This window comes from Marmota marmota, unplaced genomic scaffold (assembly GCF_001458135.2).
Source record: "Marmota marmota marmota unplaced genomic scaffold, marMar, whole genome shotgun sequence".
Lineage (NCBI taxonomy): Eukaryota > Metazoa > Chordata > Mammalia > Rodentia > Sciuridae > Marmota > Marmota marmota.
The window spans coordinates 42,806,888-42,951,066 of NW_026000174.1; positions in this window are offsets into that span (position 1 = coordinate 42,806,888).

Genomic DNA, 144,179 nt, shown 5'->3' on the forward strand with positions numbered 1-144,179 from the left:
TATACAATTACTTAATGGATGTGCTCAATCTTTCTTTTTTAGAAATTTTTTTAGAAAAAAAAAATTTTAAAGAGAGAGAGAGAATTTTTTTTAAATATTTATTTATTTTTTTAGTTTTCAGCAGACAAAACATCTTTGTTTGTATGTGGTGCTGAGGATCGAACCTGGGCCACACGCATGCCAGGCGAGCGTGCTACAGCTTGAGCCACATCCCCAGCCCCAATCTTTCTTTTTTAAATATAAAATTGTATTAAAAGTGTTTATTACCTCTTCAATAAAAAACAATTACTTAATGATCATATTTATGATTTTAAGAATTTTAAGAACCAGAGTTTCTTGAGGTTATTTACTGCTTTCTGGGCTTTGAAATGGATGAGATGAGAACTAACTCTGTTTACTGTTTAAGAAAAACTAATGTGGGGACAATTTCGTGTGATGGTTACTTTATCTTTCCTCAGATAGATATCTGTTAATGATGGGGCAGAAGAGAAGTTTCACAGGGCTCAGCTTCATGGTTGGTTTTTATTCTAAGCTAACAGTTGCACTAAATTATACCAAGTAAGTTAATGGAAAAAATCTTGGTCAAAACCAAGAGACAACCATTTGGCTGAACAAATGATTTGGGTGAAAGTAATTTCCACAGACATTGGACTTGCTACTTTCTTGGTTTAATACAGGCAACTCTGGTAAACAATGGGAAGGTTTTACTGTCCTCAATGAGGTTTTATATACCATCTTTTTAAATTTTGAATTTTAAAATTTATTCTCATTCACATATTTCATTTTGTTCTATTTGTAACCCACATCCTGAATGTACTAAATTGAGGATTGGTTAAATAAGATATCATAGGTAATAAATGATGGAATTAACAATGGAGGATGTCTCTAGGCAAAGGAGATGCTTTAACTATACTTTAAATATTATCTATACTTTTAATATTATATTCTGATTTTTTATAAGTGCTTGTTTTGATATAAAAATTAAGTAATTAATGATTAAAGGAATAATATAAAGAAGAACCTGGAGATTTCAAACAATAAAAGTTTTTGTTCATTTCTCATTTATTTTCAGTTCATCTCAATGTCTGCTTTGTTTCTTTAGAGGTATTTTTTATATGTTTTAATTTTTTACATTTGTCAAAAATTTGCACTTTCCATTGCTTATTTAAGCTTTTGACTTTATATTTTGCATGCTTCATTGTAACTCATTAAATCTGCTATAGTTGATTCTTTAACTTATTTTCTCCTTTTCAATATTATAGCAGTTCAGAGCAGGAGAAGTTGGCAGAAAGTCCGTTTAAAATTTTAAAACTCAACCAAATAGAAACAAATCTTGGAAATTTCTGAAATTCAGATAAAATTACCTGAAGACCCATTATTGCGAGTTGTAAAACTGCCCCAATGATGTACTCAAAGACATATGTATGTTATCATATTATGATTTTCAGCACTCATCTTTGAACCTCCCCAAAGTCATATTTAAGTATTTTCCTTGCAACTCTGAAAGCCCAGGATTTGCATCCACCTTACCTGAGCCAGTAAAATGTGCTTGTTAATTAACACTCAGTCTAGATCTACATTATCTTTCATCATCAAGAAATGAACTCGTGTGGCATTAAGCTTTCATATTGTGAAACACAGCTCAAAAAGAAAGATTTCTCTGCTCTTCAGAGGACTGGATTTCTTGACTTTGATATATCATTTATGCATCTCATCCATTATTGATGTGTTACAGTTTTTACATGAGGCGTTGACCTTTTAAAATAAAGACAAGACTACCCTCGTCTTAATCTGTTTCTTGTCGATACTGTTTTTAGAGAACAAGAAATTCTCGTGTTCTGCAGAATTCACTTTGAAGCTTCCTTTCTTTGAAAACAAATGGCAGGAAGGCCCCCAAACCACCGAGGCTCTTCTCTTTGGTGGAGAAGCTGCGTGCGTGTGTCTAATTTTAAATTCTGAAGTGCAAATGTCATGTAATGAAAGTATCAGCAGTTACTTAAACGTGGTTAAATATGGAAACTCGGCATAAAGTCGATGTTTATTTGCAGCCGGTGACAGTGATAAGGGCAGGAGCCCTCCCGATAAGTGGCTTTCAGCCACCGTTAATCGACTGATGGATGGATAGGAGCGAGGCTGGTCACGTAGGACGCCGTCTCACCCCCTGTAATGGAACGTGTTCATCTGTCTAGCGCAGGGCGAGAGGGGGAGGCCGCGTGCGCCCAGGATTCCATTATTCTGCTCCCTGTAACCTCTGCTGCTGGTGAGAGGAGGCAAGAAGCCAGAGACTTTGACCGGAATCGTGGTGGAAACCTAAAAGGACTCACAGAATGTCACAACAGGAAAGGATCTTGGTGATCATCTAAACCAACCCCTGTATTTTTTAGATGAGGAAATTTCCATGCGTAATAATTTATACCAGCATTTATTAATCAGTGCACATGTGTTTATTCTCTTTTTCAAATCTGCAGCTGGCTGCTCACTGCCCTTAAAGTGAAGCCTTATTTAGACATCAGGGCCCTCGAAGGTCTACATTCTGCTTCTCATTGTCTCTGTCTCAGTGGGGCTCCACCCGGATTGAACTTCCTGTTCCACTCCTTGCCAGCAACATAAACCCTTCCCTGACTCCCTACTCCTGGGCTGGGTGCTCTCTCAGCCATCTTCCCGTCTTACTGCCCCTTTCACAGATGCCCCAATATCATATTTGTCTGTTAACCTATATATCTCCCTTTTGACCAGGGCCTTTTTGAGGGCCAGAACACTATGTAACCATCCCTAGAGTCTTGCAAGGTCCCAGACATATCATAGGTACCTAATACGTGTCTGCTGACTTAACAAAATATCTCCTTATATGCTAAGCTCTGCAGTAGAATCAGGAACACAAAACTAAGATGCAGTCCTGTTCTGGAAGAAATCAGACTCATTCATTTAATTCAGTTATATCTATTCCTACACAGGAAGGCATGTTTTTGCTCCATTTACCAAATTTGAAGGAGTTACAGTCTGAGAAGTGTTTGAGAAAAGCTTAGAGAGAAACTTGAAATTCTCAATTTTTCAAACCATCCTTTAAAATATCATCACCATTAGTCAAGTGACAAAAAGAACCTCAAAATCTTTGGACTCCAATGAAGCTGCTTCCTCCCAAGTAACAAGAAAGGAGCTCATATTTGTTGTGCAAATGAACCACAGCCAGAGTGGTCCCAGGGTTAGTAACTATTTTCTCTTTTACCTGCCCGAAGTGCCAGGCAAGAATGAGAAATAAGAGACCTGTTTCAGGACTTGGAGAGACTTTGAGATCACCCAGCCTGGGCCCCTCCTCTTACAGAGGAGGAAATGGCGAGAACTAGAGAGAAGCATTTGGCTCAGTCATGTAGCAAACTAGTGGCTAGCCTGGGCCCCAGAGCTTCAGCTGGGCTGTGTTCCTTCTCTGAGGAGATACTGTGACCCTCAACCTTCCAGTCCAAATTACTCATCTTCAGACACACATCCCATTTTGGTAGCAGACATTGGCCCCTTTCGACAGCACATCATCCCTTCCAATTGCTGATAGTAGCCTAATTTTTATTTGGAAATCTGTCCCTCCTATGCAAGGGGGGAGCTGACTCCATCTGAGCTCCCAGCGTGCATCCTGGCCTTCAGTCTGAGCTGAAGGTTCTTCATTGGTTCAAACTTAATAAGGGAGGTCTCATCAGCCTACCACTCATCTAGTTAGCCATGTGCAGAGCCCCTCTGGATAAAAATCCCCCTACAAGCCTGGCTCACCCAGGGGTTTCTGATTTGGGGAAAGAGCCAGGTCTATGAACATAGACTGTTCTTGAACATGGTGATGATTTACTCGTGGTGACAACACTCTTCAGTGACTGCTGGAAGATAACATCCATCAAAGACAAGTAGCTCAGTGAGACAGAGGGTCTCCTTTCTAGACATCAGCACCCAGACCCTCTCTCTCTCTTGAACTCATACTCTAGGAAAGTCCACTTACTGCTTTTTTTTGCAGTCAGCAAGGTTGATTTTTGTTTGATTTTTATTTGACAGTAATCTTCAGTTCCCAACTCCCCCCATTAATCAGTTAGTTAATTAAACAATTAATTCATCATGTAATTCACTAGTTCATGATGCCAAGTACCATGGTTGCAAAGTTGCTGCTGACCCTTTGGATGTACCTGTAGACTCCTGGCATCATTTTTTTTCCCTAGGCAATTAATTTCAGGCCAGAAAACTTTTATTGAGCACCTACTGCATGCCAAACCTGCAGGAGGGAATGTGAAAATGAGTAAGACATGCAGGCTTGCTTGCAGTCTAGTTGGGAAATCAGACAAATGAAAGGCACCACTGACCTCTCATTATGACCCTCCTGAGGTCAGCATCCTGGAATCAAATCCATCCAAGGACCTTCTAGTTCAGGGAGACTTAGGGTGAATCTGTTTAACTTTCAAGGGTACAAGGAATTTAAAAATTTTGTTTTGAAAGAGAAAAGTCCCCCTGAATGTTAACACAGAGTCTCATTACTGTTATTTCTTGCTAATGAGAGACAATTCCAGGCGCCCAGTGTGTATTTTTAAAAACAAGACTAAATGATAGGTTGGGGCTCCTTTCAGCAGAACTGCAGAGATGTTAATGAAGGAGCAAACCTCTGGTGCCCCCGGGGAGCATGAGACACAGGGCCTGCTGGAGCCCTGGCATCACAAATGAATGATCACACCCCCAGATGACCATCGCCAGCTCTCTGAGAGAGCTGCTGGTTGGTTGGTGTCAATATAACCAGGAAAAGGACATTTGGAAATGTGTTTAAAAGTTCCTAACGCCTCTATTAGGGTTGCCATTTTTTTCCCCAGTGCTGGGGATCAAGCCCAGGACTTCTTGTATGTTAAGCAAACACTCTACCCATGAGTGATACTCTTGCCACTTTAAAAAGCCACCACCTCTCAAAAGTCCACTGAGTGATGGGTATTGTATATACCAGTGACTTCACTGAATGCTTGTGAATTGTCATTGTCCTGTGATGTAGGTGTGGTTGTCTTCTTCACAGATTGGAAAAAAGACACTTGCTTAAAGGGACATGGTAAGGAAGTGTGTGTGGCTGAGCTAGCTCACTGAGGACATCTGCACAGAGAAAACAAGGTCCACTCCCACCTCAAGGCAGGTGCCATGGGGATTTTATGTACTCTCTGATTTTTTTCAAAAATTGTGAAATATATTATACAAATATATATCACTATAAAAATGTATATTATGTATATGTAGTGTAAAAATGATGATACAACTTCATGTATTTACCATGAAACTTATGAAATAGAACATTGTTAGCATTCTATTTGAGGGCCCTTGATCCTTTCCTTTACCATCTGTACGGGTAGAGTAGCCCTTATTTGAAATGCCTGAGACTGAAAGTGTTTCAGATTGTTGGATTCAGATTTTTGGTTTTTGTTAGTTAGATTTTGGAATATTTACATACACATATTGAGATATCTTGAGGATGAGACCCAAGTTTAAACATAAAATTCATTCCTTTGTCATATACACCTTAAACAAATAGGCTGAGATAATTTTATATAATATTTTTAGTGGATCTGCCTTTTGACTTTGACATGAGGTCAAGGGTGAAATTTCCCATTTGTAAGTAACACGTCAACACTCACACAGTTTCAGATTTTGGAGCATTTTGGTTTCCAAATTTTCAGATTAGGGTTGTTTAACGTGTGGTGTGTGTGTGTGTGTGTGTGTGTGTGTGTGTGTGTGTGTGTGTTAGTTTTGACTGTTTATATTGAGTGAAATATTGCATTATATGTTCTTTTGTAACTCAACTTCCTTTTTTTATTAGTAAACATTTTATTAAAATAGAATATACATAGAGAAAAGTACACAAATCAAAAATGGACAGCGTTACCCAACTTGTAAAGTGACATGCAAAATGAAAAACTAGAACATTTCTTCCCACTTTGGACCATCTTCCTACTATGACCACCCTATGGATTACGTGGACTTCTTACAGCATATGTTATTTTTGCCTGGCTTTGACTTGGTTATCCACGGTGTAACTCAACTTCTTTAACATTATATTTTGGTGATTTGCTCAAGTTGATTCATATCTTTGTGATTTATTCCATTTTACTGCTATCCGGCTTTCGCACATGGGAATATGTCAGTTTATTTATTCATTTTACTGCTGATGGCAATTTGGGTGGTCTCTGGCTTAGCTAACAGAGCTACTATGAACATTCAGTGTACATCCATAAATGTAAGAATTTTTCTAGGGTAAATACCTCCAGTGGAATTGTTAAATTTTAGTGTATGCATTAGCTCAGTTTTTTATAATGCTGAAATGTTTGCTGAAGGACCTGTTCAAATTTTAATTTTAATATTTTAATTTCCATAAGTAGTGTGTGAGAGCTTACATAATTCTCCAACATCTCCATCTCGATATTGGCTAATGTAAAAAATTTTGGCATTCTGGTGGCATTTTATTATAATGCTAATTGGCATTTAGTGATTCCTAACAAGTTGAAATAGCTTTTCATTTATTTATGGACGTGTTGTACCTTCTTTTCTACACAATGTGTATTCAACCATTTTGACCATTTTTCTTTTGGTTTTTCTCATTTGTATTGATTTGTAGAAAAATTTTATGCCTTTCAAATGTTAGTTAAGAGTTATGTGAGTTGTAAATATATTTTTGTTTTATCTTTTTATTTTCTTTTATTTTAGCTTATCTTTTTATTTTCTTCAGGGCATTATTTTGTGAGCAAAAGGTTTTACATTTTAAAATAATTACAGATTTAAGGAAAAATATAAAGTAATACAAAAATTTCCTTTACCCTGGATCTTCCAAATATTGACATTCTACCACGTTTGCACTATCACTCTGCTTGGCTATTCTATGTTCTCTTGGTATTATAAATGATATTTTTTAAATGGCATTCTAATTTGTTGTTCACATTTAGGGAAGCAGTTGACTTTTTAATATTGCTTTTATAAAAAAGAGTTTTGATAAGCTCAACCTAAAATCTCTGTAGATTGTTTGTCATGTTTTCTAGGTAAATAATAAAATCATCTGTAAGGAATGACAGTTTTTGTTTTGTTTCCAGTTGTTTGTTCTCTACTTCTCTGACTGACACCTTCACTACCAAGCTGAATAGGTATGTGGATAATTCTTGTCTTGCTCCTCATTTTAATGGGAATGTGTTATGGTTTAGATGTGGTGTCCCCCAAAATCTCACATGTGAGATAATTCAAGAAGGTTTGGAGGAGAAATGATTGGGTGGTAGCTTTAACCTAATCAGTGGATTAATTCCTGATGGGATTAACTGGGTGGTGGCTGGAGGCAAGTGGGGTGTGTTTGGAGGAAGTGGTTCATTGGGAGCAGGGCTATGAGGTAAATATTTGTATCTGGAGAATGGAGTCTCTCTCTGCTCCTTGATTACCATGTAAACCACTTTCCTCCACCACACTCTTCCACCATGATGTTCTGTCTCACCTTGAGCCACAAGGAACGGAGCTGGCCTCCTGTAGACTAAGACCTCAAAACTGTGAGCCCCCAAATAAACTTTTCTTCTAAAATTGTTCTGGTGGGGGTCCTTTAGTCACAGCAGCAAAAAAGCTGACTAAAGCAGAATGTTTTCAATATTTTTGCATTAACAATTAAGAATTATGTCTGGAAGGGAGGGAAAATTAGAAGTTCATTGGATAGGAAGGGATAGGAATAGGAAAAACAGTGGAATGAATCTGACGTAACTTTCCTATGCTCATATATAAATACGCGACCAGTGAAACTCCACATTCTGTAGAACCACAAGAATGGGATCCTAAGTTATACTCCATGTGTGTATGGTGTGTCAAATGTACTCTGCTGACATGTAATCTAAAAGGAACAAATAAAATTTTTAAAAAAGAATGTCTATGGTCATTTCTTTCCATGGGGATGTTCACTGCTAGGTTTCACATGTGTGTGTTTAATTAAAAAATATTTTTAGAAAGGATTTAGAAAGAAAATTGAGCAATTAAGTACAAAGATTTCCCATCACTTCCCCTCCACAGTTTTTCTTTTTCTTTCTTTCTTTTTCTTTTTTTTTTTTTTTGTGTGTGTGTGTGTTGAACTTAGGGACACTTGACTATTGAGCCACATCCCCAGCCCTCTTTGTGTTTTATTTAGAGACAGGGTCTTGCTGAGTTGCTTAGGGCCTCACTAAGTTGCTGAGACTGGCTTTGATCTTGTGATCCTCCTCCCTCAGCCTCCTATGCTGCTGGGATTACAGGAGTACGCCACCATGCCCAGCCTCCTCCACAGTTTTTTCTATTATGTCTTGCTTAGTGACATGGTCTAGGTATGAGGTGTCCCCAAAAGCTCATGTGTGATGCAGTGTAAGAAAGTTTAGAGGTAAAATGATTGTATTATAAGAGTTTTAACCTAATCAGTGTGCTTATTCCCTGATAGGGATCAATCGGATCCTACCATAGGCAGGTAGGGTGTGGCTGAAGGAGGTGGTCCCTGGGGACATGCCTTTGGGGTACATATTTTGTCCCTGTGGAGCAGAGCTCTCTGCTTCCTGATGCCATGTCCCTGGTGGCTTCCCTCCACCACTCTCTTCCACCATGATGTCCTGCCTCACCCCGAGCCCCTAGGAATGGAGCCAGCTGTCTGTGCACTAAGGCCTCTGAAACTGTGAAGACCCAAATAAACTTTTCCTCCTTTAAAATTGTTCTTGTCAGGTAAATGGGTGGAGTTAGAGAATATCATGCTAAGCGAAGTAAGCCAATCCCCCCCAAAACAAAGGCTGAATGTTCTCTCTGATAAGTGGATGCTGATCAATAATGGGGGGGCATGGGAAAAATGGAGGTGGGGCAGGGCATGGGGGCAGGAAAGATGGTGCAATGAGATGGACATCCTTAGCCTAGGTACATGTGTGACTGCACATATGACGTGATGCTACATCATGTACAACCAGATAAACAAAAAGTTGTGCTGCATTTGTGTACAATGAATCAAAATGCGTTCTGCTGTCATATATACCTAATTAGAATAAATAATTAAATAAATGTTAAAAATTGTTCTTGTCAGGTTTTTTGGTCATAGCAGCAAAGAAGCTGACTAAAACACTTAGTATGCTAAATTTGTTACAACCAATGGAACAACAGTGATGAAGTATTAATAGCTAAAGCCCGTAGTTTTCCTTAGGGCTACTGTTTGTGTTGTATAGTTCTTGAATTTTGCTGAGGCTGACTTTGAACTTGCAACCCTCCTGCCTCAGCCTCCCGAGCCACCGGGATTACAGACCTGCTCCACCGAGTGGATTTCCAGTTTTGACTTTCAAAAGGAAACTTTTGAATCTCTGACAAGCCTGTCCCCTTGAGGCCAGGATTTGTTGAGAAATTATTCCTAAAGATCATAAACTCCCATGAATGAATCTGGAGCCAGAGGAGACTCTCTGAATACCAAGGCAGGACATTAGCTGTGAGTAGAAATTTGGGTATGATGTAAAGGAAGATCCTGGCACATAGGAAAGGGGGAAGAACTCACTACTTCCAGCTCCGTGTGGTTAGGGAAGAGATGGCCCCTTTGGTTGCTGCTTTCCCCACCCCCACCTTACCCCACCTGCCTGATGAGGCTCTCTAATTACCACTACAAAACCCTACCTGCTCCAGGCAGCCTGGCCCCTTCTTTCCTGTGTGTCCCCACTGCTCTGTGTATGCATTCATATTGTTACAAAAGTTCTCTACCCATTGCATGAGTCCATTGAGACAGAACAAGCCAGGCAAAGCAGATTTGTTACCCACAGATAGGCACCAAGGATAAACAAACCTCGGATCCTTCGTGAGCCAGTCCCCAAAGGCTCAGGGAAGCTGTCCAGGGTGGACAGAGGCTCATCGGGCTGGGCCCCACATCACGCCACAGCCGAGGAAACTCAAAAGCACTCTGTCCTGGGTTTATATGTCCTGGATGCCCCTTGGCTCATTGAGCACAAGCATTGCCCAACTTCCTCTTCTTGGAGGAATGAGGACATCGCCTGGATTGTTCAGGACCTTTCCTCTTTATCTCAGGATGTTGCATTCTCAGTGTGTTCTCCCAAGAGTTGCAAGCGGGAGGGGGAGAGCTGGGTCAGCCAGGGTCACTAGGGACTGGTCCTCCTGCTCCATGGCACTTAGGTCTAGTCCTGCTCCTGCTCCATGGTCCTCCTGCTCCATGGCACCTCCAGCTCCATGGCACTTAGGTCTAGTCTGCTTCCTCAGACTGCAAACTCCTTGGGGCCAGGAACGATTTATAATTTCTCTGTACAGCCACGTGCCTGGCATCGTGTCTGGCTCATCAGAGCTCTCTTGCTGAAGACAGAATAAAAGCACAAAGTGTGTGTCAGCAGGTGCGCCAAGACAGGCAGGCAGGTGGAAGATTTCACAGGGGATGCAACATTCAAGGTGTGTTTGAGAGATGATTTGGTGTTGGCCAGTCAGGAAAGTGCAAGGAAAGTCACTGGGAACAGCCGGGACGAAGGCACAGAGGAAAGAAGCAGCGTAGAGTACTCAGATGGCCAGTAGTCAATTTCACCAGAGCCCAGCAGAGTGCTTGGCTCATAGTGGGTGCCCAACACATGTTTGTGGATGAGTGCATGAATGAATGAGTGTATGCACCCATGTCTCCCTTGCTTTAGGGGCATTGCAATCTGTAGAACCAAGTCTATTGTTTGTGTTTCAAAATGTAGAATTTACTGTCATTCAGATATAGCGAGGTCAATAGATCAGGAAATGCCTGTTATTGAAAAGACAGTTTGTTTCCATTCCCAAGAGGAGGGGACAGGTTGCACTATGAGGTGGTGGGGCACACAAATAAGAACTAGGTTCAGCCAGGCACGATGGCACATGCCTGTAATCCCAGAGACAGGGTAAGCTGAGGCAGGAGGATAGTGAGTTCAAAGCCAGCCTCAGTAACTTAGCAAGGCCCTGAGCAACTCAGCAAGACCCTGTTTCAAAATAAAAAGTAAAAGAGCTGGGAGATGGCTCAGTGGATAAGCACCCCTGGGTTCAATCCCTGTACCAAAACTAAAACAAAACAAAACTAGGTTCATCTGGGAGACAACAAGAGCAGGGGGCAAACATGGGCAAGGAACTGTACTGTGGTTTCAGCAGGGAAGGAATGGACAGGCAGGACGAGCAAGTTTGGGATTGGCTACTCTAGGTAATTTTTGCAGGCTCTGGAGCAAAGGGGCTGACTCTAGTTGGTGCCTGGCCCTAGTTGGTGCCTGGCCCTAGTGTGCATGGGGCAGGTAGATAGCAGTCCTAATGAGAGCTCTCAAGAGAGGAGGTGGTTGGGATGTGGCTCTGGATTAGTTCACATATGAAAGGTGCACTGTCACTAGGAATTGTCCTACCTTGGTAGGGAGTTCCTCCAGATTTATCAAGGCTCTAAGATGTGAAAGCAGGGAATATAAAGACTTCAAAATGTGTTTATTGTAATTTGACAATTAGGGATTCCTGTCCACTGGGTCACTTGGTGATAGAACCATGACCACTGGGGACTTTCATGGCATGATTTATCTTGATAGCACCCTTTTCTATGACAGTTTTGGCCATATTTTATTATTTCATTCGTTTCCTCATTCATATATGTATCTAATGAATAAATCCTGACTGTTCCCTATAAATCAGGCCCTCTGTCAGGCTCTGCCCCCAGCAACTAGGTCAGAGAGACTTTACTGGGAATCAAGTGAAGTCCCCATCTGTGTGTGGTTCTTACTGGAATGAAATCCCAAGAATTGTCCTCTTCAGCGCTACCATGTCCCCTCTGGACCCCTCAGGTGGCAAGGTACCTTGATATCAAGTCTAGTGACATCCACAGAGGTAATTTCATTTCCTGTAATGGAGGATTTGTTCTTGATCAAAGAGAGAGCCTTGCATTAGTCCAAGAGCTTTGTCTTTTTTTTTTTTTTGTGACTCTTAAGGATAACTCAGAGATAAGCAGTTTAATAAGGCCTGGGTCCCTGGCACTCAGAAAACAGGCCATGACTTTAAATGGTGTGAAGACCTCAATGGCCGGACTCATGGGGGCAATCTGAAGGATGGTCATGAATTTTCAAATGGCTTTGGAAAGTGCAGCATGTTTGGCGAGATTTCCAATTAACTCGGGCTGTTCAACTCTATGCCTGGGAAAGAGAATGCATTCAAATTTTCCAAAGGGCTTTATCTCTTGAAACAGAAAATGTAAATAGTAGTGAAGGGGGAAAAAAAAAAAAAAAAAAAACAACCAAAGTTACTGAATATGGAAATCACCACTTTGGGGTTTATGAGAACCACATCCTGCTAACTCCCTGCTAGGCGAAGGAGCTTTCAGAGGTAATGAGGCAAGTCCCGGGTGTCAAATGTCTGCCTGGCTTTGTACTTACCAGGCTCTTGTCCTGGTCAGGTACCCGCTCAGCCCAGGCAGATATGGTGTCTGACTCCTCCTTCTCGTCGCCTGGGGAAGACTTTGTGCTCAGCAGGCACTTAATGTACCCTGGTGAGACTGAATGGCAGAGACAAGACTCCCCAGGAAGGCACAGGAATGCACAAGCTCCTCCTGTCACCTGCTGCTGTGCTCTGAGTGGGAGGCAGAGTGGTCTTTCTGAGGCTAGCGGCTGAGGTCCCTTCCCTCTGAGTGTGGGAGGACACCAGCTCTCATTTTGCCCTCACCATGTGTCTGGCAAAGGGCACTGTACAGCACCATTTCACCAACCTTCCCAATAAACCCTTTGCAACTGGCATGATTATGTCATATCAACGGGCAGAAGTAGAGGCCTTGGAGACCATGACCCCTGGAGGAGATTTTCATTGGAAATGGGGTTTCTAAGAAAGATTTCCTGCCCAGTTCAAAAGGGAAAGCTCTCTTCCTGCCTTCAGTTCCTTCTACTTTGGACAAGATCCTGCTCTGATGGGCTCTCCTGGAGAATTTTTGTGAATATGAGAAACCACATATGTATTTGTTCTAAGGATGGCAGACAGGGTGGATGGAGAAAGCCCGAATTCTTTGTGACATTGTTAGGGATAGGATCATTTGTCTCTCAACTTCCCCTTTTGGAGCAATGGTTCAGTGTCTTTATTGTTTATGGTGTTGTTTGTTGCATAGTCTGAGTTGAGTTTTCGGTTGGGTATTCTCTGAAGGCATTCTGACACTAAAATTCTGGAGAAGGAAATATGGGCAGCGACAAGTTCAAAGAAATAACTGTGGGCAGGACGAGAGGCTGCCAGTCTAAGATCTTAGGGCCCAGGGCCCTGAGGCAGAGGGTATTGAGGATTTCAAGTAAGAACAAAACTGGATTTAGGTAAAGAAAGACTTCATTTGAAAAGACCATTGCAACAAAGGAAGGCAGATTATTGCAACAGAGCATGCTTGGGCCATGAGATCTGGAAATAGCTCCATGGTCAGGCAGAAAGGAATTTGCTTTTATAGAAAGGAGGAAATAAAACCTAGAAGGAGCCCACTGTGCGGGAACAGGGTGAGTGGGTTGTGTGTGGTGGGGTAGTTGATAAGGTTGTGTTTGTCCTTAAGATCAGCCAATTTTCTGGAAGGATCCTTAAAGGGAGGTTGTTCCAGTTCCAGTGCTCAAGGGTAGACCTGGAGGAAGAAGAGAAGCCAGACTTGGTTGTGGTTTGGTCAAGTGGAGTTGGCAGGCATTCTGTCCAGACTGGTGACTGGGGACAAACAGTTCAGCCACTCATTTATGAGCAAAGGTTGGAGACGTGAATGGTCTGTGTCAGGCCTAGTCACAGGCGGACAAGGGGTCTGTGAGTCTTTTCAAAGTTGCCTAGGGAAAGTCGGAGGTTCTTTACGGTGAGCCATTTCCTGGGGCACTAGATAGTTTCTTAACTGCTCCCCTTTCCAGGAGCACAGGGCTCAGGTAAAGTTCAACATCATTAAGGAGGAAACTGCAAAAAGGTAAAGTCAGACCTCAAGGGAGAGTCAAAGTGGCCACAGGTCTGTCTGATGCTTTCCAAAGTAGAAGCCCCTCCCGTGTACCAGGCACTGGGTTAGGGGATCTGGGGGACCCAGAAGTGATTCAGACACAGTTGAATCAAGCAAGACAGCAGGAGAGACAAGAGGTACACCCAGATACCTGCAGAAGGTGTCGTGGCGTCTGTGATCTGTCCCCCCACGTGGCCTTCCATGCTCAGATTCATTTTCTAGTTTGGAACTACCTGAGCCTTGCAAACTACCTGAGCCTGTAACGGAGCCACACACTCCAGGCATATCTGCAAAATCTAAGGGGATAAAAAAAGAAAGATTTCCTAGAAATCAAGTCTTGGGTCTTGAATGGATTGAGCGATTCAAAGCATGCCCCCAAAGAACCCTTCTCAAAGAAGCGGAACCTTGAGTTTATTTTCTTCCTCTGAAGAGCCTGAGTCCTTCTCTTTGGCCTAGATGGGCACCGAGATTCCCATCACCCATGAAGGAAGTCAGATGCCCAAAAGGTGCTGCTCCTTACGTAACACAGCAATCATGCCAAGACTCAGGAGACCGGTGCTCCCTCTTCCTCTGGTTTCTGTCTCACAAGCCCTTTTCCAACCCCTGAGTTATGGCCCTTCTGAAGGTGGAGAGAAGCAGGAATTGCAGGAAGAGCAAGGGTGGAGGTGTCTCCAAAGGAAGAGCCACTTGAGGCTCACCAGAAGAGAGATGGCCAATAGAGTAACAATTATATTTACACTTGACCTTAGTTCATACAACCGAAGTTAAAACACCCAATTCCCTGCCTATTATTACCACAGGACATTACCATTCATAGTCCCAATGTGAAGATGACCCCATATGTCCCAGAGCATGGGCTTCCATATGGACATATGGTGACCCTCTGGATAGCCCATTCAAAACAGGCTTTTAAAACTTATCACCAGAAACTTTCTAAATGAAGCAATTTTCTTAAGGTGATATAGGCATTTGACTTTAAGGGGACATAGGCCAATTGCAATTATTCTCCTGATGCTGGATTCTCCATAGATTGGGCTGTTGCCTTTATATCCCACACCCCACTTTCTTTCCTCTGCCCCATCTGTAAGCCTCTAGCTCAACATTTCAGACATCATAGCACAAGCTGCTGTTTTTCCTCTTCTTTTTTCAAAAGACCCCTCAAATTTTTGCCAAGAATATAGCTGCTCAGTTAAAAACTATATTTTCCAGCCTCCTTGGCAGCTAGCTTGGTAACATGACTCTTTATTTAAAATATTCATTTATTACTGGTCAATGGTACATGAATGGAAATAATATGTGCAACTTCTGGGACTGAAAGTCAAGAGAAGCAGGACCTGTCCACCCCCTGCTCCCTCCTTTCTCCTATTTGGCACATGGATATGATAGCAGGAGTTGCAGCAACCATTATGGGCCATGAGATGGAGGATATATTGAACTGTTTTGAGCAGGGAACAGTTATAGAAGAAACCTGGGCCCCTGATATTCTTGATCCTAAATTGTAAGAGAGAAATCAACTTCAATGTAGCTTCAGACTCTGTACTTGGGGGGTCTCTTTATTAGAACAGCATAACATATTTGTAACTTAAGTCACAGAGATGGCTTGGCTGGTTCTGGTTTCTAAGATCTGGCATCTTTTTGTGGGAGGATATTGGGGATTGAACTCAGGAGCACTCGACCACTGAGCCACATCCCCAGCCCTATTTTGTATTTTATTTAGAGACAGGGTCTCACTGAGTTGTTCAGCAAGCCTCACTTTTGCTGAGGCCAGCATGGAACTCGTGATCCTCCTGCCTCAGCCTCCCAAGCTACTGGGATTACAGGCATGCGCCACCACAACCGGCGAGATCTGGCATCTTTAAATTCAGCTATACATATAAAGCATATATATTTAAAGCCATAATACATAGAATGGAAAAAACGAGGCACAGACTGAAAATCAACAAAAAAATTTACCCCTCTGTGACTTTCGCTGATCAAGAATCTGTAGGCACTGAAAACTGGTGGAGAGTACGTGTCCCTTTGGTGGCATCTGTTAGTCAGAAGGACTGTGCAGTTGAGAGGTTTCAATGGAATAGAAGGATCTGGAAGCAAGACAGACCTGGGTATATTTATTAGCTCCAAGGCCTTGGGTACTTCTTAATGCCTTCTATCAGAAGGTAGAACTTCTAATAATAGTTTCCTCTTCTATCAGGTGGATGTCACGAACTTGCCTGGCTATGCTGAGAACCCAATAAGGCCGTATGTGTAAAGGGAAGCATAGAATAGGAGACAGAAATTTGAATCTTTTCTGCCATGAGCTTGCTGAGTTATCTTGGGCAAGTCACCGTACGGGGCTTGTTGCTTCAACTATCAAATGGGATGTTTAGAAGAAATGATTCAGGAGGTGCCTTCCTGCTCAGATGCTCTGTGGTTCATAGCATCAGGCTATGATATTATCAGGCTATGATATCATTACGGGAATCAGACTTTGAAGCCACTTGTTGGTGCTGGTTGGCTGGCACCAGCTCCTGAGGGCTGACTGGGTAGTGGTTTCCTAGTCTGAGGTCAGTGAGGTCATGATAGCGGCTTGGAGTAGGCCACAGTGGGAATATTTACACCACGGAAATGGGCAAGCACTAGGCATCAGGGGTCCACCCCGCACAGAAAGAAAAATGATGACATTGTCTCTCCTTGATGCTCAAGGTAGCAAATATAACCAGTGAAGCTTTAGCTAGAACACACAAGCCCCTGCTGGTAATGTACAGAGGTGTAGGAGGTCCTGGATGCCTGGTCCAGCTCTGGGTTACAGTAAATAGGCCCCTTGTGGCATGAAGGAGTGCATCACTTTCCCTCAGTGACCAACTTCCCTGGTCTTGTTGTGCTGTTGTTACCCCGGGTTGTGCCATTTTGTAATTTAATTAAAGCCAGAGACTTGAGATAATGGGCTGTTGGTGTCTGTGGCCCCATCCTGGGTAAAAGCTGGGCCCTTGGGAACAGGGAGAAAAGGTCTTACAAGGCCCAGAGTGATCAGGAGCAGTTGTTAAATTATTCCAGTTAATCCAAACACAGCAGTTACCCCAGACCCTGACTCACCCAGCCTAGTGAGGCCTGTGGGGTGGAAATTTTAGGAAATGCTGGAGGCAGGGATTAAGCACTCATCCGTGTCAGAGTGTCTTCTCCAACGTGTGTTCTGAGAAATAGCAGATCTTTGCATGCTATAGGACCCCCTTTCCCATCCCAGAAGAAGTTCATAGCTAAATGGGTCAGGGAAACACTGGTGTTTAGGTAAACAGGTTTTTATGGCAGCACTTCTCAGAGATTTTAATAGGCTGAAGTATTTGTAATGAGGAATATATTTTTAAATGTCCAGCCATATATTTGAAATGTCCTTTTGGCCATGAACTAATAGCAGTTTCGAGTGATGTGCAACTGACCTCTCAGCCTTCAATACCCCCACCAGGTCAAACCCTGCTCAGTGAGCCAAGTTCACAGGTCATGACCTTGGATGTCCCAGCCAGTGCAATTGTTATGGAAGTCCCTACCTGCTTTCTCTCGGTTTTTATACTTGCCGCATTGAGGTCCATTAGCGAGCAGTGTGTGGCGTAGTACGTGGGCCTTACTTTCAGTAGCACTGTGCTGAAGTACCTGGCTGGTGTTGTTCTCTGAACCGATGCTTCCGCCCCAGTAAGTCCTCTTCCGACTCACTCGTGGACTCCTGAGTTTGTTCAGGGAGTAGTGTGTCTGGCTGCTGTGTGATGCACAGCTCTGTCAGGGCGAACACGGGTGCCCACACAGGCAGGCAAGTCCTGACTCCCCCAGTAGAGCAAGAGTCGAGTTTCCAGGGTCCCAGAAAGGACCCCGATGCACAAGGCCAGCTCTCCTGGGAGATTGCTCCCTCTCTGGAGAGGGTCCGACAAAAACCAGACCAGTCCTTAAACATAAAGGAAAACAAGGACATCCTGGGCTTCCTGTTTCCAGAGACTCAAACATGCAGAAAAGGTGTAGCATCCTTCAAAACTGACTTCCGTGGAGGGTGCTGAACTAGGAAGTTCTCCAGTGGCACCTGATGCTGCCTCAGAGGGCCAACTTGTCTGCTCCCAGCTGAGACGCACAGAAGGAGGGACGTGTGTCTTTTTGCCTTGGCGGCACTGGGCCAGCATGAAGGTAGCAGGGCTCAGATCCACCTCCTGGTTCCAGCACTTTCTTCACAGCTTGGTAGGTGGGTGCCTGTGCAAGACATCTCCCCCCTCCCTCCCTCCCCTCCTTTGCCTCACACAGTCTCCTCATGCGTCCACATTGGAAGTCAAGTGTAAATAGAAGGCTCCGGCTCCCAGGTCAGGCTGCTGTCAGAATGCCCCCCCTTCTCTCTCAAATGCTCACGGTCCCTGCCATCTCTTTATTCTGTACCTGTCAGAGCCAGCTCCCTCCAATCTCCCTGTGGACAGATTCCCTCCTCAGTGACAGTGTCCGGTGACCCGAGAAGTCCCTGGAATCAGGCTGTCTCTTTCCAAGCAGAGACGGTTTCAGCTTCGAAGTTTTTTTCCCCTCTCTTTCACTGGTCTGTTCTTGAATGTGAGGAACTATTTATTCACAAGTTGGGCCCAGGTTCCAGCTGTGAGGAAGGAGGTCCCATGAAAGGATGGATGCCAGGGTCGTCCCCGGTGCCATGTCTCTTGGGACATTCCTACTCCCAGGACCCTGATACTGGTTCAGAGAGAGAGACCTGGGGAAGGTCGGGCACTAGGTCCACCTGAGTTCTGGGGTCTCTCTCTTGGCAAGTGGAAATGTCCAGCCGGTGTGTGGGGGGGGAAAGAGGCAGGTCGTTTGTGCAGAAGTGGTTTGACACCATGGAGTGCAGGTGGAGACCTCTGAGGCGGACTCTGCAGAGTCAAATAGACAGCTGGGAGAATCCATGGCTAGTGAGGGAACTAGTTTTTATTTCTAGCAAGAAAAACTAGGGCAGGAGGCTGGGGAGGAGAAGTTGGAGGAGCAGGATGGAGATTAGGCAGATAGAGCAGGTTACCAAGTCAGGGAAGAGAAAACCAAGTGTCACGTCGCCCAGAAACCAAAGGGGTTGAAGACTGAGAAAAGGATGGTTAATAAGGTGGCTCCCGAGCAGGGCGGCCGGGTGTGGCTGTGCAAGGTGCACAAGGCACACCTCCAGGGGACGCCCTCCACACCCCTCCTCCCTAGTGCATCACCCGTGGCTACTGGGGACAGCTCTGCCCTGAGAGTCCTGCCAGCCAAGGGGTGAAGGCGGAAGCCCCATCATCAGCTGAGGCGCGAGTAGGAGGTGAGGCAGGAGCTGGAGCCGTGAAGGTGACCCTGGGAAGGAGTTTGGAAGTGAAAGACAGGAAAAGAAACTGGTGTCTGCAAAGGCTTGAGGGGAGACACTTTCCATTCAAATTACAGCGAGGGCTGGGAAACCTGAACATGATTTAGGCAAAGGGAAGACACAGGGAAGGGGGAGGGATAAGAGATGGGCGGGCATGTGCAGGGAGGAAGAGGAGTGTCCACTCAGAGCAGATATTGATGGCTGGTCTCCCGAGTGCCTCTTTGCCCTTTGCTGGAATGCTGCTCCGGGGAGAGGGCAGCTTCCTGACCTCAGCAGTTTATATTTGGTGATAAAGGATGCAATAGAGGGGGACTGGGTGGAAGATGGTGGGTGCAGTTAAATTTCGGGGCTTGGGGAAGGTGTCTCTGAGGAGATGAACTTGGAGCTGGACGCAGATCATGGGAAAGAGCCCACCCTGTGAAGAGGTCAGAGGCAGGAAGAGGCTGGGCAAGGCCTGGTCAGGCAGGGTCTCTTGGGAGGCAGGAAGACATCTCCACGAGACAGTGCAGAGTGTGTATGATTCAGCTCCCACTCCCAGGGTCTTAGTCATCTCCCTCGCCCCCCATAGAGTAAAACACAGTGGCTTGAATGAAAGCCTTCTCCCACCAGGCTTGGCGGTGCACGCCTGTAATCCCAGATGGAGAGGCTAAGGCAGGAGGATCACGAGTTCAAAGCCAGCCTCAGCAACTTTGAGGCACTAAGCAACTCAGTGAGACCCTGTCTCTAAATAAAATACAAAATGGGGCTGGGGATGTGGCTCAGTGGTCGAGCGCCCCAGTTACCCACCCCAACCCAAAAAAGAAAGCCTCGCCATCAGTAGCTTGCCTTAGGTGAGTCAAGAAGAGTTTGAATTCATGGTTTCTTGGGAGATCTCCCAGTCAGGCCAGGTGCTGGGCATTTTCATTAGCTCTGGAGTAAGAGGAGGGAGGACATTAGGACCTTTAGGTATTCCCAAGTCACCTCATTACAGAGACACCTGCCACCTTATCTATCTTTCTGGTAGATAATGTTCACTCGGATGCCCTCCTCCGTTTCTGTCTGGGCCCCTCCAACTCCTTTGGCATCTCTTCTCCATCCCCAATATTCTCATGCTACATCTTGCTGTTCAAGATTTTTCTTGGGGTACCCCCTTGGCTCAACTCAAAAGATTACCCATCCCCCCTTTTCTTTAGCTTCTTCTACATCCCCACAAAAATGCCCATTTCCTTAATTCAGATATTAACAAGAAGGCAATCTGATTGAAAAAATTCACACTGAAATGTTAGTGACCGATATCATCACCACATTTGTGGTGGTGGAAGGATATGCACCCAAATTGGAGTGTCGACTTTGGGTATTTAGGGCATCTGTTCGCCAAGAGATGAGTTGTACCAAGACGGGAGGAAGATTCGGAAATGGGGAGAAGGCTGGCTTTGTTTTCAGATCTAAAAGGACAGAAAAGCCAAATCTCCATATTCACAAGTCAAGATCAAAGTAGCTTTGTGGTCTGAGGGCAGGGTAGTCACAAAGCACAAATTCGACATTTGTGAAACCAGCTTCTCTGGTTAGGGTTAAAAATAACACCCAAAGGGCAACAGCAACATGAACTGAACACCTTCTCTGTGTGTGCGAGCTCATTCACTCCTCATTGCTGCCCCATGATGTAAGTGCTATATACTGTCCCATTGTCCTGATGAAGCGGGCTTAGAAATATATAGCGACTTTCCCAAGGTCACACAGATAAATGAAAAGAGCTGGAATTCAAACCCAGGCCTGTCCGAATCCAGCACACTACCCTCCTCGCGTGCTTCACAGGTTGAAACTCCACCCTAAGATCATGGAATTCGTCCTGACCAGGGCACCCTACCAGCTGCCACTCTCTGCATGCCAGGTTTGGGATTTACTTCCTCTCTCTGGGCCTCAGTTTACTCATCTGGAAAAGAGGGAGACTGTCAAAATTATTCAAAGGCCCTTCCTGCTCTGAGTGTCACCAGGCTGTGGCATCCTTCCTTCCTAAGTCGGGACACGGTTCATTTGATGTGTAAATGTCAGCAGCACCCTCCAGCACTGGGTTCCCTGGAAGGAAGCCAGGCTAAGGGTGGCCAGAGGTGCCCTCCTTGGACCAGCCTGGGGCAGATTCACCAAAGCCTGCAGAGGCTGAGGCCCGGCCTTCATTCAGCTCAACCTGAGGTTTCCTGGAGAATGGGCGGTGGGTGCGCCTCGGGTGGCCCCCCAGCGCCAGAGTCGTCTTTCCCACCCTCCGAAGCCGCTCTCCAGGTGGCTGAGAGCTGCAGGGTGTGTTTTCCTCTCTCCTTGGGAGAGCCAAGAGGTCAGTTTGAGTGTAACTGTGACAGATGAAATCGGCCCCTTGTTTGGAAACACCCTTTTCAAATCCAACTTGAGATGGGATTAAGACAACGGCTGTGGCTCCTTTCCAGGACCTGTCATCTGGTGAACATCTCCAAGCTCATTTGAAGGAAGTGACAGAAGAGAGTGAGATTTCAAATCAGGGAAATTGGCGACAGGCTCTGTTTGCATCGGCCTCCCCACCTCCTCCAGCCTACAGAAACCAAATCTCCCGACTAGGAAAGTGACGCAGCGCCACCTCCCGGCAGCAGCTGGTCGGGGCCTCTGGCTGCCGGGAGGGCTCCCCTAGTTCAGGGCCTGACATGAAGCAAGGACAGGGAAGACCCGATCCAAGGCTCCCAGAGGATGGAATGGGGGTCCCGGAGGTACGCGACTTCTCAATTCATGTCATTTTTTTTTTTTTTTTTACAGGCAAACTCGTAGTGGGTCAGATGTGGACTCTGGAGCTAGTTTCCCTGGATTTGAATCTCAGTTTTGCCCCTCTGATAGCTGTGCAATTTTATGCAAGCTACTTAACCTCTCTGATCTTCTTTCCTCTCCTATAAAATAAGGATAATGAGAGTATTGACTTCAGAAGTTCACGGCAAGATTGGAGTCAAGAATGTGAAGTGGTTATCTACAGTGTGTGGCCCAAGATCAATACGTATTGGCTACTGTTATTCACCTGAGCAGACCTCCCACATATTTTTTTCCCCTTCTTTCTGCTTATCCATTAGGCCCATTTCTAACTTCCTGTTGACCTAAATGTCTCATGCAGATGTTTCCGGGTCAAGAAAGTTAATGCTAATTCTGAAATTTTGTTGTCATAATTGACCCTACCGAAACTCACACCCTAAACTTTATATCGACTCCTTGGCAAATTTTCAGAGAGTGTCATCCTTGGGGAACTCCCAGGCCTTTGTTTTGACTGAAGCAGGCTGACTGGGCAGCCAGGCGGATGATGCTTTGGAATAAACCTGGGAAAGATGGCTGGGCCTGGGGATGATACATACTCTCTTTCAGAGGCTGGACTGGGCTTCAATCCATGGGGGGATTTGAGTGCTGGATTTCCTCTCGCTGGTCCGAAGAGTTCTCATGGGATGTTGGTGAAGCAGGAAAAGGCCCCCTTTCAAGATCTCCTGCCACACTGGAACCAGAAGGGTTTCCGGAAGCTCCATCTTAGGGTCAGACTTGGGACGCTCATGGATTCTGATGGGAAGTTCTCCCAACCTAGAGAGAGGGAAGGCCGAGAGACAACAGGCTGCTGGAGCCAGTGGCTGGCCTTCCCAAAGTCAGCCATAAATCAAAGGCTCCAAGGTGACCACTGTCACAGACACCAGCTCTGGAGTCTCTGGGGGCGGGGGCGCAGGGCTTGGTGACAGGAGACCAACTCTTCCCAACCCGTCTGCCGCCCGGCAAGATCAGCCTGAGGGTTGTTCACAGCCACCGAGGAGGTCTTCCTGCTGTTTAATGAGGTCTAACTTTCCCTGTGAAGGAGGGCCTGGCCCAAACATCTGTCTCATCAAAAGGGTCGGACCCTTAGAGACACAAAAGCTTCTGGGGCACCTCCATTCTCTGGCCTTTACCACTCCCAGAGTCCATCCTTTAATGTGCTCCAATAGCCACGACTTTGACTCCACTGGGGCGTCGGGGAGCAGAGCCAGGTTTCAGGGTGAGGACGGAGGAGAGAAGGGAGCCCTCTGAACCCCTCAGTCTCTGCCCTTGGCTTCCTCTCCCGGGCAAGACTGAACCGTGACTCACCGGGTTTAGAATGTTTTGTTAGCCAATCCCTGTTTTGCTTGAAAACCTCCAAAGTCTCAAGAAAATAGCCCCAAGGCAACTGGGAGGGGAGTTGGGAGGCTCAGGCCCACTAAGGAATCTGCTTACCTGAGACAGAAGGTGACCTAAAGAGCAAATTCCAGACCAGGAACCTTCAAGCGAGTGGCTGAGCGCCTGGAAGTCATGTGAATTTTTGCAGAAAACTTAAGTTTGAAGTTTGAAGGATTAAATGTATAATTTAAGGCTGCAGCTGGCTACAAAGCCATGAAGACCCCTGACCACATTCTGTCTTTTATTAGCTGTTTGACTTTGAACTAGTGGCTTCACATCTCTACAGCTCAGTTTCCTCATCTGTTAAAGGGACGAATGATATTGGTGTGCGGACTAAAGGACAAACCATGATTTATTTTTTCCTCTCTGGGGCTTGGTGGGTTGGCAGCCAACTAACAAAACTTTAATAATAAAAAAAAAAGTATCAGAGAAGAAACTAAGTTGAGAAATGGCTTTCCACGGCAATTCCTGAGTTTCAATTTTGTTTTCGTGAAGTTGTGGAACACTGCTACTTGCTGATGCTAGTGACCCATGTGGCATGGCCTGGCTACCACGGGAAACCCTGGTGTCTGCAGCTGTAGAGCTGAAGAACTGTTGTGGGAGGCCAGGGTACTCAGCCTCCTTGAGGTGTGACAACACAGGTGACCCATGGCACAAGGATGAGCACACCCTGAAGACCAGTCAGTGTCCTTCCTGACTCCATCCCCCACTAGCTGCCTTATCTTAGGCAAGTGAAGCAAAAATGTCAATGCTGCCTACCTTGCTTTGTTGGGCTGGTTTGTTGGGCTGGTTTGTTGGGCTGGCTGTAATGTGGTTGTACAGGTGAAACACAAGACAGTGTTGAACACAAGTAAATTAAAAAGGAAAACAAACAAACAAAGCTTACCATGAATTATGCGTGTTTTGACTTTGAGATGGAATCCTCCCCTTTTCTCTCCTACTCAGGGAAGCAATTACAAAGTGATATTGCTGCAGGAATCATCTTCGATCTGTTCAAAAATTGTTGGACAGCCCTTCACACGTAGATTTAGTCATTACCAGAAACACATTATGTATGAAGAGCGTCTAATCACAGGTCCTCCGCTGCAGATGGATGACATACTTTTCTCCAGGCTCCGTGAAGTCTGTATTAGGTTTTTGGTGGCTGCTATAACAAATAACCACAAACTCAGTGGCTTCAACCAACACACATTTACTATCTTAGCAGTTCTGGGGGTAAAAAGTTTTAAATGGATCTAGATGGTCTAAAATTAAGGTGTTGGCAGGGTTGTGTTTCTGGAGACTCCAGGCAAGAATTGTTTCCTTGCTTTTTTTTTAAGGTTGGCCTCACTCCTTGGCTTGTGGCCACTTTCCATTTCTAAAGCCAGCAATGGTTTCCTCAGAGTGCTCCGTCCGTCTGGTCATGACTCTTCTCCCTCCCTCTTCCCCATGTAAAGTCCCTTGTGATAACACTGGGCCCACCTCAGTAATCAGGATCAACTCCCTGTTTCATAATCAAGTGATTATTCACTTTAATTCCATTTGCAACCTTAATTTCCACTTGCCATGTAACTTATTATATTTACAGGTTCTGCTAATTAAGATGTAGACATCTTTGGTGGGAGCAATTCTTTTGGCTGCCACATGGGATGATCCTGAATCTGCCAACACTATTTGAAATTCACTCACATACATTGTTGCTTTAATCGTTTTCATGAACACACAGTGAATAACTGTACAACTAATGTTGGTCAGAGGTCCTCAAATACCAGTAGGTGCATGTGAAATCTGAAACAATAAACAACATGGCAATTTTTCATAAAGTAAACTTGACTCCATTTAAAGAACTGCTCTTTTGGTATTAAAATGATGATGGCTGATGATAATTGGTTGCTTGATTTTTAATGTATTTGGCAAATATAAAAGTTGATAACTCAGTAAGACGAGGTCTTTGAGGGAAGGAGGAGATTTCTCTGCTATATGTTTTTCAGAGGATGGGAGTGGTCATCCACCTCCAAGAGCCTTTCTCCCAGCCCACAGCACCCAGGGCTGTGGAACTCTCCATTCAGGGCCTGCCCCTCCTCTGCCCAGGGTTTTGAAGATTTGAAGCCAAGGACTCAAGTCTGAACTCTTCTCCAACATGGGACAGTTGCCCCTCAGCCTTCCAACGCATCGAAAGAATGACGGGAAACCCACCCTGCCCACCTCAAAGGACTGTAAGGAGAACCAAACAAACTCGTGAAGTGCTGTGTAAGTAGGAATGGTTGGTTTTTATAACTTAAACTTGGAATCTCAGTTTCCGGACTTGTCTATAAAATTTTCTGAGTGGTTGAGAGAAAGTCAGAAGGTCCCAAGGGGTATCATTAAGCATTTAGGGAATAGCTATAAGAAAGATGTTGTTTTTCTCACTTAAAACAAAAACAAAACTAAATCTCTAAGTTTTATTTTCCCTTAGGGTGAAGTACACCCAACACATATTTACCATCCCAACTGTTTTTAAGTGTTCAGTCCAGCATGCTGAGTACATTCACACTGATTGGCAACCAGCTGAAACTGCACACTGTACATGAAGAATCAGCTCCCATTCCCCACCCTCCTCAGACCCTGGAACCACCTTGGACTTGATGTTTCTATGAATTTGACTATGGTTCCTCAGATAAGTGGAATTCTACAGTATTTGTCCATTTGTGACTGGCTTATTTCACTGAGCATAATGTCCTCAAGGTTCATTCATGTTGTGGCCCACGTCAGAATTCCCACTCTTTTTAGTACTGAGCGATGTCCTATTGTAACCTATGCAACACATCTTGTTCATCAGTCATCCGCCCGTGGACACTTGGGCTGCTTCCATCTTTTGGCTAGGCTGCTGCTTTGAAAGTAGGTATACAAATATCTCTTTGAGATGCTGCTTTCAATTCTTTCGAGTATGTTCCCAGAAGTGGAATTGCTGGGATAAAGGGTAGCTTTGTTTTGAACTTTTTGAGGAACCGCCATGCTGTTTTCCACAATGGCGGCACCCTTTGACATTCCCACTAACAACGGGCAAGAATCCTTTGCCAATACTTGTTATTTATTTATTTATTTTCTTTGACAGCAGCCATTCTAATGGGTGTGAGGTGATCCTAATTTTACTCTTTAAATTACAAAAGTTGTATCTACTCACAGTAAAAATATTGACAAGGTGCAAAAAGGCAAAAATTGAAACATCAATCAAGGGACAACTTCTCACTTCTACCTGTCATAGCTAACCAATCACACTTCTTTGAATGTCCAGAAAGTTCCATGCAAATATATTTACGTCATATATCTCTTTTATCACACAAAGGCCATTTCATACTTTATAAATTTCATTTAGTTACATATTTTGGAAAACTTGGAAAACTTCCCATGTGAACCTCTAAACAGCAACCATATTCCTTTTCACGATCACATAATAGTCTGTTGTGTTTATACAATTTAAACAACTTTTTATTGGTGAATACAGTTGATTGATTTTCAGAACCACCTTCTTTTAAAAAATTTATAAGAATAACCCACAAGAGATAATGTAGCAGCTGCTTAGATTCAAATTCAAGCTCTACCAGAAATAGCGCTGGAATGTTGGGCAAGTGATTTACCCTCCCCTGCTTCAGCTCCCTCATATCTAAAATAGCAATGCAATAGCACTTACCCTGTAACAGTATTGCAAAGGTGAAATGAAGTAATACACACAGAATGTCTAAAATACAAAGTATGGTGCAGGTTATCCATTTCTTGGCTTTAATCAACAACCTTGAACATATATAACTTTGTATAGTTTTCTGAAAATTTATGTTGGACAAGTTGCTACAAGTCAAACTACTGAGCCAGAGGGTAGGATTTTTTTTTTCCTTTTTACATAAGCATTCTTTGAACAAATAGTCATTTAGCAGAGTTATCAAAATAATTCTTCATAGAATCAGTTGTGTGAAAAATTTGTATATGGCTAAAAAGTAGCAAATGGTCCTCCTAGAGAGTTTGCCAATAGACTAAAATGGCCTTATTTATATATACGTGTATACACATATACATGTATATATATATATATGAAAAAGACTGATATTCTGGAAGACTTTTAAAGATATGCTCCTTAGCTGGGTGCAATGATGTATGCCCATAATTCCAGTTATTTGACAGGCTGAGCCAGTAAGATCACAAGTTCAAGGCCAGCCTAGGCAATTTAGCAAGACCCTGACTCAAAAAACAATAAAAGGGCTGGGTATGTAGTTCAGTGGTAGAAACTCCCTAGCAGGTGTGAGATACTGAGTTGGATCCCCAGCAACACACACACACAAACACACACACAGACACACACACATAAACACACATGCAAAGAGAAACACTCCTTGACTTTTGTTCCATGAATTTCAAACAGTGCTTTCTTTTGGGAGGAGGTGTGTGGTATAGTAAAAATTGCACTAGACCTGGAGTTGCGAGTTGAGTTCTCAACTCAGTTTGTTGTGTGTCCTTGAGTGCATACCTGTCTCTGTTAGAAATGGAAAAGAATTGTGCACATGGAAATATAAAATGCACAGAAGTGCATTGAGACCAAATAAGGTCTTAGGTAAATTGAATACTTAGTACAAGACAATTGTACAAGTCATCGTGGCTTGTGGCATCCTCCAGGGGAGACCTGTCTCTGTTTATTCTCAACAGTTTGGAGACCATAGGGAAGTAACATCCAGTAACTTACCGCATGTCCAGCTAGAAGGAAAGCAAAGCTTATCTGTCCTGCAGCCTTGATTCTCAGAGAAGGGTGTTGACCTGCTCAAGGTCAAGGCAAGTCCAAAAATCAGACCACAGTTCTGGTTCAGTGCTCTCCCATCCCCTCTGTGCAGCCTGCCTCCTCTAGAGAAGAGAGGACAGCTTCTGGCCAGAGCTGGGACCTTGGGCAAAAAGGACTGACTGGAGGCTTTGTTGGTCATGTCACCAAGGCTCAAGGACAAGGTACCCTCCAGGATGAGTCAGGGGAGGGTGATAGCCTGGGAACCCAGAGATGTGGAATCTAGTTATTTTTCTGCCTCTCACTTTGGGAAAGTCACTGTGGGCCTTTGAGTTCTTATCTGTAGAATGAAGGGGTTGTGAAGTGTGATGTCCAGGGATTTTCATTCATTTGTTCAACGCATTTATTAAAAGCATGCCCTAGCTAGACACTGTTTGGCTCTTTAAAATATAATGATTTTTAAAAATAATGAGCATTTACCATGCCAGATATTGTACCAAGAATTTTATACATAGGAATCCATCAACCTTTAGAACAGCTCTATGAGATAGGTACTATTAGAGTTACTACTTTATGGATAAGAACCCTTAGATGCAGAAGTTCGAGTTCCTTGCCCAAGTTTACAGAGCAAATTAGGAATAGAGCCAGGATTCAAACCTAGCACTCCGGCTCAGGGCTGTGCTCCAGGGTCTCACCCACATGAACTTCCCAGCCTGATGAAAATAATGGCTCTTATTTGATGAACACATACCACCTGCTTAACCCTGCCACACACTTTATACTACTTCTTGCTCTTATTTATGTATTGGTGCTGGGGATCGAACCCAGGGCCTCATGCATGGTAAACATATGCTCTACCACCAAGCTTCTCCCCAACCCTGCTTTTAAATCTCACAATAAACCCATTAAAAAGGGAATAATACCTATTTACAGGTGAGAAGACTAAGGCTCCAAGAAGCCACATAGTGGCTTATAAAAGTGGCAAAGATGAACCTTAAACCCAGGTCTGTTTAACTCCCCATCTGGGCTGAGAAGCACTGTGCTCTTATTCTGTTCTCTGACATTTGGACACAGCTGAAATTTAGACCAAGATGTGGAGGTCTGGGTCTGGGCAGCCCCAGGTCACCAGGTCATCATGTTGACTTCAATGGACTTTATTCTCAGACCTGGTTCTCACTGGCTCTAGAGTAGCAGCTCAGAAGCCAGTCGGTACCTGGGATGTCCTAAGATGGTCAGGAGAGGCAGGTCAGTGTCCCCTTTCTCAGCATCCCACGTGAGATCTGGGAGGAACTCCTGCAGCAACAGACACAGGGACATGAGACAGAGTCCACCCCAGATTATGGCTTCAGAGAACCTCTCAAGTCCTCACTCTCAGGCTAACTGCTGCTGAACACCCTCTGTGACTGCAAACATGTTACCAAGGAACTGCTTCTCCAGAGAGGTTGCCTGAGGATGGGGGCTTCCCTGACCTCTTTCCACAAGCACGTTTGAGGGAGAGCTTGGGATCAGGAGACAGGTTCTCAGGGAAAGCTGGAGGAACCGGAACCCTAGATGGGCTCAAGTCCCATCCCACTGAGGGTTTCAGAACATGTTTGGATGAACGAATAAATAAATGACCTCATGGACAAAAGCACAAATGAATGAATCAAACTGAACTAAGAAATGAAAGAACGAGCCAGAAATGTATCCATCAGCCTCTGCAGGAATGAGCGAGGCCCAGTCCAACCCTCTGCTGCAGCCTCAGCTGGGGTTCTGAGTCCATTGCACCGCAGCAGGGCAGACATTTAAGAGCAGGACAGGGCTGGGGTTGTAGCGCAGCAGTAGCGGGTGTATTCAGCGTGCATGAGGCCCTGGGTTCAATCCCTGTCATGAGTGGGATAAAAAGAACATAACCAAATTGCAGCATCCAGAGCTGTCCCATCTGAGATGACAAAGGGGGAACTGGATGGCATCTCACATCCCTCTACTATCCTCTGTCAAAAGTGCCACTCACCTGCCCCCTTTGCCTCCAGGATAGGATTAGAGGGACGCTCAGAGCTTCCTCCCCTTGGTACCCATGTGAAGGAAGGGTCCTAACCCCCTCCCCATCCCCCCTGGGAAGCCACACAGAACTCTAAGTTAATTAAAGCCTCCACTCTGAGAAGAAGGGAATGTTCCATTTGGTAAATTTAGAAACAGCTGGTTAGTTTTACCCATTACTTTTGTGCTAACATCAGTGGAGATCATTCAACTCTGTCTTTTTATGAAGCTGTCCCTCCACTGCTACCTGATAGCTACTAATTGCTGCAACTACATTTCTGAATTGCAAATTTTCTGCACTGATAAAAACTTTGATTGCCTGTCAGCTACACATAAGGAAAAGATCAGCAGTGCTAAATGAGGGGTTCCACGCTTGGATAATAATGCCTAATGAATTATTCAGGAAAGAATGCTTGAATGAAGCAAACAATTTGAAGGGTTACTAGCAGCCGTAACAGTTCAACAGGCAAAAGAACAAAAGTATCATCCTGAACATTACACTAATGATTAAAAAATGCGTATTAATTCTAGATTTGGAGAAAAAAGAAATGCCAATCTGATTTTAAAGGTTAATCATTATTTTCTCAGTAATCCTCTGATCTCTAGTATGGGGGGGTGGTGAGGCAGGGAGGAGAACCCTTTACCAATATTTTGGGATGTGTAATATTATGACATAATAGAGTCATATAATTTCACACACATCATTTAAATATTGTAAATTTCAAATTTCATTGGGAAAGATAACACAAAAACTAACAGCGTGGCAGCAGAATGCTCGCTCCAGAGAACTTTGGCGAGTGCTCGCTGTACCAGCGCCAAAGGCCCCCTCCCTGAAGCGAGGGGCCTGCAGAAATAGCAAAATGAAATAAGATATATGTGATTAAACATATGCAAATACACATCATAATTAGCGACTCTTTCTGGCGGAATTTGAATGTGTTTTACATATTTCGCAAGTGCGCTGGTGATGCGAATGGAAAATTCTTTAAAAGCTTCTGCCTATTGGGTCTGAAACCCAAGAAAACAAACCAATAAATCAGGTTTTAGCTTCTGTCCAATGCTGACATATTTGCTGCTTTCATAAAAAATATATTTCTACTACCCCAAAGTGCTAATTTGTTTTGACAGATGCTGTGGAGTTGCCAAATATGAGGGGGGTAGGGGGAATCCTGAAACTGTAATGCAAAGTAGTATAATTAAAGATGTTAAAAAATAGGACTGTAACCACTGTGATATTATGATGTATCTGAATATTTAAAAATAGCTCTTGAAAGAGGGCTGCGGTTAGGAATTGCAAGGCCATCAGGATCACCTGGAGAGTGTCTTAGAAAGATGTGGCGTGGCACCAGCGGAATCCTAAGAGTACTTTTTAATTATGGAATATGCAGCCGACCACTTAACAGTCTCAATGAGATTTTTTTTTCAGTTCAAAAGCCTGCTGTATTAGTCACCAATTAGTAACTTTATTATAAAGATGTTTGATGTCAAGATAACACTCTTTGCTTCTGACAGTGACGCTGCACAGCGACCGAGATGTCTGACTTCAGGAGAAGAGCTGACCATCTGCCAGCGTCCACTCGCTCACAGACGACTAACGATTTCCCAGAGAACTGTGGCTCCCTATGTTTCTGTTCCTGTCTTTTCGATATCAAAGTGAGGTTGATAAACACATTCAAGTCACAATTAAAAAAACATTTTCACTGACCAGTTGCCACTGATGATATCACCAGACAGCTTCCGTAGTTGTTGTAACAACGCATTTAACAGTGTTGATGTGCCGGCAAGATGAAGAGTCCCTTTATCTGGTCCTTACCTAGGATTGTGATCCTTTAGTGACATTTCCGGGCATTCAGAGTCTTGTGAGGAAATGCCATTTGGCATAAATCAGGCAGAGAGGCAGGAAAAAAGCTGGGATCTGGGGCCAAAGGTCACAGACTGGAGGATCCATCTACTAGACTGCTGGGGCTGGGTTGTAGCTCAGTGATAGAGTACTTGCCTAGCATGTCTGAGGCACTGGGTTCAAACCTCAGCACCACATATTAATTATAAAGTAAAGGTCCGTTGACAACTCTCTCTCTCTCTCTCTCTCTCTCTCTATATATATATATACATATATATACACACACACACACATACATACACACATACATATATAATAAACTGGACTGCTGAGCAAGGTACATAGCATGAAATCTAAATCAACGCCAATCAACGAGCTACACTTGTGTGTCAACAAAGTTGACCTACAATTAAAAGCAGAGTGCTTTGTGTTTTTCTAATTGTAAGAAAATCTGATGATCTGGTTTCAATTCTGTAAGTTTTATGGAAAGGTCATGGACACCTAGTGTAAAACAAGTAATCTTACTTGACCCTGGGACTTTTTCTGCATGATGGATGGTGGGAGAAGAGGACAGTAGATTAATACTAACGTTTATTAACTTCCATGCTGAACACTACGAAGGTATTTTACACCATTGAATCTCCACAATCTCTATGAAGTATTTAATATCATTATCTCCATTTTGTTGATCTAAAAATTTTTTTGGTGCTCCAAAAAGTTAAGTTACCTCCCCAAGGTCACACAATGGAGACACGGGGACTTAAACCTAGGACTGCCTGATAGCAAGGCCTATGCACTAGGCAGAATGTCTTTAGGCTCATAGTGGAGCCTGTAAAGCTGGAAGAAGACTCAGATCATGAAAGCCCTTATTTTGCAGAGAGGAAACTGAGGCTTAGCAATGTGGAGGAGAGGAGCCCAAGTCACACTGTCAGCCAGAGGCAGGACTGTGATTGGTATTCCCCTTCCTTTATGCAGCTTAAGCTATACCATAAGAGCCATGTTCTTCTGTGGAGCATACTGGGTACAGAACCTACTTGTTCTTACCCACACACTATCTCAGGGCATTCTAGGATAGAGCATGAGCCTTGTATCACCTTCCCATGGTGTTTTTAGAACAATATCCACCATAGGTGTCCTGAGGACAGCCATGACCATGATTCATGGTAGGGCATGCTTTATTGATGGCTCCCTGAATGGGGGTGCCATGTTCTTTCCTCTTGGAACAAACTAAAAGTAAATGTGCTCACTAGTAAGGGGGGTGCTTTGGGTTCACTATAACCCAGAGGAAGCTTGGTCTACAACAGGGGGGTGAGCAGAGCTCAGAAATTGTACACTGTTGGCGAATTCCTGGGTTTCTGTCTGGAATCCTGTCCTGCCACTCAGTCACGACAGCAAGTCTTTTAGCTTCTCTGGCCTCGAGCTTTTTCTCTACTGTAAAAGGGAGAGGCCACTGGCTGAGCCTGTCCCAGTCTTCTACACACGGTTTGTCTGAAAGACCAGAAAGAACAAGAGCTCCGAACTTCCCCAGAAGATTCTGTTTTAAGTTGCCATTGGTGGTATCCAGGGGCAGCCGACCTGTCAATTAGAAATTCCAGAAGGAAAAGCAAAACGCGACCCTCTCCAGAGCCTAAGAAATACCTTCAGCATTCTTTAAGAGCTTTCAAGTCATTCTTGAGTTTGGTCCCTGTATCCACTGGGATGAATTATCTAGGACTGTTTGCTTCAGAGCTCTGAGCTGTAAAATGGAGGGGGGATCTCAGGAGCCATCAGAGCACTCAAAGCTTTTTTGAAGAAAATTAAATCAGATGAGGCACCAAATCTCTTCAAAATTCAACTTAAAGTGTGCTTTATTCTAGGCAGGTTTTGTTCTTTCCATCCAGCGCTGATATATGGTGGTAGTGGTGCAGGACAGGCATTGAGGGGAAAGGGGCAGAGGAAGAGACAAACAGACCAAAAGAGTCAAGACAGAAGCAGGCTGGAGGAAGCTGAGTCCAGCTAAGCTGGGGCTGAGTCCTTCTGTCCTCTTCGTAAATATCTAAGAGCACAGGACTGTCAGCAATGGAAGCTGACACTGATCGCAGTTCCACTGGAAGCCCGACATGTGCTGAACACTCTACACGTATTAGCTCAGTTAACCCTCACAGCAGCGTTTTGAGTCAGGTGATGCTATTATTATTCTTTATTCTACTAAGGGGGATAGAAAGGCAGAGATGCTAATAAATTTGTCCAACGAGGCACAGTTAGTGAGAGGCAGAGGCAGGATTTGAATAAAGCAATGTGACTTTGGAACTCAACTTATAACCTCTTGGCTCTACTGCCTTCAAAAGAGTGATACGCGGCAGGAGCAGTGGCTCATGCCTGGAATCCCAGCAATTTGGGAGGCTGAGGCAGGAGAATTGAAATTTTGTAACTAGCCTCGGCAATTTGGTGAGGGTCTAGGGCTATAGCTCAGTGGTAAAGCACCCCAGGTTCAATCCCCAGTACAAAAAAAAAAAAAAAAAAAAGGGACACACACACAAGGTCTGATTATTTCTTTGGGTATACAATTCCTTTCATTCCACGTACTCTCAGCTGTTTTCAAGGCCTGACCACAACCAGAATGAGGGACATGAAAGACTTGTTCCTTTTAATGATATAAAGGTATAAAAGAATCTGTGTCATAAAAGTTGGGACATCCGTCACATCCATTTGTACCTGGATGAACTAGACCTACCTCTACAACTGAGTAACTGGATTCTTTAATTTGTTTGCTGTGTAGAATGCCACATTCCACCTCTCTTCAGGAGCCAAGAATTTCTTAGAAGACTGATTTTTCAAAGGCTCATTAATCCAGGAACTCAGTTGGGTGGTGGGATATTTTCACTGCTCCAACCAGATCCCCTTCCTCTTTCCGGTTCCAGAAGCGCATCCCTCAAAGCCAGGAGGCGTTGGTGGGGTGGGCAGCTGCCTGTTAAAATGCTAAATTGATTGCCATCCATCCAGTCCATTTCTGTGTGCAGAGGGATTTGAACATAAGCTAGGCAAGTGAATTAACCCCGTGCCCTCTTCACCCTTCAGCCCTCTAGGCAAACCATGAATCAAATGGAACCTCCCTCGTGCTAAGGGGCTGGGGAGCTGTCATTCCATTATGCTTCACTCAGAGTAAGGGGTCTCTGGAGAGAATATAATGAGCAGGGGCTCCTGGGGCAGGGGGAGCCACATGACTGAGTATCCTCAGGAACATGGCCACTATGGAGGCAATGCATGCACCGGCATGTTTCTGGGCAAATAACAAGATTTTTTTTTTATTTGTTTGTGTAATGAAGGATTAGGTCTAAGCACACTGGTGAGTAGCAGGAGATTGTCAACACCCAGGTGACCACTTTCCTGACAAGCCGAGTGAGCCTTTCTGTTGTGCACAAGGGAAATTTTCTGAGTAGAAACGCTGCTTTGTTACTGTCCTGCTGTAAGAAAATAAACGCCAGCAGCATCCGTGAACAGATAAGGACGTTTCTAGAACACGGAGGAGAACTTGCTTGGCTTCTTTGAACTGGGACCCCAGAGGAAAGGGGGAGGAGTTCTTCCCACCAACGGAAGAACTCCTGCGCAAAGTGTTCGCCTCCAAGTGTCCTTGCTGGTCTCAAGAGAAGGTCCACTTCTCTGGCCCTTCAAGGCACCAGCCTCTGAGGGGAAGAGGATAGAGGGACAGGCAAGGATCAAACTCTGTGGGGATCATCCTCTTCCCATTCTGCTGCCCCTTCCCAGAGACGACATCCATTTGTTTAATAAATGTGGAATGCCTACTCTGAGCCTGGCTCTTTGTGAGTCACTAAGAGCAAGATGGTTAAAACAGCCAACAGACATAAACTTTGGAACTGGTGGAGATGTAAGATCTCAGGAAGACTCCATATCCTTGTGAACACTCCATTTCCTCATCTGCATAATGAATATAATACTATTTATTTAAATAAAGATGAAAGAACTGTGTCTAGCATCAGCCCTTAATTGTTAGGTGTTGCTGAGACACCAGCGCTGACATGAGATACCACCTTTGAGATGTCAGCTCATTCCTATGGAACAGAGGGGTTCATAAATCAGAATGGGGGTGGTTCTGAGGAAAGCCATATAGGAGGCAAAGACATGAAGCAGATTCTTAAATCTTGCAAATTTCCATCAGGATTCTCTGGGGCTGCCACCATTTGTTTTCAAGATGAAGTGTTTAGGTCTCAAATTAACTATTAGTATGAATTCCAAATATGCACAACTATTAGTATTAATTCCAAATATCCTCTTAAGGTCACTTATACTGCAGAGATATGACATTATTTTTACCTTTGGCTAAGCCAAGACTATCCATAAAATCAAGCCTGTAGAAGAGGCATGAGAAAGTACATGATTTAGAGTCAGGGAACCAGGAATGTCCCAGTCTTGGCCTGTCACTTATCTCTCCTCCTCTGCTAAAGAACCTCTCCTTAAGAAAACAGAAAAGCGGGGCTGGGGTTGTGGCTCAGTGGTAGAGAGCTTGCCTAGCAGGTGGGAGGTACTGGGTTCGATCCTCAGCACCACATAAAAATAAATAAATAAAATAAAGGTATTGTGTCCATCTACAACTAAATATTAAAAAGAAAAAGAAAACAAAACCACAGTTACATTGGCATGAAAATAATAAAACTCCATTGCAATGTTGAAAATAAGTTTAAAAAAAACATTAAGCCACATAAAACATGAGGACATCTTGTGAGGTTAAAGAGATGATTGAGATGAAGTTGCTACAAAGGATGGGAACTGGGCTGGGGCTATAGCTTAGTTTGTAGAGTGCTTGCCTTGCACGCACAGGCCCTAGGTTCTAATCCCCAACCCCCCCCCCCCAAAAAAAATGGGAACCAATAATGTTACATTAAAATTTGCCTTATTGCTGGGCCAATCATACCAGTTAATTCTAGACAAGACTGAGCCTACTAACACTTCCTATCATAGTTCTCTCCTCAGTGGAGACTTTTCCCCAAAATCTAAATTTTTGAAAGAATGCAGATTACATACTTAGCACTGTACCTTGGTGTACAGAATGCACTTTGAAAGTTAGCCATTAACATTATTGCTGTTGTTGATAATCTAAGTCAGGCATAAAAGTTGGATCAAAGCATAGTACCACTTGTAAATTCTGAAACCAATATTGCTTTAATGTACAAATCAACAGGTTCATTCTGTGGATTAGAATTCGGTGCAGAATGCTGGGAGACCAAATCAAAGTTTGTCTTGCTCTCCAATGCCTGCATGCTTCTCTCTGCCCTGAGGTTTGGAGTGTTCCACCTGTTCTTCAAGAGAAGCCACTTGCCAACATGGGCCTGTGGTTGACCCAAAAGGCCAAACTAAAGGGTCTTCCCACAGATTTAGCTTATTAAGTACATTTACACCCATTCTTCATTAAACTTCATAATAAACTTATGAAATGGGGGTTACTGGCTCTGTTTACAGATGAGAAAATTGAGGCTCAACACTCACCATGAATTTACATTCGCTTCCAGGGTCAACTGTAAAGCTAGAAGTAGGGAGAGCCTCACTTCTTGGAGAATTGTGGCAGCAGCTTAAACCCTGGGGCTATAGTTTGCGGAGGGCATCTGCCACTGCACCACTGTGAACATCATCTTATTTTCTTCATGAGTCATCTGAGGCCAAGGGGAAGGGGTTCGTCCATCAATAGGACAGGAACTTTCATGCAGGTGTTTGAAGGCCAATCTGGCCCATTCTCCACCACGTGGTGCCTCCTGTCCCCATTTCCTGACTTCGGTCCATTGCCATTCACTGACAATGGCAGTCAGAGCACTTTGGCTGGGTCTATATTCTCTCACCAGATGGCTGCTCTATGGCCAAGGTATCAACACATCCAAAATGGTGTGAGGCATCCTACTTGTGTATGGCTGGGCATGCAAAAGAACAATACCAACAGATAGAAAATGTTTCTCTGTTCCTTTCCCACCTAAAAAATCATGGGAATTCTACCCTCTCAAACTGGAGGGCAGTCTCACACTCTCTTTCATTTGCCATCAATCATCACCATTTCCTCCTCTACAGCTCCAGACATTGGTACTTCCAGATCTCCCAGAATGGCTACTAGGCTCCATCAAGGTCACTGTGACATTGTGCTTCTTCTTTCCTGGCTTCAACGCTGGTAGGGGAATGGAAGTAGAAATATAAGGGGCCAACTTTGTCTTTGTTCTCAGCCAAGCTCATTTCTCTCTTTCCATCTGTAACCCAGATCTCATCTGATATCCCTACTTTCCTTGAAGGTACAGGACTTGGGCCCCAGCCATTTCTTATGGCCTTGTGATAGCCCATAGCTCTCAGCACAATGCCTGCTAACTCCAAAAGCTGCTTCAGTGGTCTAGTTCCTGACTCCACGTGCACTGTCTTCCTTTGGCCCATGTATTTATCACCCTCCCCTCCTCCTAAACTCAGTTCTTCATACATCTCCATGAGAAGTCCTCTGAGTTAAATACAGTGAGTACAGGGGAAGCGGGGATCATGTTATAGAGCTCTTGGCTTTGCTCCATTTTTTTTTCCTCTTCCCCTTTTTGATCTTTACCTCCTCTTGGATTGAGCTAGGAAGGGGACATCGAAATTCCTCTTCTCTACCACACACAGTGCTTCTCCCTCCTTTGAAGCTTTCATGTCAGGCAACACCCAGCTGGGGCCTCACCCAGGCCCAAGTGGGCTCATTGAACCATTCCTTCTAACAACTCTGTGGTTTCCTAGGAGGAATTCTGGAGAACAAATCGCTCCATTGCACACTCAGAATGAGGTCTTTCCCATGAGGTGTCTTGGTTGCACCTCCAAGTGGTCCCAGGAGGCCACCTTTAGACCACAAAATACCTGGTTATATTGGAAGGTGCAGCTGCTCCCACATGGCTTAGGCTGGCCCCAGGGACTCATTCTGGAAACAGTTGGATTTGTGAGGATATTATGGGAAGGCTAAGGAGCTTAAGAAAAGTTCTATAGAAAAAAATAAAAAAGGAAACCTCCAACAACTGTGTGTAGATGAAGATTAACTTTGAAAAGAAACAGGCTCTTAAAACTCTTGTACAGGATCTCAGGGTGTGTCCCTTTTGTTGATAGTGGAGTCAGAGACTTCAGTCAGGACGTGAATGCACCAGAGGATTCTTACAGAGAACCACAAGATCTGAATTCCAGCCTTTTCCACTAATCAGCTGATACAACTTTGGGGGAATTTGATTTTTTCCCAGTCTCTAAAATGTCTCTCTTCATGTCATACAAATGGAATTCCATTTTATCAAATGTAACAATGGGTTACATTTACAATAATTCAAATTGTTCTCACCTGCTTAAGCAAAACATCAATCCTTACTACCAAAAATCCCTTGAGGGTGCCTCATGGATGTACAACATGTTAGCTGTCCCTAGGGTTATGAGGTTCAGCTCCCCTTTCTGACGTCACCCACAAGGTATCATGGTGTCCTCCTGAAGGCAACCACCCTCCTACCATGTTTTCCCTGCCACAGCCAAGTCAGGAGTCTAGCATCAAGGATTCCAAGTGCTCAGTCTTGCGGGGCTTCCCCTCCTGGGGAATCCCACTCTGTAAGCCATTTCCAGAATCCCGTAGAATTTCATGGGCATCTCTATCTGAGGGTGGATGCCAGGACAGAAGTTTCCACCTTCAAGGGGAGGATTGGCTTTTGGGTAAGTTTATGATGCTCAACTCCTTCTACCCACAGAATGACTGACCTCTCATGACAATAATCTCTGCCAGGCATGCTCATATAAACCCAGTGATGGGTGTGTTGGACAGGAGTCTTGCTGGATCACAAAGATGTGGGGGAAAGGCCTGGAGAATATATCACTGAGTTATACCCCCAGCCCTAGTAAGCCCTACTCTTAAATCCAGCTTATTAATGTCTAATTTATATAGAATAAAATGTGCACTTTTTGAAGAAATAGTCTAATAAATTTTGACAAATGCATTAGTTACTTCACCTCCACCACACATGAGATATACATTTTCTTTATCCCTCAAAGTTAGCTTGAGGCTCTTTGCTATAGAGTCTGTCTCTCTGCCCCCACCCCCTGCTCCTGACATCCACTGATCAACTTTCTGTCCCTAAAATTTTTCTTTCCTAGAATGTCATACAAATAGAATTCCATCTTATCATTGAGTTATGAGTTCTTTGTATATTCTGGATACAAGTTTTTTTTTTTTTATCAGTTTGGTGTTATTTTTTTATTAAAATGCGTTCCTTTTCATAAAAATACTGAAATATTGGGGCTGGGGATGTGGCTCAAGCGGTAGCGCACTCGCCTGGCATGCGTGCGGCCCGGATTCGAGCCTCAGCACCACATACAAAGATGTTGTGTCCGCCGAAAACTAAAAAATAAATATTAAAAAATTCAAAAAAGAAAAAAAATACTGAAATATTTCAAAGACTCCCAAGTAGTACTAGAGTTTAGTACTAAAGCATCCTTTGTATATATTGTATATTTCCCTGCCTCCAGGGAACATGTGGTCTCAGACCTGGTCCAACATCTATGACGTGGTGGCTCCCTTCCCATCAGCCCCCAAGATGGATACCGCAGAGGCCATGATAGAGCAGTGTATATTGTATATTTCAAGAAAATATACAATAGCCAAAAATTATTCTTTTTAAAATATCAACATCTTAGCTGGGTGCAGTGAAGTATGCCTGCAAGCCCAGCAGCTTGGGAGGCTGAATCAGGAGGATTGCAGCAAGTTCAAGGCCAACCTCAGCAACTTAGCAAGACCCTCAGCAACTTAGCAAGACCCTGTCTCAAAATAAAAATAAAAAAGAGCTAGGGATGTGACTCAGTGGTCGAGCGCCCCTGGCTCCAATCCCCAGTACCCCCCAAAAAAATCACATCTTAAATAAAAATTTGTAGTTAATTAACCACAACAGAATATAATATATAACAACAATCATATTTCGTATTTACTCAGATGGAATGATTCCTTTGGGGATTTGGCAAAATGCAACAATATTTTCTCCCAGAAAATTTTTCAGAAGCACATATGCAAAAAAAAAATTATATTCAATTTCAGGTTAGTAGATGCCTAAAATCCAGCATGAATTACCCAGGGATAGCTCCACAAACTGTGATTAAGCAGCATGGCTTGGTTTGGTCCACAGACAGGCATAATGTACATGTGAGTTTGAGCAATCCTATAATAGCTCCAAAGCTACCCCAAAGTTCCCCATCCACAACTGGGACCCTCAGAACTGGTAGCATCTGATGCCCTTTCTGACTCCACAAAATCTACAATTCTCAGCTCATCAGGACCAGAACATTCAGATGCTCCCAATGACACATTTGCCCAGGGTTGAGAAAAATAAATTCTTGGATTGTTTTGTAGAAACAAGGGAGGCTAATTCTGCTTGTGTCGATATTAAAAAAGATAGCAGGGAAGTTGGGCACGGGGGCACAAGCCTATAATCCCAGGAGCTCGGGAGGCTGATGCAGGAGGATTGCAAGCTCAAAGCCAGCCTTAGCAAAAGCAAGGTGCTGAGCAACTCAGTGAGACTCTGTCTCTACATAAAAAAAAAAAAAAAAAAAAAAAGTCTGGGGATGTGGCTCAGTGGTTAAGCACCCCTGGGTTCAATTCTAGGTACCAGGGTGTGGGGGAAGATAGAGGGAAATCTCTCTGCTGGGCCTGTTGAACCCAAGCTTCTCTTTTCAACTCTGTTGGTTAATTGGAGGAGCCGAGGTTGCCACTCCGGGGGGAGGCGATAGGATCTGTTCTGAATCAGCTGGTCGGTGCTGCCTCCTTTCTGTGGGCCTCGCTGCAGACTTCTCTCACGCTTCCTATGAACATACTTAATTGGCCATGTGTCAGCTCAATTGCTGAGCTGATCTAAGTCAGGATGAATCTTTCCTGCTCTTTGCCCCTGGCCCCAGCTTGCCACATAATTCTGTATCATCAGCACTCACCATGAATTTACATTTGTTCTTTTTTTCTGGGTCATTTATAAAGCTAGAGGCAGAAAGAGCCCAACATATTGATTTGGAGGAGATGTGTTGTTGCCTTTCCATTTTGCTGTGGAACATACACGGCAAAGGCAGGCAGATTTGTGGAACGTGTGCATGGAAAAGGAGGTCACAGTAAGAGGTACTTTGGGGAGACGTGTGAAAATGGGTGGAGAAGCTGCTGAGAGACATAGAGGGGGTCTCTGATGCTTATTGGCACAACAGTTGCTGAGGAGTCCCATCAACTAGAAAAGTAGAATTGAGTTCACTTTCAACAATGCTGATTTTTTTTTTAAGAGAGAGGAGAAAGGGGTGGGGGAGGGAATTTTTTAATATTTATTTTTCAGTTTTCGGTGGACACAACATCTTTATTTTTATTTTATGTGGTGCTGAGGATCGAACCCAGCGCCCCCGCACATGCCAGGTGAGCGCATTACTGCTTGAGCCACATCCCCAGCCCAACAATGCTGATTTTTGAGAAATCAGTGGAAATATCCAGGAGGGAGCTGAGGGAGTTAGTTTGCAGCTCTGAAGTGAGGCCTGGGCTGGGGACTGAAATTTGGGAGTCATCAGTGTGAGCCCTGAGAGCAGAGAAGCCTATCCAGGTTTTATAGATCATATTCAGGGGTATGATGAGCTGTTGTCTTCTTCCTTTGCGGAGGCTGCCGAAGTGGCTGAGATATGTAACTGTCAGGTCCCCCCATGAGCAAGGAACCTGTTTCCACTCCAGGATGGGCATGTCAGGGGGCATGTGCTTCTTTTATTCCCTCTGAAAGAAATACTACTTAGCAAAACACAGTTGAGCACTGCAGATTTTAATAAACCCTTGCAGGTTGGGAAAGAGGGCTTACATGCAGCCCTTGCAGCAAAACTGCCCAAGCATTGTCCACTAGATCCGGGAGTCCTTCCTCAGTCAGCTCTCGCACCATCGACAAGGGCCTTTCTCCACTGCTACCCTCCACCCCGAAATGCCCAGCTGATCACTCCGCTGTGGTCCCTAATTTACACGTCCCATTCAGAACAACCACCCACCTGCAGTTAACCAAGCTCACTTCCTCATGAGGAAGTTACCCCATCGACAGTATCAGTATTATCAGTATCAAGGCACAGGCCTTCTGGGGGAGGCACTTGAACTGATAAGAGGCATAGCGTGGATTACAGATGGGATTTCTTAACCTCAGCACTATTGACATTTTGGTCTTGATAAGTCGTTGTGGGAGCTAGGAGGCTGCCTTGTATGTTGTAAGATATTTAAGAGCATCTTTGCTCTCTATCCACTAGAGGCCAAGAGCCCACACAGCCTCCCCTTTCCCCCACCAGGTGTGATTTCTCAGCTCCTTAGGACAAAATCCCAACCCTCTCGTCACTAGTTTTGTGATTCTAGACAAATTCTCTGATCTCTACGTGCCTCAGTTTTCTCATGCATAAAGTGGGATGACAGTAGCATTTGTTTTATAGCATTCTAATGCAAGTTCAATGATTTGGTACCTGTAAAAGACACAGAACAGGGCCTAGCATATAAGAAGCATTTGGCTAATTTTACTTCTTGTTATTACTCTGAAGAGCATGCCCAATTATTCCTTCTGATCCTGTGTAGAACTTCCTCCAATCCCATAGGAGCTCAGATGAATATAATTTTTCCTATTTGACTTAATAATTTTATTTTTAACTATCTCAGAAAGTCTCAGAACTAGTAAAGCCAGTTCCTGTTTTTAAAAGAGGATTTGAGTTTTAATCTACCACAATAAGCAAAGCTCAATGACATTTTCACTGTGTTTAGGTGGCCTCTGGTATGTGGCACAAGGCTGACCCCTTGCTTTGACTTCATATGTGCTTCATGTGCTCTGCAAGGGGGAGCCTGGCATGGTCCCCCTACCTCTGGGGCATGTGTGTGAGGTTTGGATACCTTTGCTCCCATTCTTCCACTGAACTCTTGATCTTTCTCTCATCTGGTGTATTATACCTGTCCATTTATCCCTGCACCCTGTAGTGAGAGAGGGTTGGTTCCTTCCCCTTGATATCCCCAGCAGGGAACTGTGTGTGGGAGAGTTTCTGCTGTTAATTCAACAGCAATTAATGGCAAATCACTGAAAATTGAACATTAGACGTGTCTATATTTAAGTCTCTTAGCAGGACCTGTCCCCAGGAGCTACTCCCAGGCTCTGTCCTCCCAGGTGTCATCTCCCTTCATCTTGCAACCCTCTCCCTTTGCCTCCTTCTCTCACCTCTTTCCCAGCATTCCTTTGTTCCTGGGTTCCTCATCTGATCCCTCAATTTTCTTTCTTACTCTGCAGAACACTTCAGTCCTATTTTTTTCCCCCAGTCCTGTGACACAGGGGAGGAACCAATAAAAGAGATCTTTTTACAGAATGGCACCCCAAGGAGCTTGAATTTAAAAACCAGTTATTTTCTTGAGGAATTCCTCAACTAGCTTTAATTTTTTTCTTATATTTGCACATCTTCATATCCTACCACTGTTAAAATAAAACAAAATTTATTAAATAAAATAAAATTTATTAAAAATAAAATTTCAATAAATGCATTCATTCTAGGTGTGCGATGTAGTGATTCTTACCACTGTATGTTGCCTCAGCATCCACACTGAAGGTGAGTTGGATCTCCCACACCAGAAGCAAGGTTCAGTCCCATTTGACCCACTTCAGTGCTCACCTTCTCACAGTTCCTCAAGGTGGTGGGTCCAGTTGTCTGCCTTCTACAGCTTCCTCCTGGTGACCACCTCCTATGCGATAGCTAGATGCAGCCTACTTGACCCTTACACCCCACAGGGACTGTGCAGATAGGCCACAGTGAACATCTTTCAATCACCGTGTGGCCTCCTGGATCTTTTACTCTTTGCTTTAAACCCACCAATTAAAATTCCCCCTGGGAAACCTGCTTGAGTAATGCCCTGAACCCAGTTAAAGAGTTGGCCCAGGGATCCTCTTCTCTTTCTCTGCCTGTGTTCCCTGACCTCCCTGTGTGTGGCCTTCAGGCATACTTTGTGCACCCAGGGTCTGTAAGTAAGAAAATCTCTATTTCTATCTTGTATCTCTCCTAATCATTGAAGGCATGCTTTCCATCTACCTTAAATTAAAACATGCATTTTGATGAGTTTTAATATATGTATACATGTAAACAGCACCACACTCAAGATATAGAAAATTTGTATTACCCCCAAAAGATACCTAGTGGCACTTTGAAACATCCCAGCCCCAGGAGACCACTGATCTGTTTTCAGATTAATAGATTAATTTTGCCTCTTTTGGAAATAATGTATACACTGAGTAATCCAGTATGAACTCTTTTGTGTCCGCTGTCTTTTTTTTTTAGTATAGTTTTAATTATATATGGACACAATACCTTTATTTTATTTATTTTTTTGTGTGGTGCTGGAGATCGAACCTAGTGCCTCATGCATCTAGACAAGTGCTCTACCACTGAGCCACAATCCTGGCCCCTCCAGTGTCTTTTATTCAGTATAATGTTTTATGTGTATCAAAAGGTTTTCATTATTGCAGAATATTTTCCCATCCTGTGGAAATATGAAAATATATCCCTTCACCTGTCAAGGGATATATGATGATTTTGTGCACATGCATATTTGTATTTAATTATTACATGAATTTATGCAATTACTGTGCAGAGAATTTGGAAAGCCAAGTAAACAGAAGAGCTGAGAGGAAACACAAATCTATCAATAGTGGCAAACATTTTAACATTTTGGTGTATTTATTTGTAGCACTGTTTTTCAATTTCTAAAGCAATGAATATCCAACATTTGTGGTACGATTTCTTCTACATATCATTTATATACTGTTTTACCACATCATAAGCATTTTCCTATAAATCTTGCCACAAAAAGCTGTTAAAAAGTGTGAGGTAGATGGTGATGATGTGAAGATTGTCAAGACAGAGTGTTAACTGGGGACCAGGGTATAGCTCAGTAGCGGAGCACTTACCTAGCATGCACAAGGCCCTGGCTTTGATCTCCACCACACACACACACACACACACACACACACACACACACTGTTAAGTCAAATCAATGAACAGTGTATTCAGTGTGATCACATTTGTCAAGGGACAATTAGGGAATGTCTATGAGTGGGAAAGTAGTAGCTGAGTCTGAGAGTTGGGGAGGATGGGATGGGGTGATTGGTTTTAAATATAAGTTTCAGGAACCCTTTTATATATCCCAGTAGAGGTGTTGATTAAGCCATTGGATGTATAAATCCAAAGGTCTGGGGAGTGATGCAGCCCCAAAACAGAAAATTAAAATTTATCAGCATATAGATAGAATTAAAAGACATAGATTGGATGAAATTAGCAAGGTCAATGAGTTCAGATGAAGACAAGAGGTCCAAGAACTAAACCCTGGGCGACTCCAACATCACGAGGGCAGAGAGGTGAGAAACAGTCCAGGAAACTGAGATGGAGCCGTCAGTAAGGCAGGAAGAGAATCAGGGGAGTGGGATGCTCTGAAGACCCTAAGAGAAGGGGCTTTATGGAGGAAAGAGGAAGCAAGTACATGGGAAATTTGTTAAGTGAGAAATTGAAGGCAGAGCATCCACAACGATTGGGTTTAGCGACATGGCAGTCCTGGCCACCTCCAAAACAGGCAGCAGTTGTGAAGAAGTGAGGGGGAAGAAGGCCATCTGGAGACAGATCAAGAAAAAACAGGAGGTGAGACTTCAGAAGAGAACTGAAAACTTGGTCAAAGTTTTACGCAGTGGAATTTACCAGGGAAGTTGACAGGAATGAGCTCAGTCAGTCTTAAAAGGGAAGTTGTCTTAGTCAATTCACTGCTATAACCAAGAGCCACAGACCATGGAAACGTATTTCTCCAGTTTGGGAAGCTAGATGACTGGGAACAGGGATCCAGCAGGGATGGGTTCTGGTGAGGACCCCCTTCCAGGTGGCAGACTGTTAACTGCTCATTATACCTTCACATGGAGGAAAGAGAACTAGCTAACTCTCTGGTCTCTTCTTATAAGGGAACTAAGGGCTGCAGCTCATGACCTGATTACCTACCAAAGGCCACGATCTGTAACTACCATCACATGAGGATTAGGGTTTTAAAAGAATTGGGGGGGCGGGGCACAAACGTTTAGTCCATTGCAGAGGCTACTATGACAACTAGACATGCCGTTGTTCAAAAGGAAATACATAGAGCTAAAAACAAACAGTGGAATAAGCACCAGGGTGAAGGCGAGCATTCAAATTCCAGATGCATCCTGGGATATTGTATGACTTTCATCAAGATGTGATCTCCATGGACCTCATTTCCCACAAATGAGTGTTGAAATAAAAAAAAAAAAACTCTGAAATCACTCACTATATTATCTAACATATGATGCCATCCTCTAAATATTTAAAGCAGCATAAATGGTTTTTTTCTCCTTGACTGTTCATAGTTTTCTCTATAGGACTTCTTCTTGATTCTTCCAAACCTGCAAGTAACTCTGCCTTCTCTACCAAGAAGGGATGATCACAGAGGAATGTTCTCCAAATGCCTTTCCTTCGATTCACAAATTATGTCACAGAAGAAAAAGAGTCCACCTCTTCCTTTCCATCCTGTGTCCTTAATTCCATCTTCTTTAAACCAGACTTTTTACTGCTATGACTAAAGACAAACAATTAGAGGAGGAAAAGTTTATTTTGAGGTTTATAGTTTCAGAGGATTCTGTCCATAGATAGTCGGTTCCATTCCTCAGGGCTCAAGATGAGGCAAAACATCATGGTGGAAGAATGTGGTGGAAAAAAGTGATGCAGGACATGATCGGGAAGCAGAGAAGGACCCCGCTTATAAGATACAAAATATATACCCCAAAGGTATGCCTCCAGGGACCCACCTCCTCCAACCACAGCCTACCTGCCTTCAGTCACCACTCAGCTAATCCCATTGGGGGATTAATTCACCCATTGAGTTAAGGTTCTCATGACCCTATCATTTTTTTCTAAACCTTCTTGCATTTTCTCATACAAGAACTTTTGGGGACACCTCACATCCAAACCATAATAACCTTCATACAATTTGGAATGTAAATCTCTGCTTTCACAGAGCTGAGTGAATGGACTTGCAGTGAATGGACTTTCAGTCTCTTGAAGAATGTTCTATACATTCTTCAGATAGCAAAACTGAGGCTCAGAGGGAATAAAGTAATTATTGAATTCTATATCAGTGAAAAGGGAGATTGTAGGGCTGGGACCTAGGTCTGCCTGACTCCACAGCTCCTCTCTCACCATAGTCTTTCTTGGATGGAATGCGTCCATCAATGATGGACTCATTCTTCATCTTCTCTGCTCTTTTGCCCAGTAGCATTGCCTAAATGCTGTTCTGGTTGTTTATGTTGATCTGGCAGGGAATGCTCCTTGGCAAGGTGCCCATTTGAAAGTCTGTTTACCTGCTTACTATTGTAATTTTTAAAAACTCTTGGCTTTTATAGGGCTCTTTTCAATCACCAACCTGGATCTTTTAAATCTTAGTGCTAGCTTGCAAAATAATTCGCTAATAGATCATCTTTTATACAAAGGTCAAAAACAGGTAAAACAAAATAATATGTCCAAAGACATAATTGTAGTTAAACTACCCAGAAAAGAATGTGTAAGTCAGCAGTTGCCACCAAAAATGTTGTATGAGAAACCACTTAAACCTCAGTGTCTTTATTAAAGCCACTGTTATTGATTTTCACAGAACTGGGTCCTGGCTGCGGGTGGCTGATGTGGGCTGTGTTTGGATGGAGAGTCTCGGCTCTACCCCACGTGTCTTTCATATTCTTCCTGGAACAGCATACTAGTCAAGCCATGTTCTTTTTATGATGGAAAAAGGAGAAACCCAGGAAGGTTATGAGTCCTGGCTCAGAACTGACGTCATTTCTGCTTCCTTCCATTGGCCAAAGCAAGTCACGTGGTTAAAAGCAAGTGGGAGGGCTCTACAAAGCTACATAGGTGCTGAGACAACCAGGGATGAGGAATTGGGGCCAGCAACATAGTCTGCCACAATAATAGGACAAAAATCCAAGGTTGTGTTTACTTCCTGGGTGAGATACAAAGAGCTACAGTGAATCCATTGGTATGGCTCTTAAATAGGTTGTAAGCTTATGACTATCAATTACCTTGCTCTTTATATACATAAAGTTACTAGAATCAGATAAATAAATAATAAAAATTGCAACACTGAAAGTCTCAGATTTTATACTATTTCAGTCCCATCCTTTAAATTTATGATTCTTGATTCTTTTTACTAATTTCTGATTTTCTAATTTTGTTTACTGTCACTTGCCAATATAATAATGGTGTGGGTATCCAACATCTGGACATTAATATCATCTACATGCATATTTATAATCTTAGTATGCTACTCACATTTTTTTAAAATATGACAGTCGTTACATTTTAACAGAGTTCATTTTCTTTAGTTCCTTTCAAAGTAAACTCATCTAAAACCACAAATTGTTGTCCTGGCAGTTATTAGTCTGGATTGATTAGGTTTGATCTCTGGGTTAATTTCACATGTAATCATATTATAGTTAGTCACACCTACTGGCTCTATTAATTCAGATGTATTTGCACTTCCTTACCTATTAATTACAACCACCTCCGAAGACTGATTGGGTTTCAGCTATGGAAGAAAAGCAATCCCCATATATCAGGGAACAAATTACTGCTTCCCACACGAGGGAAACTTGGTTGACTTGGAGGCTCTGTAGGCATATTATTGATGACATCCTCATTCTCTTCCGTCCTTGCAGATGAATGGTGTACCTGCTAAATGCACCAGCACTATCAAGGCCAGGTCTACACAGTCTGGCAGAATTTGTTTGAACCATGATTTTGGAATGAAGCAATGGGAGAGGCACTTAAGGAACACTTGTAAAATTTTAAAATATGTGCATTTGATTGAGATCCACTTCAAATAACTTATTCATCTTTTTTCTTGTAACTTGAAGAATGTTACTGCATCATTAAATTTAGGATTAGGTTGGGTAGAAAGTCTGTGGCTGGATCTGGATTCACTCAGGCAAACATAGTAACCATACTCTAGGTCTGAATTGCCTGTTCCCCAAGTCCTATCCAAAGACCTGCTGAGAGTTGCACTCTTTAGGAGTGTTGTTTAAAGGGTGAGGTGTTTAAAGGTCCATCTATTCCCCATAGACTTTATTCTTCATTCTGCATTCAGGGAGAACCTGGGAACAATACCTATAGGCTTAAAACACTTAAAACACTGTTGCAAATAAGATGCAAATTTGTATGTTATGTTACTTATCCAAACCAGGTCTTCAACATCACCCAAAGGCAGAAGAGCTCACTTCCCATTCCCTCAAACCCTGAGGCTCTTGTTTATTCTAGCCTGAGGCTGTTGCCCTTCTTATAGAATGAAAACTTACAGAATGAAGACTGCGTTGAACTCACTGTAGGACTTTTGTAGTGGATATTGCAATGTACATTTCTCAGCAGACAAAACCCCACATAAGAAAAGTCTCTTATTCTAGTTTCAAAGAAAAGATCAGCATCCCTGAACAACACAGAATCTCTCCATAGGAAACTGGAATCACATAATGGATTGTGTTTCCTTTTTTGTTTTGGCCACAAGGAAGCCCAGAATTAGTTTTGAAGCTCAACTCCACTTACTGTGAAGGATGTCACCACCTAAACACTGGTATCCTAATAATTTTCTCCATCTTGACTATTTTAATTTTTATCTCCATTTTAGTTTAATTTTTTTAATTTTTGCTAATAATTTTTGATTTTTGTTTTAGTTTTTGCTAAGAAACAATTTATTGCATGTTTAACAGAATGTAGCATGGAAGGCAGGATTCCCTGTGGTATATTCACGTATGTACATAGGACAGTTAGGTTAGATTCGTTCTACCATTCTTCCCTTTTACTTTCCCTCCTCCCTCCCCCTCTATCCCCTTCCTCTACTCCTAATCCCACCCCCCTTTTTTTCTTTTGTCTCCTTATTTTGGTTTAATGTTCACATATTTCATGCATATCCACAAACACTAATTTTAAAAAACTACAAATAAATATCAGAAAGATAAGTAGAGGGAAGGAAACAGGGGAGGGAGGAGGGAAGGGAAAGGGAAGTACTGGGAATTGAATTTGAGCATATTATATTCCATGCTTGTTTAATTATGTCAAAATGAACCCTAATATTATATATGACTAAAAGGAACTAATTAAAAATACTCTAGTTGAGAGAGAGAGAGAGAGAGAGAGAGAGAGAGAAACCTCAAAGACATTAACCATAAAAATGTGTGGGAATGGATGAAGAGAGGTACTAATAGGGAGTTTGTGAGTCAGCTTTCTGTCACTGTGACAAAATACCCAAGATAATCAACTTAAAAAGAGGATAGGTTTATGTTGGCTTACACTTTTAGAGTTTACAGCCCATAGTAACTTAGCCATGTTGCTTTGGGCCTGTGACAGCACAGTATATCATGGCTACATATGTGATAGAGGAGGCCTGTTTACCTCATGGTGTCTGGGAAACAAAAGGAGAGACAGGAAGGGGTGGGAATCCCAATATTCTCTTCAAGGGCACATCCCTATGGCTGGACTTCCTTCCACTAGGCCACGCCTCTTAAAGGTCCCACCACCTCCCAGTGGTGCCAAGCTAGGGAATCAGGTCTATATGACAGGAGTTTGGGGGGTTACTTATCCAAACCAGGTCTTCAACATCACCCAAAGACAGAAGAGCCCACTTCCCATTCCCTCAAATCCTGAGGCTCTCGTTTCTTCTAGCTTGAGGCTGTTGCCTTTCTTGTCCCCATAACTCTAGGAAATCCCTGGGAAGAGAATGAGGCTGTGGCATCAAGGTGCTCCTCAGGCCACCTCCACTAAGTGTCTCCTTGGACCTGCACCAAATCATTTCTTCTGACAACAACATCTTGCAAGCAAATCCTGGAGGGTCTCCTCTGTATGACTGCAGGGGCCCTTGGAAGTTCTGGAAGACTCAAAGAGTAAAGTGTGGTGGAACAGTTACCCCAATATGCTCTGCTATACTTCACTTAATGCAGCTTGCATTTACTAAAACCCAGGGCCAGGTACTGTTAGGTAATGCAGAGAGGACACAAAGATTGGCCTCCAGGAGACACTGTCCCTCTCACAGTACAACCATACAATTGTCAGACCAACAGTATTGTCTGTTAGCACCCAACTTTTACTTTTTTTAAAGCTCTTGTTACTCTTTGTTCAACAAAATCTTGCACATTTAGCTTAGAGAGTAAGAGAAGAACCGGAGTAGGCCAGGTGTACAGGATGCCAAACATCCTTTGCCTCAACCTCCTCCTCCTCTGGTTTGAACCCTGGGGTTCTTTGGAGAACTGTCTGAAAACCATTCAAATGGCAGCACCTAGCATTGAACTGTCTGCATTTGAATCCTGGCTCTTGATTGTGAGCAAGTAACTCAACTTCCGGGACCCTCATTTTCAGATCTGTAAAACGGACAAAATGTGCCTAGTTTGTTGGAGGGTTGAAAGGTTTAAATGAGCTAATGCATATAAAGTACTCAACACATTAATTTAATAGTGCCACTTAGTCAATAAGTGATGAGGACTAATAAGCATAGCTATTAGTCCTATTAAGGACTTAAGGCTATTAGTCTTTTCAATGGACTGGAAGAGTTACTGGATTCAGTAAAGGAGGGAGATCAAGCTCCATCCATCTGAGACCTCTTCAGGAGAAGATGATTTGTCCACTCAGAGAGATGCTAACAGCAGCCAAACTATCATCCGCAAGCCAAGCACCAACAGCTGTAAGGGATTTTTTTTTTTTTTTGATCACATAAAATCACATTTGGATATAATGATTTTTTTTTCTGGAAGCAACTCTGATGGGGTGATATTGGGTAGACCAGTTGACCCCATGAATCTCTGTTCTCTTTTCCAAAGAATGGAGGCAATGAACCTCAGTTCCCAGAGTTTTGTGGAAACTCAAAGGAGGCCTTGAGCATGCCAAGTATCCTTCAAGCTATTGTCACAGAGCCCGTGGCATCTAGTAAGTGTTGGTAAATATTTGTTGCATCTGCATTCTTTCCATCTGGGAACTTCTCCAATGTCCTGGAATCCACAGCTCTCTCACCAAGTAGGTCAGATGAGCAACTTAAAGGATTCATTATAGTGTCTATTTTCTTGGTTTTCCACTGAGGGGGCGAGAGGGACACACACACAGAGCTGCCAGCTTCCTCATTAGGCTCTTTCTGGTTGCATTTCATTTTAATAATAGCAACTTCATCCATTAGCATAAGGAAAACTCCATTCTGTGAACAGGATAGGAAGGCTGGGCCTCCAGCTACAGGGCAACACAGGGAGAGAGGGAGAAGGAAGGGAATAAGCCACACCACACACTCGGTTAATAAAAGCTGCAGTTGAGAAGGCCCAGGATTTCCAAATAGCCCTCATTCTTAGATGACCTGCCCTCCTTTCACCTTCAACCAGCTGATCATTGGATGGTGAGGAAGCAGGTACTTCTTAATGAAAGCCTGTTCTTGGGTTCATCCGCCAGTTACTTATTCATCCACCCATGCATCCATCTGTCCCTCTACCATTTCACTGCCCATTCATTCATGACTTTTTCTCCACTGCCTGTAACACAGCAGAGAATGCTACACAGAAAGCACCCACTCCCTGTCCTCATGGGCCTTACAGACTGGGAGCATCGCACTCCTATTATTTTCATTAGAAAAGATCCTAGCGCGCTCAAGGCGGTGATGCTGTGGTTCCTGCTCAGGGAAGGCTTTCCATAGGAAGTCACGCCTAACCCAAGACCCCGGGAGCCCTTGAAAGCAATGCGGGGGAGGGGATGGAGGGGAGGACTCAAAAGAACATCCTCTACAAAGGCCCTATAAAAGGAAGAATACGTTGGAACTCAGACAAGCAAGATCAAGAAAGTTTGCTTGGTTTTGGTGTGACCCCGAGAGTGGAGACACAATGGAACCCAAAGAACGCCAAGTGCGCTGGTGAGAGTCACCTGGCTAGGTCCTCGTTCTGGCCCTGTCAGTTCCTTCTCAGTTTTTGAGATGTAAAATGGGATCCAGACCCTCGGAGGCTATGGTAAGGATGGGAAATACAAGAAGTCACTTTTACTGTATGGGATGGCTGACGCAGCGTTGTCAGCCCACCTCTCCACGGTGGCGGGGCTGAGTTGGGGTTCGCCAGGCCTGATGCTGGCGTCCGAGCGTCCGGGGCTGGCAATCGGCCGCGGCGGCAGGCTCGAGGTCGTCTTCGCCCGCAACATATGCGCGAAGGAAAATGCTACGAACGTCCAACGGCCGCCCCCCGCCNCCCCCCGCCGGCGCCATCTGCTCGGCAGCGCCAAATCCCGCGGCAGCTGCGCGCGCTCACCGGTTTGCCTGCGCCCGGAGCCGGATCCGCGCTCGGCAGCACCCCGGACAGCTCCTGCGTGACCCGGGCGGCAGCCGCCGAGCTGGGGGCGACCGGAATAGGGACTTGCAGTAAGGCCCTTGCGGACCCCTGTGCGGCTGGTCCAAGTTCAGTCATTCAGCCTGTACTCAAAGTTTCAGATCTCCAGACGAGCTGGAGGTCATTTGAACCCACCCTGCATGGACATCCCAGAAAAGCATTAATAACTGGCCCCCAAGACAGATAAACCCGGGCTCTAAATCTAACCCGCTGTGTGCTACTGGGCAAGTCATTGACTTCTTCAAGCTTCTGCTCTGTCTTCTGTAAAATGGGCACAACCTGTAGGGTTGATGAGAAGATTAAATAGGAAGTTCTATGCAGTGTTTAGAACAATGCTGGCGCATGCACAGTGAAGCAATGACTAGCTATTGATTTCACTTAAAGGATGGGAAATACAAGAAGCCCCTGCCTTCCTGGGGCTCTGTGCTGGATTTCTTTAGTGTCTTAACATTTCATCTTGGTGCCCTTATCCATCCAGTTCTCTCTTCCATGAAGAGTCCCAAAGACACCAGTGCTTTTTGGAAATTGCCCACCAGTGAGTGGCCAGATCATTTGAGTGTTACTGGATCCCACTTCCACTCCTCCCAGACACGGATGAGACACAGTTTGCAAATGTCTTTTTTACAAAATGTCTTTTGATGAGAGAATGTGTTATAACAAGGTGCATTTTCAAAATGGAACAAGTTCACCCAACAACCAGCCAAGAGTGGCAAGGAGGAAGGCAAGATGAGGACAAAATGTAGATGAGAATGAGAAATCACAAAATGAAGAAATCCAAAGTAGAGAGGGCCCTGCATGAAGAATGGATTGTTCCAGGATCTTATCTGGTGAAATGTTAATCAGGCAGAGAAATGAAAAGTTGTGCTCCATGTATGTACAATGAAACGAAGTGCATTCTGCTGTCGTGTATAACTAATTAGAACAACAACAACAACAACAAAAAGGAATCAGAGAATATGGGCTAAAATTCAGTCCACTTTCTGCCACTTACTAGCTATGTTACTTTAGGCAGTTTAGTTAACAAAAGTGTTCATTGAGTGGCTACTAAATGCCAGGCACTGTGCCAACCTCAGAGACTTTAAAAGTGAACCAAACCTAGATCCAGATCTCAGCAATTTACAGTTTAATGGGGATCAGATAAGGATAGGTGGCATGGTGGAGAGTGGTTCAGAATCCCAAAGAGGGGCCTATCAACATTTCAGGGGTTTAGAACAAGTCACTGAACTGCCCTGTGCCTCATTTTCCTCATCTAACAATATCCACTAGCAATATCCACCTGCAAGCTTCATGATAAGTAATAGTTGATCTTTATTATTCCTGGACCTTAACCTATTGTTCCTGACCCTAGAAGCCCAGCGCTCTGCCCTCCCTCTGCATTCAAGCATCTGCTACAATCCCTGAAGATCAATAGGAGGCAAGCATGAGAAAACACATTGTACAAAAAAATCATGTACAATTTAAGAAACATGTACATATTGCAAATGCCGACACCAAGGGTTACCTGCTCTGCTGCATGGTGCTTTGGGTACTAAGGGAAGGTGTTGCAGGGGGAGGGGGAGGGGCAATCCTGGAAGGGGAAGATTTGCCCCATGTGGAAGAGCCGGGTTCCACTCACTGTTTTGAACAATGTATTCCAACAGATATGTATTGAGAAGGCATCCTGGACCAGACAGCAGACAGACCAAAGTCCCTGCTCTCAGGAACTTACACCTTCTTAGTGAGGGTTCAGAGTGCAATCAAGTAACCAAAACAGATAAAGTGATTGGTGGTGAGTGCTTTGAAGAGGATAAAAGAAAGGGCTTATTAGGAGTGATGGTGACTGCTAATTTATGTGGCATCTGAGCATGTAAATCCTAATATTCAGAGAATTTGAAGTCTGAACCTAATCATCTTTTTGGAGGAAAGAAAATTATTAATATCTAATTTTAGGTAATATGTTCAATTACCCAACTTTTCTCAAACAATCCTATACGAGATCATATAGGCAAAATGAACCCTTAAAAAACACCCTTCGCTGGGCACGGTGGCACATGCCTGTAATCCCATTGGCTCAGAAGGCTGAGGCCTGAGGAGGATCACGAGTTCAAAGCCAGCCTCAGCAAAAGTGAGGTGCTAAGCAACTCAGGGAGACCCTGTCTCTAAATAATATACAAAATAGGGCTGGGGGTGTGGCTCAGTGGCAGAGTGCCCCTGAATTCAATCCCCGCTACCAAAAAACAACCAATCAACCAACCAATCAAACAAACAAAACCCACCCTTCATTCCATTCACACTCAACCAATGCAACATGTTAATATAGATCCTTCCAGTCTTTTTTTTATGCATGTACTATATATATATTGAAGGAATTAGCATACTATGTCACACTATTTCATGAAAAACCTTCCTTACTGATGACATGTTTATGCAATATCATTAAATAACTCTGTATCATTCCATTTATCTGTGTATCATAATTTAACCAACTGATCCCCTATTGTTGAGCATTAGTTTAAATAACACCACCATAAACTTTGAAATATTTGCCCATATCCTTGGTTAGTTTCATGTTAAGAGTGTAATGGTCATTTTCCTGGGGATTTTGGAACTCTCTGAAGCAACAGAGAAGTAAAGAAATAATATGGTGTTTTCTCAGGGAGAGGGTGTCATATTTGGGGGGCCAGCACCTTGCAAAGAAAGGTAACCTCATGCCTCATATTTGATGGCTGCTTGTAGCTTAAGTCCAGCACCCAGGTTTATTTTGCCCTAGGTCTTAGTGTACTTAGCCAGCTATAATAAGAACACTATAGAACAACTATTACCTATCATAAATATAGAGTTGGTATTTATGATATTTATTTCTCACAGTTCTGGAGGCTGGGAAAGTCAAGACCCAGTAGACTGTGTCTGAAAAGGGCCCATTTCATGGTTGGTAGATAGTGCTTTCTAGTTTTTCCCCCACGTGGTGGACGGGACTAGCTAGTTCTCTGAAATTTTTTTATGAAAGCACTAATCCTATTCATGAGGGCTCCACTCTCATGACCTCCCTTCCTCCCAAAGGAGCCCCCATTACCTTGGGGTTTAGGATTTTAACACATGAAGTTTGGGAGAACAATAACATTCAGAATATAGTAACTAGGAAATGTTAACTCTTTTTCTGTTGATAATTAGCTCATTGTTTTAATTACATTACTTAGAAGTGCCTGGCAGGAATTTGTGTCCACCATTTATGGTTTGATGATTTGGAGTGATTATTCAAGATCTCTGAGGTTTGGTCTTCTGGTTCAAGAACTGAGATATAATAATTCCTGCCTCCAAGGGATATTGCAAAGAGGAAGAACATGAAAAGAGAGCCTACAGAATGGGAGAATATTTTTGTCACCTACACCTCAGATAGAGCAATAGTCTCCAGGATATATAAAGAATCTAAAAAACTTAACACCAAAAAAAAAAAAAAACCAAATAACCCAATCAATAAGTGGGCAAAGAAACTGAACAGGCACTTCCAGAAGAAGAAATATGAATGGTCAAAAAATACATGAAAGAAAATTCAACATCTCTAGAAATTAGAGAAATGCAAATTTAAACTATACTGAGATTCTACCTTGCTCCAGTCAAAATGGCAGTTATCAAGAATACAAGAAACAGTAAGGGTTGGCGAGGATGTGGGGGAAAATGTACACTTATATGTTGCTGGCGGCACTGTAAATTGGTGCAACCATAGAAAACTTGGAATGGAACCACCATTTGACCCAGCTATCCACTCCTTTGTCTATACATAAAGGACTTAAAATCAGCATGCTATAGTGACACAGCCATATCAGTGTTTATAGCAGCTCAATTCAAATAGTAGAGCTGTGGAATCAACCTAGGTGCCTTTTAACAGATAAATGCATAAAGAAAATGTGGTACCTATACACAATGGAATATTACTCAGCCATAAAGTAGAATGAAATTATGGCATTTACTGGTAAATTATGGACCTGGAGAATATCATGCTAATTGAAATAAGCCATTCCCCAAAAAACCAAAGGACAAATAGTCTCTCTAATGGTGGATGGTAACACACAATAAGGGGAGGGCAGAGGGAAGAAGTTCTTTGGATTAGACAAAGGGGAATGAAAGGAAGGGAGGTGGTATTGGAATAGGAAAGACAGTGGAATGAATCAGACATAACTTTCCCATGTTCATATATAAATACACAACCAGTGAAACTCCACATCATATACAATTACAAGATTGGGAAATTATACACCTTGTATGTATAATATGTCAAAATACAATCTATTGTCATGAACATTTTAAAAAAACAAATTTAAAAAATGGATATTGCAAAGAAGTAATAGACAATTTACATGAACATGCTTAGGCCAGAGCAAGAGGCTGCCTTATTTATTACAGCTGTTATGTGCCAGTTCTTTTGCAGTTTAATCCTCAAGAGAACTCAGTGGGATAGATATTATCATTCCCATTTTACAGATCTGGAGAGCAAGGCTACAGAGTCTAGATAATCTGCATAAGACTAGTGTTCCAGGTCTGTGACTTAGTGCCACTCTGTTCTGTCTCCCCAGCTCCATGTGATTTGAGTAACCATTGGAATACAAATATTCTACTAGCATTTTCTGCCCCAATCCTTATAATCCTAAACCTTCCCCATTTCACATTGGAAGCCCAGGCTCCTGAGGGATTCTCCTTCCCTGATGTTTCAAGAACTAAAATGAAGTTGTGTAGACAGATGCTAGATATCAGGTCTTGCAAGCTGATACTCTGGAACCCCAGCAGGGCTGCCTGCTCCTCAGCCACCCTCTGGCTGGGGCAGATCCTTGGCAATGTCTCTGAGATCCTGCTGGTGCCTCTCTAGTTACTTTCGCTGCAAAATGAGCACGATTATCTTTTACAAGTTATGTTCATTTAGGAAAGTAGAGGTACCACAGTAGGTAGAACCCAAAGTGTTGTGTAGCTTAGTAACACAGCTCTATTTTCCTGACGTGGGCTTTGCCGGTCCCACTGTGCACCCTACACAGACCAGAAATCTGTGAAGGTCAGGCTGGAACCATGTTTTCTGCCTCAGCCTGATGAGTGTCGATGTAGATGGACCCCATGGCAGTTTGTCCTGCCCCGTGGTGTTCTCAGGAGATGAATTGGAGATGGCATGGCGAAGGTAGGATGGGAATTCCACAGAGGGGGTCCTAAGCATTACAGGATTTAGGGACACCCTTTTAATAGCATGCTGGCCACGGCTCATTCACATAGAGAACAGAATTCTGCCAAGGCGACTAAGTCAGGATGAATTCTGATGTCACCATCTTCCCTGGAAACCATCAATCACTCTAGTCTTTAAGCCAGTTGCTAAGTATGACCCTTGTGTGCAAGATTCAGCCAGTCAACAACTATTGTTGAACGCCTACTATGTGCCAGGTGGTATTCTAGGAACGAGGGATACAGCAGTAGAGAACACAGACAGTTTCTCACTCAAGAAGGAGATGCTAGCTTTTCTTATGTAGGATTTGCCCTCGGGACACCAATGTCCTTTCAGGCAATATGGCTTCCATCAGGTCCCCTGTAAATTCATTAGGTCCTACTCTCCACTGTGGGTTAAGTTCCAGCACTTTTTCTCAAAAGAAACTTAGCTGTCTGTGTACTTGGCTTAATGCTGTGACTCTAGACTTGGACTGCCAGGGTTCAAGTCCTGACCCTGCTCCTCACTCATCACTGACCTTGGACAAGATGCTTAACCTTTCATGCCTCAGCATTTGTAAAGCAGGGTAATGGTAATAGTTAACTTACCATATGCCATGGACTGGTCAAGTGTTGTAGATGTATTAACTCAAGAACCCCACAACCACCTTTTGCGAAAGGCACTTTTAATACCCAGTTTTACAGACAGGAAACTAAAGGACGGAGATAGCCAGAAATTGCCAATTATGATATTGTTGAAGAATTTAAAATAAAGAGCACTGGAAATGGCCAATGGATTGTATTGTTATCACTAGATATGATAATTTTTAAGTAGGATACCAAGTACTAGATAGAGGCAAACCTTAATTCTGATGAAAGACACATCGAAAAATTAGAAGAAAATATATTAAAATACTATCAGGTGATATTTTTCATATTTCTGGAGACTTTTCGTAATAAAAGCTTTTAAATCTTTTATTATGAATATGCATTTCATTAATATTCAGGGGAAATAATACGAAAAATTCTGGGAGAAAATAAATTAGGAAGCTTGTCTTCTGTCTAAATATTTTCAGAAGCCACTTCCTGTTGCCCCTGGTGACAATTCTGCATTCTCCTCTTGAGGGTCCTGGGCTTAGGGGGGCCTCCCAAGGCCACCTGATTTGGTGACCCCAATTCCCAGGGGCAAGAGAAGGCCTTCAGGCAACCTGAGCTTCTCCTGTGAATCGCAGATCCCATTACTCACTTAGCTTCATTATATCTTTAATTATGACCTTCTAGTCTAAGTGAAAAAGAAGTATAATTTTGCTTTAAGAGATATGCCAGGCCTACGCTCCCAACATTTCCAGGTTTCATAGAAATTGCAGGGATCATAGAAATTTAACCTGATAATTACTTCAATATTTCAAGGCACACAATTTTACTCTCTTAGAATAATTATGGGTTGTTGTTTTTCCTTCCAAATTCTTTTATTTCTCCATTATTACAGGTTGTGTTCATTTCTGTTGTATCTGCCTAGAGACAGAAGAATGCAGGACATCCTTAGATACTCTGATCCACAGCATCATATTGTTAAAATGTGTTGTTTTTTATTCTCTCCTATTACTATTTCCCTTAAACTATAAATCTTATGTGGAACAGGAAAACATGTTTTGATTTTGGACTCCTTATCAAAAATGCTTGGGATCAGAGAGTTTTGGATTTGGGATTTTTTTTTAATATTTGCATATTCATAATGAGATCTCTTGGGGACAGGGCCCAAATCTAAATACGAAATCATTCATGTTTCATATACACCTTGTCTACATAACCTGAAGGTAACTCACATAACCATTTTTATAATTTTGTGCATGAAACAAAGTTTCGTGGTGTTTAGTTTTCCACTTGGGGTATCTGTCAGTGCTCAAAAAGTTTCAGATTTTGGAGCATTTTTGGATTTTGGATGTTTGGATTAAGGATGCTTGATTTATATTTGCTTTATTCTACCCACAGTACCTATAATGATACTGAGTGCCTGGTGGACATGTAATAAATATATTTGGAATGAATAACTGAGCCAATATTTAGAAGCAGATATACTAGTTGCATTTGTTTTGTTTTGGTTTTTGGTTGTGTTTTGTGCTTTACTATGAGCCACATCCCCAGCCCTTTTCATTTTTTTATTTTGAGACAGGGTCTTGCTAAGTTGCTTAGGGCTTCACTAAGTTGATAGAGCTGGCTTTGAACTTGTGATCCTCCTGCCTCAGCCTCCCAAGCTGCCGGGATTATAGGCATGCGCCACCACACTCAGCTGCATTTGTGTATTCTAAAGCAACCTTGCTGATGTCAAACTCCTGTCACATGCCTACCATGGAAAGGCAGCACAGATCACCATTGCCTTGGGGAAACATGGAACCTGAGGTGTTTCAGAATTCACAATTTCTAAATTTCATAAAAAGTATCTTATCTAATCCCTCAACAACCGAGGCAGCATCCCATGATCTAAAAAAGCAAAGTGACATATTTAGCTGTGAAAATGTATGAATACGTACACTGTGGGAGCTAAATAACTATAAATGACCACAAGACAAGTCAGATGACTTTTTATGCTAAATAATTCAGAGCAAGACTAATTCTGCTGTCAAGCAAGTTAGGACTTTTGGTTTCCAAAGCTTTTTGGAGTCTGATATTGCAGTGAAGGACCTGCAGGCCTATCTAACCCCCAGGGATTTCAGTAGTGTGGGCTTCAGAGCTGACCTTGCTTCATCCTGGTCTGCCACTTACTGGCTATAATCTTGGGCAAATTATTTCTATTCTTTATCTTCTATCTTCTCATCTCTAAGTGAAAATAATGATGAGACCTAACACACAAGGTCGTTATGAGGATTTTCAAAGAGTTAATACATAACATATGACCCATAGGAAGTGATCAGTAAATATGAACTATTAACCTGTTTCCTAATTTTGTGATGCAGATGAACAGCTTGTGAGACAAGAATTATTTTAGTCATTTGACAGGTGAGTAAACAGAAAGCTGGGCAGGTTAAAAACCGGCCCAAAGTCACACAATGGGCCCAAACGGGACAAGGACTAGAAATCCCACTCTAGTGTCCTGTCCGTGACACCAGCTCACCGATATCCTTGCTGTATCCTTTCAAGATGCCTTTTGTCAGCTATTATTCTCAGCTTCCCCCTACCCCAGCACAGAATTTTCAAGAAAGCAAATTAAAAGCCCAGGAAAAATGGAAAGTGTTTAGATGTGCATTTTATGAGCAGGTTCCCTCTCTCTTCTATCTCCTTTCTCTCTCTTTTTGTTGAAAAGCAAGAGGCAAAAAGAACTTGGCATCATTTCCGTCATGTCGATTCTTCTGGGTTTCTCAAATGTTATGATCCCTGGAAAGCCAGGATTCATGCTTACCTCCACTCTTCATTAAGGCAGCCGTGGCCGGGAGACGGGGGAGGCAGGCTGCTGGTGCCGTGGGTGGGCGTGCTGAATAACACCAGAACCACAGCTGTGGCTGCCCTTGTCGAGTGCCAGCCTGCCTTACCCAGTCTGTTCTTGCCTGCTACCTGGCCCTCGCCCATCTGCTGCAGAATTCATAAAGTGCTGAAGATCACAAACATCTGAACCTATTATGGGTAACATACTTCAATTACATTCTGATTGTGGGCTTGGCTTCCCCGGTGCCTGGTGTATGTATAATGGTGTAGAGATCAAATTCTCCTCGCAAAAGAAGTACTAATCTCTAGGTAGTTCTGTCATGGGGTGGGGGCATGCTTAAGAAAGAAGCTGTTCTCCTATGTGCTGCTTTGTGTCATTTAGTTATCTGGCAAGGGTACCCCAGATGTAAAGAAAAGGAGAGAGAGAGAGAGAGAGAGAGAGAGAGAGAGAGAGAGAGAGAGAGAGAGAAACACTGTCTTAAGTCTTTTCACAGGAACCTCCCACAGTTGTGTATTATGTATCCCTCTGCTGATCTGCTGATTGCTTTCTCCACTGGGGAACAAGTGATTTATTAATTGAAATGACCTTCACTTTCCTGAGGCTTATCTGTCCTGGCTTCTACCATGCAAATTGTGTCCGCTCTTCCAAAAGCATCAAAGAACAAACTGCCACATGTCCTCAGACCACTGTTCTCACACATCCCTGTCTTGCCCCTTGTGGGGAGCTCTGAGCAGCACTTGGCGAGGGCAGACCACAGGCTGGTCTCCTCAGAAACCTGGGGAGGAAGCCACACCAGTCTCTGTTCGAGGCTGGTCTCACTTCCATTTTCTACTGACCTTGCAAATAATCAAAAGACATACACCAATGTCCATTGGGCTGTATTAGTGCCTGAGGCAAAATGCAATGGATATCCATGCTGCCTTTATTTAAAATTTTTATATTTGATAGACTGTGGAATTTGGGCATTAATTTAGATTTTTGAAATACATTGAATCAAAACTGATTTATCTCAATTACTGAAATTGTTTTACATTCCCTTAAATTTTATACCAAATCCTGGCCCCAATACACACTCGCTGAGGAGTGGGGAAGCTGGGGGTATTTGGATTTCAACTTCTGTCCTCTTTGGCTGATGGGGCTCAGGGAGCAGTAATTCACTCCATGGCACTTTCAGCCTATCCCATGTGCAGGGCAGATGGGCACCATCAACATTGTTCACAATATCCATCTTGGACCATAACTGTGGCCAGAGAGAAGAGGGGATGATTGGCAGTTCTTTCCCCAAATCATGTGATTGGAAGGAGCACTTCCCAAAGAGGGCATCATATTCCAAGTGGCCTGTGACTCAGGAACACCCAGAATAGCCCTTTTTTGGATGTCCTGGGCCAGTGTGTTCCCGTTTTTTTCTTTAAGAGTGTTTGAGTGACATTCTTGTTACTTGAAAACAGAAAGAATCCTAACCCTTTTCAGGCTGATGGCTGAGGACCCTGTGGCTCTGGCAGGGTCCATTAGGGTAGGCACTACATAGGGGCTGGGCCTGTAGAGTTTCCTATGCTTCATCTTTGGGACTCCACTTCTCTGACTTGTCAAGAAAAGCATCCTTGGGGCTCTGCGGTGGCTCACATGAATCAGGACTAACAATAGCAACAGCCTTACATTCCCATGGCACTTTAAGGTTCTGAGTCATGTCCACCCACTTATTTCTTTCCTGAATAAGAGATTAAAGATGCAAACAAGGCAAGTCATAGAATCCCCATTTCACAGAAGAGGAAACAGAGATTTCCAGAGACCAGTAACTCCTCAGAGGTAAATGGTGATAGAGCACCTCGCTTATCACTACACCAGACTCAAATGAGCAAAGATATAGAAAAACTGGCCTGTTTTAGAGCAGATACATTACTTCCCTTTTTTTTCTGTTAGCATAAACCTTATTTCATTGTTTCCATTTCATTATTTCTGTAAGGAATAATGAATGATTGTTGGTGCTTCTTAGGGAGAGGGACCTTGTCTTTGCCACCTAAGCTCCAATTCCTCCCTGGTTTCTGGAGGCATTTGTGCTAGTCAGTGCTTTTGAATTGCAGGAATATTGAGAAAGAAGAACTCAGAAAATTTCTGGCATCAGGCACTGAAGGAAATCCAGAAGAAGACTGGAAAGGTAAGAATAGATGTACTATCCATTTATTGAACATATAGTGTGCCAATTGCTAAGCATCTGTTTAGCAATCGTGTGGAATAAATGTTGTTCCCTCTGTTTTGGAGATAAGAAAAATGAAATTCAGGAAGATGAAGGGTCTTATTCAGTGGTGGGCTGGGGCAGAAGCCCACGTCTGCCTGACTCCCACACCCCTGTTCCTGAACCGCACGTGCTGGGTCCAGCTGGAAGTGACACCTGGTGGCGTTGAGGTTAGCATCACACGCTCAGTAGAATGTCTTATCTTTATGAAGGCATCCTTTCCCTCTCCTGCCCTCCAGGTGGGCACCAGGGTTCTTTGTCCTTTTGCAGATAGGAGGAGAAGTAGCAGAAGTCCTGGAGTGAGAGCAGGTTGGTGGCATTCAGGGACAGTTAGAGAAGGATGTCTAAGAGAACATGGGATATGAGACAAACAGGAGAAGGAAGATGCTGGGGTGGGCGTGTTACAAATTAGATTCCCATAACATCAGTAGGCATGTGCGAATATTTTTTGCTTATTTGGAAGGTACAAATTTGAACATCAATCTGCTAGAGACTCCAACACGTGAGACAATGGGGTACCATAGGTCAAACTGAGCGGCCCTGAAAGTGTCCAGGTAGGGATAGGGCAGCCACCCACTAGCAATGTGGGTGAGGGGATCCCAGCATGGACGGGAAGAAAGATGGACCCCCAAAACCTTTGCGATTTTGCATATCTCCAGATCTCCCACTCGACCTAAGGTGGAGGCAGCCCAGACACTGGGCTCATCCCTGCCACATGTTGTCCCCCTCCTGCCTTGTCAAATGTTAATCAGCCCCCCCTCCCACCCCAACTTAATTATTTGCAATGATCCGTGATAGACACATAAACAACTCCACAGCTTTAAATTCCCCCGTCAGGCAAATCTGAAGTTATTCACATTTTTCTTGCAGATTTTTCATGAAGCGAGTTGCTGATGAAACGACTCTCAGATGCCTTCACTGTTTTACGCTGGGGGATTCTGTCCTTCCCCTTTAATGGGTGTGTGTCTTCATGCCTCAGCAACACTGAGCGTTCTCCTTTCCTGTTTATGTTTATTTTGAAAGGAAAATGTGTTTACAAAATCAGTTAAAAAGTGTTAATGATCAGTTTCCAGAATACTAATGTGAATTTAAATTACTTTCACATGAATCAAGACAAATTAAAAAAATGCCATTTGATCATAAACTGTTTGAAATTCATGTTGTAAGTAGTGCAGCAAATCTGGATTTTTTTTTTTAAGCTCAGTTTAAAATAACCATTCTGATGGTATGAAGAAGTTCAGAGAAAAAAAGTCTCTTCCCCGGAGGAAAGACATCAACTTTGGGGCATTTGCACAGAATAAGGTTCTGGGTGAATATACCCTCACTTCCCAGAGAAAAAATAATGTTTCTAATTGTCAAAATTCAGATTGAAGGGGGAAACACACATGATTTGCATCTGTCTTGTTCACTACCATTTCTCCAGTGTCTAGGACAGAGTTTGGCCCCTTGAAGGCACTCAATAATATTTTCAGAATAAATGAATGAATAAAATCAGCCATATGAATTATAATTTTTTTGTGGGGGGGAGTACTAGGGATTAAACCACTGGGCGTTCAATCACTAAGCCGCATCCCCAGCCCTTTTTATATTTCTTTTGGAGACAGTGTCTCACTAAGTTGCTTAGGGCCTGCCTAAGTTACTGAGGCTGACTTTGAACTCGCAATCCTCTTGCCTCAGCCTTCCAAGCTGCTGAGATTACAGGCATACATCACCTTGCCTGGCTAAAATTGTTTTAAAATATATATATATATATTCTAACGTGGGGCTGAGAATTGAACCCAGTTCCTCACACATGCTAGGCAAGTACTCTACCACTAAGCTACAACCCCAGCCCTGAATTAGAAAATTTAATCCAGTATTTGTTTCAAGCTGGTATAAATATCAGGAAGTTCCTAGCAAGATAGAGTAGAAGAAGAAGAGCCACTATACGGAGAAACCACCAATTCTACATCATAATCCTCCTCTCCCGCCCACGTGGGTGACCTAGTAAAGTTGCTTCTGCTGTCATGGGTTGGGACACAGGGACTGTGTTGGCTTAAGTATAGCCTTTGCAGAGTCACAACTGCTGATTTCCTGGTTTTACCTATTTGCTATTTTTTAGAGGTTTTATCTCTCATCTGAAATGAAGATAGAGACTTCTGGGGTAACTTTGCCACTTCTGGGCTGTGGGAAGGCATCTTCCTTCCCCAGCCTCAGATGACCTAAATCAGTTTTCCAGGATTTCCTGGGCGTTCAAGAGAACAAAACAGGACTGGGGTTGAGGGAGGAAGAAAGGCTAGCTGGCCCATTGTACGGAGCCCTCCACCTCCTCCACTGCATCCCTGTCTTGTTGGGATTACACACGTGGTTGCAGGAGAAAATTTTGTTTGATGAACATCTTCAGGTGTTATTTAAATATCATTAATCCACAAAGCTAAAGGATCTGGCAAAGAGTGGGGTTGTGGTTCCCACCCAGTTCCCCAAGGGACCATCTACCTCTAAGTTAATGTGTGCAGGGAAACAGGCTGTGGCCTTACAGGGTGATGCGACTCTAGTTGGTCTAGCACATTTTGCAAAAACTTCCATTTTTCTGTCTAGAAATATGGGTATATCCGGGCCTTAGTTCTACCTCAATGGGACGCAGAAGTGGGTAAAACTTAACTGAAGTGATGTCCAGTGTTCTGAATGTCACCCGTACTGGGCTGCCAGGTGTTCTTTGGCTCTTGGCATCCAGAGCAGCATCTGATAAGCTCATTCATAAGCACCTGCTCGAAGGTCCAAATATATGCCTTCAAGAAGCAAGGAGGCGTTCAGAGAAAGAAGTGAGCCAAGGGATTTGCTAATAGAGGGGGAAATGGTGGTTCAGGAGCCTGGTGAGTATATATACCTCTTCCTAGAAGTTCTGGGATCTGAGACCTGCCTCCTGTTCCCAACCCATCACTTAGACTCCAGGCAGGAAGGACCTAACTAGGTGCCAAGTGACCCAATTAATTGTCACTCATCAACCTCTCAAGGTAGTGCAATATAAGGGGAAGTAGCTTTGGACTCAGGCTGATTAGGAGCATATCCCCTCTCTGCCACCATCTGAGTTTGGTGACTCTGAGGTGTTTGGATCACCCTTCTGAACTTTAGTTTTCTTCACCAGTAAAGATGCAGTAAAATCCAGGCATGGTGGTGCATGCCTGCCATCTCAGCTACTTCAGAGGCTGAAGCAGGAAGATCACAAGTTCAAGAGCAGCCTGGGCAGCTTAATGAGACCCTGCTTCTTGTAAAAAGGACTGGGAAGGTAGCTAAGTGGTAGAGTGCTTGCCTGGCATGTATGAGGCCCTGGGCACCATCCCCAGCACTGTAAACACAATGAAAAAGAAAAGCATAGAAAGAATACTTACCTCCCCCAAATCAGAATTAAAATTTGGAAAATTTTTGATACACAATAAACGATGGCTCTTACTGTTAAATCCTACTATCTCAACCCCACTTTGAAAGAATATACTTTTAGTTCTAACGGGGAGACATTTTGGATTTTAAGTAAAATCTATGCTGTGTTAGATGGGATAGGTGCTTTGGGGAAAAATAAAGCATGAGAGAAAAACCAAAGGTTCTGGGGAGCTTAAGGGGAGTCCCATTTATGGACCTAAGTGCACGAGTGTCTTCCTCACCACCTCTCCCTACTTCGCCAAAGATACTTTGCTTCTCAAGTGAATGTATACAGGAAAGGGGAATCGAGACACTCAAATATGCCACTTCGTGGAGACAGCTGGGTGTTTCCATGATTTGGAGTCCTCAGTTTTAGTCTGGGGTTGTCGTTTGAAAAGAGAAACCTTGTTATGTGGTTGCACCTCTCTTTGACTCTATTTCTTTAACTGTAGATTGGAGATGAGAGTCCCTGCCTGGTGTGCATGAACCAGAGAGGCTTCCTGGGTTGGTGGGATTCTCAGGTTAACAAGGATCATCAGGGTGCAGCCGTGGGAGGCTTGTCCTGGGAGGTAGAACCACAGAAGATATAAAGGAAGTGCTCATCTCACTCTACTCTGTCCTCTCTCCCCCGCATGTCTGTGAGCATACACACATACACACACACACACACACACACACACACACACACACACCCTTGAGTTGTCAGGGATCTAGAATGTTGTCCTTGGAAGCAGAAGTCATCCCAAGACAAGAGGGTCTGGGGAGCTTCTCCATCAGGAACGGCTGGCTGCCTCTCCATGTCCTCTAAGGATGCTCTAGGATGAGCACCGTTCAGCATTGCCTGGCTCCGAGGTGCCTGGGCTGCTCGTAAATTGCTGACAAGAGAATGCATATTTCCCGTGCTGTATACATTTACTGTACCATATAAATAATAAACTCTAATAACTCCCTCCCGCCCTCACGATTCCCCCCATCCATTTTCCGGCCATTTCTGGAACTTTCATCACATGCAGACCCTGTCGCTGACTTTTATTGCTGGCCGCTCATGCAGGATGAGAAATCATTGTTGTCTCATAAATAGCGTCAGGGTTGTTTGTTTTTTTTTTCTTTCTCTCATTGAAAAGTTATTTCAATTTAATCTAAATCCTCAACAACCAGGAAGTATTTAAATAAAATCATCCTCCATTCATCTGATGAAATTATGCAACCATTAAGAATCATGATTTTGAAAGCTATTCAACAATACTGAGGAAACAAGCCCACATCATAATGTTAGGTAAAAAAAAAAAAATGCACAAAACCATATATCCAGCCCGATCCGATTTGCGGTGCATTTCTATGTAGATTTATGTATGCGCATTAAAAGAGGTGTCAAGAAAATGGTTGAAATGTGATTTCTGAGTGGGATGGGAGTGGGTGGTTTTATTTTCCGCATTTTGTTTTTCAAATTTTCCCTAATGTACATTTGGGATCTGTAATATAGGTTCATTCTTTATTTTAAAATTTTATATTTAAATAACATTTTCATTAATTTATTTTTAATGGTGATTTCTTTGTTTAAAACATTTCAAGTTGTTCCTACACATAGAACAATAAAATCACCAGCCTGCTGGGGGCGGTGTGTTGGGCAGCCTCCCTCTGTGCAGTGAGGCTGACTCTTGACTCTTGAGAGAGGCTGCTTCTTTAGTCTTGGGTTTGTTTTGTTTTGTTTGGTACTAGGTATTGAACCCAGGGGCTCTTAACTACTAAGCCACATCCCCAGCCCTTTTTAATATTTTATTTAAGACAAGGTCTTGCTGTGTTGTTTAGGGCCTCACTAAGTTGCTGAGGCTGGCTTTGAACTCGCGATCCTCCTGCCTCAGCCTTCCAAGCTGCTGTGATTACAGGTGTGCACCACGGTGCCCAGCTAAGTTCTTTGTTTTATTTATTTATTTTTTCCTCTAAAATAGGAAGCGTTCTATCTCCAACATTTCCAGCCCTGCATAGAGAGACACAGCAAGTGTATTTTTTGTTTTCAGATTTACATCCACCTACGAAATTGCCCTAGGAAAGCCCCATCACTCACAGGAACCATCGCCGAGAAGGACGGGACAATCTTATTTAGATAATTTTTAACAAATCTCAAATGTTGCCCGCATCTCCTGAAGCCGGGAGGAAGGATAATCAAGTCAAGCCCCATTGACTAGGAGAATGGTGTGCTGTAGGAAATGAGTTCTCCAACTCGCAGGGCCACAGATCTATTTAAATAACGCTTCATTATTCAGATGTACTCGCAGTCTGCTTCCCCGATGTTCAGATGTTCGTCTGCCCCGGGGGTTGTCTGTCCCTGCTTCCAGGGAACCTGCAGCCCCCCCATGGGCCTCGCGTGTGTCCACCGTATGCATCTTCATAGCAGCTCCGAGAGAGTCAGACATGGTTAACTGCTGTTTTCATTTTATAAATGGGGAAACTGAGGCTGAGTTGCTTGCCAGGATTATGTGCCCATCAGGGAGAGCTGTACCTCGGTGTCCCCTCTCTCAGACCATTGCTTCTAATCACTGACAGCATCTCATGTACCAAAACTTCCCTACCCCATTTGTAGAAGATGAGATTCTGCTTCACATGGATGCTTAAAAACAAAAAGTAATAGCAACAACACAGACTACAAAAAATTAAAAATTAAATATAAAAACAGAGTGCAGATTTTGAATTTTAGGCAACTTACCAGGGTGGCACCCTGCTTCTAGTGCAGTCAAGGCGGGACAAAGTGGAGTGGTCGAGTAATAAAGAAATACAACAGAAATAAGGGCTGGAGATATAGCTCAGTTGGTAGAGTCCTTGCCTCACATGCACAAGGTCCTGGGTTCAATCCCCAGCACCACATGCACACATCTAAGATTGGAAAATCTTACTATATGTCGATGTCAATAAAATTGACACAAAAAAGTAAAAAAAAAAAAAAGAAGGAAATACAACAGAAATAAGAAAAACAACTAAAATGAACAAAATGTTAGTTTTAAAATGAAGCATTTACTAAGTGCTATTAACTGTTCTGAGCATTTTACATGTTTTAACTCATTTCATTCCTACAATGACCCTATAAAGTAGACATCATTATTGTCCAATTTTTAGAAGAAGAAAGTTCATAACACAGTCGCATAGCTAGTCCTGGGAAGGCAGAGTTGTTCAGAGCTGTCCAAATAGGGAAAAGCATAAAGGCAGACAGAGCTGAATTTAAACCTTGGCTCAGCCACTTCCTAGCTGTGGGACCTTAGGCAATATACTTAAGCTCTCTGAGCTCTCATTTCTCATATAAGGATTGTAAAATGTGGTCATGTGCTGGCTATTGGGGTTCAGCAAAATAAAGCAGGTAAAAATTTGAATATCAGACCAAGCACTTAGCAGACCCTTAATGAAGTATAGCTGGTTTTAATCTCTTCTGCCTTTGCCTATCTCTCCCTACCTCTCATTTTTCTTTGCTGGTTCTTCCACTGGTTCTAAAAGGCCCCTCTAAGAGGTCCATTTATATGTTTGACAAATAGCTCAGCACCGTCCTGGATGCTGGGGACAGAAGCCACACAGGCTATGCAGAGACTCATAACCCAACAGAGCAGCCAGGGACAGGAGTGCTACAGGGTTGACACCTTCAGATGGGGTAGGTCCACTGTGCTCTCCTGCAGGCATTTAAGTTCATGACCCTGGTGATATTAATCTAGAATTTTCTGAGACTCTTTGGACTCTGTTAGGTTACTCCAGGTTGCACCTGATTCCTGGAGGCTCTCTAGTTGCAAAGTTCACACACCCACACAAGCCTGCACATATCCTGTGCTGAGGATGCCTGGAAGAGGCTGGAGCCCAAAAGAACACCCAAAACACTGGGCAGTGAAGAGGGTGTCATTTGTAATTTCGTTAATTTTTCTATAAGTCACTCATCTCCCATTTATCTAACTGTGGTGGATTCGGGGCTGGTGCAGGGCGTTGGATGGTTACTGATGGACACAACTTTGCTTCTGGCCCCAAGAGTTTGCAGTTGAGTAGATAAGCAACTAAGAAGTCACTGCATGAGAGTTCCCCATCTGAGCACAGGGTGCAGGCTGCACACTAGGGGAGAAAAGGCTGAAGAGAGAGACAAGGTCACAAGGTCTTTTTGATACTTCTAAGGAGCAAGGAAGCAAAGGGTTTTAGTAGGAAATGATCTGCTCTACTCCACAGCCATCGTATTTCCCTAGTTGGTGATTTTATTTAATATTTTTTTTAAAGCACTAGAAGAGGATTTAGAAATCATCTAGTCCAGGGTAGCAAATAGGAATCATCTGATGAGCCAATTATGATCAGAATGTTATTGCTGTGTTCAGAAGGATTCTGAGGCCAATCTAGGCTCAGTAAAACCACAATTGGTTCATAATGTCCGCCATAGAAAAACAACGAGAAAGTGGGAGTATTCCTAAGTGTTCAACCAGTATCTTTTTCAAATGAAGAAATGTATTTGAGCATGGTCATGCAGCTGTAGCAGAGCCAGGCCTAGAAGCCAGGTCTCCAGAGAAAATCCATTCTCTGCCCCACTAGCATACTTCAGAGGGTCCTCCTTTGTGCCTGCAGAGTGGAGGCCTGGTTCCCATGACAACCAGCCTCCAAGCCTTGTAGGCTGTCAAGACTGTTCAACCAGAAAGCACTGAAGCAACAGGGCACGTGCTTCTGCTACCTAACCCTGGGTACCAAACCACTCCACACCTTACCAGCTTGAAAGTGTTTATTATTGTCCTTCAGGATTCCTCGGGTTGACTGGACTCAGCCGGGTGGCTCTTCTGCTGGTCTGGCTCAGGGTGTCCCATGCATTGTGCTGCAGGAGCCATCTGGAGGCTCTGCTGGGTTGGATTCCTCTCTCCCATCTGGCACCTTGATTCTCCTCCACGTGGTTTCTCCCTCCACGAGGAGCCTCACCCTCCCCAATAGAGCAGCCCTGCGTATGCGGTAGGCATCTTCCAGGAGCACACAAGTGGAATCCGCCAGGCCTTCTTAAAGTCCAGAGGTAGTGCAGTGTGATTTCTGCCACGATCTATTGGTTGAAGGGGGAAGTGGGAGCCAGGGCCCTGGGAGGACACCTCCCTCCCGTACCAACACCAGGAATGGCTCCTAGAGCTGTCTTGGGAGACAGGCCACCACTAGGGTGAAAACAGTGGAAACCAGGGTCAGGTCTCAGATGCTGTCTCAGTAAGCCAGCCACCCAGGCTGGGGCCTTCCAGGAGGTCGCCTCCCTGTCTGCACAGGAATCCAGAGTGGGGTAAAGCTGAGGCTTGGCCCTCCTCTCCCCTTCTTCCTCCTTCCTTCCCAGACTTCTCCAGACACTTCTTTCTCAGCCCTATTTCCCTTGTGGTAGAGTTTGAAGGATGGAAACTCTAACTGGCAGTCAGACAGTGATTGGCATTGGACCCAACTCTTCATTACGCTGGGAATCAATGTGCCAATCTAAGGGAGACGGCGGCGATGGATTCTTTGGAATTGATGACACATCTTTTTGCCAAGAGCGTCTGGCCCTTCCATCAACAAAACAAGATGGGCTTGCTCCTGCACCCCTTCCCAGCCCCCAAACTCCTCAGGCCTCTAACCTCTCCTTTTTCCCCCATAAGAAAATACTTGAAAAATAAATGTTGGGAAGAGATTAAACTATTTATAGGTATTAAACTTTCAAAACCAACTCTTCTGACCAGCCTGAGTCTTAAAACTAAACAAAACAAATGAAAATTTAAAAATCCAAAGCAGTAAAAAGAACTGACTTTTTAAAGAAACTGTTTTGCTCTGTTCACAGTTTTGAGTCTCAGTGATGTGGCCATGTCTACCATAAGAGGTGCTTAAATCTCCTGTACCCATCCTGTGTTTGGAATGTTCACGGATCTATTCTTCTTAGAAGTGCACCAAGAATGATTTTGATAAAGAGAAAGGCATTTGAATTCTGAGATTCTGAGAATCATCTGTTTTCACTGAATATTTTCCAAACTTGAGCAGGCCAAGGAGAGAAACGTACTGCCCTCTGTTGGACAGAGCTAGCAAAATCGGCCAGGAGCCAGACAGTGCTCTCTGACTTTGGCCTTCTGGGAAGGTCCCTGTCCAGATCTTTCAGCTGTGGTGACACAGATCTCTCATTTAGCTGTGGCCCAAGAAAAACAAAAGCAAAAATGTCAGAGACACCCATCTAGGTGAGATCTGCATTTCTGAATGTGTGTTCTCAGTTTTAACCAAGAGAAAAATGTCAAAAATTATAGAATGCAGGGTTTGGGGAGATATATATGCTAATAAATAATTTAAGTTGGAGAAGTTGGAATAGAACTAGTTGATTCTTAAGTTTTCCCAACATAGTATGATTCATCCGGCCTCACTAAGATGCTGTATCCTGTGATGATAATATGAGTTTTCAAGAGTTTTAGAGAATCCATTTAATTGCCAAGAGGGTCACATGAGAAGCTTACAGGATGCTCTACCACCAACAACTATCCATGACACCCAACCCAGCAGAGTATCCATTGTGTGACTATTGTGTTCTGCAGGCCAGGCCACCTAAGGAGCAAAGCAAAGCAAGCCCAGGCTTTGGCTCTCCCAGGAGAACCGTCACATCAGCCGGAAGTCACAGGCCGCTGACTCCAGGGAGAGAGGAGGCTATTTTTGTTCGCTCACAGGCAGCCAGAGTTGCTCTGAGGAAAAAAGAAATCCAGCTATGATCTACTTTTGCTTCCTTTCAAAGCTGGAGCATCGCTTCCCCCCAACACCTGTTACCATTTGGGGCTTGCTTTAAAAATATTTTGAGAGGCGTGGAAACAGAGAAAAGGGGAACATGAGGGAAGGATTGCAGAAAAGAAAAATTCAGGGTGTGTGAAGGGTCTTGTCATTTCACACAGCAAATGAGTAAAAAGAGGGCCCTCATTACTCAATGCAGGAACCCCAGGGCTGGGCATCTATTCACAGAAACCCTCTTAGAAACAACCAGAGTTAGTGTGTGAGGAGGTCCTCTGAAGCATGGCCTGAAAGGGTAGCATGTTAGAAATGACCAGAACACCCTGATAGAGAACTGCGGGGATGGATGATGCTACACAACGGGAACGCATTTAAAACAGCCAGGAAGTTCTCTAAGGCCTACTGTGGAAAGTGGACACCAGTGAAGTTATTAATCAGGTAAGTTATTAAGTACCAGCACAAGCTGCAAAGAGAAATGCGGTTGTCCATTTCTGTAAGTAAAATCGTATGTGATTATGGTCTATTATTTAAAAAAATTGCCCAGTGTGGTGGTGTAATCCCAGCAGCTTGGGAGGCCGAGGCAGGAGGCTTGTGAGTTCAAAGCCAGCCTCAGCAACTTAGTGAGGCACTCTGCAAGTCAGCAAGACCCTGTCTCTAAATAAAATATAAAAAAGGGCTGAGGGGTTGGGTTGTGGCTCAGAGGTACAGCGCTCGCCCAGCACATGTGAGGCCCTGGTTTCCATCCTCAGCACCACATAAAAATAAAGATATTGTTTCCAACTACAACTAAAAAATAAATATTTAATATTTATATTTTAAAGGGCTGGGGTGTGGCACTGGGTTCAATCCCCAGTACAAAAAAAAAAAAATTATGAACCCTGGAAATCTCTGCAGTTGGAATTACAAAAGGCTGTTACTTCTTAAATTTAATCCATATTGCCTGGTATTTTTACTATTAGCATCTATTACTTTTGTTATCAGAAAATACAGTAGATATCTATAACTGGATGGGATGTTTTTCTCTAGATGGAAGTACTGTCAGAAGTTGCCCGTTCATATGTAGGAAACACTTCCTATTATCACTCCACTGATAGAATTAAATTGCTCAAGCAAATCACAAAAAGAAAAATCGGATGAAATACATAATGCACATGCTCAGTGTCTGGTACGTAACAGGTGTTCAATAAATGTTTGCTGAATGATGGGAACATAAATGAATGAGTGCAGAATTGTTTTCTACTGTGCCCTGTTTTATTTGCCACCTGTTTAAAAAAATTATCTATAAGGAAATATGTTCCTCTGGAGTAATATCTCCAATAGATCTCCCTGATTACAGAATTCAGTGTGTTTCTTATGTATCATCAGAAACTAAAATGCTGGAGCGGCGGGGTGGGAGCAGAGAGAGACACGCAAATCAAGGTTTTAACATGAGGGAAAAGGGATTTTCACAAACCACCAAAGTGCTACTTCTCTTGGAAGAAGTGCACCCTGGATTTTTTCCAGCTGAATTCTGCAACAAAACCCAAGGAAAATGAACATTAATCTTTTATGAGCTAAGCCCCCAAACGAACAGGCTTTGAGCTCAACCCTAATTAGGTTGCATCTCAATACAGAGAATCCTTAACGAAAAAGGACACAGAACAACACGGGCAAGCTCTCTGCTGGGACTGACTCAGAGATGAAGGGGCCGCCCTGGCCACACTCAACTGCTCTGGTGCATTAGGGGCTCCTGACTACCTGGAAGATGCATGGTATCTTGGATGGAAAGCAAATGGAGTTTTCTTGAACTGAAATTCTTGGCCACCTTGCTACCTCCACGGCCATCTGGGGATCTGTGGATAAACTAGAAGAGAAAAGGCAGCAAGCAGGACTCCAGGAGTGAGTTTCAGCAAGTCAAAGTCTCTTTTCCTTTGTGCCCAGTGGAGTGGCCAACTGTGGTTGTGCACAGAAACAAGACAATCCAAGACAATCCCCGCGGGCGTTATGCACACAATGAAGTAAGCAGCCTAGCGTTGCAGAGTCTGGGAGACCTGGATTCAGATCCCAACTCAGCTCTTTTTTTCCTAGTCTTATGACCTGGGACAAATGACCTACCCTCTCTGGACCATCATTTCCTCATCTCTAAAATTGGGATAACATGCAGCCTGGTTGGGAGGGTGAAGTAAAATGAATTAAGTAGCTCTCAGATGGTTCATTGCTGATAGAGATCTTATTTCTCCAACCACAGCCTTCTCAACGCCATTCTATTACATAATGTCTCCATCTACCATTCAATCCATTGTGATGATTTCCATTTTGCTGTCGAGGGGCTTGAAACTCAGAAAGGTAAAGTCATTTGTCCAAGGTAGCAGAGCAAGAGAGGAAGAAAGCTAGGATTCCACCTCAAGTCCATCTAACCCAAATCTTGTGCTGACCATAGGACTGCAAGTCAGTGGGGCTGATGCCAAAGACAGAGAACTTCTGGTGTTTGACATCTCAGACTTGTGGACTTCTGGATCCCAGAACCCATATGCATGGTCCAGAGTCACCAGAGAGAGATCTTGGGCAGAGACAATTCAGGAAAGACTGGGTTGTTTGGATGGACAGTAGGCTGGGGGTTCCCTTCCCAGGGCAGCTGTTCAAGCAAAGCCCCAGATGGGGCCACCAGTGAGATCACCCCATCATTCCTGGCTTCCAGTTCAGTATTTGCAACCAACATATTGGTCAACAATATTTCAGATCCACTTCCCCAGCATCCAGCCCAGGAAAGGTGCCTGTGTTGACCACTGATGTACCTGGAAGACTATTCCAGAAGGGCCCATGGGCTACTCGTGGCCCTGATATGAACAAACATGGTCTCCCCTTGTCTGCACTGGTTTTGTCTTCACTTGGGGGCTTCCTCCCAACACATTCCATTTTTTCCACAAATAGGGGTGGTCCTTGATCCCCATGAAACAATTACACCACTGTCCTACCCCAGCTTCCACACAGGCTGCCCTCCCACCATCCTGCCTCTTTGCTTCACTCCAATAGACACTGACATCCTCCTACATTCTCTGTTGCCATTATTTGGCTTATAATAAATTTCTTTCCCCAAAAACCTGCTGTCCCAGACTAGAGTCCAGCATCTCCTTGCTGCCCAAGCATGCCTTATCCTATTACCGTAATTAACTGGTGCCATGCTAAAGAGCTGAGCCAGAATCAGAACTCTTGGGTGAAGAAGACTTGCCAAGGGTTACAATGCATGAGAATTGGAGTGGATAGAACTTGGCACTTGAAACCTCCTCCCTCCACATAGAACTTTATTCTAGAAACTCATTAATTCTGAGCAGCTCTGTCACATTTCTAGGGGAACCTCGTGTCCAGGAATCCATTTAGATTCTGCAAATGCTGCTCTTCTCAACTGTCTGTCAGCCCCAGAATGTTTCCTTCTTTTCTTCTTATGGTTGAAATGGGTTGCTTTATCTACTACCAAGATTCTTTGTTGTACTATATTGGAACAGTATTTATATTAGGTAACGTTTATTGTGGACCTACTACATGCCCAACCCTGTGCCTAGTATTTTATACATGACATTTCATCTAATCCTCACACGCAACTCAGAGAAGCGTAGCATGGCCATGGATATGGACCATAAGCTCAGAGCATTGGGGATCCTGGGTACTCCTCACTAGGATCTCAAACATCAATATTTCAGAACCTCTGGCCTAAGCACTGTAAGGATCTAGAAAAAGAGAGATGATATCCAGCCAGAAGAGTCAGAACTGAACTGGGTCTTGCAGGATGGATTGGAGAAGGACAAAAGGAAATAGAAAAGAAAAGCTTTCCAGAGAGAGAGAGGGAACAGCTTGAGAGAAGGCACAGAGATGGAAAAGGCCAGACTGGTAGAGACCAGCATGCTTGGCGTAGAGTGGGCCCTGGAAATGCTTTTTGAATTGGATTCTGCTGAATTGCTAGCTTGGCCACAGTGAATGGACCTCATAAGAGCACATGCAATTTGGAAGCAGCTGCACAAAGGTTAAGGGAGGGCCAGAAGCCCTGCCCTAGGGGGTTGCCAGCTACTTTTTCTAATTTTCACAACAACCCAGTGAATTACCTTCCAGTGGTCCCTAAGAAAGGCCAAAAATGAGAAAGTGGTAAGGATCTGTATTCAGACCTGACTGGGTCTGGCTCCTCAGCCCCCAGTCCACCTTCCAGGCCGTGCTAAGGAAGGAGGGCCAGCCTCCCCCTTGAGCCTCCCCAGGCTCCTTTGGGGACTGATGCTGAATTTGGCACAGCCCAGCCTTGATGGGCCACATTCTTCTCCCTTAAGAAGCTACCATTTTTCCAGCCTCTTGACGTTTTCTGCATGAGACGCAGCAATGCCAAGATTCCTGATGTCCCTTGAGAGGAAGAAGGCTATGAAATGCCTTTGGGCAGGTGAGGAAGCACCCAGGTATGAGACCCAGCTGAAATCAGCAGGGAAGGCTGTGCTGCTTCAAGCAAAGCCCCAGATGGAGCCTCCAATGAGACCACCCCCATCATCCCTGGCTGCCGGTGCAACATCTGCTCCTGACATATTGGCCTGTGAATATTTCAGATCCACACCCCCAAATCCAGATGTGTTTGTGTCATGAACTCTCTGTACTCTGCTAGAAATTACTGAGGTCTGAAAAAGGAAATTAAGTATTCACTCAGGCGTACACGGCCCAATGACCTGAAACGTACTGTGTATGTCCAGGGTTTGGGGTGCTCACATTTAGAGTCTCTGAATACCAGCTTCCACCCTTCTACTGGCCACCTTGTCCTCAGCGGGGGTCTTGTGCAAAGGGATTGATGTTTTCCTTCATCTAGTGACTTGTGGAAGGCTTATGAATGTGGAAGTCGTGATTTGCAGAGTGGCTTTTATGTATTAGAAGATGGTTGGGAACTGGAATCCAGTTTTCAAGCACTCCTTTTCCAATAACAGAGAAACCACTGATTGAGTAAACTAAGGTGCATTGCAGCTCAGCCCTGGCTACACAGAGGGTTACCTGGGGAACTCTGAAAACACCAGTAACTCGGTGCTTATTGGAACATCTGGATGTGGGGCACCAGCATCTGCATATTTTTCAAAGTCACACAGTTGAAGATTCTAATCCCCAGAGAGTGTTGAGAATCTCTATTCCTAGGTTATAAAGTAATAAAAAATCAAGGTGGCAAGTAAAATAGGGAGAGGTACAAAGGTACAGGGTACAAAGGTACCTCAAATAGTGCCAAGTAAACTCTCAGTTCTCTTACTTATCAACGCATAATTATGTGCAAAGCATTTAATCTAAGGAGATTGTTTCCTCATCTGTCAATGGGGGTAATGGGTGCCAACTGGGCTACAACAATCAATGAAAAAAATGTTGGGCTGAATGCAATGGCAATCTTATAATCCCAGCAACTGAGGAGGTTGAGGCGGGAAGATTGTAAGTTCAAGGTCAGCCTCTGAAACTTACTAAAACCCTGTCTCAAAATTAAAAGGACGAGAGATGTGGCTCATTTCTAGAGTACTCCCATGTTCCACCCTAATACCCCCCCAAAAAAAGTTGGCACTCATGTTTATTGCAGCACTATTCACAACAGCTAAGTTACAGAATCAGCCCAAATGCCAGTCAACATAAATGGATCAAGAAAATATAGTGCATATATATACTATGGAATATTATTCAACCACAAAGAAGAGCAAAATCATGTCATTTGCAGGAAAACGGACGGAACCAGAAGTCAGCATGTTAAGTGAAATCAGCTGTACACAAAAAGAAAAGTATCTCATGTTCTATCTCATATGTGGAAAAAGGAAAAAAGACATCCTGAAAGTGAAAGAGGGACTGTTAGGAAAGGGGAGGGAAATGGGAAAGATAGGGAAGGGTGAGGGAGGCTAGGTAGTAAAGAGGGTTGATAGGATCAAAGCACAAGATCTGCATGTATGGAAACATCACATTAAAACTCATTAATTTGCACAATTAATATGCATTAGTAATAATAATAATGAACAGCTGAAAAATGCAGATGATTTTCTTCTTTTTTAAAATTTCTCCATCTATTATATACTTGGCAATTACTTTTTTTTTCTTGGTACTGGGGATTGAATCCAGGGGTGCTTAACCACTCAGCCACATTCCCAGCCCTTTTCATATTTTTGTTTTAGAGTCACGGAGGGTCTTGCTAAGTTGCTTAGGGCCTTGCTAAATTGCTGAGGCTGGCTTCGAACCTGTGATCCTGAGGCTCTGGGGTTACAGGCATGTGCCACTGCACCCGGTTGAACTTACTCTTTCTAATAAAGGTAGTGCAAATTATTCTTTATGGAAATGATAACGATAAGGTATGAAAGACAAAATCAGGGTACAAAATAAGCACAACATTCAGGCCAGTGCCTCTACTAGCTTTTCCTACCCTTCCTTCTTTCTGTTTTGTTCTCTAATTTATTTTGTAATAAGAAGGAGTTTATTTTATAATAGAAAGAAGGTGCCTTGGTTGACTTGGGTTCTGTCCTTCTGATTCTTGACTCTTCATATTTCAATCCTGAGGCTCCTGATGCTAAGTGGTTCCCTAGGCCTCCTTCATCCCACCAAGCCTGACCAAGCACCCTTCCCAGGTCAGATCAGAGTGCCCCGAGTGGGACAGTCTGTGTAGCCACCATGCACAGTGCCAGCATCTCAAGGGACTTTGAGAGACACACCACACTGTGGTTTCCTCCAAGGTCCTTACAGTAGCCCAAGAAGTGACAATGCCCAGTCAATGTGGGTGGAGACAGCATCCCTCAGGCACAGGGTCGCACAACCAGTAGGTTGAGGATCTCTTCACTGCAGCGAGGAAGCTGCTGCCACTGTGATGGTTCTGTCCTCAGCCTGGGTGCTCCCCCAGTACACACAGCATGGGTGACTACCTGGGTGGCTGGAAGTGGGATCTTCAGTGACTCCTTCATAGAGCAGCTGAGAAGCTCCAAGGAGGTAGAAGTTTCTCCTTTATTTATTCACTGTTTGCTCCCTCACTCAATAAGCATTAATGTATGTGCCAGACACAAGGTAGAAACTATGCGCCAGGGTTCCAGATGTCACTAAGCACTGTAGAGCCAGGTGGGAAGACAGGTTAAAAAAGACCCAATCTTAGCTCCTGAGGAGCTCAGAGCAGGGAAGCATGTCAACTTGCAGTGATAATATAGTGTAAGAAGTACCTCAGTGGGCAAACTCTGGGAGCCACCAAAAGATGGCTCACTTTGCCAGGCACGGTGGCACACGCCTGTAATCCCAGCCACTCGGGAGGCTGAGACAGGAGGATCACGAGTTCAAAGCCAAGTTCAACAAAAGTGAGGCGCTAAGCAACTCAGTGAGATCCTGTCTCTAAATAAAATACAAAATAGGACTGGGGATGTGGCTCAGTGGTAGAGTGTATCCACGGTATTCCTCCCCCCCCCCCAAAAAAAAATGACTCACTTTTTACAAGCTCCACTTAAATGAACTATCAAAGAACATTTAGCATTGTAACTGCAAAGAAAAAATTAATAACACTTGCCTATCATGAACAGAAGCTAATCATAAAGATAAATAAAAGTCCAAGCTATTACATTCTACCTAGATTAGAGTGGGCGGAGCCAGAAGCCTGTGTTCTCTTTGTTCAAAAGGGAGGTTAGAAAGGTCTTAAAGACAAATGGTGATTTGCTTTCAGATCATCAATGTCTTACAGGAGATTTAGGAAGGGAATCAGTTTTTCACCATATTATTCAAGGTTCCTCAAAGCCTAACTGCTGGGTGCCCTTAAAATGTTCTCTTGTGCCACTAGAAGTAGGTGTCCCACATTCTGGAAAGCAGCCCCAGAGAAGGGCCCTCCATAGGAGCATGGTCACATTTCTGGAGACAGGAAAGCCTGAGAAAGAACAAAGAGAAGCCCAAATGGGTCCCCACAAACTCACCCCGAACTTGCCATGCATGTGAAGCACGATCTTTGACCTGTGAAAGCCACAGATGGAAGAACCTAGAGGCTGTCTCTGTGTCCTCCATGAGATGAGAGAAGCTGAAATCCCATGGGCGCTCCGTAAACAGTGGCTGCCGGCTCTGATCATCACTCCTTAATTGAACTATGATAAATATTGTTCCTAGCACTCGCCACAAAGTGAGCTTTTATCTTATCACAACTTGATAAATATTATGATAAGCTGTGGTTTTATTACCACAGACGTACAAATGCTAACTTTTGCACTTATGAAAGGGGTGGCCAGAAAATTGCAGTGACGTGAACTTGAAAGCAATTATATACTTGTTATTTGGCAGCTTGGCCAGATGTCAAGGGAGTTTATAGCCAAACCACTACTTTGGTGGTGTTTTGTCCCCCAAAGTAATCCAAAAATTAATGTACCAGAAGGAAATAATATGTTTGTATAGTACATTGTAAAAGCCAAGTGTTGCTTTTAGAGGGAATATCATGGAAATTCCTTTATCAATAAGGAGACATGGTGTATTTTTTGACTTGGGTTAATATGCCTTTCTTTGGCCAATGATACATCCATTTTGGGGGAGAGATGGTATTGGGGGACTTAACCACTGAGCCACATCACAAGTCCTTTGTATTTTTTATTTTGAGACAGGGTCTCACTAAGTTGCTGAGGCTGGTTTGGAACTTGTGATCCTCCTGCCTCAGTCTCCTGAGTCATTGGGATTATAGGTCTGCACCACTACGCCTGGCTTATGGTACTTCTAAAATGGTAGAAAAGTCAGAAAAATTGGGGAAAATACTCTGTGTGTGTGTATGCAGATAAATGATAGATAAAAGATAGATATCCATAACAAAAGTTAATTAATCTGTTGCCATCAATAAGAATAATTGCTCTGAAACTCAATTTCATAAAAAGTAAAGCAACAATTTCTCTCCCCTCTCTCCACAGCAGGCGTCTGTTTATGTGGTTACATGAGACCTCGGGGAGACCGGAAAGACTTTTGCCTGTTTAAGAGCACTTTGATGCAGCTACTAAGCCCAGTGGAGAAGAATTTCCTGGGTAGTTCTGGAAATGGCCCAGGTAATAGTCATTTCCAGAACACATGGGAACCCTATTACCTTGGACAGGGTCTTTCTTATTCTTATAAATGGCTTCTTGAACAAGGTCCAAAGGCTGGTGAAATTTTAACTGAAGCCAAGTGGCTTAGTTTGCTTATCTCACATAGGATTTGATAACCTGTCCACAACCTGTCAGCTGCAGTTGCTATGTTGAATTCAAAGACTTGGTTTGTGTTTTTTAGAAGTCTGACAACTTATTTCAAAACAAGGACAGTAGATGAGTGCACAAAGTTGTATGCATAAGATATTCATTCCTGTGTTTTTTTCTTAATAGTGAAAGGCTGCAAACAACCCAAACCTGAGAGATTGATTTCATATTCTGCTGCTGTTCGAAAGGTGGGTCTTCATGTAGTAACGCTGAAAAGTGTTCAACAGTGGGTGCAGCAAAGAGACCACCAACTCAATCTCTGGCTTGATGGAGTTTACCAAGAACTGATTGATTCAAGTAAGTCTATGTTCACTTAAAAGCCTGCTTCTTGGAGCATCCTGGATCCTCTGGAATGCTCTGGACATTTGAATAACACTGCCATTTATTAAACACCATGTCCCCAATACATGTATATGTATATCATTTTTGATCATCACAAAACTTTGAAGGTGGAGATGATTATTCCCATTTCACAGATGAAGAAACTGAGGTCCAGGGTGCTTAAGTAACTTGCCTCACATTACCGGCTCACAAATGCCTATCTCCATTTTCTAATTCCTAGGCTATTTCATGGAGGGCTTTAAGTTCGATCTACCTAATGACTGTGGAAAGCTAACGTCCCCCTGAAAATCTTCAATGCGCTGAAGGACTTTCTTATTCACCTGCAGTACCTGGCCCATCAATAATTTTCCCCCTTGGTTTGTACAATTTGCTAGAGCATCAAGAAGCATGCATCTCATTGTTCTCTGACATTTAGATATTACAAGCTTTGGATAGTTTTTAACCAAGGCAGCAAAATCCTTTCATAAATGAGTTCACTTCAGGAGGAAAAAAAAAAATCTATTGGCAAAGAATAAACTACAACTTGTCAAAGGCATTTTTTTTTTTGCTAAATTCATGTTTTCCCTTGCCAACCAACAGATGAGCACAAAGATTTTTGCAATATTCATTTTGGTGATTCACTAGTGATATTATTATGATATAATATTCTCTTAGCAATAAGGAATAATTTGCAGATCCTGGGGATGAGTTTTTAATGATGGTGCTTATACGATGTTGACTCATGCAAATTTTTTTTCTAGGCTACATTCTTAAATCTTTTTAATAAAGTAAAATCAAAGTATCATGCAGTAAGCACTTTGGTGCTCTCTGGAACTGCCATGGCTCCCTTCCCTACTTGTTCTGGTCTGGTGAGTGGGGAGCTGGCCTGAGCTCCAGGGGTGGGCTCGGAGGAGTCAACTCCTCTGGTTTAGGAATTAGGAACCTGGGTTCAACCTAATCAGCACATGGCATGACCCTGGCACAGCAACAGGTTCTAGGTTACACATGCAGTCTCATTTAAGCCAATGAGATACACAGGGAAGCTGATGGGGGCTTCTTGGGAAAGTTTCCTTGCTCTTAAGGGAGCAATGTCAGAGAGCCCATTTTTCTGTCTCTGGACATATCCCGCCTGGTATGCAAGCCCTGGAATGACTATGGCCCCTCCACAAGACACGAGAATTTCAGAAAGGAGGAGCTGGAACTCCCAATCTGAATCCCTTTAGAGCTTACTCAACTGTTGGATGTTCGTATATGCACCAACATATTTTCTTATTGTGTAAGCATTTGGAGTTTCTTCACTATAGCCAAAGTGTTCCAACCAATACTGGTTATAACCATGCCCTTGACAAAATTCCCCTCTTTATCACACTGCCATCATAAAAGGCTTCCACAGGTACTTTTTCTTTACAGAGAAGACTATCATCAACCATTCAACCCCAGGATAACTAATTCCCAAATCAAAAGGGTAGAGGATCTGAACCTACCAAGCAACACGATACTACTTGGATCTCCATCTCCCTTGCTTTCTCCATGTGAATGTGTAACTAACAGACACCAAATGGGATAGCGAAAGTGTTAGTGGCCCCTCAGAAGAGTTGATCTCGGCTGATAGAGCCGAAGCTAAATCATATAACCTACCATCCTGGACCTATGGAAGGAAAAAAATATTCTGTTAGTGCGTCTTTGTTCTGGGGCAAACAAAAGGCAGTTTTGTTTTTGCAGATCTTGGTAGAGTAGGCCTTCCCCTTTCTTTCACTTGGCAATTTCCACATAGCCAGGTGGAATCCATGACCCAGGTCTTGTACAGCCCAGTGTGGCCATGGGGCTAAGTGATAACAGGCAACTTTCCAATCAGGTCTTGAGACAGAAGCTGCTAAAATTTTAATAATTGTCAAATCTGGATAATAAGTTTGTGGAAGGTTTTCTTCTCTACCTTTTTAAAAATTTTGTTATTTTTAGATACAGATGACAGTAGGGCCTATTTTGATATGCTATACATACATGGGGTGCAACCCATTCCAATTAGGATCCCATAAATTTTTCAAAATTATTCTTTAAAAAGAAAATTGCTTGTCTTCCACTTCTTTCCCCTTCCCACCAGCTGGAATAGAGTTATGGTGCTGAGCTCCTTTTGATCATGCAGCTAAGGAAGATTGTAGAGGATGGTAAAGTACCCAGAAAGAAGGCACCAGGGTCCTTGGAATACCTTGATGTCAGAGTCCCCTCCATGGGCCACCAATTGGCTTGGAATTCTGAGGGAGAGACACAATTTTTTTTGTTTGTTTTTTAAAGACACTGTTATCTTAAAGCTGGAAGACTGGAAGACAAATATATCCTAACCCATCACCAAATTTCTTCAAGTCTCACAAGTCTAGAAATACAGAAAGAATCTAGTTATGAATAATCTCCAAGTGACTTGCCTTCGCTTGATACCATAGAATCACGGAAAACAATAGCACCAAGATTCCCCAGAAGCATTGTGTGTACAAGCAAGACGGGGCAGCTCTTCTGTAAGCACATGGTATCTCTCTGTCATTTCTCCCTATGTTCCTGCCTCCGTCATTTGCATTATTGTGACCAAAATACCCAACAAGATCAACTTGGAGGAGAAAAAGGTCATTTGGAGCTCACAGTTTTCGAGGCCTCAGTCCACTGTCAGCTGACTCCATTGCTCTGGGCCCAAGGTGAGGCAGCACCTATTTTATGACTATGGTTATGGGGGAAGGGCCCACAGGGGGAAAGCTGCTCACTTCATGGTGAGGTCAGGAAATAGGGGACAAGGGCCAGGGGAAAGGGCCACAGGAAGATGTACCCTTCCAGGGCAGACCCTGATGACCCACCTCCTCCAGCCTACAGTTACCACCAGTTATCTGTCCTTTCAAACTAGGACAGAAGGACTAGGTTACAGTTCTCAAAATCTACTCATTTCACCTCTGAGTATTCCTGCATTATCAGGAGCCTCATACCCAAACCAATCAGCCCCCATTCCCAACTCCTTCCACTGGGTACTCTTCCCTCCACATAGGCTGTTAGTTGAGGATACAGAAAAATCACAGGGTCCATTGCAATTTAGGAGGGAAAGCCCTCTTTTATGTGTTAGATTCTATTAGGAGTCCCTCTTCATAGGGACTGCTTGTACCCTCATGCAAAACAGAACATCTGCTTCCACCTCTGCTCTTCAACTTGGTTCCAAGGCATGCATTCAATGGGGCAAGGAGGACCAAAAGCAGTTCAGAGACCCCTCCAGGCTCTTTCCTTGCATATTGCCTCTGATGACCAGGGCCTTGCCACTGGCTCAAGTTTATTTGTCTCATTCCTTCTTCCCCAGGTTGCTTCTCTCCCAGGAAGCCATTTGGTTTTTGTTTCTCTTGTAACGATCTCTCCAAAAGAGCTCACCCCACTGGTTTACAAGGAATACTCAAAAAACTCTGCTATAAAATCCACACGCAAAACACCTTTGGGGAAATGGCTCTTGTGGCCAGAACACTCACCTCCTTCAACTTTCTGCATCATGATTTTGGGGATGAAAGGGGGATGTGTGCATGAATGTCCAGCTGTCACTCGGGTGTCAGTGACTAGTGTCAGTGGTAGCATTCATGTGGCAGTTCTGAGTGGCATATTCCTCTAAGCAGAAGAGGATGGGAACATGTTGGTTCCCAGGGCTGGGAAACATGCTGAAATATTTCCCCCACAGCATTCCAGGGTTTTGCTGCTAAGAAAGTTGCCAGGATAAGCTTTGGCACAGACAGCCCAGCCGACAGAACTGCTCCTTTTTGGAGCCGAGAAATTCACACCCACTCTGAGGCTGACTTGGGCACGTGTCTCTCCCAGCTGGGCCCTTTGGAGGAATCACAGCTTCCAGAACTAGCTACTGAGAGATGCAAGAATCTCGGAGACACAGAGATGCTGTCCTGGAAACAATGCAAATCCCTGTCAAAGACAGTCCTTCTTTAAGAGAGAGAATGAAATTCCCGAACCTCCAAGCTCTCGTGGAAGAGGCTGTTGAAGCCAGAATCTGCAGGATGGTCCAGCAGGAAGAATCTTCCCAATTCACGTGCCTGAAATCTGGCCACAAAATACGAACGCTCTGCTAAACAATAGAGGCACAGGGGTTTCCTGATCAGAAAGAATGATGCAAAAAAGCAAAGCGAAGGCTGGCAAAAGCAAATGCTTTGTCCCCTGGGTGTAATAGATCTCCCCAGACATTCGATTCTAAAGAAAGCTTAATTAAATTTAATGGACAAACCTCTCGGTGCTAGGAGGCATTTTAATGTGGTATTTCGGTTCTGGGTGGACAAAAATCAGTCTTCCTTGCCTCACTGCTCTCTCTCTCTCTCTGAAATGAAACAAACTTCCTGATTAGTGCCATAACTCTCGGGGTTGCCCCATGTCCTCCCATTTGCTGATAATCTCTACAGGACACCTAAGGGGTCTTCTCGCTGAATTTGCAAGACACTGGCCCACCTAAGTCAAAAGGATGCTATCCATGTGAAAGACAGCGACATCATGACCATCTTGGTACCTCTAGGGTCTAGACCAGGGTCTGGTGAAAGAGATATTTGATGACTAAATGAATGAAAAGAGAAGATAGTGTAGGAAGGAAAGAGAGAAGGAAATAATGAACATAGGAAAAGAAAATTCATTGACTAAGATGAGGTGAAGCTAGAGAAAGTGTCTGAGGCATAGCCCTGTGAGAGGGCAGGAAGGTGAGGGAGGGTGTGTTTATTTAGAAGAGGGCACTAATGGAACCTCAGCACTCCTGTTGGATCAGAGGAGACTTCTTCCTGTCCCTTCCCACCTCCTCCCCACTTCCCATGCCACCCTTGTGATTCAGGAGAAATTGACCCCACTCCCAGGTGGGCCTGATTGGCTGGGGTTAATTCCATTATCTTGCCACAGATTAGTTCAGGAATGAGCATATGATCTAACTAGGTCAACAGAATGGGGAATTCTGGGAGGACTCTTGTTCTGGGAGAAGCCCCCAGAGGTGACTCTCTTCTTTTGAGGTCAAGAAGCATTGCTTCCATCCTGTGACTGGCCTGAGGATGAGGTCAACACAGGGGGGAAAGTGGACTTAACAGAATTACAGGATACTCCTGGATGGGATTCCCCCATAAGCCAGTTGACTCCTGAATTCTAGATAAGGAACTCAATCATCAACCTTATTTTTCTGAGCAGTTAGAGTTGGATTTTTCTGCTACCTGAGCTGAAAGGATCCTAACTGAATGACCCTCCGTGATGATTTCTCTTTGTTCCACAGCCAAGGAACTATCTGTCCTTCAACACCTGCTGAAAATTGGATGGGGAGGAAATTAAAAAATCACAACTATATTAGCAGGGACCAGCTACTCCCACCCTGAGCCCACCCTCTACACCTGCCAGGCCCTGTGTTGGACTTTTATTGGCCAAACTTCACTCTTCCTATATTGATACTCATAGTACCAGCTTTTTAAAATGAAGATCTTCAAAGAGCTACACCTTGTCCTGCTTCTGACTGACTGTGTGACCTTGATCAAGACAGCCTCTTGGAGCCTCAATTTGCTAAAAGAAAGTTTAAAAAATACACCTATCTCATATATTTGTCATAGAATCACTGGGAAGATAAAAATGAAAATTAAACCCAAAGGGCTACAAATAGAACAAATTCAAATAACATCAACAGAGATGTTATTATCTTTATGTGATCTGATTTTCATCTCCTTCTGTTTCCCTATTTTGCCCACCAGATATTGCTAATAACTTAGGCATAGATTTAACTTCATCAGACATTAATGACTCTAATTCAAACTTTACAGCTATTATTTCCACCTGTCTACCTCCAAAATGGATTTAGGGTAGCTTATAATAAAAGATCAAATATTATCCACAGTCGGGCATGGTGGCACATACCCGTAATCCCAGTGACATGGCAGAGGCAGGAGGATTGCAAGTTCAAAGCCAGTCTCCGCAACTTAGCAAGACTCTGTCTCAAAATTTAAAAAATAAAATAAAATAATTTTTAAAAAGACCCAATACCATAGAACAATAAAATAACAGTCAAGTAAGGAAGGTGGGGAATTCTGACACTAGAAAACCCAAATGAAAAGATACCGTTATGGAATGGAAAAAAAATTAGCTCTTAGTTTCCTGTCAGCCAAATAAAAATGAGAACATATTTTTAAAACCAGTATCATCATGCTAGGTACTGTGAAATTTTCGAAAATAAATGAGACATGCCTCCTGACCTTCATAAGATAATAAGAAAAAAAATCTAATAGTAATAAATTATAACACAGGCATATCAGGTTCAATAAAAGTGTTATTAGTTGTTATCTTGGGAAAATCTGTGGGATTGGTGAGGGGAGAGAGATTAGTCCTAACTCTGAAAAGGTTCAATGAAAGAATGGGTGTTTGAACTAGACTTTAGGTGGCAGTGGAATTTGGTAACCCGGATGGATTGAGCAGGAATACAGCATGTTGAAGAAGGTGTGAATAATGTCACCCGCCTGACTTGTACTAAGGTGTGGTATAGGCGTGCATTTGCCTGTGTGAGAGCGTGTCCATTTTGCATTAGTTAGTGGGCATGAGGTTAGCGAGGCAGATTGGGGTCAGTCATAACAGTTCTTGAATGCCATGCTCAGGACTTTGAACTCTATTCCATAGGAAATGAGGAAAAGTCACTGTGTGCTATGCAACAGAAAAGTGATATGATCATAGTTGTTCACCAAATAATACATTTTTGGTGGTGTTACCACCACCACCACTACCACCCCCCCGCCACGATAAAAACTGAAAGTGTGGTTCTGCTGTGAGCTAATCCATTTCCATCAGAAACTTTCCCTTCTCCTGTGCCATTCTGTGTTCACTTGATGATTTTTCATTACATTGATTCTAAGTCAGTTATTCCCAGAGAAAAGACAGAAATTCATCATCTTTCCCTTTATGATTTCCTCCTCTGTCATCAAACACATCAGCAGGCATGAGTTTTATCATAATTCAATTCCCGCCTTCCACCCACCTTAATTACATGCATTTCCACTTGATAATAAGTCACTGGAGTATTCAAGAAGATTGGGAAGTTAAACTTTTTTGAATTGGCAAATCGTTTGGGAGAGTCCACAGCGATGCACAGGACAGGAAGTTGTCTCACGCTGCGTCTCCCTGAGCCTGAGAAATGCTGTGTGTCCCTGAAGGGTCAGGATTTCTTCACTGGGTGGCACCGTAGAATTCAGCATTGGAGGAGACCTTAGGAAACAGCCCTTGGGATGCAGTGAAGGCAAGAAGCACCAAGAATTTTGCTTCCCCTTGTCCAAGACAGTAACCTCCACACCAATCACTGCCAACAAGGAACAATGAGTTGGAATTTGCTGGCATTCAGGGTCAGAGAGCCCTACGGTAAACCTCAAGTTTGCCCTCTTTCCCCAGAAATACTCCCCACCACTCTTTAACCAAATGCACCCCTGGAATAACCATCTAATCTGAAGTTAGAGATATCGCCAGACATGGTGGAGCGTGACTGTTTTCTCAGCTACTTGGGAGGTTGAGATAAGAGGATCAAGGCCAGCATGGGCAGCTTAGCAAGACCCTGTCTCAAAAACAAAACCAAGGGCTGGGCATGTAACTCAGTACTAGGTTCAAGTCCCAGTGTCACTAAATAAGTAAGTAAATAAATAAATAAAGTAAGTTAGAGGTCTCTGACTCCTCTAGGCTGAGTTAGATGCCCGGCCCTCCTCTGTGTTCTCATCTGATATTTTGGACATTTCCCAATTATCATCCGACCCACTCACTGTTATAAGTTAAGTTGGGTACTTAATTAACACCATGAATTTTATATAAATTATTTCATCAGTCTTCCTGATGACCCTGTGAGATAGACAATATTATTATGTTCATTTTAATGAGCAGGAAGGTGAAGCCTATCATGGGTTAAGTGACTTTTGCAAAGTCACACAGTCAATAAGTATTGGAAGTAGTTTGATCTCTCCTGCTCTGACTCCAAGCCTTGCTCTTAAAGTTCTTGGCTGTAATGCTACAATGACATCTCTGTGTCTGCAGCCTTTCTACTTCTGGTCTGACCCCAGCCCGGAATGCAGAGATTCCCCCCATGTGTTGGTTTTATCTGTTCTCATATCCCTGTTACCCACACAGCACATAGCAAATGGCAGATGTTCAACAGCCAAAGGTAGCTACATGTGGATGAACCCATGAGAAAATCAAGAATTCATTGATTTGTATTAACTCTACCTTTTCATCTGGTTGAAGACTTACCACATCTTCAGGGAGGAGGAAAGGGAGTCCCTAGTCTGAATCTCACCTAACTGGAGGTTCAGCCACAGACATCTTTCCTACAGGTCAGATGCATGAAGGGAAAAATTTCAAGAAAATCTTTCAAAGAGCGGAAAAACAATTCTCAAAATATTTTTCTTTGAGCATTCCCTCAAATAAATATACCTCCAGCCAGACTTGAGGCATGCAGTTTTATTTTTTAAATAAAAGGGACCCATTTCTGAAGCCACATGACCCAATCTTTGTACATGAGAGATGACTCTTTTCCCCTGTGTCCTGCACTGCTCTCTGTCCCACCCAGCAGGGGGTCCAGACCTGAATCTGGGCTGTGGTGGAAACTTTGTTCACACCTGGGGATCCCCAGGAAATTCTGGACAGCACTTCCCTCCCATTTACCCTGAACATTCTTTTCAAGCTGCACCCTAATCCAGTGACAGGGACTAGACATAATTCTCAAGTGTGTGTTAGGCTGAGACTCTGGAGACCTCTGGGCTCAGAGGGTAACTGTCTTCTTAGATCTGAGATACTTGAAACAGAACAAGTGAAGAATAACCCACCTTCCAAAGAAGACCGCAGTAGCTAATGACTCTGAGAGTCTCAGAATTTTAGTCAACACCAAGGGAGCTGGCAGTGTCTCTACCTCTACTGAATGTCCCCAGTATGCCAAGGGGATTTCCATTCAGAAAGGACATCTTCTTAGTGTATTGATTTGTTGTTCCTTTATGGTGGCAGGAAATAGATCAGGGCAGTTTCAAAGATGAGAGCAGAATTCCTCTCAGGAAGAAAGTGGTAGTTAGGCCCTGAGGATGAAGTCTGCTGGGTACAGGACTTTAGGAAGAATGACAAAGAGAGGGCCAAGGCACAAGGTGAAGCAATAAACAGGACGTTGAGAGTTGGGAGATAGATACAAATGGGATAAAGGAAGGTGACCCACTGGGAAATAGAAGTAGGTCTCCTCCAAGAACTTCCCGGTCATAGAAACATGAACAGGGGTTTTAAGAGCAATATCTAATGTTACACTGTTAAGGTTTTTTGTTGTTATTTTTTGTTTGTTTGCTGAGCTGTGAAGTTTTTTCCCTCCATTACCTCAAACCTTCAGGGGGGCTCTTGCTGCCTCCAGAGCTTAGATCCAGAAGATCTCTTTGAAAGAAAAAAATAGGGGGGGAGCTCGATGGGGTGACCCAGAGCTGTAAAGAAGTGGTGGCCACGGCAAGTAGAACAGAGCAGAGATGTAGAATTCAGCCAAGATAGGAATTCAAGTGGAAGAAGACTGTGGAAAATCTGAGCCACTCTGAGAATCATCCCTAGGATTAGGAAGAATACTGTTTTTTTCAGATGTTGTTGGTAAATGTTCTGGATAAGGAAGTCCCAAAGGCCAGTCCCAGCAGGGTGTTTAACTTGGGAATATCCATGTAGTTAACATTCAAATTAAAGATTCATGATATCAATCTTTAAAATGCTCTGGAGGTACTGTTTTATTTTTAAATATAACAGAGATCATTTTTCTGGAAATACAATAATTTTGACTTCTTTTCTAGGATTCCAAAAAGTCCAAGAGAGAGAGAATGGAAGCACATTTGATTCCCTTTCTTCTCCCCAAAACAAGATCCAATGTCTTTAAAAGGAGAAATTCTCACCTTAGGAGAACCTTGGTTTGCTTCTGGTTATTTGGAACAGGGATGGATGAGCAGTTGCAACATATTCAGTGATTGCCCGGTCCACTTAAATCAAGCCTGATTCCTTCTACCTCTTCATTTGTGTGCATGTCGGGGAGACAGAGATATAACACCAGAAATGAGAATCAGAACAGCTAGTGGTCCTCCCCAGAGAAGCATGGCACCTGTCTCTGCGTCCTCAGCCCCCTCTGGCGCATGGGAAGGTGCCTGGCTTTGGATGCTTGGTTTGGATCATTTCATTGCTTCCTCCACAGCCTCCTCTCTCGAGTTTGGGTAGAGATATGCTTTAATGAAGAGAGGCAGGGAAATAAGGAGTTTTAAGATGAAATCAAATACCTGAAAACAAGTCTTAGAGTTCAGATGCTCATGAAACTTGAAGAGCAAAATGAAAAGAGACATGATTTTAGGAGCTGGGTTTTTCTTTTCCCTCCAGGGACCCTCACACACACACACACACACACACACACACGTCCCCTACTAGCAGACCTTTGGTGGCTGCTAGAATTCTAAACTAGCTAGGCTGAGGCAGACAGGACACAAGACACAATAAGCTTTTCAAAAACCATTTCACAATGTGATCATCAATGTGTAATATGAGCGGGGGGTTAGTTAAATAAAATGTGAAAGCCGTATTAATGACCCTTTTGGCTGTCCAACATAGCATTTCATTTTCCTTTCCAGGGAGGCAGAGAGTAGGGCCAGAGAATAAATTATAGATGAAACCCCCATCATATGTTTATAAATACACTAACATTAGCATTTTACTTCCTCATAAATCTCCAGCAAACATTCAGGCACAAGATAGAAAGCCCTGTAAAACAATGATATATTCTCTGCTCGAGGGCATTGACTAGTGGCCCATTCACTCCTGGTTCTGTTTTTTAAACATGCTTCCTCTGCCCATGCCCCCTCATTTAAAATCCATTTTAATTTAAAGATGCGCAAGGCAGGGCTCGTGGTACATTTACTCATCCTAGTTATACATCATGGAGCAAGGAAAAGAAAATTGTTTCATCTAGAGATACGGTTCAATGTGGTCACCACTGAACAGTGGAGTAATTACCATATCAGGCCCACTCAAAATGCACTCAGGGTGTTCTGTGACCTATCATTTGCTAATCTGCATAGTGAAGTATAGCTTCATAACTATAAATTGCTGACTTAATTAAAACCAGGACCTTTCTGTCATTTAATTACAGGGAGAAAGGTTATTGCTTAAATGCAATTTTCCAAATGTGATTTCTTAACAGTTATTAACTGCTTCACCATCATTTATTGTTTCAGATTTTTCAATTTGAAAATACTCCCCGTGACAGAAGTAATGACTTCATGAAAAACTCAATCTAGAGGGAGGCCAGCCAGCCCATTTGTTTCTCATAAGTGGAGCCGATGGGAAACTGGAAAATGTCACGGGAGGATCCCGGGATGACTCTCACTTTCAGGGAGTAATTAAAACCCAGGAGGTTGGATCAGAGATGGGGTGAGGTTGTTTGCAGCCATTTTAAAGGTGATCCCTTCTTTCCAGCCTGGCTGACAGGTGTGTTTGCCTTATAAAATATGGGGGTGAGGGGGCGGCAATGAGGTACTCCTGGGCTCTGCTCAGGCCAGCACCTAGCAGCGTGAGCTGAAAGGGACCAAAGACCACACTTCCTGTCTGCACCTACTAGGAACGAATTTGAATGTATACATGCTCTTTGCGATATTCCTCACCTAGAATTTCGTCTCCCATTAATAGAACCCCTGCAAGTTCGAATATGGAAGAGAGCCACACGATGAGGAGAACAATCCTCATTTTCTTTAACCTCACATCTTTCTTTAATCCTTGATGGGTTGCATCGTCTCTTTTTCTCCATGTTTGAATATGTAGCCTGGAAGATACACAGGTAAATTCAAGTGACCAGTGAAATTGGCCAATATAAGTCACCTGGAAAATTTAACATCCACCAATGCACTTTTTCAGTGACAGGAGATTTAATTATTATCTGAATCCCCCTGGGTACCCAATGGGGATGGGTGACACTGATGGACTCAACCCTTCACTTCTTGATGTGGCTTTATCTCCAGCCAGGATCAGGAATTTTGTTGAGAGAAAAATCCTGTCTTTTTCCTGGATCTTGACCTCTTTATGCTAAAAATGAACAAATGTGCTTTTCAGGTCTCCAGGGACAGGAGTGTTGGCTCCAGACAGGAATGCTCTTGCTTGCTGGCTGAAGTGCACACACTGTAAGTTTCACTTTTGCTTTAGGATAGGGTTCAAGTTAAAATTGCCCAGATGAAGAAGTGAAAATTCACCCAACTTGGGTATATTTTAGCCATTTCTTTTGATTTTATTCATTGTGGCAGATACATAAAAATGACTAATGGGGACTTCATAAAATCTTAATCAAATTATTAATAAACCCTATGCTCTCCATCAGTGATGTACTTTGCAGTTTTTAAAGTATCTTCACACACTTTACCAATTTCAGTTCAATTAAGCAAATATTTTAGCAATACAGATATTAGAAAGGTAGGGCTCTGTGCTCACATTCAATCAGGGACAGTCATACTCTTTTATCCAACTCTACAAGGTAGCAGGGAAGCCTTTTAAATAAGGCTGCCCTGTATCTCCTTCCACTTTATCCTCCTTTCATTTTCTTCTTTTTCTTTATTTGCAAAAAGCAAAAACACATTCAGATTTGATCAAAGTGAGTAAAAGCGAAGCTTAACATAAACATGTAGAGCCCTCGGGGAACCCAAGGTCAGAGACCAAACTACAACCAGTCTTTAAATGAACAAAAGATACGACTGAAGCTGAGATCCAGCACTGCTTTGTCTCAGCAGACTGCATAGTCTCCCTGTCTCTTCTTCTCTATGGGTTTCTTGCTTTTCTCTTTCTTGGCCATTTTGCCTTTTTCCTTCTTTCAGACGTGGTCCAACATGGCAGCCAGCACAATATTCAGATCCTGCACCACCAACTACCAACATCCATGTCTCAACTCACATTCCCAGAGGAACTAATCTGGTTGTCTTAGTGTTTCCCTGTTTAGGAATCAGCAAACCCTGGGTCACTGTCTAGATAGGCCACTGGACAGGGCAAGCAATAGTAGGCACATCTAGGACAGCAGATCAAGAGTTATGATCTTTATGTGAGAAGCGAGGAAACTAAACCTCGCCAGGTTAAGCCACCTGCTGAGGCTCACCAGGCATTTATGAGCCAAATCATGTCTACATTCTCCCCCAGTGAGCGCCTCTCCCAGGTGCTAGAAATTCTGAATTCTCTTAAGCAAGAGATTATTATTATACATATACATACAATTATATATTTTTATATTGGTTTTGTTTCATTTTAGCCATTAACATTAACATTGTCCTCCCCTAAGAATGGACAAGAATACAAACCTATTCAAAGGAGAAATTCCATTGGTTTAAAATGAGAGCATAAATTATTTCTCTTTGATAGTTAATTCAACTAAAGCTATCATTTGTGCCCTGTTAGCTCATCTACTGACTATTAATATCACTTAATCAGAAAGAGGGTGGAAGAGAGTAACAATGACTAATACACATTTGAGACTTTAATTCAGAAGCAGAATGCTACATTTTTTTTTACATACCAAATGCACAATAATTAATCTCATTCCTGCTGGTATAACTTTATGTGGTAGCCTCATGTTTGGTCTAAGAGTCTGGCTCTGTCAGGAACAGATCCATGGGATGGGATGGGATAGATGATCGGTTTTTGAATCTGGGTGGAGGAAATGATTCAAATTCCCTCCACACTATCCCCCCCACCACTAGAAATTAGGTGGTCTTGAAGAAACATTGCCCTATATTTTATAAAATGGCTGGTTGTCACAACATCGTTCAGGTTGAAATGTGCAATTTGCAAAGAGGCAAGGGAAGCAACACCTGGACTTGTGTGCTGCTCGATTTTTTTTTTCCAGTAGGTACCTCAGTGTGGTCCACCATATCATGACCTGATAGCAGGAACCACCACCACAACAAGCCACAAACCCAGCCCTTGCACACACAGGTCATTTCTCTTTCTAATCCTGCAATGAAGAAACTACACCTTCAAACTTGTGCAGTTGAACAACTGCTCAAACTCATTCTGGACCAATCCCACCCCCTACCCCCAGCAAAATGCAGTCTGTTTTTCAAGATATTTATTATTATTATTTGTATGCCACAGAATTCATGCATTTAAGGTATACAATTCAGTAGCTTTTAGTGTATTCAGAATTATGCAACTGTCACCACAATTTTAGGACATTTTTATGAACCCAAAAGAAACTCTATAGTCCTTAGGTGTATTCACCCAGCTCCTCTAACCCTACACAAACAATAGTCAGATCTACTTTTGGTCTTAAGTTTTTGCCCATTCTGGATATTTCATATAAACAAAATCATACGTGGTCTTTTATAACTGTTTTTTTTTTCACATAGCATAATGTTCTCAAGAATCACCCATGCTGAGGCATGAATCAGAACTTTTTAAGACTGAATAATATTATACTGTATGGTCATATGACATTCACCAGCTAAGAGACATTGGGCTCAATTTCACTTTTGGACTATTACAGATAAGGTTGCTATGAACATTCATACACAAGATTTTATATGAACATGTGTTTCCAATTGTTTTGAGTATAAGCCTAGGAGGGGATTTCACAGAATCGTTTGTTGGTTTTTCAGATGGAAGAGATAGTTTACTCCAGCACCATTTTATATATATATATATATATATATATATATATATATATATATATATATGAATATGATGAGATTCGAAACATTTGTATATAAGATCTGCAGATTTGTGGGGAGGCAGAGATGAGAGACAGGGAACAGCTATCATGCCAAGTTGGCTCTTCTGGGGAAGGGAAGGGAAGATACCATTAGGATACCAGCTGGAAAGTCATAATCTGTAATTCTCCCCCTTTGGTGGCTCTTCAAGAACCTTAAGTACAATGTATACCACTTCTTCACGACATTGGTTCAGAGTGGGGTGGGGGTTTAGATATATCACAATGTTCGTAATGACCTGAAGCAGGCTGATGATAGCATCTGCAGTCCTCTTTCCTCCTTCTGTCCCCCAGGAGCCCTGCCCAACAGCAGCACCCCGACCCCATACAACATACCCTCCACTCGGGAGCTCCCACCCCTGATCTTAGAGAAGGAAAGGAAGAGAAGAGTAGGAAATGGAGAAGTCAGTGAGGCAGCCAGACTTACACCAGGAAGAACAGGAGAAAGGAAAAGGATAGATAAGAAAGGAAGAAGGAGGAAGGAGAACGAAGACCCTTTGTGAGCTGAGTTCCAAGCAGGCCATTCTGAATTGGCGACCTCCTCAAGACTGACATGTGTGAGCTTCATTTTGGATAAGGATGAATCCTCTTAGCCTCATCTGTTTCCCTACCTCCCTCTTTTCACCTTTTTTATCTCTTTCACTCAAAAATAATTACAAATCACTAAAACAATATTTCAAAACTGCCATGCTTCTTTTAATTGTGATTCATTAGATCCAAGTTATCCACCTTGTTTTTCAGAGCAAACATCCCTGCTCACTGACTTTATCATTCAGATAGGAGGAAACTCTTATATGACCCTGTATTTTGCTTCGATTGGCTTGGCTTAGGCCTAATTTTATTTAATTTTTTTTCCTGTGGGGGTTCGTTTTATTTTGTTTTGCTTTATATTTTTGCTTTCCAAACTGTTTCCACTCAAGAGTATTCACCAGCTCAGCCTTCTCAACATTTCTGTCCTTGAGATTTAGCTGGAGACTTCACAAACTTTAACATCATTACTGCATGTCATCACCACCGTTGTCTCTTGTCACAATCTTGATTCTGTGTTCTGATAATAAAACTTCATTAGTGTCTGCACCTCCTTTCCCTTACCTTCCAAAGAAACACTGTCTTCTGCTGAAGCAGTTAGCGGTGCTCAGTGTGATAGCACTTGGCTGTTTGACAGGCATTGCCAGTGAGCTGAGCTGTGAGAAGAAGAAAATTTTTAAGGATTTTATTATCATCAAAAGGAGCTATCTACTCGCACAAATATTGCAGGTTATTTTGCGATGTAAACCGACTTCATTTCATTAGTGGTTTGCATAGGTAATAATTGAAAACAACTACCCAGCCTCATTAGAATAAATTACCAATTCGTTTACTGAAAGAAAAATGCCACTTCTCCAGGCTGTGTTTTTAACTGTTTGCCCTGGTAGGAGATGAAAACAAAAACCTATGAATATTTCAGAACAGGATGTTCAAATACTCTTATTGTCTAACATAAATCAGACAATGTGCTGTTGTACTGAGGCCCTGATGGAGAGATGCCCAACCAGAGGGGAGAGTAAAACGCCAAGGATATCATATCAACATGGATCTAAGAAAAAGAATAGACGCAACTGTGGTTAAATTCTCTTGAATTTCAGTTCTAGGAATTGACTCCAATTTAAAAAAAAATCAGAATCTGTGAAAATGTTTACCTACAGGGATGTTCATCTTTATGCTATTCATAATGGGAAAAAAAAGACAATGAAAAAAGTGTGTATCCAAACCTAGGGGATTGGACAATATATCAGAAAGTAGCCATATGATGGTCTGAAGTAAAACATGATTAAAACACCACAGTGTGAATGAACTTTTAATGCCATGTGACAACGTTCTGTCTATAAAAATCGATGAAGGCAACTATTGAGTCTATACACTATGGTATCATTATGAAAAGATAAACATCTACATTTGCATTGAAAAAGATGAAAGGAAATAGATCAAACTGGTAACTCGGTCGTGGGGTGATTGCTGATTTCATTCTCATGCTTTTATAATGAGAATAATTCAGTATTATTCAATATTATTCAACCATCACCAACAGCGTTGTTGAAGGCATGACGTTCTTGTTGGCCAGGTCAGTTCCTCTCTTCTTTTAGTGAGATAGAGAATATCCCTGGGATATTCAGTGCAGTAATGTTTGTATCATGAGTGTTGGCAAGAGGAGATGCCAAGCAAGTTGGTCTAATATATACAGGAAAGTTTTGGGTAGTTTTTTTTCCCTCTTCCTGGATTGGACATCTTCCCACCTATGACCTTTGATGTTAATACCAGTAAAATGTTTTCATTAAATTAAAAAAATATATATATAAAATCCTCAGAAGATATTGTGTTTTTTTTAATTTGTTAGTTGTAGATGGACACAATACCTTTATTTATCTTTATGTGGTTCTGAGGATCAAACCCAGGGCCTTACACATGCTAGGCAAGCACTCTACCACTGAGCCACAACTCCAGCCCCAGATATATATAGATATATATATAATATGCTATTTATAATGGGAAAAAAGACAATGAAAAAAGTATGTACCCAAACCTAGGGGATTGGACAATATATCAGAATATATATATATATATATATATATATATATATATGTAATGAATTAGCAAGGATTAGTTTAATTTGTATGTCACAACCCTTCTCTCCCTCCATAATCTCCACCCTCCCCAGAAAGCAGAATCTTAAATAAGATGGTAGTTTTCCTCCTTTTAGGAAATCCAGGCTTGATAAGAGATAGGGATTACAACAAGCAGCCTTGTTGCTCTTCTGCCCTCAGCACATCAACTACTCCTCATAGTCCAAGTTCCAACCACCACAGACATTCCAGCCAGCAGGAAGTTGGAAAGAAAATGGGACCAAACCCCAAGATCCTGGGCAACACTTCTGCCGTAGCCCATTGGCCAGAACAAGGCCACATGACCACTGCAGGAGCATGTTATGGCAACCTGGGAAATGTAGTCATTTCATGGCTCAGCTAAAAGTCAGCAGGTGGACTCTTAAGGAAAAAGGACTAAAGGACACTGGAGTGCAAACAATAGTCTCTGCCACAAAGATCATCCCAGTGGATATCACAGGGAGACACAAGGCGGAGTTGACAAACCAACTGTAACTATGTCAACATTTTTTGTATCCATCCCATCCAGAAAGCATTGCCTGGCGCTTGCATTTATTTGAAAACAATCTACAGAATTGTAAGATATGGTCTCTCAGGAAAAAAAAAAAAAAAAAAAAAAACCAACACAGCTGCAGCAAATAAAGCAGATGGGAATTAAGAATGCTGGAGAAGCTCCAAAATCCACTCCCATTGTCCACTAAGTGCCTACCCTACAAAGACTGTGAGCTCCAAAATAGAAACTTTATGAAACTTTGAAGCATTTGATTAATGTAAACCTTCATGAATAATGCAAGGCTGTGCACCAGGGTTTGATGTGAAGCAGAGAAAGAAAGATTAGTATGTTCATCTTGGCTTTAAAAAAAAATTAAGAAAAATTCACAGAGGGAACACAGGCATTTGGAGGCAAGACATGTGACTATTAAAATGTCTGCTACTAATATGCTCCTAAGGGTGGGGGACCTCAGAGTGAGCCCAAAAGGCTTGCCAGGGAGATACCTGCCCCCAGAAGGTGGATATAGTTTGCCCCAGTTTCAGCTTTTTTTGCAATTGAGCAGGACACCTGAGGGCCAATCATGCATAGATGACTGCAAGGAGGTCCCAAAGGCTCCTCTTTCCCCAGTAAATATCTTCCCCTTCTACAGGTTTCTGGAATAAGATCTTCCTTTATCAGATCATCTTTCTTTTGTATTAATGAATCATCTTCTATTGAAATGCAAAGCTCTCTGGGAAGGGTTGTATAGGCAGATCTTCCAAAAGACAACCCCTTCTATTCTGCCTCTAAAGTGGGTTTTACAAATTCTATTATGAAATACTTCAGATTTAAAATGGTATAAAGAATTTCCATGATACAAAAATTAAAAGCTGAGGCTCCTTAGAACTTCTTCCCAAATCATCACCCCTTCCCTTCCCTTCTGCACCCCAGAAGCTATTGCCATCTTGAATATAATGTGTATCATTCCCCAAACTTGGGAGGTTGCATGCATTTATCACCCACCTCTCCCCAGTGTGTCCTGCCCTCCTATAGTTTCAGGCCATTGTTGTTTTTCACCAGAACCACTCATTCAGCATACATTGAGTATATCCTAACCAGTGTCCTTGCTTCTAGTGTCTCCCTCCAACCAATTCATCTCCCACATTATAGTCACAAAGTTATATCCCTTCTCAAGAGCTTTAAAAGGCTTCCTGTTGCCTAAATGATGATGTTCAAGGTCTTTTTAATGCCATGTGAACACAATGCTAGTGTCCCTCCCAGAACCTTAAAAGGATTGGGATAAGGATTAAGGTGAGATTAAGGTTACTACAGCTTCACAGCTAATGGGCCTCTGTACATGCAATTGTATAGCTGTAACAACAGGTTCCTGTGATGGGTCTTCTCATTTTAGTAGAAGGAATTTAACAGACCTGGACCTTTTCAAGTCCCAGCTCTGCTTCTCCGCAAACCTTGGGCAAGTAGCTTAGTTGCTTCACCTTTTCGAGTTCCTATATCCTATTGGAGATAAGATCATATATGAAAGAGAGTAGCTTATCTAATCACCAAAATCCCTTTTGTACTTCTTCTATAGTTCTTGAATTACAACTAGAACAGCACTGCCAACTTAGGGACCTCAGTTCCCAACTTCCTGTCTAGTCTGGGATTTGAGTTTACCCTACTTATAAATTAATATGTTAGATTGTTACAATTTCATTGATCCTGAGAGAAGACAAAAGTCTCCTGGTTCAGAGACAACGAATGTTAGCACTCATGACACAAGAACAGCATGAGGGTAGGCATATTTGCCCCAGTTCCTCTTGGCCTCAGGTTTCATGGGGAAGGATGTGATGGCCAGACAAATTATGTACAAGAGGTGAGTTTGCTTTGCAACTGAGGAATACCAACCTTGAGGAAGCCATCACATTTATAGCAAGCAATAACAAACGTTTTTGTTGTCTGTGATGGTGTATGTGCATGTGGTAGGGGAGAGGAGTGGGGAGGTATTATTTCATTGCCTGAGGTAACTGTCTGCAGAAACACCCTATGAAATGGCCTGGGTCAAAGAGTGGGGAGGACCTTGAAATCTCGGCGTACCCAGCAAGACATATCAGGATGCATGAGGCCCACAGAGTACTCTATCCCAATAGCTCTTTTCAGAGTAGATGTGACCTTGTGACTTAGACCTTTGTGATAGAAACAAGGGGGTAGAGATGCACATGCCTTCTGGAGTGACACCTTAAGACCAGGCCCTGCTTCATCCAGTCCCTCTTTCTCCTCTGGCTAGCTGGATGGTTGGAATAGAAACCAGAATAGGAATTCTAGGAATTTTGGAAGCCAAATACTGAAGAAGCTGCCATCATCTGAGTCCCAGAAGGACTGTGCAGAAAAAGCTGCCCATTAACTGAGAACAGTCATTTCACATTGTCACATGAGAGGGAAAGAAGCTTTTTATTCTGTAGGCAAGCTAAAGGTTTCGTTTATTACCGTGACCCTGTCTACCCTTTACTGATGGAGTGTCTAACTCCAAAGGCCAAGAGGGTTAGATGAAATCCCGATGGATAACATTTATGCAAAGTTTACCACAGGCCAGGTCTTGCTAAACACTTGTATACACTATTTCATTAAATAAGCCAAATAATCTTCATCATTTTCTTTTATAATTGGACATCAAAGTTATTTTTAAATATTCTTAAAATTCAAGAAATAGAAAGTGTCAGAAATGGACCAAAACCAAGACTCACTAACACCAAGCCCAAGGTATGTGCTTCCCAGGGTTTCAGTTTTGGATTCTCTCTCTTTTTCTTCTCTCCCAACCCAATTATCCTTAATTCCTCATCTCTTCTTTCTCTCCCTTCCTTACTATTGAATTTCACTTTCATGTAAGATAACATACCATAATGCAAAAAAAAAAAAAAATACTGCAGTCAGAAGATTTGAACTTTGGTTTCAGCTTCTGCAGGTTGCAAATGTGTAACCTTGATAAATCATTTTCTCTTTCTGAGCTTCACTTCTCTTGTCCAAATAATAGATATGTCAATAATAATTGCCTTATCCATCTTACATGATGACCATGAGGTTCAATTAAAATAAAGTGCATTAAAGGTCTTTCCAAATTGTAAAACATTCTAGAAATGGCAGATGTTATTCTCTACCTCCACCCCATATGCCAACCGTTCACACAGTCCCTGGACAGCAGCATCAGCATCACTGCAAACTTGTTAGAAATGCAAATTCTTAGGGCAAACCAAGACCTGCTGTATTAGAAAATCTGGGGATAAGGTCCAGAAAGCTGTGTCTACCAAGCCTTGCAGGTTATTCTGATGCACTCTCAAATTTGAGAACTACCAGCACATATGCTTGTACACATATACATGCATGTGCATGTGTGCACATACACACACACACACACACATACACACACATTGATATTCAGGTGAAATCAATTTTAAAATATTAAATAAAATGAAGACTTGTGCTATGGCTTGAATGTATACCCCATTTTTCATGCATTGGTCCCCAGTGCAGCAGTGTTGCAAAGTGGGATCTTTTATGGTCTCCCAGCAGGACCATTCCCTTTTGGGGGTAACTCTTCCTCTGGGAGTATAATCTGCCTAATAACTTCTGAGTTCAAATAGGAGCCTTAATGAGCATTCTAAACTTCTGGGAATCTAAGTACTGACATACCTTAGAACCCTAGGCAGAGAATCCAATTTTGCGTTTCCATCTCCATTCCCAAGTCACTTCCAGGAAGAAGCCTTTTTATTTTTTTTTAAATCATTTTCAAATGTTACAGAAAGAGGGAAATGATACTTGGGTGAGAAGTCAGTTGAAGAAAACAATCTACTCTGGAAAATGGAATCCATCTAGTTTAAACAGTGTATGGCTTTCAGAGGATAGACCCCCGATCCCCTGCAAGGCTCCGATTCCTAGAGCTTTATACCCTTTTCTGTAGGAGCTGGCAAACTCTGTCAGAGCCAGTGCATACCACACCCCTCCTCTTTTGAGAGGAAAATATAGGCAAGGTGGGGAGATGCGGCTGGGGAACCTGGGCTGGTCAAGTGGACACGGCTACTCAGCTCTAGTCTATGGTTACTGAGGGGAAATGCAAATCCATGTTTCTAGATCCTCCAATTTGTTACGAGAGGCTGGAAATACTGCTTTGCTTTATAGACAATCACAGTACAGTTGGTGACCTTGGGAAAGTTTATTTGCTTTTTCCAAGTTTGATATACTCAGCTGTTGAGTGAAAGGAAGGAAGGGGAAACACTAGACCTCATGAGAGTTTGGTGATGCTTCCACAAGATCATTCAGGTAAGGTTCTTCTTGTGAGGTGGTAGGTGGTACAAAGCAATTGATCAGTAATTGACAGACTTGTTCTTTCTTAGACATTGGAGGAGATGCTAGCGGAGGGTCATATCTTCCTCGTTTTTCCCCATTCTGAGAGCAGAGTGTCCTGTCTTCTACAGCAGCGACATCAGACCTACCTGGAAGACAGCTCCAGGGCTCAGTGGGGAGTCTCTAGAGCTTCTTCTATAAGGGACCATGAGGACAGAGGCTCTGCAAAAATTGCCCCCAAACAACTTCTGCGGCAGACCCTTTTCTACAAGAGAGAAATAAAGAAATAAAAGAAAAAGAAGAGAATAAAACAGGAGGGAAGAAAATAAGAAAGAAAGGAGAGATACAGAATAGAAGAAGGGAAAGGAAAGGGAGGGGAAATGAGAATGAAAATTCAAAGCCCATCAACATTGTGGTCATTTTCTATATAGCCAGAGATCCTAGAATTGCGGCAAACGGATCTAAAAACTGCTAAGCAAAAGTCACGCTGCATATAATAATTAATGCCTTATACAGAAATTTAAGACACATTATTAGGTTTTAAAAAGCAATCTTTACAATAATATGTACAGCCAACTAGAAAAAAGACTAGAAGGAAAGCCAACAAAATACAAACCATGGTTATCTTTGGGTGACAGGATTGTGGGTGGTTTTTATGTTTTGTTTTGCTTACATGAAATTCTTAAATTGTCTTCAATAAACCTGCACGACTTTTCTTGCAAAACAAAATGAGAATTATTAAAAAGAGTCATTATGATCTTGAAGCTGTAACAGGAGTCACGGTCCAGAAGAGTTTCAGATGCCTTTTTCAGTCTTCCAGCAGGTGGCGCTAAGACGATGCTGGCCTCCCTGGCAGTACCTCGCTGGCAATCAACAGAATATCCGGATGCTTTCCTGCCCAGAGCTCCTGATCCCTGCTGGGGAGGGGGCAGATGGAAGGAACCAGCCAAACTCAGAGGCTGTCCCACTCATCATTGGCCCTGTGGCTCAGCTCTCCCCCAGCAGGAGAAACAGCAATGTTAGGAAAATGCAAAAATACAGGCAGAAGAGGGGCCTTTTCTCTGCCTCCCTCACTCCCATCTCTTTCCCACCCAAACCCCCATAATGTGGCCTGAGGCTAAGTTCAAATTACCCTCTTTGGTGGGAATATCTGGACTGGATTGGATTGGATTGAATTTGCAGTTAAACCACATTGTAATGGTAAATGAGTTTTTTAACTCACACGTGAAGAAAAAACAACCTTCTTATCCACAGTACTCACTGGTCAGGGGATATTTAATGAAGAACAGACCTTGGGCACAAAGACAATGGATGTTTTGGTCAACTGACAGTGGTCAGAGCAGGGCAGGCAGAGAGCCTGACAGCCAGGCTCCCAGTCTATGAGGGAAAGTGTGAAAGAACAGATCTCCCTGGCCTGCACTCCCTGGACAGCCAGGCATAGCTGGGGAACTGGCCCACTTTATCATTTCAACTTTTGTTTGAAGTCTTAAATTGTTCTGCCCCTAAGAAAACTACAACAAAGGGAATTAAGGGAGGGGAGAAGGCATCAGAGTCCATCAGGATGGTCCACATTTTGTCCAGACCCATAAACACTGGGGAATAGAGAATGTTCTGGGCCCTGGGTGCCATTTCTCATAGTTCTTCAATGTCTCCAATGCCCTTCTCCATATTGATGGAGGGGGACAAGGGGAAGGAAGGGAGGAAGGAGGGAGAAAGGATGAGAGGGAGGGAGGGGGAGGCAAAGGAGGAAAGAAGGAAGGAAGGTGAGGAAGACAGGAAGGAAAGGACCATCACAGCTCACCCTGGAGGAGAAAAGCTAAGAGGATATTCCTGTCTCATGACAATTTCTGCTTCCTGATTCTTGTCCCACTTCACCCCCATTGTGAGCCAGGCACTTGAACAGGATGGACCTGCATGTGGCTCTCAGGTGGGTTCTGGCTAAAGTGAAGCAAAACCCTGACATACAGTAACTTTCAATCCCACACAGTCCAGGAGACTAAAGAAACCACATAAAATGACAAGGAGCAAGAACCTGGCAGTAACCATGAGTGTCTCTCCCTTCACCCAGCAGATGTCCCTTCCTACCCCCGACTACACACACACACACACACACACACACACAGGGGGCACTATAATAGTGGGGAACACAACAACAACAACAACAGCAGTGATGACAGTGACAACACCAGGACTCTCACAGGTGACACTACACATCAGACAGCTTAGCTTAAAGGCAAAGATCTTTGGAGTCACGGGGCCTGGATTTGAATCCCTGCCCTGCCGCCCCTGGGTGTGATGGCTTGACTGAATTGCCCAACCTCTCTAAATCTTAGCCTCCACATCTGTCACAGGACAGTGACAAGGCCCACAAGCCACAGTGTTACAAGGCAGATTCCACAGGATGCTGCACGGAGAGCTCTCAGCACAGTGCCTGGTGTGTGGTCCTCAGTGAGGGTGGCTGTTCCGGTTTTCTGAACACGTGAGTGGGGAGGTGCAGTGTGGGCGTGGCAGGCCGGACTTGGATGATTGAAGGGCAATTTCATCAAGAGCAGGCATCTCTCTCCCCTGCATTCTTCCCGCTCTTTTTTTTTCTTCCTGCTACTGGCGATAGAACCCTGGGCCTCGAGCATGCTGGGCAGGCATTCTACCACTGAGCTACACCCCCAACCCTTATTTTATTTTGCAACAGGGTCTCACTAACTTGCCCAGCTATCTTCAAACTTGTGACCCTTTTGCTTCAGCTCCCCAAGTAGCTGGGATCTCAGGTGGGCACCATCACACCTGGCTCTCAGTATGTTTTTTGAAGAGGTTCTCTGGATGATTAGTTAGCTGGAAGGGTTGGGTGATCTTCAAACTAGTTGACCAGCATGGTGGGAGTACCAGCCAATCAGAAAGAAGACTTTCTTTCCTAGTGTGGACAGGCTCCCTGTGACTCCTGGGGTACCAGGCTTCTTCTGTCATGATGTCGGAAAATCCAGAGGACCCAAGGAAGAGGCCTGGTAGCAGGGACACAGAGGGCCATTTAGCAGTGGCTATTGACCAATTGCTACTGAAGTATTTTAATAACGTGGTGCACCCCAGCTGGTGGACCCTGGTTAAATATCATCTTTAGGTCAAGTCTTGGGGTTCAATCCTATCCCCCTCAGAGCATCCCTCGGTTTACCTCGGTTTACCAGGCAGACTGGATAGCCATTTCTAAATATGCCTTCCTTGGCAAAGAGAACAGTGGATAATGTATGACTGGGTTCAGTAGAAATCCCTCCTATTTCTGGAAGAACAACTCAATGTGGCTCACAAGAACAACTCACAAAGGCACGTGGTTGTTCCTGGTTCAGGTAGCTGGTGGAGACCGATATTCAGGAGCCCCTCCGCCTGCTGGCTGCTGACAATTGGGAGAAAGTTTATTCCCAGAGAGAAAGAAAGGCGAGAACAGCAACCCACAGGGGTGTTTTGGGGTGAGCTTGGTGTGGCGGAGGGGCTTGTGAGAGCTCTTGGTGTGGGGAGCATGTCAGGCTTGTGGTGCACACACCAGAACAGAGGGTGCCAAATCAATTTCCAGGGTAACCAAGTGTGACCATGGAACTCTGGCTTTCAGTGGAAAGGAGTGACCATGAATCTGTGGGCCAGGTTGCCAGGGGAGAGGGTGATGAGGGGAAGGAATGAGGACACGGAGATTTTTGAAGCCACTCTTCATGGTCTTAAGCATGGGCTTATAGAAAGAGAGGAGCCACCAACAATGGTTTGCTTACCTATTCTTCAGTGACCCTAAAAGAATAGGGCAGATGTCCTTTGGAACTGCTGATAATGGGGACAGAGATGTGGAAAAATCATTCTTCCACTGCCAAGGGACTGGCCAGGTGGCCTCAAAGCCAGCAGCAGGATGCAGCCCCAACAGCTGAAGGTGGTATGTATGAGCAGCGACAGCCATGGGGGACGCACAGTAGGCTAAGAGTCCTTGTTCAGTTTCCAAGACTTTCCCCAGGGTGTGCTAAAAAAGGCTGTGGGTGCGTTGGAGAAAACCAGAGGGCCTGTTGGGGGTGGAGAAGCCAAACAGAGGAACACAGGCCACTCGGTGACAATGATATCTTCCTCCGGAAAGCAACTTGCAGTTCACAAAGCACTTAATCATCCCAGCAAAGATTGTCATTCTTATTTTGTCGATAAGAAAATTAAGAGCCAGAGAGGTTGAGGGACCTATCCACGGTCAATCATGGTGGTGGTGCCTGGACACACAAGGTCCTCATCATTCTAGGTTTTCCAATTCTCTGCTCAGTGCTGTTAATCAGAATGGAGGCAGGCGAGGTGGGAGGGGGTCAAAACAGAAGGAAACAGTGACTCTAGTGCAAGTCCCTTCCCCACATGCAGGCCTTGCTGTAAATGCCAGGCCAGTTCCTCCCCAGCCCCTCTGCTCTCCCCTGAGAAGTACATTGCTTTGCACACTGTGAATCTCTGGCTCTGCTTGCCAGTGGAACCAGCCTGGGGCCTCGCCATGGGCTACATCCTTCCTGAGAAGCTGCTAGAATCTCAATCTGTTCTAGCAGTTAGGAGAGGGGGAGTGAAGGCAAGTGTTGCCACCAGATATGCCGGGCACCACAAACAAACAACAGAAAAGATTCATGTGTTCAGTGGAGCTGAATTTTAATTGATACTTTCTCAAACAGTGGTTCTGAACCAACATCCTCAGCCCCCAAAGATGATGGGGGGGGGTGCCGTTTAACGCCACAATTAGCAGACAACCCCACAACAAATACAGTAAACATTAATCATATTAAATATTGAACGCAGACTTTGGTACGCTTGAAGAGCAATGGGTTTTTAAAATTTTATTTTACAGAAGACAAAGCAACCCATTGCTTAGGAATTATTCCGATGTCAGCGCCGAAGGGAAATAATGTAACATTCTGGAATTTATATAAAAATTACAGCTTTGTTGTGTTTCACACTATATATAGTAATTTAATCATTTGCAGCTGATTAATTTCAGTGAAGGAAAATGTAGCATTATGCATTCCTAATGGAGCTCCAAGGTTTGAATTCTAATTGTGAGCTGGGCACAGTTTAAGTCTAAATTAGCAATTAGCTTGGGCAAGGGACATTGAGACTGAACTGGAGTTTTCTGGTGACAAGTATCAAGTCAATAAGAGGGCAGCAATAAAGATCATCAGAAAAACGCTGGCCCTCTTTGCTGGGTTCATAATTAGAATCCCTTCCATTCGCGGAATACTGTTTCCTTGTACATTTTCCTCCTTGACTTTGGTCTTCATCCATACCTGGACAGTGGGGGACTTGCCCTCCATTTGGCAGCAAGGAAACTGAGGGTCAGAGAAATTAAGGTCATGTCAAGGAAGAGCCTATTGTGGCAGGATATGAGCCCACATTTCCTGGCTTCCAAATGAGTATTCTTTTTACATCAAGATGTTTCCTGGGACAAATTGCCCCATCTTGAGATTCTCCACAGACACTGCCAAGATAATTATGATATTAATAAAAGCAAATCTTGACTCAACTCTCAGTTCCTATCCAACCCTGTACCAAGCACTTAGCAGTTATTAGTTCAGTTCGGACTCAAACACAACTGCGAGGCAGGTGCCCTTAAATCCCCTTTTGCAGGTGGGTTCCAGTGGGTTAGATTACTTGTCCAGGGTGCAGTTGGGGTTGGAAGCCTCACTTTTCACCATGACGTTTAATACCTCTCGAAGATGGTCCTTAGATGCCTGGCTTCTTGGTCGTATCCATTTGGGATTTGGTGTGTCGGGTTGCAATGGCACGTTATGGGTCAGGGACTAAGGGAAGTGTGTGCTGGATGTCTTAGGATCCACCCCCTTCTCCCCTGCTCTGAGCCAGGAAGGAGGAACTGGCCACACCTGTTGAGTCTGGCCGGTGGGAGCAACAGCAAGAGACAGAAGGAGACAGGCAGGTGGCCAGAGTGTGTTTATTCTTCTGGTTTCCCCACTGCAGGGCGGGCTCATGGCTCCTGTGAAGTGGCTACACTGCCTCCTCGGTCTCCAGGTTAAATAACTCTTCTCCTAACAGACCCAGGCTGGGCACGGTGCCCACTGACTGTTATCAGCCCTGGGGTGTGAACACGCCTTGTCATTTCCCTCAGTCTGTTCTCCTTTGTGGCCAGTCTCTTTTGACCAGAGGAAAATGAAAACCCTCCGTTTGGATCAGAACTAGGGATTTGGAGTGAAATTCACTAAATCAAGAGTCTTTCAGGAAGCAGGGTTTTTGGGATGGTTTAGAAAAAAGAGTTTTTGTTGTATGTTTTAATAAAAGGACTATTTGTAGAGGTGTGGACAGGGTTAAAAGAACAAACAAGAAATACAGAGGTGCCCAGGGAGTGGAGTGGAAGAATAGGAAGGCATTACATTCCTAGAGCCGAAGGGACAAGAGCAGGAAATCCTGCTGCTGGAGCAGGGAGCGCCATGCCACTGAGAGTCACTGGGTGGGACTTGAGATGGGGAGGGACACAGCTACTTCAAGAAATAAAGGCTGATACAGAGCAGGAGCTGACCCCTCCTCCTACCTTGGAAGCATTGATAGTGGCATCCTCCTCTGGTCCACACCCAACCAGAAACCTGATTGCAAAGGAATGCAGATAGTGCAGGGTTGAGTCAGCCCCCTAGAGTATCAAACAGGGTAGAGAAGGCAGAAAATGGAACTTGGTTTACAAAGAAGAAGAGTCTGCACATTCACCTTGTATCTTCCTTGAGGCAAGGAGTTAGGACATGGGAATGTACTTAAGTATCTTAGTTTTAAGAGAGAACTTCTTAGGAATCCCAACTCCAGTGACATGATTGACACACAAAGATCATCAATAGATGCTAAAATCACTGAGTGAAAAGTCTGTTGGGTTGGGTGTGCTGGCACATACCTGTAATCCCTGTGGCTCAGGAGGCTGAGGCTGGAGGATCATGAGTTCAAAGCCAGTCTCAGCAAAAAGCAAGGTGCTAAGCAACTCCGTGAGACCCTGTCTCTAAATAAAATACAAAATAGGGCTGGGATGTGGCTTAATTCTCAAGTGCCCCTATGTTCAATCCCTGATACCCCACCCCTGCCCTGCAAAAAGAAGTCAGTTTAGGCCAAGAGAATATTTACTAGACATCAAAGTATCCTTCCAAAACTTACTTGTTAATTACAAAAGGAAAGGTATCTGTCACACACTTGTTTCACCAAGAAATCAAGTGTATCATCCCCCAAATGGCATAAAACGGACACTATGTGTCCCTCATATTCTGTCATATTCTGGCCACAGTGTCTAACTAAGCTCAATTTAATCAAGGGGAAAACAATCAAAGAAGTCCTGATCATAGAGCATTCTACAAGACAGCTGGCCTGGACACTTCAAAAAAGTCAATGTCCTCAACAGTAGTAACCAAAACCATAGGGCTACACAGAAAAGAAAATACTGCACAGATCAACTTGGACAAATCCTAAACACAGCATTCATCCAAAGAAGGCAGACACAAGACCCAAGAGTACATGAAAGTTGATTCTATTTACACAAAGTACAATTTGGATATTAGAAGTCAGAAGAGTTGTCACCTCTGGGGAATGATGTCAGGAATGGTACCCAAGAGAGAAATCTGGGGGTTGATGATATTCTGTTTCAAATTTGACCTGAGTGCTAGTTATAAGAATGCACTTGAGGGCTGGGGTTGTAGCTCAGTGGTGTGCAGCACTGTGTTCGATCCTCAGCACCATGTAAAATAAACAAACAAACAAACAAATAAAGGTACTATGCTCATCTACAACTAAAATTATTATTTTTTTAAAGAGTATACTTGATTTGTGAAACCTTATTATGGCTAGTGCACTGTGTGTGTGTGTGTGTGAGTGTGTGTGTGTGTGTGTGTGTACTAGAGACAATATTCATGCAGCAAAATGTTAGCAACTGATGAAACCAGATAGATAATGATGAAGCAGGTATTCACTACTCATCATATCATTCTTTTAACTCTTTTCTAGGTTTGAAATTTTCAAAAATAAAAAAAAAAGTTGAGAAAGAAATGAAAATGGTTTTAAATTCTTTTTTTAATGTTCAATTAAGTGAAAATGATCAGTGTACTATTTATCAGCAATGGCCTCCAGAGTGATTTCACATCCTTCATACCCTTATTTAAATATATGCAAACTATTCACACTCAGCTAACATAAAACAAAACTATTTTGCATTCATCATGATCCCTAAGCACAAGCCAAACACCTCATCTGGTGCTCCAACACAAAAATAGCAATCTGTTCCCATGTTGAAAGAAAAACTGCTGTGTTGAACATACTAAGCTAGGCTGGGAGTCACAAGACCATAACTATGGGACTTCGAATTCTCAAGGGTTATTTTAGCATAAGGCAATCTTGACTGTGCTCACTGACTTCAGAATCCAACCCACTCAAGCTGTGACTCCACTGGTGATGTTGACCAACATTGATCTTGATTTTCCTTCAAAATATATGCTTTTTTTTTTAGACTGGAAGCAAGGAAAAAAATCTCAGTTCTCTAGCATCTTGTGTTTTCAATCACAGGCATGTTTAGAAAAATCCATCCCCATAGAGGGCAGACAAAAGGGGAAAGAAACTCTGTTTTTTGTTTTGTTTTGTTTTGTTTATTAGTTGCTCATGACAATACAATGATCTTGACATATCATACCCAAAAGACCTAAAAAGAGTATCCTACAGGGACACAGCCACATCAATGTTTATAGCTGCACGGAAACTCTGTTTTTTTCTACCTCTGTTCCAAAATGGCACACTGGCCAGAGATTGGCACAGAAAACCTGATGTAAAGATCAAGTACACTGAAAAGCAATAGTTCTTATGCTCAAAAGTGATAGTTAGAAAATCCTTATGCCTCTCCCCACCCCCATCTCCATAGTTGCCAAGACTATAAGATGACATAAGCACTGTGGCCTCTGGGCAGCCTGGATCTGGGGAAGATGAAGAATTGGTTCCCAAGTCTCAGCCTTCCACTGCTGATTCAACAGATGCCTTTGGTTCAGCTCGATTTCACGCATCTATGAGCCCCTCTCTAGCACAGTACTGACCCATAGAAAATCCTCAATAAATGTTTATTGAAGGAATAAATGAGTGATGGAGAGAAGGGCTGCAGAAGAACCTGAGGGAGTGGTTTTCATGGAGGATTCTGTGCAACTTGAAGGGATTTCCCACATACTTTTGCTCAGAACCTGGCCCTGGAATCTTCCAGGGTCAGTAGAGGAGCAGTGTAGGTTCACCCTTGACCCCCTCACCTTAAGTGGCTTTCAGGGCAGCTGACATCTGCAGGGGGCCAGGGCAGGAGAAAAATACCATGACTCATGGGGATTGCAGAGAATACCTTAATTTCTGAATCTGTGTGGGACTCCTTGACATGAGCAACTCAGCATTTGCATCAGCTGAAACTCTGGGACAGAGGAGAGAGAGAGAGAGAGAGAGAGAGAGAGAGAGAGAGAGAGAGAGAGAATATCAACTGTGGTTATCATTACAATGGGTGTGATTCTGTACTTTAAAAAAATCTTGTATTGAAAGCAAATGAAGTGCTAGATGTTGTACTAAGTACTTTAAATATGTTGTTTTATTTAATTCTTGGAACAACTCAAGTAGACATTTCATCTTACAAATGAGATGCTTATTATGGTTTGAACCTGAAATGTCCCCACAAAAGTTCACAGGTTGAAAGCTTAGGCTACAACATGCTCAGATATTTGGTTAAATGTTATTCTGTGTGTCTCTATGAGGGTGTTTCTGGATGAAGTCCACGTTGGAGTTGGTGGACTAAGTAAAGGAGATTACTTAGTGGTTGGGCCTCATCCAACCTGTTGAAGTCCTAAACAGAATAAAAAGGCAGAAGTAGAGAGAATGTGCTCCCTGGACCTAACTGTCTTGGAACTGGGACATTTGTCTTCTCCACTCTTTGGATTCAACTTGAATCTATACTGTCTGCTTTCCTGGGTCTCCAGCTTGCTGACTGAAGATCTTGGGACATCTGGGCTTGCGTAACCTCATGAGCTGATCATAGATAGATAGATAGATATTCCCTTGCTTCTATTTCCCAGACTAATAAACTAGATCCACACAATCACATGATAGATACTCCTGGTTGCCTATCTGCTGACCGTCCTGAGATTCCCCACTATGGAGACTTAAAATGCTGAAACTTTCCTTCCCAGCTTTCATTATATTCAGGGCACAGGGTTCAATCCAAGCCTTGCCATGTGGATCTAAGGAGGGTTTGCCGGAGGCTCCTGGGAAAGTGTTTCTTTCCTAAATCAGCCACCCAGAAGGAAATGCTCCCATCACAAAGTTATGTGTCTGACTGGTGTTAGAAACTGCAGCAACACCTCGCAATGAGGAGTGAGATTGCTTTTGTGCAGAGAAAAGCAGAATAGAAAGAAGTCATCTGATTTCATGATAATATTGTAGAGCGGCTGCTTTAACCAATCCTGAAATCATGTTGCTTCCAGACTTCTTATGTGAGATGAAAGATACCTTTATTGTTTAAGTCTCCTTTTATAATGGAAGTCTGTTGTGTGTGTCCCAGTGTGTCCTACTTAATCAGCTGGTTTACTATTCCCCATAAGAGCTTATCAAAGGGAGGTCTTTTTATCCATTCAAAGGTGAATTTACAGGTTCATTTCTTCACCTCATTATTTACAAATAGTATAATGAAATGTTAAATGTATGTATTTATCTCTATCTACATCTACAACTTCTTTCCCTATATGTCCTATGCATCCATCTGTCTAGCCATCCATCTCTGTATCCATCTATCCACCCGGAGTTCTGTAGCCAAAAAAGCCTGAGTTATTGCTACATACTGGAGCCCATTCTGGAGAATCATGGGGAACATGACCATGTCAAAGCCCCTGAGAAACTCTATGAGACAAAAGAAAGCAAAAGCGCTTTTTTTAATTTGTTTGTTTGTTTGTTTAATGCTTTTCTTAATCACACATCTTACCAGCAACCCATTTTTGGAAATGTGCCTGTGACTAGCTATCTCCTCATATCCCACATGCATTTTAAGAGGGCAATTTCTTCCCTCTGAAGGCAACTCATGCTCTTCTAAAGCACCGAAGCAAAGCCTCTGGTACACACAGCCCACTGGGATTTGCTTAGCAGATTTTCCAAGATGGCTTGATGTTAATTTCTACAAAAAAGATATATTTTCTGGGCTTGTCTTATTGTTGATGAAAATCTAGGAACCTTGGGTCTGGCCCATCATCCTGCTTGAGCTAACCATATTTGACACAAACAGCTCCCACTCATGGTGGCCCTGTGCCCTGCTTATACCATCCACAGCCCAAGAGGTAATCTCATGCTTGTGTTTTAACATAAACTTCAAATCACATGCATACTAACACTACTTCATGAGCAAGAAATTACCACGTCTGGTTCATTGACATTTACTTCTAGGAACCATTTCAATCAGTTTATCTAAATAATCTTCTGCTCACTTCACAGCATCAGAACTCACCAATACATTTTCTATTGATGCTCCCAGCCTTGCTTTTCGCAGATCAAAATGCAAGATTAATTATTATCTGGAGTTCTGTAGATGGAGCCTGTATCCGAGTGTGGGGGAATCCAAATAATAACTACCTCTATCACATCAGAGTCTGAGAAAGGGAAAAAAGAGGAGGACAGGTGGAGATGTAAACACCAGTCTATCATGGACAGGGCTACTGCAGAAAGTAACTCAGATGTGCAGCCATAACAGGGCTGTATTGGTCAGGACAGGTAGCTTATGTGGCAGTAACAAACAACCCAGGAACCTTGGTGGCTGATAACAACAAGAGTTTATTTCTTATTCACATTACATATCCATGGTGGGCCAGTTGAGAGTCTGCTCCATACCATCTTCGCCTAGAGACCCAGAAGTTGCAAAGGTCACTGTCTGGAACACTCGTCAATATTCATGGCAGAGGGATAAGTGCAAGTATGGAGACCGCCTGCTGGCTCTCAGATCTTCTACCCAGAAGTGACCATGTCACCTTTGCTCACACGCCATTGGCCATGTGTGTGCTCTGTTACCACAGGCCTCCTAACACTGAACCCTAGAGCTAAACAGACCTGTTCCCCTAAAATAGGCACCCTTGGTAAAGCCACAAGCTTCAACCCTGTTAGGCAGAGGCTTTTTACTGCCATGGTGACCCTGTGGCAAACAACAGAGCCAAGGGCATGCTCTCTGCAGACAGGCAGACCCCAAGAGATGGATGATGGACTGAAACTAAATTTCCCGCCCAAGTGAGATAGAAAGGAGCAGCCAGGGAAAAAGTCACATGACAGTAAGACTTCTGCAAAGTAGGTCATCCCACTTAATCTTTATCTTTTTTTTTTTTTAAGTTCTCTATTTCACTCTCAGCCCATTTCTTCTCCAACATGTTCTCCACCTTCTTCATCTTCCTCCTCCAACAAAACTGAATCCCACACCACTCCTGGAGGCCTGGACACAGGAGCTGACCATCCAATGGCTCTACTCCAGTGAGCAAATCTTTCCATTTAGATCAGTCCGAGAAAGGTTTTCCTGTGACTGAGCACCACAGCAGAAACACGGAGGAGGTGGATGAATGAAGGGATGATGTCCAGGGTCCAGGACCCGCAGGCGTTCATTCCATGTGAGTGTCTCATCTTCAGCACCTTCTCTTACATGCTATGATTCGGATGTGGTTTGCCTCCCAAGGGTTCACAGTTTGAAATCTTTGTCCCCAGTGCGGTCAGGAGGTGGTGGGACATTTAAGAGAAGGACCCAGATGGGAGGTAATTAGTGAAACAAAAGTGGCTCAGGACTGATCAAACACACACCTGGGATAAGAAGTGGGTTTACTGTCAGAGGCCTGACGAGACTGCTCTGCAGAGACAGGGAGAGCAGCAGCAATTTCCTTTGAATGTTACCTTTTAAAGGCTAGAATCATGGCCGCGCGCTCGGGGCGGGTTTAGTCTTGACCGACATAGTAAGCATCCCCTGATCTTGTAGAAGCCAAGTTTGTCTCTTGGGAACAGAGACAGGAAGTTTTCCTATCTCTCAGAGGGGGAACAGGAAAACCTGCATGTCCCTTTATCTTCTCAAGGAGAGAACAGGGAACAGCATGTCCCCATCTCAGGACAGTACATTATCTTCTATCTCTCCGAGAGAGAACAGGGAGAGACCCACACATCTCCGGGCCAGTAGGTTTTATCTTGGGCTAGTTTTTATTTCTTGGGAATAAGAACAATATTCATAAAATTGGGGTGGGGAGAAGGAAGATGGCTGCAATTAAGCTAACAATTAGGTCATGGGAACACCACCCTCAGAAAGGATTAAGGCAATCATCCCAGGACCCTGGTTAGTTCTCCTGATACCAAAGAGCAAGCCTGGCCCCTCCTACCCAGTCTCTCTGACTTCTTGTCTCACCATATGATCTTTTCCTCTCTCACACTCTCTCATCATGATGCCACCCACCATATGATGAGGCTAGGGAGGCCTTAACCAGAGCCAGTACCATGCTGTTGGAACTTTAAGCCTTCAAAACTTTGGGCTAAATAAACCTCCTTTTCTTTACAAATTATTCAGCCTTGGGCATTTTGTGATAGCAATGGGAACAGGAACTAATATCCATGGGAAAAAGTCACACGACAGTAAGACTTCTGCAAAGTAGGTCATTCCACTTAATCTTCAGCTTCTTTTTTAAAGTTCTCTATTTCATGCTCAGCCCATTTCTTTTCCAACATGTTCTCCACCTTCTTCATCTTCCTCCTCCAACAAACCTGAATCCCACACCACTCCTGGAGGCCTGGACACAGGAGCTGACCATCCAATGGCTCCACTCCAGTTAGCAAATCTTTCCATTTAGATCAGTCTGAGAAAGGTTTTCCTGTGACTGAGCACCACAGCGGAAACACGGAGGAGGTGGATGAAGGGATGGCATATCCCTTCCTTTTCTTTTTCCTTACCCAAATCCAAACTGTTCTTCAAGTGCCAAGCTCAGATCTCATCTCCTCTAGGACACATTCACACCTCTACAGCCAATGGTGACCACAGCCATGGCCTGTCTATATCCCTATTCTAACACATGGAGCTCACATTGTTATCGGAGCTCCCAGTATAATGATTCAACTTTGTAAATCACCTGTAAGTTTTAGGAGGATGGGGACAATGCTTCACATGCTCTCTGCCTTCCTGGAAGCACCCAGGCCAATGCCAGGCACAGAGCAGACTCTTGCCAATTAGTTCCTGAAACAAGTGGAAGGCACAGGCTGTGCAAAGTCATTGGCGTGGTCTACTCCCATCTCAATGGGTGGGGGAGTGACCAAGAAACAGCCCTTGCAGCATGGACACTGGACCATGCTGAGAATCCAGAAAACGGTTTCCATGCAGGTAATGTTCTATAGGATAAGGTGAGAACCTGAGTTCTGGAAAATATGTCACAGATGCTAAGATAGAGCGTTCCTTAGCTGAAATCAGTGAGGAGGTAAAGGAGAGCAAACACGCTTTACTACAATCACTGTCGTCTAATTCTGGGCTTCTGGCTCTTTTGCTTGCTTGGATTAACTGACCACTTTTCAACAGGCAAGGAGATAGAATTTTCCCTGTTTATTACCTAGCAGTTGTGCTCAATTCTGGCATCCTGATGGCAAACTGACTCCTTTCCCTACGTTATTGGATGTACCAATAGTAATAACAGCTACATTTATTATAAGCCAGTTGCTCTATCGAGAACTTTACTTGTATGAAACTATTAGAATTTTACAAGAACTATATTGAACTAGGTGCTATGAATGTCAAAGTCTTAGATATCAGGAAACGAATCATATAGTGTTTGGGTAACTTGCAAAAGTAACAGAAGGTGGTGGGATCAGGGTTTGAAGCCCTGAAACTTTGCTCCAAAGATCCTTAACCACTTCACTAAAGAGCACATGAGTCAAGAATTGGAGAACTTCTGAAACCAATCGCGCAGGGCATGGCCTTTGGAGCTAGGCAGACTTAAGTTCAAGTCATACTTTGCTGTCTTCTAGAGGTTTTTATCTTAGACAAGTCAGAGAAATTTAATAGCTTCATGCACACAGTCACTTCTGAATTTCAAGTCAAATGGGGTTTTGAGATTAACAAGGGCTGCTAGTCCTCCAGCAAGATGGTTGGTTGGTTGGTCAGGTGTGGTCTGACTGTCAAGATCTGGCCTTGAACCTCACACTTGTGGTGTGACCTTAGGCAAGTTACTTACTCTCTATAGTAGGCTAACTGATGGTCACCCAAAGCCATCAGGCCCTTCTCCTTGAAATTTGTGAATGTTGCCTTAAGTAGTAAAACTCTGCAGATGTGATTCATTTAAGGATTTTAGATGAGAAGACGGTCCTGGCTCCACGATGCTTCCACAAAGATCTTTATGACAGACAGGTGGAGGAGGATTAGACACCCACAGAAGGCAGAAGGAGCAGAGAGGACAGAAGCAGAGACAGATGTGGAGATGTAAAACTACCGGCTTTGAAGACACAGGAATGAGCCATGAGCCCAGCCAGTGCCTCCAGGATTTGGAAGAGGGAAGGAACAATTTTCTCCTAGAGTTGCTGATGGGCTACAGCCCTGCTGATTGATGTCTTGATTCTTGCCCAGTGAAACTGATCTTGGACTTGTGGCCTCCACAACCATGAGAGAATCCATTTCTGTTGGCTGAAGCCACCACACTGTGGTAATTTCTTACAGCAGTTCTGGAAAACTAATTTAACCTCCCCAAGTCATGGCGTCCACAGCCACCAGACACAGGATGGGATGGGGATGAGGAGCTAAGGGGGACATCTTCAGGGTGCTGAAAAATGAGACAAGTAATGCTGACCACAAACACCACGCGTGGGTCACTTCCTGGGAGCACCAGGGAGATGCCCACATACCCCACTTATGGTTTTTAGAGTGCAGGACCCCAGGTGACTCTCCACACAAATCACAGCAATCCAGACTTGGCAGTCAAGGTAACTTGACCACAGGGTGTCCATGAGCAGGTTATTTAATTGTTCAAAAGCTCACCTACAGGGGCCATAAAATGAGTTAAGTGAGAGAGCAGTAGAAAGCTCTTAGTGCCTTTGCTGGCATACAGCAGGCACTTACACAGGGCTGGTTTCCCAGTGGTGCTCACAGGGCAGCAGGAGGAGTTTCTCTTATCTGGGTTTCTACTCCCTTCCATTTGGACACCAACGCGGTGAGAAAATTACAGGAAACATGATTCCCATATCTGGGCTGCAGTTCACTACTGTGGTGTCCTAATATCAAATTACAGACCTGGAAAGGCCCTGATGGAATTCCTACCCCAGGGATCTAACATCCGTGGATACAGCCATATGGAGCACCTATTAAGTGACAAGCATTGGTCCAAGCACAGCCCTGGTAAAAAATTTTAAAGTACAAGACTGAAGTTAGCTCCAAAAGAGTTGTTTGTTTGTTTTGTTTATTTATTTATTTATTGGTGCATATCAGAAAGTCACCTTTTCTGGGCTTCATCACCCAAGGGGACAGAGCCTATGCAGGGAATATGGCTTGGAACGCAGCCCCAGGCCCCATGTGCCCTTCATCTGGGTGTCCTGGTGATGCACAAGCATCCAGCCAGACACAGCATTCCTGAAGTTGCACATTTTCTTAACATAAATTCGCAGTATTCCAGGGCTTTGCTTATTTTCTCTATGCTCAGGCATGTGAAAATGGCCTTTTACCATAAAATAATGGGAATAGTAGGTGGGAGTTGTTTGTTCTGTCCCTTCTGTTAGATGTTCTTAGCAAAATAAAAAGTTAAAAACTTTTTTCTACTTGAGACATTTTTGTTTTGGGTTCTTTGTTTGTTTGTTTGTTTGGTACTAAGGATTTAATTCAGTGGCACTTTACCTCTGAGTGGCACCCCCAGCCTTCTTTGTGTTTTATTTTGAGACAGGATCTCTCTAAGTTGCTTAGGGCCTTGCTAAGTTGCTGAGGCTGGCTTTGAACTCGTGATCCTCCTGCCTCAACCTCCTGAATCGCTGGGATTACAGGCATGTGCCACCATGCTGCCCGGCTTGTTTTGGACATTTCATGGATCCATAAAATTCAAAACTTGGGAATCGTTGATTGACAGGAAGAAACTGCGTGATAAGAACAGTTCAAGCAAATGAAAAGTCACCACAACACAACACAGAATTAGGCAAGCAAACATCAATGTCCCCAGGGTATAGCAATCTGCAAGACATTACAACTTGGAACCTGCCCAGTTGCTATGGTCTCTCCCATACCTATATAATTACCTAGAAAGTTGCTGTCTTTGTAACACATGAGGTCCATGTCACAGAGATGTTCAGAAAAGGAAGATTTTTTGGTGTGTCCTAGAAATCTACATGCTAGCTATAAACTGCATGACTTGAATGAGCTGTACACACACAGGAAGATTCATACATGGGAGAACCTTACTTTTTGCATGTTTGGTGATTCAGTGTGCATCATCTGAAGCTCATGCAGCTGTGGAGCAGGCAGGCATTGTCTCCAAAGGAGAATCTGGACTTTCTCTCTTAGTCAGTGTTATGGTTTGGATTTTAAATATCCCCCAAAGGACATGTGCTAAAGGATTAGTTCCCAGCTGATGGCGCTGTTGGAAGGTCTGGCTCTAGCATCTCCTCATGAACAGACTCTCACTGAGCTCCTGTGACACCATGTCCTCCTCTTGTCCCCCCAGCCTCTAAAGGAGTAACAGATTTCTGCAGCTGCCTGTACCTGGGCAGACTCGCCTCCCTCATCTAATCTCTTGACCCTAGTGTACCTGTATATTTTTTTCCTTTCTTTCCTCCTAAAGTAGTGGTCAGCATATGTAACTCACAAGCCAAACAGAGGTGGCCCTTGCTGTCCATAAGGAATTGGTTCTGGGATCCGCCTGTCTTGGATACCAACATCTGCGGATGCACAAGCCCTTCATATGGAAAGGTGCAGTATTTGCATGTAACCCATGCCTATCCTCCAGGGTACTTTAAAACAAATCTAAATTACTTATAATACCTAATATGATGTCAATGCTATATAAATGGTTGTTACGTTGTATTGTTTAGAGAATAATGACAAGGAAAAAAAATCCATACATTGTTCAGTATAACCACAATTTCTTTGCCTGAATATTTTAAATCCATGTTGATTGAATCCATGCATGTGAAATCCACAGATATGGAAAGAACTGTACCATCTCCAAGTCTTTTTTGCAAAGAAAGTTTTACTGAAACAGACACACACAGGGCTTAGATATCATCCATAGCCACTAATAAGTGACTTGCAAAGCTAAGAATATTTCGTACCTGGCCCTTCATAGATACAACTTGTTGACTTCTGGGCAAACCATCTGATGGTCCTGCTGGGACCCTGACTGTTATATTCCCTTAAAACATCTAAGGGGAGAATGCCACTTTTGTTATAGAATTTGTATATAAAGTTTGGGGAGAGACCAAAAACCACACAGGGCAAAGAGGTGTGCTCTGCTCTCTCCTACCCTTCAAGTTGAGGTGCCTCGGGGCAGAAAAAGGACCCCAATTATGCCGCTCCTGTCTGCTGCTCATGTACACAGCACACCTGAGTGCTCTGACTTCATCTGGGCATGCCAGTGAACGGGAAAATCAATATGTAAAGAACCAAACTGAAATGCTGGATTAAAAAAAAAAAATGAACATTGCTAGGTTTAGAAAATAAAAATATTTTAAACAGATAAACAGTAAGCAAAGCGTTTTGATTTGTACTGTTTTCCAGTCCATAAAATCCTAATATCCACCGACGTTTCATTAAGAGCTTCCCTGCCACTTGGTGAGCCTGCTTGCAGCTTGAACACATTGCTGCAAAAATGCTTTCCAAGCTGCAGACCCAATCTTTTGCAATGTTTTACATGGGTGCTAAATGGGGGAGAAGTCTGATCAATCATGAAAGGAGTGCTAGTTTAGGGGAAAAGTAAATGCTGGAGTTAAATGAACAATATCTATCATTCTGAAATGTGGCTCTTTCAGTCAATCAAAAAAAAAAAAAAAAAGGTAAGCAAAGAACATTTATTGAAAGGAAGAAAAAAATAGCAATGAACAAGTGCAACCAGATCCCCCAGGTTTCAGAAACAGAGAGGGTTTGTTTGGAACAATAACTTTGTTGAAATAAATGTGTCAAGAAAAAAAAAAATGGTTCATTTGGACTCTGAACCTTTTGCAATCTCCAAAGCCAATAATACTCCAGTTTATGAAATCCCTTACTAATATATCAAAGCCTCTTCCTCTATTGTCACGCTCATTCCCACAGTAGCCCTGCTGGAAGCTCTCTGAGTGACCAGCCAGAACTGAAGGCACTGTACAGGACTCTTCCCCAGGATGACCTCCATTCTGTTGGCTGCAAGAAAGAGGAAAAATCCTTGTCCGGGAAATCAGCAGCCCTGAAGCAGATTCTGGGTTGCAAAGCTAAGAGACCTCAGACAAACTATGAAATCACTGCCTGAGCCTCGGTTTCTTCATCTGTAAAATGGAGTCAACGCCACTCCCCTCCACCCCAGGTTCATGCTTCACATCTGATGACTATCTACAGGGCACCTTGCACAGGTCAGTAGGAGTGCTGGGTGAGGAGGAAGAAACTCACATGCCCTAAAAAGAAGAAAAGAGCCAGTGACACAGGAGTGACCCATGGGTCAGGGAGAGCTTCTTGGAGGAAGGGGTTTCTAAACCAAGAATGAGTCAGAGGGGAGAAATGGGATGGAGGATAGTCTCAAACAGGAGGAGAAGAAAGAACCTGACCTTTTAGAGGCACTGAAAGCATTTTCAAATGGCCGAGTCACAAGATTGAAGGAGGGGAGGGAGGCAAGAGCCCTGGGAAGGAAGGAGAGCCGAACACTACTCAGGTATAGGGCCTCCTGCCTTCACCAAAGACTCAGAATCAGTCACTGGAAGGATAGTGGGGAGTCCATGAGGGTTTCTCTTGGGAGAGTGGTCCGATTCCACATGTTTTATTTTGGTTTTTTGTTTTTGTTTTTTTGTTTGGTTGGTTGGTTTTTTGGTACCAAGGATTGAACCCAAGGGCACTTACCACTGAGCCACATTCCAGCCCTTTTTTATTTTTTATTTTGAGACAGGGTCTCTCTGAGTTGGGCCTCACTAAGTTGCTGAGGATGACCTTGAACATGCAATCCTCCTGCCTCAGCTTCCCAGGTCATTGGGATTATAAACATGCCCTCCATGTGTTTTAGAAAGACCACCCCCATTCCCACCCCAACAGCTGCTAGGTAGAGAAGGATTTAGTGGGGAGGCTGGAGGCAGGGAGGCCTATAGTGGGGATGGCAAGTGGCTGCATTGGAGAGAGGAGTGGGGATGACGTCAGAGGCATGGCACTAATAAGACAGAGGACAGCTGCTGATTTGAGGGGGAGCATGCTTGAGGCTGGTGCCTGGGGACACCAGCAAAGCACCTGGGCAGATGCTTGGTAAGTGTTCTCTTGGCCCAGAGCAGAATCTTTATTCCTAAGCTTCACTCCCTCCCTGCCCCCACACCTCTGTTAACACCCCGCCATCCCTGCCCCCACCTCATGCTGCACATCACTACCTGGTAAATCTTCTTAAAACACCAATTTGTCTGTCAGATTTAAATGGCGCATTTAAATGGCTCAGGATTTCCCCAGGCACTACTCAAAGCCCCTGTGCTCAGCCTCCCTAATCCAGCACCCCAGAGCAAGCCAGGCTGGCTCTGCTGCAGCCAGGCTGTCCAGACAGTGGCCACGTGACCCGCTGCCTGCAGGCCTTTACCCAGGCTGTGTTCCCCTCCCCAGACACCCATCTTTCCTTCTTTCTGCCACTGCACATTTAAATCAGAGAATCACCATGGAGAGCAGGAAAGGAGAAAACAATTCTCTCTGGGTTCCTGTTGCTTTTGCTTATTCAAGACAGGCTTAATTTTTTGACATTGGGGCAACTCACAGGGATGGTGGCTGAGGAAGTTGCACAAAAGGAGAAAGAAGAGTTAAGTTTATCTAGATCAGAGATAATTTGGCAAACAAGTGGTGTCTCAACAGACCCGTTCTACCTTATCCCACACTCTTAGAGTACTTTTGGTTTTGAAACACTTTTTAAAAGCATGGGTAGATGGTGATTGTAAGGGGGTGGGGAGGGGAGGAAGCAGTTTTCTTCCAGGCCCTAAGCTATAAAAACTGCTATTCCCATTCTCTCTGCAAACAAGCCCACTTTAGTATATCCTGCTGGGAAATGAAAGCAATTGCTTTATTCCTGGGAATTACCAAAGATTTGCTTGAAAGTGCTACCTCACACTCAGTGGGAAATAAGTCTAAATAAGAAGAAAACAATTAGTCCAAATGTGCCAACCTCAACAGTGTTGATTGGTTGGTTGGTTGATTTTGAAAACCCATTTTTATTTCTAAAATCTAAAATTGCAAAAACAAACAAAGAACAACAAGACTCCCAGGAGTTAGAGTCCTTGGAGATGAAACCATTAGGTGAGCACAGGCAGGATCACTTGGAGGCCACCACCTCTGTGTTTGAGCGTCACCCAGAACCCTGAGAAGGACACCCCACTGGATGAATTAGGCCCCTGAACTGCAATTCATCAGACCAAGAAAGTTACAGAGCCACCTGAGACAGCCCACAGATCTGTGTCCTGATGTCTGTCCCACATACTTCCTATGGGAACATGACAGTCCTCCAGGGCTACGCTCCCCCTCAAGTACTAAGGCAGCATTTCTCACACAGAGTCCAGGAACCCTGCACCTGTATTAGAACCACCCAGCCTCTGTTCAACACGCAGATGCCCAGTACCCATCCCTTACTTCCTGAGTCCAAAGCACTGGAAGTGGGTCCTTCTTCAACACCGTCAGCGTGCACACACCAACACCTCTTTTCCCTCCCTGTTTCTTGGCATTTTCCTTTCATTGTTCTCAAGGTCTCCAGATTAGGGCTTTGGTTCATTGCTTCAATAACTCTCTAGCTAATTAATAGTCTAACCTTCCTTGCAATTCTACTGAGTTCCTCCAATAAACTCACTCCCCACTCACCTCATGTCTTCAAATCATAACTTCCTGCTTCCTGGGCCTCCAACCTTCTAACACTTGACCCAGCTCCTAATCCTCTCAGGATCTGCCAAATGAGAATTGCCTCCACCTCCAGGTACCAACTCCCCCTCCCCCTACACTAGCCCCATTTTTCACCTTGACCCTGGATCCCACCCTTCCTCCTTCTCTAGATTTCACACTATCAAAAGACCTCTTTCCCTCCAGGCACTTCCTCTCAATTGAATCCTTCCCTGAGACTCTTTTTTCCCTGTAGAAAAAAAAATCAATGGAATAACAAATTCATATGGAGATTTTCTCCAATACCCCAGCAAAAGACTCTCTACATTATTTTTTTTTAAAGTAACTAATCTAGAATAACAGATGTCCTGAACTATGTGAGAGAGAGAGAGAGAGAGAGAGTTTTAATATTTACTTATTTTTTTAGTTTTCGGCGGACACAACATCTTTGTTTGTATGTGGTGCTGAGGATCCAACCCGGGCCGCACACATGCCAGGCGAGCGCACTACCGCTTGAGCCACATCCCCAGCCCGACTCTCTACATTAATGAGGACACTCTCTTCTTGGTTTCTACAGTTGAATATTAAACTAATTTTGCCTATAAATTCTTAACAAAATGAAGAATAAGTTTTAATATAATTTTCAAAATTTGTATTATAGAAATTTTCAAATTTATTTGAAAATAGAAAGTGGGGCATGGTGGCACATACCTGTAATCCCAGCTACTTGGGAAGCTAGGGAAGGAAAATCTCAAGTTCAAGGCCAGTCTGCACAACTTGGTAAGACCCTAACTCAAAATAAGACATTTTAAAAAGAGTTGAGGGTGTAGTTCACAGGTAGAATACTTGCCTAGCATGGGTGAGGCCCTGGGTTCAATCCCCCGTACCAAAAAGAAAAAAGAAAAGAACATGGATTAATTGATTTCATGAACTCCCTGTTACTCACTAACTAAACTCAATAATTATTATCTTTTTATCAATGTATATATTTTAAAAAAAATTTCCTATATCAGGCCATCATTAGTCTCTACCTGATAAAGGCATATTTTTAAAAACACGAATTCCATGCCAATATTACAACTAAATAATTAACAGCAATCCCTCAATATCATCTCATATACCATTGACATTGTTTTCCCAGTGTAGGATGTCTTTTTATTGTTGGGTTATTCAAATTATGATTCAAACAAGATCTTCATGTGGGATCTGGTTGTTTTGTCTACGTCATTTTTATACTACAACAGTCTCCTTGCCTGTATTTTTTTTCTAAATGTCATTGATTTCTTGGCCCTTTGTTATATAAAGTCTCCCAAATTCTTGATTTGGCCAATCACATTTTGTAAAGGTTGATAACTTACAAATCCATCCCCAAAATTTCTGGTAAATTGGTGACACAATCAATAAATGGGCTAGTATCAAATTAATCAAACTAAAAAGCTTCTTCAGAGCAAAGAAAATAATCAAGAACTGAAAGGACACTCTCAGAGTCCACACGAAGTCCAAAGGCCACGCCACACACCAGAATCTCACTCAAGAGATTTATTGTCAGTAGCACGAGGCTAATCAACAAGGCCGTCCCTCTGAGGAGAGCAGCAGTGTGTGGGCACTCACAGAGCAGATTCACAGTCCACAAGAGGAATTTCACAAGCTGCTTAGGGGTTGTGGCTTAAGCTGGGGTGGGGTTGATCCTTCAGCAGGCACAAGTTCTTTCAGGAAGTTAAGCAGCATTGCCTCAGAATCGAAACTTTGGAGCCTCTTGATACCATGGCTCATGACCTAAAATGGTGAATATGATGCCAATATTGATCTGATGCCAATAAGAACATGAACAAAGAGCCTACAAAATGGGAGAAAGTCTTTACCACCTGCATCTCAAATAGAGCACTAATCTCCAGGAACTAAAAAACTCAACACCAAAAAAAAAATAATAATAATAATAATAACCCAATCAATAAATGGGCAAAGGAATTGAAGAGGCACTTCACGAAAGAAGAAATACGAATGATCAAAAAATATATGACAAAATGTTCAATCTCTAGCAATTAGAGAAATGCAAATTAAAACTACACTGAGATTCCATCTCACACCAGTCAGAATGTCAATTATCAAGAGTACAGACAACAATAAATGTTGGCGAGGATGTGGGGAAAAAGGTACACTCACACATTGCTGGTAGGACAGCAAATTGGTGCAACCACTATGAAAAGCAGCATGGATATTCCTTGAAAATCTTGGAATGGAACCACCATTTAACCAAGTTATCCCACTCCTTGGTTTATACACAAAGATTTACTTTAAGGACATAAAATTGGCATACTATGGTGACATAGCCATATCAATGTTTATAGCAGCTCAATTTACAACAGCCAAGCTATGAAACCAACCTAGGTGCCCTACAACAAATGAATGGATAAAGAAAATGTGACACACACACACACACACACACAAACACACATACATACATACACACAATGGAATATTACTCAGCCATAAAGACAAATAAAGATTTGGCATTTGTGGGAAAATGGATGGAAGTGGAGAATATCATGCTAAGTGAAATAAGCCAGTCCCCCAAAAGAAAAGGCCAAATGTTCTCTCTCCCTATTTTTTTTTTTTTTTTTTTTGGTTCCAGGGATTGAACTCAGGAGTACTTGACCATTGAGCCACATCCCCAGCCCTATTTTGTATTTTATTTAGAAACAGGGCCTCACTGAGTTGCTTAGCACCTCGCTTTGGCTGAAGCTGGCTTTGAACTTGCAATTCTCCTATGTCAGCTTCCTTAATATGTGGATGTTAACTCAGAACAAAGGAGGGTGGGGAGGGGAAGATTAGAAGTTCATTAAATTAGACAAAGGAGAGTAACGGGAAGGGAAAGGAGATAAGAAAGATAGTAGAGTGAATCAGACATAAGTTTCCTAAGTTCGTATATGAGTTCATGACCAGTGTAATTCCACATCATGTATAACCACAAGAATGGGATCCTAATTAGCATAAGGTATACTCTATGAATGTATAATGTGTCAAAACACTCTTTACCATCATATATTTCTAAAAAGAACAATAATAACAACAAAAAGTTTGAACCAGGAATGCTGATGTTTTAGCAGCACCCTGACCTTAACCTTGGTGATAACAGGAGAAGCTTGATTTGATTCAAGTTCAGTCTTTTATAATGAGTAGGTCACTGGCAGCAGTTTCAGGCATGCTTAAATGGTAAAGACTACTTTCAGAAAAATTCTCCTGTGTTCTCATATCCTCTTCCAGTTACTAACCTTTCTCTTCTCCATTCAAAACCCAACTTCTCTATGAAGTGGTTCTTTACTTACTTAATTATTTTAGCCTCTACTAGTTCTTCAGCCAACTCACATCTGACTTCTGTCCCTGTCACTCGCAGAAATAGCAGTGACCTCCATACCTCTAAATCAAAAAGGCATTTCTTTTTTCAAGTCCCATCTCGTGCCAGTTATAAAACTTAGTAGCTTAAAACAGGATTTAAAAAACTCTTTCCTGGTTCTATGGATTGACTGGGACTTGTTGGGAGGTCTCAGTTGAGGTCCCTGGTGGAGCTGGAGCCACCTGAAGGTTTGATTTCCGGGATGGCTTCTTTCATCTCCTGGCTGGAACCCAGGCAGGAATCACTATGACAAACTGGGAATAGCCATCTTTCTTCGGTCCCAAGGGCATATTCCATGGCTAGTTTCCAGGGCATTCCTACATGGTAACTGGCATTCCTCAGAGCAAGTATTTAAGAGACCCAGGTGGATGCTGATGGATTCATAAGACTGGAGAGTCCCACAGTGTCCTTTATTTAGTCTATTGGTTGAACAGGGCCAGTTCCAACTCAACGGAGGGCACTACACAAAGGTGCGAATTTCAGGAGGCAGAGTCCATGGGAGCCATGTGATTAGCTATCACATTTCTTCTTTGACTTCCCAACAGTTACCAGCTCCCCTGTGAACTATCTACTTCTTGAAACAGTGTTCCTTGCTGTCACAACATCACATTTTTCCTGTTTCCTTTCTACCTCTTTGTCAAAAGCTTCTCAGTAGTCTTTTCTTTTTTAAATAATTTTTATTTATTTTTATTGTTTAATTTTCGGCAGACACAACATCTTTGTGTGTATGTGGTGCTGAGGATCGAACCCGGGCCGCACGCATACCAGGCGAGCGCGCTACCGCTTGAGCCACATCCCCAGCCCCTCAGTAGTCTTTTCTAGAGGCCTGATCCTGGGTCTTTTCTCCGATAGGTTTCTTCTCTCCCAAAGATTTTTCATCCAGGCCCATAATTTCAATTACTTCCTAAAATGAATGCATATAAAATATTAATAACTCTGGCTCAAGCTGTCCTCTGAGCACCACACCCCACTTTCTCAAAACTTCCCCTTGAAAATCCCAAGCAAACATCAATTTGTCTCACTAAACTCAGACTCAACTTCTGCCCAAACCCGGGGCCTCTTCCAGAATTGTCCATATCACCTGGTAGAACCCTCACTTCTTCCAGTTGCAGAAACAAGTGTCATTCTTAACTTCTCTCCCTCTCTATTTGGATTGATTCATTCTTTTGCCAAAATATTACTTTCAAAATTATTTCTATCCACTCCTCCCCATCTTCTCTACCGTCACCCTTCTCTGTAGGCTCTCACCTATCACCTTTCACTCTCCAGGAATATCCCTAGAAGAAGGTGGGATCAGGTCAACTGAAGTCAGTGCAGAATTCATCCAAAATGATGCCTCTTGAAAGGAGGCCACTCTGCACTGGAATCTTTCATTGATACCTTGAAATATTATTAAAGACAGAAACTTCTGCAATGACTTTGAATGATGTTCATTAAAATGGTGTTTCCTCCAGAGCCTCCTATTTTAAGCATGGGGCCAAGGCAGATATCTCACATTCCCTACCTAAGGGAAACACCTGCTAATTGGTCTCCCTACATCCACTCTTGCCCTTCTAGCATCTGCTTTCAGGTCAGCAGCAAGAATGAGAGCTTTTGTAAAACGCAACTGTGGATCTTGTTTTCAGCTTAAAGCTCTCTAATGACTCCCCATTGATTTTAGGATTAAGGTTTTCCTTCTTAAACTTTTAACATAGACCACAACATAAATATGTATCCTTTTCTTTATTGTTACAGCATTTTAATTGTAATAGAAACAGGAACTTGATCTTGTTTGAACAAAACTGAATTTTCATATCTTATATAACAGGACATCCTAAGGTATCATAGTGCCATAGTTTAGATATTATGTGTTCCCCCAAAATCTCATGTTTGAGACAATGCAAGAAAGAGGTGAAATGATCGGAGAGCATTAATCTAATCAGTGGTGTTAATCAAGTTGAATGGATTAATAGGGTGTGGTCATGGGTAGGTAGGGTGTGGTTGGAGGAGGTAAGTCATTGGGGGCATGCCTTTGGGGTATATATTTTGTCTCTGATCAGGAGAGCTCTCTTTCTGAGATGTCCTGAGCTGCTTTCCTCTGCCAAACCTTTCTACCATGATGTTCTGCCTCACCTGGGCCCAGAGCAAGGGAATTGGCCATCTATGGGCTGAAACCTCTGAAATCGTGAGCCTCAGATAAACTTTTCTTTCTCTAAAATTGTTCTTTGCAGGGCTTTTGGTCACAGTAGTGAAACACTTGACTAAAATACACAGTCTTCAGGGCAGGTTGATTCAGCATCTCAATCTTTATCAAGGAAAAAGCTTCTTCCCGTGTCTCTGCCCTGCCATCCTCTGCGCTGGCCTCATTCTGAGAGGAGAAGATAGCTGTAGCCGTTCTGTCCTCACCCAGAGGAACAAATAGGAGCCATCTTTTCTTGTGACTCATTCTTAGGAATGAGGTTACTTTCCTAGGCGGCTCCCTGGGGAAACTAACTTTCACTTTTTTTTGCCAGAATTGGGGCACCTGCTTATAACTGACCAAATCCCTGGGAGCAGGATTACTTCCTTGAACTGGGAATAAAATTAGTATCCCTTGAGGCAGAAGGCCATGTTACGGTGCATATGGATTCCTGAACAAAACAGGGATTCTGTTGGGAAGGAAGAAGGCTGTGAGGGATGCCAGGTAGACATGTCTAGTATCCCTTATCTAGAGTCTGATTTCAGTCTGATCTCAGTTCACATGGCCCTGGCTCTCTCCATGCAGCTACATGAGTCTTCTTTCACACCCTTGTCTGTACCTGCTTCCTTCCATCGCAGTGTTTTGCTCTTACCTGCTCAGAGATACTTTCCTTTAGGTAAATCCAATACATGCTTCTAATTCCAGCTGCAACATCACTTTTTTTCTGGATCCTTCTGTGACCTCCATGACAAGATCAAATCTCCCTACTCTAAAATTATCTTTGCACCAGGACCCCTCTTGGGAGGATTCACCACTGCTGAGGTTTTGCGTGGATCTGTGTGGTTATTTCATGAACATCTTTCCCCATTAGACTGAAAGCACCATGAAGGCAGGGACTACTTACTACTGTGTCCTCAGTGTTTGACGCCATATCTGACACATAGTAAATATGCAAAATAAAACCACAAAAGCCATGAATTGCATGAGTGAAGGAGCCTGGGATTAAAACTAGGTGACCTAAACTTAGGGTGATCTTCACTTCAGGGTCATATAACCTATGGCCCAAAGTGGGAAATTTGAGAGTGACACCCATTACTTATAATAGTTAAGTCAGGACAACAGGGTAAACTAAAATGTTTCCATGCAAAACAGCATATCCAGCATATATATGTAATCACTCCCTCTGTCTCTTGATATTTCCCTGGAGTCTCTCCAATTCTTTTTAGGACTCTCCTGGGACTTAAAAGATAAACAGATTTTCCCCTAATTTATATCTATACAGCTTTGGGACATATCAGTCAACTTTAAGTGCAAACCCCCCAGCCTATAGATTGCTATACAGCATGAACTTTCTTATTTATTGTTAATGAGAACATTAATGGGTATTGTTGGGTGCAGAGCAGGCTGAACTGTGTTGTCTGCAGGGCAGGCTGAACAGATGTTGGTTGCAAGATAGCCCATGCACTCAAACCCCCTCTATCTGGTCCTTTATCACCTGTTTGTGTCAAGTCCTGCTTAAGGCTGAGCACTCAACCCCCCTTGGGCCAACAAGGCAGCTTGCAGACCCAGAGGCCCCATTAGATTTGGGCTATAAAAACTCCCTCCTGCCAGGCCCCCCTCTCTCTCCCTCTCTCTCTTGCTCTTTCTCTCTTGCTCTCTCTCTCTTGCTCTTTATCTTTCTTACGTGCGCTCTCTGTCTCTCTCTTGCTCTTGCTCTCTCCCTGTTCATCTCTTCTCTTTTCTCTCTCTCTCTTTCCTTCTTTCCTTTCTCTTTGTTGCACTGCTGCAATAAAGATCTTTTGGTTGCTCCGAGTGTTGTGGTCACTTTCCTTTCAGGTATACCTTTCTAGACAGCAATTTGGCAGTTTTATCTTCAGGGTCTTCACAAAAGGATATACCTTTGACCTAGCAATTTTATGTTGAGAAATTATACCATAGAGCAGTCAGATGACAACCAAAGATAGTTATACAAGAATTTACTGATAAGAGTTCCCAGTTCTTACCCCACACCCACACCATTTGCCCCATAATTCCACTCTGCTCAGTTGGCACATGGCTTGCTTTAGTCAACAGGAAGTGAGTAAATGTGACACAAAGCAGAGGAGGCTTGCAAAAGTGCTTGTGCATTTCTAAACAGATTAGCCCTTGCTAATCTGAACAGCCATGAGAACAGGCCCAGACGAGGTTCTTGGAGGACAGCTCATTTGAACCTCCTGTCCTAGTTGTTCCAGTTGGAGGCAACTCAGAGGGGCCAATAGGGAGCCAGCCCCAGCCGCTTGAGAAACACAATCAAAATGAGGAGTCTTGCCTGGCCAACTGGCAGCTGAGGCATAAGCCAGCCCAGCCCAGATCAGCTGAACCTAAAAAACTTCTGAACTAAACAAATGTTTATTCATATATGCCAGAGAGATTGAGTTTGCTCATTGCAAAGCATTAGTATGCCCATAGATATTTGATACAATTGCAATCTAAATTTCTAGCAATTGAAGAACAGGGCAATACTATGCAGCCATTAAGCTGATAGCTGTATACTTACTTGAAATGTTCACAATAGAGTGATAAATTGCAGGGTGATGGGAAGCTTGTTGCAACACAATGTATGTAATGTGATACCATGTTCATGAAACATACATTTATATATTTGCATATGAATGCATTGGGTCTGACATACAACAAGATGCTGAGAGTGGTTATTTTTAGGGTGGTAGGATTTGGGGTGATTTTCATTTTTTATTTATCTGTTTTACAGTTAACCTATAAGAACATGTATAATTTTTCAAGAGAGGGGGGGATCTTTCCCGTAGAGTACACTTTGCTTAATTATCCTTTGGTTTATCAGTAACAGTCTTGACCTTGTTTCAAGCACTTTCTACTGACAGTTATCATTATCAAGTATTCTTGCAGCATCCTGTGAGGAAAATTTGGTAGCATCACATCTTCCAAGATTTATTAAGGGTTGCTTGTAGTGGAACACATCTGTCTAATCTCACCTGCAAGCCTGAGAAGAGAAAGTCTGGGGCTGAGGTGGTCTTATACCATCTCTAGAGTTTAGAAGAACACCATCTTCCCAGTCCACCCTTAGGACCGTGGAAGCTCTTGAGCCTAGAGCCTCATCCACAGGGAGACAAGAGTTGGGGAAACTGAGGCATCCTGTCCTGGAGGAAGAACAGAGCACTCCTTTGTCTTCCTGCCCATAGGGCTGTTAGGACCCTTTGGTGAACCAAAGAAAACTTTTCTAATTGCTTACTAACAGGGTGTTAAATTTTATACATTCATACTAAGAAACTCAATGCCCCAGGACAGGCTAAGGATATCTAAAACTTTAATCCTTCCAAAGACTAAAAGAACCCTTTCCCTCCCTCTCCTCCTTCCTTCCTCCCTCCAGCCCTCCCTATCTCTTCCCTCTACATCTCTCTCTCTCTCCCCCCCTCCTCTCTGTCTCTTTCCCTCCCTCTCCTCATCTCCGCCTGACTTCCTCCTTCCTTCCTTACCTGACATTTGCAGCTATGCCTTCATTTAGCATACATCCTAGTTTGAGACAAATAGACCGCACTCTCCTTGTCAACTCCCAACTTGCAGTAAACCCCACATTCATTTTTTCTTCTCTCATGATTGCTGCTATTGCTAAAACCTTCTTCACAATCTGGTGAGACTATACCTCTGCTGCTGGGTTCTACAGCAGTCCTATGACAGACCCCAGCTGGTGTCGCTAAGACTGTCAGGGGCCTGTCATGAAGAGGAGCTGAGCATGAAGGAGCTGAGCGCATACCCTTAGCCTTGAGCAGTGAAGGTGTGGAACTGGCTTCTGCTCGAAGCTCGAAAACAGGTGGACCTCCCCTTTGCTGGGCAAGGAATTACAGCTCCGGGAGTGGGCATCACCCAATGGGACTGCTGCAACACCCCCCAAAACCCAATCCCTTGTCTCATTTGAGTTGAACTTTCTCGAATGTCTTCCCCCCCTATAAATAGGGTTTCAGGCATGTTCTCTCTCTTTTGCTTGCCTCCCTTGTGGGAAATGGGGCAGAGGAGCCATCACTGGACCCCAAGATAAAGGTCCTTTCTGTGTCTGTGTGATTTGTCATGCCAGCCCAGTTCACCTGGAGTGACTGACCCTGACTGATTTAGTAGCATGTCACAGCATGAGACACTGGATTCTTTTACTCATTGCTACTCACATCCTCATCCTTTTCCCTCATTCAAGTACATCTTGACATTTTCAACCCTTTTCAAGCTCCAGCACTCCTCCTTACCCTCTGGGCACTCCATGGAGACAGAGGCGCTGACTCTGGCCAGAATGGCTCCCTGCTGTCCTGGTTTCCTGTTCATCACCTGGTGAATCTCCCTTCCAAAGCTCTTGGTCCCAACACAGTTGATTTTTCTAGGGACAGAAGTTCTTCAGGCTAGGGCCCAGGGGATTATGAAGGCCTCCATATGTTCCATGAATCTTCTGAAATGAATGCAGAATTTTATCTTTATGACAATTTTTAGGTGAGAGTCCTTAGCTTTCATCTAATTTCCAAGGGCTCTGCTGCTCTAGGGCTTTGCTTTATCATTTATGCTCTCTTTCTGTCATTTTAAGGCTTCCCCCTTTTCTATTTACACATTTCCCATCATTCCCTCTTCCCCATTTACTCATAACCTGATTGTACCAGTGCTGAAGACAACCATGAAATATAACTGTCAGTTATACTAGTCTGTTCAGGCTGCTGTAATGAAACGCCACAGGCTGGATGGCTTAAGCAACAGAAACTTTTTTCTCCCCATTCTGGATGCTGGAAGTTTGAGATCAGGGTTGTTTTCTGATGAAGGCTCTATTCACAGCTTACAGATGTGTTGACTTGGTATATCTTGGTATATCTTCAAGTGCTCACTTGGCCTTTCCACAGTGCTTGCTAGAGGGGGAATTCTGTCTTCCTCTCTAAAGGACACTAGTCCTATCAGATTAAATCCCCACATAACCTCATTTTACCCTAAAGGATAACCCTAAAGGTTTAATGAAGTATCCTAACAATCTTGTCTTTGAATATGATCACACCAGGGGTTAGAACTTTTATATATGAGTTGCAGAGGAGGTGCAATTCTGTCCCAATCACCAGGGTTAAAAATTATTTGATTTAAAATATCAAAGTTTATATCTTCATTACATTGGCAATAATCTCCTAAGTTGTCTTTTTTTCCCCTCTGGCTGTTTTAAGATCTTCTTTTTATAATTGATTATAAGCAATTTGATTATAATATGCCTTAGTGGAGTTTTCTTCATGCTTCTTGTGCTTCGAGTTTGATGAGCTTCTTGGATCTGTGGATTATTGTCTTCACCACGTTTGGAAAATGTCTGAGCATCATTTATATATTTTTTCTCTCTCCCCTTTGTGAACTCAAATTATGTATATATTTGTGATTGCCCCAGAGATCACCAATTCATTTTCTAAATTCATTTAGGATGATTTCTAATGCTATGCCTTCAAGTTCATTTTTTTAAGAGAGAGAGAGAGAGAGAGAGAGAGAGAGGAGAGAGAGAGAATTTTAATATTTATTTTTCAGTTTTCGGCGGACACAACATCTTTGTTTGTATGTGGTGCTGAGGATCAAACCTGGGCCGAACACATGCCAGGCGAGCACGCTACCGCTTGAGCCACATCCTCAGCCCTCAAGTTCATTAATAATTTCTTTTGCAATATCCAATTTTCTACTAAACTTAGATAGTGTTATTTTTCACCTCAGCGATCAGTTTTGAACTCTTAGATTTTCAATTTGTATCTCTCTCTCTCTCTCTCTCTTTTTTGGGGGGAGTAACTTCCTTGTTTCTTCTGAACTTTCAAAAAAAATTGACTACCATTATAATAACTTTTTAAATGTTTTTGTCAGTCCATTCTAACATCTGTGTCAGTGCTGGGTCAGGTTTATTGATGATCATTCTCCCCATTGTGTTTTCTTGCCTTATTATGTCTTTGGATGCTAGAAATTGTTAATTCTATTTTATAGGGTGCTGGATATTTTTTGTATGCCTGTAAGTTTTCTTGAGGTTTTTTGTTGGAATAACGTTAAGTTACTAGACAAGAGCTGGACCTTTTCAGGTCTTTTATGTTTTGATAGGCATTTCAGGAGCAGTAAAGAATCTAGGGTGAATTTTTCCCCAGTACTGAGGCAATACCTCCCTGAGTTCTCCACTTGGTGCCCAATTAATTACATTATTTTCCCAGTCTGGCTGGTGGGAACAAGTGGTGGTCCTGGTACTAACCATTCCTTCTACCCCTTCAGATGTCTCACTCTTCAGTCTTGCATGCAGGCACTGATCAGTGCTCTACTAAATACTCAAGGAAGACCCTCTGCAGATCTTACGGGTTCTCTCTCTGCAGCTGTCTCCGTTCTAGTATGCTTGCCTAAGAACTATGACTGACTTGGTCTCTTTGGACATTCCCTTCTGACTCTTAAAGGCAATCTGCCAGGCTTTATCTTAGGTCTCCCTCCCTGCACAGTGGCCTGGAAACTGTCAAGACAATAAACTGGGGTAATTATTGGACGTGGCTTGTTTATTTCCAATGCCCTTCATTGTCTGGTGTTCAGTGTCTTCAAAACATTTTTTTTTTCCTTTTTCATATATTTTGTTTACTTCAAATGGGAGAGCAAATTTAATTCTTCCCTGATCCCATCTTGACAGAAGCAGAACTTTGTAACTATTATTATTTTATTATTCATTTATGATTTTTGAGTGGGGAGCATGTCATGACCTACATGATTGTCTACTCAGTTTCCCCAACCGGGAGGGAGGTGATTGGGAAAAAGACAAACAGGCACAAAGAGAGAAAAAAATCTAGACCCTGTGGATCAGCTAAACTTCTGATGGAAGAAGACCAACCATGAGCAAGAGTAGCACGTTTATTATATAGGTTTAAACATCAAAAGCATTTATTGTGAGAAAGCTTCTTCAAGATAAACAAAATCAAAGTTGAGGGTAATACAGCTCCATGAGCACTTATCAGCTTGCACCCATAACTTTCTACCTTTGGGTAGCAGATGTTTGAACCCAAGGCCCTGAACTAATAAATTCTGTGGCTGGCACAAAATCTCCTCCTTGAGCAGGGTGTCACCATATCAATGTGCGCCTTTGCACTTAGAAATTCCCAAGGAAGTAATTAATTAATTCCCAAGGAAATCTGTCTTTGGGTAGTTCAAAACAATGATCCATTCACTGCTCCCAACAGGAGTGAGCACCTACCAGAAACTAGGCACTGTGTCAGGTATTGCATAAACAGTGGTGAAGGAACAGGACATGGTCCCTGGCCTCTGTTTCATGATGATCAACTTCTGTGAGAAGGCCATAAATGTGCTAGTCCCTGGATCTGTGCACAAGGACATGAGTCAGATGGGATCAATCCTTTCCAGGAATTCAGAATCAGGAGGGACTGAAGCAAATTTGTTAGTACAAATCAGACTCTGAAGTGTTATGTGCGAGCTACAAAGGCTTTGGGCAGTTTGAGGAGGAAGTAATTGATGCTGATTTGAAGGCATAAGGGAAAATGTCATGGAAAGAGTGACATTTGGATTTGTCCTTAAAGAGTTCATATGATTTTGAATGTTGGAGAAGTAGGAGGCAGAGAGATGCTAAAAGTGCTTTTAAATATGAAAGCAGTTAAATCATGATTCCCTCTGGCAGACACAGCCTTCCAGCTTGCCCTTCTTTGCCAACAGAACCCTCACCATGTGCTTCAGAAGATGCTGTACATCTTCTAGCCCAGGTGCAGAACCTTTATTCATCTAAATCAGCCACGGAATTTCCATTTCCCATCGCCTATCTTTGGAACAGGCACAGGTCCAAGACACCATTCTAACCAATGAGATGTGAAGGGAAGTCTGCTGGGAAAGTTTTCTTCCTAGTACAGGAAGGAAGTACTCTTTCTCTTCCCTCTTCCAACCCCAGGTGATTAGAGCAAAACAAAAACAAAATCACAAAACCCCAGCTCAGTGGTAGAGTATTGCCTAGCACAGGTGAGGCACTGGGTTGCAGCATCGGCACCACATAAAATATAAATAAATAAATAAATAAATAAATAAATAAATAAATAAAGAGGTTAAATTTAAAACAAAACAAACAACAACAACAAAACAAAAACCCAAAACTTTGGTTCCTTAATGATGCCCTTGATCCACTTGAATTAACCAATGTGAATTTGATCTAACTCTAGACATTTTGTTACATGAGATGATTACATTTCTTTCATTTCTTCTTCTTCTTCTTCTTTGTTAACTTCTGGTTAGAGTTTTGATGGAGTTACTTGCAGCCCAATGCAGCAGATCAGCCCATTAATTCACCTATTTAGAACTTGCTTTTCCTTTCCTTTGATTCAGTTCTGTGCTACATGTCATTCCTCCTGCTTTGGGTTCCTTTGCTTGATCAAGAATGGAGGCTAACCTAAGGAATTATTATGCACTTAATTAGTCTCCCCATACAGGCACAAGGGAGAAATGAAAGCAATTTTAAAATGAAAGAAAGCAATTGCATAGTGCAATGCCTTGACTACTTTGTATCCTCACATTTTCTGATCCCTTGGTTGAGAGGACTTTTTAAACTCTCATGAGAGAGGGGAGAGTTGAAAATAAGAAGAAAGAATGAAAATAAGCCCAGAGGAAATTATGTAAATGCTTCTGGATTCACAGAAGTGCTGGAATTCTCTGCTAATTCCAACAGGAGCCAAGACTACCTCTGGAACACTCTGTTGGAATCCACTAGTGTTTGGCAGGAAGCCAACTGTAAAAAGGGCAAAGGATGTGCCATTCTCATTCCTGAGAGTCTGGATCAATCCCATCAACACAGGCCAGCCCGTGGCAAGAGCTGAACATAAGCAAAGTCTGTTACCAGTCTCCACTCACTTCCCATTCCCTTCCTAATCCTCTGCTTTTTCAAATTCTGTCCCTTCCTGTGGCTCCTCTGAATCTTCCTCACTCCCTCAACAATCCAGATCCTGAATGCCAGATGAGCACAGAGGGTACTAAGCCACCTACCTCAGGATGTTTGCATTTTAGTAAGGAGCTCTTGCCCACCCAACATACTTCTCCTTTGCTAGAAATCCAAGTCTCTAAACAACTGGCAGTGGGGCACGTGTCTGGTCTCAAACAGTACATTTGATCCCATGAAAAGTCAGCTGAGGTGGGGTAAGGCATCAACGGCTGGATCCCCAGGTCTCACTGCCAGCCAGAAGGGATGTACAAGGTCACAAAAGCATTACCTCAAACTCACTGTTCTCTGCCAGCTCACATAGGATCTTACCATCCTCTTTGCTTATCCTACACACTTCAGTCTCAGTAGAGATGTTCTTTCCTCAATAGCCTTTCCCTGATAGATCCCCAAGTCTGGGTCCTGTCCCTCTGAAGAAACCCCCTGGGACAGAATGTCCCTGAGCACTTGTCATGCTGATTTGCAACCCATGAATGGTGGGGAAACCAATACCTGGAACAACCTTGACATTTAAGCAGGCACTCAACTTATTGAAAGAATGAATGAACATCTATGTGATCACACACAGTACAGCTATAGCTCTGCAGAGTACCCGATGCATCCAGTCCAGGCTGTAGTGAGTCCACAGTAATTATTGGTTAATTGATTGAAAGAGATCTTCATAAGAAAGGTACTTGCATCTATGCTTTTATTGATAAGCCCTCACATCCTTATTGCAAGACTAA